The sequence below is a fragment of the Fulvia fulva genome, chromosome 10 (assembly GCF_020509005.1).
Source record: "Fulvia fulva chromosome 10, complete sequence".
Lineage (NCBI taxonomy): Eukaryota > Fungi > Ascomycota > Dothideomycetes > Mycosphaerellales > Mycosphaerellaceae > Fulvia > Fulvia fulva.
The window spans coordinates 2805880-2927775 of NC_063021.1; the positions used below are offsets into that span (position 1 = coordinate 2805880).

General features: G+C 46.3%; 16 protein-coding genes across 16 annotated transcripts; 8 read left to right on the top strand and 8 right to left on the bottom strand.

The window, feature by feature from the left end:
* Positions 1–74985: 74985 nt before the first annotated feature.
* CLAFUR5_12171 (uncharacterized protein) lies at positions 74986–75693 on the top strand (the record flags this gene model as incomplete). The annotated part of the gene is made up of 3 exons (XM_047911319.1): positions 74986–75008; positions 75136–75288; positions 75381–75693. The coding sequence occupies 3 exons, from the start codon at positions 74986–74988 to the stop codon at positions 75691–75693; spliced, it is 489 nt and encodes a 162-aa protein (XP_047767140.1).
* Positions 75694–75825: 132 nt separating this feature from the next.
* On the top strand, positions 75826–76344 carry CLAFUR5_12172 (uncharacterized protein; the record flags this gene model as incomplete). The annotated part of the gene is made up of 1 exon (XM_047911320.1): positions 75826–76344. One exon carries the CDS (start codon positions 75826–75828, stop codon positions 76342–76344), a length of 519 nt encoding a protein of 172 aa, XP_047767142.1.
* Positions 76345–76708: 364 nt separating this feature from the next.
* On the top strand, positions 76709–77668 carry CLAFUR5_12173 (uncharacterized protein; the record flags this gene model as incomplete). The annotated part of the gene is made up of 1 exon (XM_047911321.1): positions 76709–77668. The coding sequence occupies one exon, from the start codon at positions 76709–76711 to the stop codon at positions 77666–77668; it is 960 nt and encodes a 319-aa protein (XP_047767141.1).
* Positions 77669–78205: 537 nt separating this feature from the next.
* On the bottom strand, positions 78206–81196 carry CLAFUR5_12174 (uncharacterized protein; the record flags this gene model as incomplete). Its single annotated transcript, XM_047911322.1, has 1 exon — positions 78206–81196. The coding sequence occupies one exon, from the start codon at positions 81194–81196 to the stop codon at positions 78206–78208; it is 2991 nt and encodes a 996-aa protein (XP_047767144.1).
* Positions 81197–82180: 984 nt separating this feature from the next.
* CLAFUR5_12175 (uncharacterized protein) lies at positions 82181–83140 on the top strand (the record flags this gene model as incomplete). Its single annotated transcript, XM_047911323.1, has 1 exon — positions 82181–83140. One exon carries the CDS (start codon positions 82181–82183, stop codon positions 83138–83140), a length of 960 nt encoding a protein of 319 aa, XP_047767143.1.
* Positions 83141–83386: 246 nt separating this feature from the next.
* Positions 83387–83842, bottom strand: CLAFUR5_12176 (uncharacterized protein; the record flags this gene model as incomplete). Its single annotated transcript, XM_047911324.1, has 1 exon — positions 83387–83842. One exon carries the CDS (start codon positions 83840–83842, stop codon positions 83387–83389), a length of 456 nt encoding a protein of 151 aa, XP_047767063.1.
* A 3363-nt stretch (positions 83843–87205) lies between these two features.
* Positions 87206–90134, bottom strand: CLAFUR5_12177 (putative U3 small nucleolar RNA-associated protein 13; the record flags this gene model as incomplete). The annotated part of the gene is made up of 2 exons (XM_047911325.1): positions 87206–89899; positions 89958–90134. The coding sequence occupies 2 exons, from the start codon at positions 90132–90134 to the stop codon at positions 87206–87208; spliced, it is 2871 nt and encodes a 956-aa protein (XP_047767145.1).
* A 387-nt stretch (positions 90135–90521) lies between these two features.
* CLAFUR5_12178 (putative proteasome subunit beta type-4) lies at positions 90522–91232 on the top strand (the record flags this gene model as incomplete). The annotated part of the gene is made up of 3 exons (XM_047911326.1): positions 90522–90523; positions 90573–90730; positions 90781–91232. Coding segments are annotated over 3 exons (612 nt in total).
* Positions 91233–91655: 423 nt separating this feature from the next.
* On the top strand, positions 91656–92329 carry CLAFUR5_12179 (uncharacterized protein; the record flags this gene model as incomplete). Its single annotated transcript, XM_047911327.1, has 3 exons — positions 91656–91679; positions 91732–92053; positions 92109–92329. The coding sequence occupies 3 exons, from the start codon at positions 91656–91658 to the stop codon at positions 92327–92329; spliced, it is 567 nt and encodes a 188-aa protein (XP_047767146.1).
* A 458-nt stretch (positions 92330–92787) lies between these two features.
* Positions 92788–93450, top strand: CLAFUR5_12180 (uncharacterized protein; the record flags this gene model as incomplete). Its single annotated transcript, XM_047911328.1, has 2 exons — positions 92788–93184; positions 93236–93450. 2 exons carry the CDS (start codon positions 92788–92790, stop codon positions 93448–93450), a joined length of 612 nt encoding a protein of 203 aa, XP_047766844.1.
* A 1244-nt stretch (positions 93451–94694) lies between these two features.
* CLAFUR5_12181 (uncharacterized protein) lies at positions 94695–98212 on the bottom strand (the record flags this gene model as incomplete). The annotated part of the gene is made up of 2 exons (XM_047911329.1): positions 94695–94987; positions 95236–98212. The coding sequence occupies 2 exons, from the start codon at positions 98210–98212 to the stop codon at positions 94695–94697; spliced, it is 3270 nt and encodes a 1089-aa protein (XP_047766845.1).
* A 692-nt stretch (positions 98213–98904) lies between these two features.
* On the bottom strand, positions 98905–101720 carry CLAFUR5_12182 (Serine/threonine-protein kinase ppk16; the record flags this gene model as incomplete). Its single annotated transcript, XM_047911330.1, has 2 exons — positions 98905–101580; positions 101667–101720. 2 exons carry the CDS (start codon positions 101718–101720, stop codon positions 98905–98907), a joined length of 2730 nt encoding a protein of 909 aa, XP_047766846.1.
* Positions 101721–102315: 595 nt separating this feature from the next.
* Positions 102316–102567, top strand: CLAFUR5_12183 (uncharacterized protein; the record flags this gene model as incomplete). Its single annotated transcript, XM_047911331.1, has 1 exon — positions 102316–102567. One exon carries the CDS (start codon positions 102316–102318, stop codon positions 102565–102567), a length of 252 nt encoding a protein of 83 aa, XP_047767012.1.
* Positions 102568–103042: 475 nt separating this feature from the next.
* CLAFUR5_12184 (uncharacterized protein) lies at positions 103043–103419 on the bottom strand (the record flags this gene model as incomplete). Its single annotated transcript, XM_047911332.1, has 2 exons — positions 103043–103210; positions 103276–103419. The coding sequence occupies 2 exons, from the start codon at positions 103417–103419 to the stop codon at positions 103043–103045; spliced, it is 312 nt and encodes a 103-aa protein (XP_047766841.1).
* Positions 103420–103883: 464 nt separating this feature from the next.
* On the bottom strand, positions 103884–104381 carry CLAFUR5_12185 (uncharacterized protein; the record flags this gene model as incomplete). Its single annotated transcript, XM_047911333.1, has 1 exon — positions 103884–104381. The coding sequence occupies one exon, from the start codon at positions 104379–104381 to the stop codon at positions 103884–103886; it is 498 nt and encodes a 165-aa protein (XP_047767011.1).
* Positions 104382–104458: 77 nt separating this feature from the next.
* Positions 104459–105016, bottom strand: CLAFUR5_12186 (Oxalate--CoA ligase; the record flags this gene model as incomplete). The annotated part of the gene is made up of 1 exon (XM_047911334.1): positions 104459–105016. One exon carries the CDS (start codon positions 105014–105016, stop codon positions 104459–104461), a length of 558 nt encoding a protein of 185 aa, XP_047766842.1.
* Between the last annotated feature and the right edge of the window lie 16880 nt (positions 105017–121896).

Below are 121896 nucleotides of genomic sequence, written 5' to 3' on the forward strand. Positions count from 1 at the left end.
CTAATAGGATAGCGTATATCTATATATAGTATCGCTAGTTAATAGTATAGGTGTTTTAGAAGGGACAGCTATACTTAGGACTTGACTAGTAAGCCCTGATTACTCATCCCCCTAAGCACGTAATGTTGACCCTATAACCTATATAATCTTAACAGTATATATCTATTGTTATATATAAAGGGAAACCTAAATAGGTGAAAACCCTTCCCGCCCCTAACTTCTCCTTATCTAGATTAGCTTTCCCTCTAAACGTACGTAGTCTATATTACTACCCCCCCTAGGGCATAGTAGACGCCCTTAGCTAGCGGGACAACCTAAGGAATAGTTAGCTACGAAATCCGCGGTCAAGTACCCCCCGAAGCTTATCTACTACCGCCTTACGAGGGTATAGAGTAGTATAGTAACCTAACTACGAAGCAAACATATCGGCCTCTAGGGGTACCTATTATAGAGGAAGGTTCTAGGATATACGAATACTAGCTGCCCCTACGGCTATCGCTCCTAGAACGTACGGTACGTACTCCTCGTCTATCCGAGGTAGTCGCTAGGAAGGGGGGAGTAGATAGTAAAGGCGAGGAACCGGAGGATTAGGGCACTTCTTAACAACGCTAAGGACCTACGGCGCATTACGAACTAGATACTAGAGAAGGGCTAGCTAGAATAGTACCGCCTAGTAGGAGTAGTATAGGAAGAGAGGACACGACGTAGCGCGACGAGACCGGCTAGGAGCGGGGACTAACGGGGTAGTAATATAGACTACGTACGTTTAGAGGGAAAGCTAATCTAGATAAGGAGTAGTTAGGGGCGGGAAGGGTTTTCACCTATTCGGGTTTCCCTTTGTATATAATAATAGATATATACCTATATAGGCCGGATAGAGTCCTAGAATAGGGGAATAACAAATCTATCTATCTATTACTACCCCGTTAGCCCCCGCTCCTAGCCGGTCTCGTCGCGCTACGTCGTGTCCTCTCTTCCTATACTACTCCTACTAGGCGGTACTATTCTAGCTAGCCCTTCTCTAGTATCTAGTTCGTAATACGCCGTAGGTCCTTAACGTTATTAAGAAGTGCCCTAATCGTCCGGTTCCTCGCCTTTACTATCTACTCCCCCCTTCCTAGCGACTACCTCGGATAGACGAGGAGTACGTACCGTACGTTCTAGGAGCGATAGCCGTAGGGGTAGCTAGTATTCGTATATCCTAGAGCCTTCCTCTATAATAGGTACCCCTAGAGGCCGATATGTTCGCTTCGTAGTTAGGTTACTATACTACTCTATACCCTCGTAAGGCGGTAGTAGATAAGCTTCGGGGGGTACTTGACCGCGGATTTCGTAGCTAACTATTCCTTAGGTTGTCCCGCTAGCTAAGGGCGTCTACTATACCCTACACCCTAGTTGTTCTACCTCTCTTTCTATAGTTACTCTATAAACGATTTCTTACCTTCCTATCGTATTACTAGCTATTCGTCCCTTACCCGATAGTTCGGCTCGTTCCCGGGTCGAATACCCTTATACGCTAGTACTAATTCGCGGGCCCTTACGAATATACTAGCGATAACCTTCTATACTAGGTACTATACCGACTTGCCTAAGTAGGAGGTCTATAGTCCCTATATATATAGGTCGATCGGCGGTATAGCGGTCTCGTACTTAAGTATCCTTATTAGTATCGACTTATATACCCCGGTGACCTTCCTTAGGCATTAGTTTTAGATCTTCGCTAACGGCCCGACGAGTCCCTTTAATAGGTAGGCCCTCTCGCCTAGGGACTACACTTAGCTACTATAGGTAAGGACTAGCCGTATAATAGCCGTATATAGAAGTCGTAACTACCGGAAGTCCGCCCCCTATATAGACGTAGTGAGCCTCTAGTATAATACTATATTCTGTTTAGCTTTCCGTAATATTACCTATATATACTTCCTCTACCGTAGCGCCGGGTCTACCTATAGTCCGAGGATCCTAAGCTAATTTGCCGGGTTAGTCGTATACCCCTATATCTAGATAGAAGCTTATATATTATAGAACCGTGGCCGGCGCGTAAAGTGTATTAGATTGTACTTTTCTAGGGCAAACCGAGCCCCGTGCCTCCTAGCCTAGTCCTCGTAGATCTTGTGCTTCTCTTCTAGTAGCCTATAGTTCTCCTTAGTCGAGGAAGACTACGCTAGGATGTTTGTGTCGTCGACGAAGCCGCTCGTAGCGGTGTTCTAGGATTCTAGGGCTAGGAGTAGCGTCGCTATAAAGAAGAGGAACAGAATAGGTACTAGCGTTAAGCCTTACGGGATTCTAGTATAGACTGCTTGAAATGGGCTTCTATACTAGCCGACTAGGATCGACGTACTACGGTTTTAGAGGTAGGACCGTACGAAGTTGACAAGCCACTTAGGGAGTCCCTTCGACCTTAGGATATAGAGTAGCCGCGGGTATAACACGTAGTCGAAGGCTCCCGATATGTCTAGGCTAAGTAAGGAAGCCACCTTGTCCCTATTCTTATACTAGATAGCCTTTACCTAAGAGGTGATAAGTTCTATCGCGGATAGCGTCGATCGCTATAGGCGCGTACCTATCTAGGTGTCTAGGAGTAGGGAGTACTCCTCTACCGCCTCGGAGAGTCTCCTTATAACTAGCTTCTTAAGCGCCTTCCTAAGAGTATTAAGGGGCGTAATAAGGCGGTACGACTTTACCTACGTATAGTCTTCCTTTTACGGCTTATATAGGACTACTATCGTCGATTGTTTAAATACTATTAGGTAGTATCCGGTCTATAGGTAGGCGTTAAAGATCGCTATAACTACTAGGGCTAGTTGATCTCTATACTTCTTTAGTAGCTCGTTTAGGATCCTATCCGGCCCGGGGCTTTCTTCGCCGGTAACTTCCTAAGTCTAGCGGTAATATCTCCCTCGGATATATTCTATTAGACCGCGATACTAGGGGCTAGGGGAGTAGAGCTATTTATATTACTTAGATTAGCCTCGACTAGGGGCAGGAAGAACTTACTAGCTAGTAGACGCGCCTTAGCCTCGGGGTCGCTAACCGGGCTACTAGGCGATTATAGCGCTAGGATAGAGAAGGAGGGGCCTTATATAGGGCCCTATCGGGCCCATTTCGCTAGCTTCTACATCCTCGCTAGCTTGCCGGCGATTTCTTCTACTATAGCCCTCTAGCCGACTACTTTCTCCCTCCGTATTATAGCTTTCTTCTATTAGTATACCTCCCTATATACGTTCTAGGCCTCCTCGCTATAGCTACTCGTCTATACCCGGCGGGCTCTCCTTACTTCTCTTACTACCGTAGTGTACTTCGGCGTCTAGTATAGTTTAGACTATGTCGTTAGTTAGGTAAGCGGAACGTGAAGTAAGGTCGCTTTTCTTATTTCGTCTATTAACCCTTAGACTGCCTCGTCTATCTTATCTTTACTATTATATTACTACTACGCGATCTATACTAGCCTCTCGGAGTCGTCGAGGTACGCCTAGATGTTAGCCTAGTGGGCCTTTCCCTAGTTTGGCTTAGGGGTTCTCGCTAGTATACGTTATATCTATGTCGTAATAGAGGTCCTGACTAGCATATAGTCTAACGACGCCTCGAGTTCGTGTTCGATCCTATAGTAGGTTACTATATAGTAGTAGCTATCTAAGATCTAGGAGAGGTCGATCGTACCTTAGAGTCCCCCTCTCTTCTAGGTACCTAGGTCCTTCGGGGTATTAAGGGCAATTACGTTACTCGCTATTAAGTCGATTACTTCGTCGGCTATAGGGTACGGCTATATAAGGCTTTCCTAGGAAGGGTAGTATATATTAAAGTCTCCTACTACGATATAGTACCCTATCTCTTAAGCGTACTGTCTAGGTATCTATAGACCCTAAGGTCGCGGCTAGACCTCGAGGCTAGCGGTTATATATATATATATTATATATCTAAGTGCTACCTACGTAGAGGGAGGTAATATCTCCCCCGCCTTCTTTGTCTACGTAGTATACTACCTCCTAGTCGGATTCTAGTATGTCCTTACTAATATAGAAGTACGTACGGGGTCTACCGTCGCTTCGTAGGTATATCGTATAGCCTAGTAACTTATAGGTCGTTAGTCTCTTATAGTACGGGTTAATCTATAGCTTCTAGATTACTAGGACGTAGTAGACGTACGGGTCCGCCTCTTATAGGAAATAGTTCTAGACTATATCCTTACTATACTTAACGTTATACTAGATAGTACTAAGCGTGTCGAGGCTAGTTATCGGCATCGATAATCATTTCCTCTATAGCGTCCTATATCCTACTACCCTATACGTCCTAGTCTACGCCTATCGGCTATATACTAAAGGGGAGCCGGGCCTGGTTAGATTCCCTCGCCGTAGCTAGTAGAGCACGTGGCCTCCCGTACGCCCTAGGTTGCGTATCCTTTATATTATTCTCGGCCCTAGGGCGCTTATACCCGACCGCCGCTAGCTAGTTCCGGTATAGGCTAGCCTTACGGTCGCCGTAGAATCTTAGGGCGACGGTTCTGTTCGTAATTGCCTTATTTTTCGCTAGTTTCCGCTATAGGCATTCCGCGCTATACGATAGGTAGTACCCCGGACAGTTCGCGTACCGCCTCGTAGCTAATATATAGTCCCTAGATATATCGTCTCCTATATAGTTCGAGTAGGCCTACTTATTTATATACGTATAGGTTTAGTGTCCGTACTGTTAGTATTTAAAGTATTAGAGGACACGAAAGGATAAGGAGTACTTTTAGACTATCTTAAGTCTATATTACTAGATTAGGCCTTGTTCTATTACTAGATCCGCCGCTTTCGCGTCTTATAGCTATACTATTAGCGCCGAGGCCTTCCTACCTTCTAGCTATTTCCTATAGAGCTAAGTTGCCTTCTAGATTAGAGAGTTAAGAGTGACCGGGTTGTCCTCTTAGAGAGTACGTAGGTGACCTTAGTTAGTTAGGTCGAACTCCTTAGGCATGTCGTAGACTAGGATCGTGAATTACTTCGTTAAGACCTTCGCTAATACCGTAACCTTAGATACCTACTATAGCTATACCTCTAGGTGCCTCCTAGTAGTAGTAGAGCTAGTATAGATCTATAGAGTACCGTTAGACTATTAGTTCACTACGACTACTACTAGTTAATAAATTTGTTAGGCGAGCTCCTTATTCGATAGATTCGTAACTTCGGCCTAGTCTTCCTTTACTATAATACGGATCGTAACTATATCGTACGTTAGGCGGGGGCCTAGTATCGATACCGCGACCGATGCCTAGCTATAGGGGTGTTAATTCCGGATGGCCTTACTAATCGCCTAAGACGTCGTCCTTATTTCTTATTGCCCTCGGTAATATAATAGTACTAGCGCTATACGTAGCTAAGTAATTATTACCTATAGAGACCGGTAAGGGAGCTAATCGTTAGTTTCTATACTTTTTACGTCCTCAATAAGTTACTACTAGTTGTCTTAGGGGAGCTTCGCCTATATAGCCGTAGGCGCCGGTAGTGTCGTAGCCTAGGCTACTATTACCTAGGAGTTGCCTAATATAGCTAGGCACCTCCGCGGCGTTTAGAGCTAAAGAAATAGGGTAAAGAGAACTTTTAGCTATCTAAATTAAATAAGGTAGAATGTTAAATAGGTATAGAATATATATATACGGAAGTTAGGACACGTAATAGAGAAGGAGGAAGGACTAATATAGTATACGAAGGTATATAGTAGAACAGTATTTAGTACTAAAGGTGTCTCTACTATCGGTATAGAGACTACGTCTCTTATATCTATATAGAGGGATATTACTCTAGCCCTAGTTCTATTTCACTACGCCTTATCGGTTTTACCTATATCTTATCCTACGACGGTAGTTCCTCCGATAGTCTCGTACTAACTAGCTAAGCGACTTTAGGTCCTCTAAGTCGCTCCTACTATTCGTATAGTGTCTCGGTAGTATTGCCGTACTATTGTCTCGACTAGCTTAGTATATACTAAGTTAGTCTTAGTACCGTACGACATGCCTACTAACCTATATTCGTAATACTTCTACTTAGGTCGTAAGGTAAGGAACGATTGTTCCTACTATACTAGCTATAGCTATCGTACGAAGGTCTAGAACTAGGGCCTAGCTAGCGGTTTAGTTAAACTATCTACTACTATCTCCTTAGTATAGTAGTACTCTACTTTAATCTTCCTCTACTACTAGAGGTGCCTAATATAGTTATAGGTAAGATTAATATACTTAGATCTTTCGTAGATATAGGCGTCCTTAACTAAGGTTAGAGCCGCCTAGTTATCCCCTATAAGGCGTACTAGTCTTAGTTTGTCGACGGTACTCTTGTTAGCTAGGACTATTAGTTAGAAAGAGTAGTCTCCTACTAGCCCCGGGTAGTTTATCTCTCGGAGGATAGCTGCTAGGAACTAGGGTTGTTTCGCGGCGGCGTTTATCGCTATAAACTCTACCTCTATAGTAGAGGTTACTATAGACTTTTACTTCCTACTTATCTAGGATATAGGCGTACCGTATACTAGCTAGACATGTCCTAGAATTAAGACCCTATCTACTCGATCTATCGCGTAGTCGGAGTCTAAGTATCCGGTTAGGGCATCGCTACTACGTCTAAATATTAATCCTAGGTCGGGGAACGACCTTAGGTATCTCGAGACCTTCTTTAGTACTTTTATATACCGCTTTATTAGATCCGCGACATATATACTAGTTCTCTCGAGTAGGAAGGCTAGGTCCGGTCTCGTTATAGTCATTAGCTATATCTAGGTCCTATTATCGCTCTAGTAGTTATCCTTATTATATCTCTTGTCGTTCGGGGCTATAGGACGGAGATTATCGTAACTATCTATTAGCGAGAGTATTAGGCTTACCTTTTCTTTTGCTATGTCTATTTTAGTAAGGGCCTTACGGATATAATAGCCCTAGTCGAGTTTTAGGGTACTATTACGCCTATCGTAAGTAATCTTTAGTCCTAGTAGTTTCTCCGGTTCCTCGAGATCCTTAATCTTAAAGTATTACGCGAACTGCTTCTTAAACTATTAGATATCGGCTAACCTTAGTACTATAATAGGTATGTCGTCTATATAGATAAGTAGTATAATGTCTCTCTTAGTATAAGTTAGGAGATATAGGTCTACCTCGGACTAGTAGAATCCTATTTTGACTAACGTAGCGATATAGAGCTTGTTCTAGTCTCTAGCTACCTACTTTAGGCCGTAGAGACTCTAGAGTACCTTAAGGACCGTGTTCGGTAGGGTTTCGGCTCCTAGTAGGGGTTTTATATAGATGTCTTCGGCTAGGTAGCTTTAGGTAAACGTATTATTAACGTCGACCTAGTATATCTCGAGATCTAGGGCTAGCCGGATAGCGAGATATAGGCTTAGGAGACATAGTAGGTTAGTACGGAAATAGACCTTACGGATAACGAATAATACTATACGACGATATTACTATTATATAGTACAACGTAAACAAAAGTAGGGACAAGGTCTAGCGCCACTTTCTATAAGAGCTAGACCCGCTACGGCACTACGTTATCGCGGTATAGGGACTATAGGTCAACCCCTACGAAGGACTCCTAGCTACTTATAATGACCGGAGATACTATACCGTAATCGCGGGCTAACGAGGCGTTATCCCGAGGACATATATATACGTAAGCAAGACTATAGACCTTGAGTCGTAGAAGGTTATACTACCGTAGTAGGGCAACCTAGGAGACATAACATCAATCTAGATCGACACGACATAAGGCCCTATCTAGATCCATAACGTTTATAACCCGCTACCGCGGGGTCGGACGAGTAGGGAACTAGGAACCCTCGCCTACCTAGAGCGGACCCTAAGCTAAGACATAAAGTAAGTACTCCTCGGCGACTTCAACCTCTACTACCTACGGTAGGGACTCGAATTCACTCCCCCGTACGCGTTTCTAGGGGAAAAGCTACTAGATATAACCGTACGCTACGGAATGGCCTTAGTAATACTAAAGGGAATAGAGACGTAGAAGGTACGTATAAGTATAAGCACGATCGACCTATACTTTCTATTACGAGAACTTGAAGAGAGACTAGTCTAATGCCGACCGAACTACGCGCTAGAAGCCTCCTCAGACTATATCCCTATCTAAACGACGCTAGGGGTGAAGGCGATAGAGGAGCTAGTAAGCGAACTACGCCGTAACTAGAAGAAGGCACGCTAGGACAATATAAGAGGCTTCCTAATAGCGAACCTACTATAGTATAGAGAACTCGAGACGACAGCTTAGCTAGATTAAGTAGCGGAACAGATTACCTCGGTTATATAGTAAGTAGCGGAACAATATACGCCGTTACTCCGGCCCTTAACGTAGTAGAAGGCCTTCTAGACCCCTAAATGCTCTACGAAGGTAAGGGAGGCTAGAAGGGCAAGGCGACAGTAGACGAAGGAGCACACCTAAGAGACGTAGGAGCAATACTGTCGCGCGACACAAGAGAAGAAGGTACAGATAAGACGCGACAAGCTATAGGACTAGAGAGCGACGATTAGGCTCGTTATAGAAAAACCGGAACAGATATAGAGACTTACTAAATAGGCACGACTACCTAAAGAGTAGCAAACCCCTTACTTCCCCCTAATCGTAGACCGCGAAGGGATTGCCTAGGCTACGCCCCGGGGCAAGGCAAAAGTATTAGCCGACTATTTCTTTTCGACGTAAGTAGAGGTAGACCTTACGGATATCGACCCGAGTATATACCCGGAACCCCTAGACATAGATTGGGCGGTTAGCTCTAACATAGTAACAGGAGTTATAAGTAAGCTAAAAGGACGGAAAGCCCTAGGCCTAGACAGGATACCAAACATACTACTAAAAGAGTATAGAGAAGAGATCGCGCCGAGCCTAGCAAACCTATTTACTACGTGCCTACGGCTAGGGTATCACCCGAAGCCGTATAGAGAGTCTATAACAGTAGTACTACGTAAGCTATAGAAGGAGGACTATACTTAGCCCAAGTCGTATAGACTAATCGTACTTCTAAACACGATAGGGAAGGTCCTAGAAAAGATAGTAGCCTAGAGACTTACGTAGCTAGCCGAGGACAACTACGTACTCCTAGTAACACAGATAGGGGGAAGAAGCTAGCGATCGACACTAATAGTAATAGAGCTAATTACGGAGAAAATTCAGACCCTCTAGCACTACGGTAGGAACCGAGCGGCGTCCTTACTATCCCTCGACATCGTAGGAGCCTTCGACAACGTCTTATACCAAAGGCTAATACATATCCTATAGTAGAAAGGCATCCCCTAGTAGGTAACGACGTTCGTCTACTCCTTTCTCTAGGAACGGACGATATACCTAGTCCTAGGAAGGTACACGTCCGACCCGGTAAAGGTAGAGACTAGAATACCTTAGGGATCTACTCTCTCCCCTATCCTATTTCTGATATTTATGTCTGATCTAATCCCCCTACTCACCTCTCCGCAAACCTTAGCATCGGGGTTCGTAGACGACACAAACATCCTAGCCTAGTTAGACTCGACAGAAGAGAACTATCGCCTCCTCGAAGATAGGCATAAGAAATGCGAGGAGTGGGCAAAGAAGTATAGTGCCCAGTTCGCCCCTAAAAAGTACTAACTTATACACTTTAGTAAAGCGAGAACATACTATAATATAAAGGCGGCGGTAAGAATCTAAGGCTACGAGACAAAGCTATTAGCGGAGCTACGAGTACTAGGGATCTAGCTCGACCCGAAGCTAAGCTAGAATATATAGGTTAAGAAAGCCTAGAGTCGAGTATAAGTTAACAAAGCCTCGATAAAGAGACTTACGGCATCTATATAGGGAGTAACATTCGATAAGGCAAGAGTAATATATAAGGCGATCGTCAGACTAGCTATACTATACGGGGCACAGATTTGGGGAATAGGAGGCGTAGGCAAGCCGATCCCGAAACGGATAGAGCAACCCCTAAATAGGACATAGGTAGGTAACCTACGTAGGGTACTAGGCGTATATAAGACAACGTTAATAAGCACGGTAGAAATAGAGACAGGAACACTACTAATCGGCTAGTATATCCGGGGAATGAGAATTTAATACGCGGTAAGGACGACAGGTTACCTAGTATAAACTACGATCTAGGAGGCAAAGAATAAGATAGAAAGCCACTACCGGAGAGGGGCCGGACATAGGACAAGCCAAAAAGAGGATAACCTTACTACCTTTACGGCTATATAGACAAGCACCGAATGGCTAGCACGAAAAGAGGAGGAGCGTAGGACTCGCTAGGCCGGCGGGAGCAAGGCTAAGACCTAAAGCCTAGCGGAACAGATAGCGAGCTACCTATAGGAGCAGGACTAGAAAAGGAAGCCCCCTAAGACAATAGGCCCGATAGCGCTCCGAGCCTTCTAGAGACACAATTACTAGCTATATAGGGACCTAACAAGGGCCGAGGCAAGCATAGCGATCCAAATCAGGTCCGAACATATTAGGTTAAGGGCCTACCTATTTAGAAGACGCGTACTAGACATCTATAGCCTAGTCTACTAGTGTGGCTACCTATCGCAAAACCTAGAATATATACTACTATAATGCCCGTAGTAGGCGAGAGGCAGGGGAAATTAGAGGCACTAAGCGGGAAGGAGAGACTATAAGTCAATCATTAGGGACAAAGGCAACATTCGCCGAATCTCTCGGTAGATACTATAGTAGGGATACCTCTAGTAGTTTAGCCTCGCTAGCGAGACGGAGGAGTAGATAGACAAGAGGCGGAAGCTAGGGGGTAGTAGATAGGGTAGTTATTAGGGCAGGCCTATAATACTAGCGTACCCCTAATAAGGGAAAATTAAGACAACAACTAGGAGGAAAAGACAGGCGGGAAGGAGGAGGGGTTTTTACTAATACGGTTTCCCCTCTATATATACGAAAACAGGATAGTATAGCTATATAGGCCAAAGGGCACTACAACAGCTTAATGAAATATCTATCTATCTATATCTCGAGATCTAGCTCGTAAACTACTACTATAAAGACCCTTAGGGTGTTATAGTGTACTATAGGTACGAATGTCTCTTCGAAGTTAACGCCGAATTTCTATAAAAACCCTCTTACGACAAGTCTTGCCTTAAACTTTTCGATTACTCCGCTAATAAGTCTCTTTACGTCGAAGACCTACTTAGAGGTAACTATATTCGCCCCCCTTAGAGCGATAGCCGTTTCCTAGGTATTGTTACTTAATAACGAGAGTAGCTCGGTATCGATAGCGTCCTTCTATAAGTGGCCCTATTTAGGATCCCCTACCGTAGCCTTATATATCTTCGGAATAGGTACTTCCTATTAGTAGGCGATACCGAGTCCGAATATAGTAAAGGCGTATTCTTAGACTTTGTCGAATAGTTCCTCTACCGTAGCTATAAATATACGTTCGTTAGTATAGGTAAGTCTATTGTTTACCTATAGTAGTTAGTAGAATAAAGCTATTATAGCTTTGTAGTACTTAGCCTCATAGTCCTAGTCCTAGCCGTAGTTATCGTTAGGATCTCTAGTCCTTTTCCTCCGGACGATTAGTTCCGGTAGCTCCGAGGTTTCCTCGATCTTCTTATAGTCCGCGATATTATCTAGTCTACCGGGAAGTTAGACATAGAGCGGTCTTTAGACAGTTAGTCCTTTGTCCTTAGCCGTAGCGGGTTCGGTCTCTACGTAGGGAGCGGGGATTAGCTAGGTCGGTTCTTCTATAGAGGACTCGGCTACTTTAGTAGTAGAAAGTTAGGGTATTTTATACTCTATCTCGCTTACGTCACTCTCGTCGAGCCTAGGTATTATACTACCCGAGGATCGTAAGATTGCTATCGGGGTATCCGCTAGTCGCTAAACTAGTAGTAGTCGCGAGACCGCCGGTAGTCGACCGACTAGTCTTCGTTCGGGTACCTTACTAGGTTAGTTCGTAAAGGAGATACCTAAATCTAGATCTTCCCCCTTCTCGTTTTCGAACTAATCTACTTAGCTATACTATATAATAGCTCGTATATCTAGCTCCTAGAACAACTATTACTTAGTCGATTGACCGTATCTAACGAAAATAACTTCCTTACCTCGGCTTATTAACTTATCTTATCGTAGCCCTTTTAGATATAATTTCGGTTCTACGTAAACTACTACCCTATAACCCTATACTCTTAGGTAATCTACCGTCGGTACTTTACTAGTAAATACTTCTTCCGGCGAAAGTTAGACACCGTTAAGTAACGGTCCGTTCGGTAGTAGGTTACGTATAACCGCCTATACCTCTAGCGCTTTAGGCTAGAATTCTACCGGCATCCCCGATTCCTCGAGTATTACGCGGATCGCGTTCTCCGATACCTAGATTGACCTTTCTACTACTCCGTTTTATATAGAGTTGTAAGTATCCGTCGTATCGTATTAAACTCCCGATTCTTTCTCCTATTCTTTTAGAACTATTAGTAGCTTAGGTACATTGTTACTCCGTACTACTCTTACGTAGCATTTAGATACTTTCTCTATAGTTAGCCGCTATTATCGTAGTGCTTACGGTACGTCCGATTTGTTCTTAAGCGGGATCACCTACTTCTTTCTTAAGAAGTGATCTACGATCTCTAGCTAGTATTTAAAACCTAGCCTAGATGTCGTAATTTCGAAGGGTCCGTAGATGTCGATAGATATAAGCGCAAGTCTTTCGTTCTTTTATTCTACGACAGCGCCTTTAAACTTCCGTATATTCGCGATAGAGTATACCTTATAGTTATGCTCGTCCGGGATAGGAATCGGGTCCTTCTTATTACTTACCCTATAGACGTTCCGGAGCAATCCTTTACCTAGGTATACGAATCTTCTATACTAAAGCTCCTACTAATCCTCGGTAGTTACCGCGGCTAGAGCTTCCTCGTATAGCATCTCCGGGGGTCTATTATCTACCTAGTTTAGAGAGTCGGATATCGAAGATACTACCGGTACCCCCCCTCGTAGTACTGTTCGTACGATAGGCTTTCCGCTCTTATACTTAAGTATAAAGTTTAGAGGTTTGATATCGAATTACTTACTAAACTACCTCTATAAAACTAGATTAACTCTAAGATTAGGAATAAATAAGACTTTCTCTAGCGTAATTTATTTCCCCGTTAGTCCTCCTATAGTTACTATTACTTTATAGAATGTATCTAGGTACCCCCTACCGACTTTAATCACTTTCCTTCTCGATAGTTTCCTAAGCGATCTGAATAGAGACTTATTATCAGTTATATATAAGGAGGTATAGGAGTCTAGTAACTATTCGGAGGCGGGAAACTTACCTTTTACTTCGGTAGTAGAATAGGCGACTTCGTCGTCGTATATTTCCTCGGTATCGCTTTCTCGTAAGGTATAGGCTCGTATCGCTTTTACCTTTATCTTGTTATCGGATTGGCTTCTCCTATCCTTCTACTGTTTCCTAGACTTCTTAAGGGCGTTTTAGGCCTTCTCTAGATCCCGGACTAGCTCTTCGTAGGACTTCTTCTCTAGTTACTTCTAGGTGTTCTTCTTTTTAATAAACTCCTTTACGGAATCTAGTTCCGGGTACGATATAACTAGGTAGTTACTATCGTAGATAAAGTAGCCGCTCTTGCCCCCTTACCTCTAGGAGTATAGAGCGGTCTCGCCCTTACTCTCTTAGATCCGTAATTCGTAGGATTTAAGTCAGGTTATAGCGGATTCCTAGCCTAGGTTTAGCTAAGCTAGGATAGTGTCCCTAGTACTAGCGTAGACGTCCGGGAGGCTACTTAGTAGGTACTTAAACCTCCGGATAGGGTCCTTATAGTAGGTCTCTTTACTATCTGTTTCGGCAATCTATATAGATAGGTTACCTAGATATATCTACCCTTATCTAATTGTCTAATTGTCCGGTAGCTTAAATAATACTAGCTATTCTATAAGCGCTACTACGTATGCCTTATAGACCTTACTATACTTCTTCTATAGAAGTTTCTAGATCTCTTTCGTATCTCGTATATCTAAGATTTCTTAGTTATCCTCCTCGGACAAATATACTAAGATAGTATATCTCGCTATACCGTTCGCCTTCGAAGTGATCTTAGGCGTAACGGATTCTAGGAGATCAGCCGACGAGTCGTCGATAACCTAGAATACCTCCCGGCTTTCGAGATAGTCTCGTAGTATAACGAACTAGCGCTTCTAGTTCTTACGAGTAAGGGTAGGGCCGACCTTCCGGGGGCCCTCGTAACTCGTTAAGTCTTCTATAGCGAAGGTAGCCTTAGATATATAGTAAGCTCTACTTAACTACGGTAGTTAGAATAAGCTTAGACTCCCCGAGTCTATTAGTACGTTACCGTACGGATTCCGGGTATAGGGTATAATACCCTACGTCGTACTTCCTTAGTATATCGATGTCCTTTTAAGCAAACTCGGGCTTATAACCTATTAATTAGGTATAGTATATATATATACGGAAGTTAGGATACGTAATAGGGAAGGAGGAAGGACTAATATAGTATACGAAGGTATATAGTAGAACAGTGTTTAGTACTAAAGGTGTCTCTACTATCGGTATAGAGACTACGTCTCTTATATATATAGAGGGAAGCTTTACTATAGGTAATATTATCTTACTATAGTATCGATCTCTACGCCAAAACAAGACACATTCGAAAGCTCTTATTAAGGCCATTCTAACGATATATAAAGTAGGCCACTGCCCCTAGGACTAAGGGAGTTCTACCTTATTTAATCTAGACAGCTTAAAGCTCTCTTCACCCTATTTCTTCAGCTCCAAATGCCGCGGAGGTGCCTAGCTACATTAGGCAACTCCTAGGTAATAGTAGCCTAGGCTACGGTACTAATAGCGCCTACGGCCCTATAGGCGAAGCCCCCCTAAGACAACTAGTAGCAACTTATAGAGGACGTAAAAAGTATAGAAACTAACGATCAGCTCCCTTACCGGTCTCTATAGGTAATAATCACTTAGCTACGTACGGCGCTTATACTGTCGTATTACCGAGGGCAATAAGAAATAAGGACGACGTCCTAGGCGATTAGTAAGGCCACCCGGAATCAACACCCCTATAGCTAGGTATCGGTCGCGGCATCGATACTAGGCCCCCGCCTAACGTACGATATAGTTACGATCCGCATTGTAGTAAAGGAAGACTAGGCCGAAGTTGCGAAGCTATCGAACAAGGAGCTCGCCTAACGAACTAACTAACTAGGGGTGGTCGTAGTGAACTAACAGTCTAACGGCACTCTATAGATCTATACTAGCTCTACTACTACTAGGAGGCACCTAGAGGTATAGCTATAGTGGGCATCTAAGGTTGCGGCATTAGCGAAGGTCTTAACGAAACAATTCACGATCCTAGTCCACGATATACCTAAGGAGTTTGACCTAACTAACTAGGGTCACCTACGCGCTCTCTAAGAGGACAACCCGGTCACTCTTAACTCTCTAATCTAGAAGGCGACTTGGCTCTATAGGAAATGGCTAGAAGGCAAGAAGGCCTCGGCGCTAATAGTATAGCTATAAGACGCGAAAGCGGCGGATCTAGCGATAGAACAAGGCCTAGTCTAGCAATATAGCCTTAAGATAGTAGAAAAGCACTCCTTATCCTCTCGTGTCCTCTAATACTTCAAATGCCAACAGTATAGACACTAAACCTACACGTGTATAAACAAGTAGGCCTGCTCGAACTATATAGGAGACTATATATCTAGGGACTATATATCGACTACGAGACGGTACGCGAACTGTCCGGGGCACTACCTATCGTATAGTACGGAATGCCTATAGCGGAAACTAGCGAAAAACAAGGCAATCACAAATAGAACCGTCGCCCTAAGATTCTACGGCGACCGTAAGGCTAGCCTATACCGGAACTAACTAGCGGCGGTCGGGTATAAGCGCCCTAGGGCCGAGAACGATATAAAGGATACGTAACCTAGGGCGTACGGGAGGCCACGTGCTCTACTAGCTACGGCGAGGGAATCTAACTAGGCCCGGCTCCCCTTTAGTATATAGCCGATAGGCGTAGACTAGGACGTATAGGGTAGTAGGACATAGGACGATATAGAGGAAATAATTGTCGATGCCGATAACTAGCCTCGATACGCTTAGTATTATCTAGTATAACGTTAACTATAGCAAGGATATAGTCTAGAACCATTTCCTATACGAGGCGGACCCGCGCGTCTACTACGTCCTTATAATCTAGGAGCTATAGATTAACCCGTACTATAAGAGACTAACGACCTACAAGTCACTAGGCTATACGACATACCTACGAGGCGACGGTAGACCCCGTACGTGCTTCTATATTAGTAAGGACATACTAGAATCCGACTAGGAGGTAGTATACTACTTAGACGAAGAAGGCGGGGGCGATATTACCTCCCTCTACGTAGGTAGTACCTAGATACACAACCTATATATATAACCGCTAGCCTCGAGGTCTAGCCGCGACCTAGGGGTCTATAGACACCTAGACAGTACGCTTAAGAGACAAGGGTGCCACATCGTAGTAGGAGACTTCAATATACACTACCCTTCCTAGGAAAGCCTTATATAGCCGCACCCTATAGCCGACGAAGTACTCGACTTAATAGCGAGCAACGCAATTGCCCTTAATACCCCGAAGGACCTAGGCACCTAGAAGAGAGGGGGACTCTAAGGCACGATCGACCTCTCCTAGATCTTAGATAGCTACTACTATACGGTAACCTACTGTAGGATCGAATATAAACTCGAGGCGTCGTTAGACTATATACTAGTTAGGACCTCTATTGCGATATAGATATAACGTATACTAGCGAGAACCCCTAAGCTAAACTAGGGAAAGGCCTACTAGGCCAACATCTAGGCGTACCTCGATAACTCTAAGAGGCTAGTCTAGATCGCGTAGCAGTAATACAATAGTAAAGACGAGATAGACGAAGTAGTCTAGGGGTTGATAGACGAAATAAGAAAAGCGACCTTACTTTACGTTCCGCTTACCTAACTAACGATATAGTCCAAACTATACTAGACGCCGGAGTATACTACGGTATTAAGAGAAGTAAGGAGAGCCCGCCGGGTATAGACGAGCAACTATAGCGAGGAGGCCTAGAACGTATATAGGGAGGCATACTAATAGAAGAAAGCTATAATACGAAGGGAGAAAGCAGTCGGCTAGAGGGCTATAGTAGAAGAAATCGCCGGTAAGCTAGAGAGGATATAGAAGCTAGCGAAATAGGCCCGACAGGACCCTATATAGGGCCCCTCCTTCTCTATCCTAGCGCTATAATCGCCTAGTAGCCCGGTTAGCGACCCCGAGGCTAAGGCGCGTCTACTAGCTAGTAAGTTCTTCCCGCCCCTAGTCGAGGCTAATCTAAGCGACATAAACAGCTCTACTCCCCTAGCCCCTAGCATCGCGGTCTAATAGGAGGTGTCCGAGGGAGAAGTTGCCGCTGTACTAAGGAAGTTGCCGGCGAAGAAAGCCCCGGGGCCGGATAGGATCCTAAACGAGCTACTAAAGAAGTGTAGAGATTAACTAGCCCTAGTAGTTATAGCGATCTTTAACGCCTACCTATAGACCGGGTACTACCCGATAGCTTTTAAACAATCGACGATAGTAGTCCTACGTAAGCCCTAGAAGGAAGACTATACGTAGGTGAAGTCGTACCGTCTAATTGCGCTCCTTAACACTCTTAGGAAGGCGCTTAAGAAGCTGGTTATAACGAGACTCTCCGAGGCGGTAGAGGAATACTCCCTACTCCCGGACACCTAGATAGGTACGCGCCTATAGCGATCGACGCTATCCGCGATAGAACTTATTACCTCTTAGGTAAAGGCTATCTAGTATAAGAATAGGGACAAGGTAGCTTCCTTACTTAGCCTAGATATATCGGGAGCCTTCGACTACGTGTTATACCCGCGGCTACTCTATATCCTAAGGTCGAAGGGACTCCCTAAGTAGCTTGTTAACTTCGTACGGTCCTACCTCTAAGACCGTAGTACGTCGATCCTAGTCGGCTAGTATAGAAGCCTATTTTAAGCAGTCTATACTAGAATCCCGTAAGGCTTAACGCTAGTACCTATTCTGTTCCTCTTCTTTATAGCGACGCTACTCCTAGCCCTAGAATCCCAGAACACCGCTACGAGCGGCTTCGTAGACGACATAAACATCCTAGCGTAGTCTTCCTCGACTAAGGAGAACTATAGGCTACTAGAAGAGAAGCACAAGATCTACGAGGACTAGGCTAGGAGGCACGGGGCTCGGTTTGCCCTAGAAAAGTACAATCTAATACACTTTACGCGCCGGCTACGGTTCCATAATATATAAGCTTCTATCTAGATATAGGGGCACACGACTAACCCGGTAAATCAGCTTAGGATCCTCGGACTATAGGTAGACCCGGCGCTACGGTAGAGGAAGTACGTATAGGCAATATTACGGAAAGCTAAACAGAATATAGCATTATGCTAGAGGCTCACTACGTCTATATAGGGGGCGGACTTCCGGTAGTCACGACTTCTATATACGGCTATTATACGGCTAGTCCTTACCTATAGTAGCCAAGTGTAGTCCTTAGGCGAGAGGGCCTGCCTATCGAAGGGACTCGTCGCGCCGCTAGCGAAGATCCAAAACCAATGCCTAAGGAAGGTCACCGGGGTATATAAGTCGATACTAACGAGGATGCTTAAGCACGAGACCGCTATACCGCCGATCGACCTATATATCTAGGGACTACGGACCTCCTACTTAGGTAAGTCGGCATAGTACCTAGTATCGAAGGTCATCGCTAGTACAGTCGTAAGGGCCCGCGAATTAGTACTAGCGTATAGGGGTATTCGACCCGGAAACGAGCCGAACTACCGGGTAAGGGACGAATAGCTAGTAATATAATAGGAAGGTAAGAAATCGTTTGTAGAGCAACTATAGAAAGAGAGGTAGAACAACTAGGTTGTAGGGTATAGTAGACGCCCTTAGCTAGCGGGACAACCTAAGGAATAGTTAGCTACAAAATCCGCGGTCAAGCACCCCCCGAAGCTTATCTACTACCGCCTTACGAGGGCATAGAGTAGTATAGCAACCTAACTACGAAGCGAACATATCGGCCTCTAGGGGTACCTATTATAGAGGAAGGTCCTAGGATACACGAATACTAGCTGCCCCTACGGCTATCGCTCCTAGAACGTACGGCACGCACTCCTCGTCTGTCCGAGGTGGTCGCTAGGAAGGGGGGAGTAGATAGCAAAGGCGAGGAACCGGACGATTAGGGCACTTCTTAACAACGCTGAAGACCTACGGCGTATTACGAACTAGATACTAGAGAAGGGCTGGCTAGAACAGTACCGCCTAGTAGGAGTAGTGTAGGAAGAGAGGACACGACGCAGCGCGACGAGACCGGCTAGGAGCGGGGGCTAACGGGGTAGTGACATGGACTACGTACGTTCAGAGGGAAAGCTAATCTAGATAAGGAGTAGTCGGGGGCGGGAAGGGTTTTCACCTCTTCGGGTCTCCCTTTATATATAACAATAGATATATACCTATATAGGCCGGATAGGGTCCTAGAACAGGGGAATAACAAATCTATCTATCTATCTATATATAGAGGGATATTGCTCTAGTCCTAGTTCTATTTTACTACGCCTTATCGGTTTTACCTATATCTTATCCTACGACGGCAGTCCCTCCGACAGTCTCGTACTAACTAGCTAAGCGACTTTAGGTCCTCTAAGTCGCTCCTACTATTCGTACGGTATCTCGGTAGTATTACCGTACTATTGTCTCGACTAGCTTAGTATATACTAAGTTAGTCTTAGTACCGTACGACATACCTACTAACCTATATTTGTAATATACAACTCCCTTAAATCTAGGGGTAGTAGCCTACTTTATAGATCGTTAGAATAGCCTTAATAAAGGCTTTTAAATATATTGTATTTAGCGATAGCCGGCGAGAAGAGCTACTTATATTATAGCCGATCGATAAGTTCGATAAGGCTTATTATAAATACTATCTTATAGTACGCTAACGTAAGACCTTAGCCTATATAATATAGGGCTATATCTCTATAGATAGACCTATAGAAGTCTATATATTCGAGAATACTTATAGAGACACCTAAATATCGTTTACTTAACTAAGGGCCTCGTACGACGTACTATTCGAAAGCGCCTATTAAGGCTATTACCTAACGAGAATAAGAGTAGCGCGCCTATACTAGCGGCCGCGCAATTACTACGGAAAGCGACTAGAAAATAGGAATCTACCTCCTATCCGATAGGACCCTAAAATTACGGAGCCGCGAAGGTAAATTGCCTATTTAGGTAACTTCTAACCTTAGCCGTAGCTAAAGTGTAGCGATATAGAGACTAGATCCTAAGCCTAACTCGCGAGCATTAGGTAGCTCGCGAGGGACACCTAAATCTCTATAAATAGGGATACGATATAGGAACCTAGCTAGTAGTAACTAACCTATTAATAGCTAAGCTAATAACTAACCTAGTAATAGTAAGACAACGGCTAACGGTAATAAGCTAAGGGCCTAGGAAAAGCTTAACGAACCCTAGCCGCCCCCGGCCCCTCCGCGTAGACAGAATTATATAAAGAAGCCTAGGTAATACTAGACGAAGACGAATACCTAGCCCGAGTATATAAAAATATAATCGCGTAGCTCCTTAGTGTACTTAAGGCACTCGAATACTAGACCCTAAGAACGATCTACTAGACTATATAGTACGTAACATAATATAAGAACCCTACGTAGGCTATAATCGCCGCGGGACACTACCCGGCCTAGCCCTAGAGGACTAATAACGCAATCCGAGTCTACGTTATAGACCCGGAGGAGAAAAGGGAACTCGAGGGCCTTACGAGTAAGGAGCTCGTAGATAGAATCGGCCGGAAGGAGATTATAGGAGCGAAGGTAGAGCTAAGGGGGGTAGTAAGGCTTTTTACCGTATAGGAGACAGACCGACAAAGACTCGAGACGTATAAGGAATAGACAACTAAAGTAGCAAAGTCAGCGAAAGTCTCCTACTAACAATTTATAGTAATAGCCTACGGGGTCCCTAGAACCTTTAAGGTCGAAAACGACCTCCTCTAGCTATAAATATAGAACTAGAGTACATCCCTAGGAGTACGCTTCTCTAAGGCCGTCTGACTATATAGAAGCGTCGAACTAATAAAGACATACTCCTCGTTAATCGTCTAGATAGCAAATGCGGAATAAGTAAACCTAGTCCTAGACAAAGGACTATACTAGAACTACAAACGTCTTAATACGGAAATCTACTAGAGTAGCTATAGAGTACTCTAATACTTTAACTACTATAGACGACTAACTACCCTAGTAAGCAAGGGCGCGCCTAGTAACCTTAGGATAGCTTACGCGTAGGTGTATATATTTGCCGGTCTACGGGCCGTGAAAAATATATATAGTGGTCCTAAAAGATAGTAAATCTAAAATTTTTAGATTCCCGTATTTTCGCCTTATAGAGAGATTCTTCGTAAAAATCCCTAGCTTCCTACTAAGGTCGCCTCCTAACTATATATATCTTAGTAGTACCCCTATACACCCTTGCTACGTAATTAACCGTTAAAGGTTAACAAGATTCGACGCGCAAATTTCAGGGTCTAAAGGGGCCCTTAGCTCGTTAATATATCCTCCCCTATTACGAAACTGTCCCTAGTTTTACCTCCGCTACGCTAATATAGACTAAGAAACTATACCTATAAGTAATACGTAAAGAAGGCGGATCCGGCGTCTAGTTAAGTAGTTAGTCTAGAGATATTAAGGAGATCGTAAGTTCATTCTATAAGGGGCTAAGGAGGCTAAGTTAAAGTCTAGTCTTCGTAGTAAGCCTACTCTCAAATTAAGGATATAGCCTAGAAATCGGTTAAGCACGCTAGAAACTAGGTACTAGAACTAGAAGCTAGTAAAACTAAGGTTAGAAACTAAAACTACTAAGTGAACTCTTTACGCCTAAGAAAAAAAAGAAATAATAGAGTCCTATCCCTCCTTTAACCTAAATCCTAGTGAATTTGGCCATCTCCTCCGTAGTAAGGTCATAAGGCCGTACCTATAGTCTCGTTGGCTTAGATTCTAGTTCCGGAAGTGTAGTAGCCCTATTAATGCCTATTAGAAGTATATCGTCATCCTCTTCGTCGTTAGATTCGGACGTAGTAGGTCTATTCTTATTCGGAAGATCGCCTTTTTCGACATTCTCGACATCAACCCTATCCTCTAGCGCTATAATGTCTTTAGCATTAGGAAGATTAAGCTCCGGGTCTAGTCTTAACTATAGGATTGGCTTTAGGTTCTCTCGGGCTTATATATCCTTAACCTCGTACTATTAAGCTCTTCGAGGACGTATATACTAAACTCCGAGTATACCTTAGCTACACGATACGGCCTAAGCTAGCGGTACCTAATCTTTCTAGATAGGTTATCCTTATACGGCTTGTCGAACTTGACTATAAGATCTCCGACCTAGAACCCCTAGAAGTTAATACTACGTTTAGTATCGAAGTATTCCTTACTTAGGGCACGAAGCCTTACTCTTCGTAACTATACCTCCTAAAGACTTATGTCCCGTACCTATAACTAACGCGCCCGAATAGCTAACAGCTCCTCCGTTAATCTTATAGATCCCTATTTATAGTTCGCCTATATCGGGTATTCTACCTCGATCGAGAGAATAGTACGATAGCTATATAGAACCTCCGCCGGCGTTATACCCGTAATTCTAGATACCGTAGTTCTATTAGCCTAAAGCACCGTAGTAATCTATCGTTCCTAGGACTTATAGGTGTTCTTAGTAAGCTTAGCTAATGTAGCTAGAATAGGTCAATATCCTACTTCTATAGTTATATTTGACTATAGATAGTATAGTAAGATCCGGATATGCTTAATACCTATACTAATAAGCATCCTCTCTACCTCCCCTTCGTTAATACTAGCGTTATTAAGCACAATCTTATAGTAGTATCTATACCGGCTAAACACTATCTCGTATAGGAACTTAGTAATCGCCCGCGAATTTAGAGGCTTCCGTAAGACCTTCGCCTTAATCTACCTACTTAGAGCTTCTCGGGCGACAAGTAAGTACCCGTTTCTATATACGTAGACGGGATCGTAGTACTACCTCTCTCCTATAACCTACTAAGTCGATAAGTATATTTCTCCTACTCTCTAGTTACCTTCGCGAAAGTTATAAGGAGTATAAGTCCTTACCTAATTCGATATGTCGGAGAAGTAGCCCTCCTAGTAATACCGGCTAGTAACAAGATTATATACTAGCTATATACTCCGGTAACTATACTTTTCGTAATAGTGTATTACGATCTCTTTCTAAGCATTATTATCGTCTACTACTAGCTACATTGGTACACCCCTTCGCCGCTAATACAATAAGAGCTTATCTCTTAAGTAGTACTAAGGACTCTTCTTAACGAGGTTTTAATACTTAGCCCGGGTAACCCCTTCCGGTCGTGTTCGATATACTAGAATATAAGCTATAAGCTCGGAATTATTACTATACTAGGGTTCGAGGAGTCGTTCACGCTCTAGAATAACGGGGAAAGTGTTAACTAGCTCGGCGTAACGGAAGAATCTGTCGTTAATTATCTTATTAATGTTATCGTTAGGTTCCGTAAGCTCCTTAGCTATAGGTAGTTTACGAGACAGTATATCCGGTCCGGAGTGCTTCTTCCTATCGACATGCCTTACTTTAAAGGTGAACAGCCGGATCTAAGTAACCTACCTTACTATTATAGAGTTTAGAATGTCGGATACTAGCCGATTTAACTACTATACTAGCGTTTTAGTATTAACTTCGAGGACAAAGTCTACTCCTACGAGGTAGCGCTACACCTTCTTAAGGCCCTTTAGTACTCCGAGGCACTCCCGCTTTCCTATATCGTACTTAGCCTCGTTTACGTTCTAGATACCGCTCTTATACCTTACCGGGTGTCTTCGTCGAGTATTGTCTAGTAATTCCTATAATATTATACAACCCTACCTAATGCTACTCGTATTAATAGAAACGAAGATCCTACTAGCTCCTAGGGCGTAGGAGATAGTTACTAACGCTAGTACTATTACTAAGAATCTTACTAGGTTCTCTTTCGAGAACTACTTATTCTTAGTCTAGACAAACTCGACGTCCTTCCTTAAAAGCTTATATATTAGCCGAGCGACGATTACGAACTAGGGGACCTAAATCCGGAAGTAAATATAGATCCTAATATAAACTCGAACGTCCTTTACGTACTTTAGGGTTAGCTAATTCAAGATCTTAGCCACTACCTTAGGATCTAGATAGCGGCCGCTCGGGCTAGTAATATAGCCTACGATCTTTAGGGTCTTATAACGCCACTACGACTTCTCCCCTACGACTACCGCTCCGGCCCTCTCTAGGTCCGTAAGAATAAGATTAAGGGATATAATATGTTCTACGACCTATCGTCGAAGGCTAGGCTCTACCTTAGCGTTACTATAGTCCTTAGTAGGACCTTTTACGCCGATATCGTTAAGAAATAGTTTTGCTCGGTAAGAAATATAGTCTATTAACACCTTAGTTACTACCCGTACGAACTGAGTAACTAAGTTCGTCGTACCCTATAGTAACGTTATATACCGTATAAGCCTAAGAGGCGTTATAAAGGCCGTTAAGTCTCGGCTACTTTCGTTAAGCGTGATCTAGTCGTACCCCGAAAACAAGTCTACTAAAGAGGCCACTCTATACCTAGTAAAGTCTTCCGAGAACCCGTCCGTATCTAGGGGAATGTTCGTATCCCTTATCGTTACCTCGTTTAAGAGTATAGCGGAGTTAATCAACCTATATAGTATAGCTTTACTATTTAGCTCGACCTTCTTCGCTACTAAGAACTAAGTATTCGTATAAGTACCTTAACTATACTTAAGAATTCTATTCTTAATTCGAGCGCGGATTATCTATTCTATACGCGCTCGTAAGCTTACGTATAACCGAATATTTCGCGCCTACTACGGTTTGTACGTAATCGTTATAATCTTCTAAGGAGGTATAATATTATATCTAATCTACCGTATATAGCTAAGATCCTACGCTAGGACACCCTCTCGGTTAAAGAGCATTTTATTAAATATCTATCTTTCCTTAGCCGAGAGAGCGATCCTAACCTTAATACTAGCGAGCCTTTTAGGTATAATCCTCGAGCCGCGCTCGATACTAGAGAACTTTTTAATAAGATACCTCCTATCGAACGGGCCTTACCCTACTAGTATTAGAGATTCCTAGTAAAGGGCCTCCCGCTTCGATTTCTATATCACTATCTACTTTCGACTAAGGCCTCTCGTAAACGCTCGCGTTAATAGGTCTTTTCTTATTAGCTTTACGCTTATATATAGTAAATATATACGGCATCCTAATACCGGGTCTATATGACCCTACGTCTCGTTTCTAAGCCTAGCTATTGATCTGACCCTATTTTAGGATCTCCGTATACTAGTCGCCCTATACGGAGTATATATTTATAATGACCTACTCTCCTAGAGCGTTAGTAGTCACCTTAGCGCTTAAGTATTAGCGGTTCCCGAGCAGTCCTAGTAATTTCTTCGAATACGGGCTAAGGTCGAGGACATTTTCTCTTTATTATAATACGGGGCCGCGGTAGTTCTTAAAGTAGTCGAAGATAGTCGTGTCTATAGGCTTGGGTTTTAGCTTTGTTATGCCTTCTTATCAATGTCGACGCGCCGTATTATTAGAACACTCCGCCCCTAATATATTTACTAAGGTCTCCCCGACTAGACTCGAAAAGCGGACTTGTTTTAAGCCCGGACTTCTAATACTTATAGCGGGTTGACTACCGTGAATTAACCCGCGTTCGTATTTTTCGAGGACTAGAGAAGTTATTAAAGAGTTTTGTACTTATTAGTACCTATAATAGCCGTGAACATTACACTTTCACCTTTCCTACTAGCGATTCTTCCCTCCTATAATCTATCGTCGTAGTTACGGCCTATTAGTCGCACCTTCGTATACTAAGGGCGGCTAAGGATCGTAGGCGAATCTAGATTAGCGGAGACAAATATGTCGATCTAGTAGTATATACTAAACACCTAAGTATTAAGCTTTGAAATTACCCCCTTAAACTTCGCTCTTCTACCCGCTCCTCGAAAGGACAAGTAGGCGCTAGGTACGATAGGCAAGCTAAACTTATGTAATATCCTCGGGCTAATAATATTGACTTTAGATCCCTCGTTAAGTAGGGCTCGAGTCTAACCTTTACTAGTCCTAAGCTCGGCAACTACCTAAGGGCTAGGTACTATTACAAAATCGTCTAGTATACTAGAGAGACCGATCTTTCTAATGTTTTCTATAACTCGGCGGTAGGGATAGCATCCTTACTATATAACATCGTTAAGAACACACCTATAAAGCGAGCTTAATAATCATCCCGAAAGACTTCTTTATTAGCGCCTTCTTCCTCGTCTTTATAGGTAGCGATATAACTCGTACGGACTTTAGTCCCTTCTTAGCTAGCTAACTCACGGACGGTAGTAAGCTTAGACTATAGATTAGGGGTATTTGCTACTCTCCTAAATAAGGCAGTTTTAAACTAGCGACTATATCGAAACTAGTCCCGGGCATTAACGTTTAGAAACGTAGTCTAAAGGATTTGATTAATCTAATAGGTCACTCCCTCCTCCTTAGTAACGGGCCTATCTCCTATACCGTACTATCAGACGTAGTTATTAATCCTTATCGTCTTTACATTCCATAACCGTTTATACTATATAAATAGGGTATTAATAGGCCCTACCGGCTACTCCGAGGGCGTAGGCCTTGACTTAGCTCGAGGCTTAGGTGTCCTTCTAAGAGTCTCCCCTAACGCTACCGTTAACTAGCTTCTACTAGCCCTAGAACCGGCGTCTCTAATCATCTCTACCTCCTACTAACCGAGTTCTTCCTACCGGATCTCCTCTTCGAGTTCTTATCGTATAGCTTTAGCGGCCTCGGCTCGTACCCTTAATACCTATATACTAGACCTAGTTCGAGGATTTAGGTTCTTTATAATTCCTACTAGAGCTTTACCCCGAGATTTATTACTCTAGATTAGGTAGGCCTTAACCTTAAACTCGTCGTAGTTTATAATCCTATACCCTTATAGAGCCGGTTCTTCTTCTTCCTTAAACTTGTTATAGTCTCCCTATAGAGTATATAGAAGGTAAGGATAGAAGAGCCTTAGAGTGCTTAGAAGTCGTTAAGAAGTAAAAGTCTAGCTTAGTGTATAAGCGCTAAGAATTATATACCCCGTAATATTTACTACGGGACCTAGCCCTCTAAATTTACTACTCTACTAAACCTTAATAGATTCACTTCGGCTCGTAACTATATAACTTACGGCACTCCCGCGAGCACCCGCGACTACGCTAGACCCTAGAAGAAGCACGTAGAAGACTCGGAACGTAGGGCAGGTTAGAACAAGGTTTTGAGCAAAGCTACTAAGCGCGGCTTCGTACGGGTTAGCCCTATTAATACGGGGACACGTACTCGCGAGGGTCGCGTATAAGTATCTAGCCTTCCCTAGGCCTCTCTTACTTTCTTCGTCTTTCGTTTTATATAGTAATTATACTATACCCTTTATATCTATACTTCGTACCTACATTCTTGCTTTTACTCTTATATCTTATAGGCTAGGCTCTCGCCCTAACAAAACTAGATCTAGTAACTACTAGCGGCCGTTAGTTACTACCTAGATCTGCTATCTTAAGGGCCGTATTCTATAAGGTGTCGGTTGTTAGGTAGAGGTTTAGAGTAGTTAGGAAGCTTTACGCTTAAGATACTAGTATAATCTCGACCTATCTATTGTTTCCGAAGCGTAGGGATTTTCATGTCCTTATTAAATAGAATCGGGCTATAGTGTTCCTTAAGCTACGGAAGTATATAAAGGAGCTATATAACTAGACATCGCTCATCGATCTCTACGCTAAAACAAGACACATTCGAAAGCTCTTATTAAGGCTATTCTAACGATATATAAAGCAGGCCACTACCCCTAGGACTAAGGGAGTTCTACCTCATTTAATCTAGACAGCTTGAAGCTCTCTTCACCCTATTTCTTCAGCTCTAAACGCCGCGGAGGTGCCTAGCTACATTAGGCAACTCCTAGGCAATAGTAGCCTAGGCTACGGTACTAACGGCGCCTACGGCCCTATAGGCGAAGCCCCCCCTAAGACAACTAGTAGCAACTTATAGAGGACGCAAAAAGTATAGAAACTAACGATTAGCTCCCTTACCGGTCTCTACAGGTAATGATCACTTAGCTACGCACGGCGCTTATACTGTCGTATTACCGAGGGTAATAAGAAATAAGGACGACGTCCTAGGCGATTAGTAAGGCCACCCGGAATCAACACCCCTATAGCTAGGCATCGGTCGCGGCATCGATACTAGGCCCCCGCCTAACGCACGATATAGTTACGATCCGCATTATAGTAAAGGAAGACTAGGCCGAAGTTACGAAGCTATCGAATAAGGAGCTCGCCTAACGAATCAACTAACTAGGGGTGGTCGTAGTGAACTAATAGTCTAACGGCACTCTATAGATCTATACTAGCTCTACTACTACTAGGAGGCACCTAGAGGCATAGCTATAGTGGGCATCTAAGGTTACGGCATTAGCGAAGGTCTTAACGAAACAATTCACGATCCTAGTCTATAATATGCCTAAGGAGTTTGACCTAACTAACTAGGGTCACCTACGCGCTCTCTAAGAGGACAACCCGGTCACTCTTAACTCTCTAATCTAGAAGGCGACTTGGCTCTATAGGAAATGGCTAGAAGGCAAGAAGGCCTCGGCGCTAATAGTATAGCTATAAGACGCGAAAGCGGCGGATCTAGCGATAGAACAAGGCCTAGTCTAGCAATATAGCCTTAAGATAGTAGAAAAGCACTCCTTATCCTTTCGTGTCCTCTAATACTTCAAATGCCAACAGTATAGACACTAAACCTATACGTGTATAAACAAGCAGGCCTACTCGAACTATATAGGAGACTATATGTCTAGGGACTATATATCGACTACGAGACGGTACGCGAACTGTCCGGGGCACTACCTATCGTATAGTACGGAATGCCTATAGCGGAAACTAGCGAAAAACAAGGCAATCACAAACAGAACCGTCGCCCTAAGATTCTACGGCGACCGTAAGGCTAGCCTATACCGGAACTAACTAGCGGCGGTCGGGTATAAGCGCCCTAGGGCCGAGAACGATATAAAGGATACGTAACCTAGGGCGTACGGGAGGCCACGTGCTCTACTAGCTACGGCGAGGGAATCTAACTAGGCCCGGCTCCCCTTTAGTATATAGCCGATAGGCGTAGACTAGGACGTATAGGGTAGTAGGACATAGGACGATATAGAGGAAATAATTGTCGATGCCGATAACTAGCCTCGACACGCTTAGTATCATCTAGTATAACGTTAACTATAGTAAGGATATAGTCTAGAACCATTTCCTATACGAGGCGGACCCGCGCGTCTACTACGTCCTTATAATCTAGGAGCTATAGATTAACCCGTACTATAAGAGACTAACGACCTATAAGTCACTAGGCTATACGATATACCTACGAGGCGACGGCAGACCCCGTACGTGCTTCTATATTAGCAAGGACATACTAGAATCCGACTAGGAGGTAGTATACTACGTAGACGAAGAAGGCGGGGGCGATATTACCTCCCTCTACGTAGGTAGCACCTAGATACACAACCTATATATACAACCGCTAGCCTCGAGGTCTAGCCGCGACCTAGGGGTCTGTAGACACCTAGACAGTGCGCTTAAGAGACAAGGGTGCCACATCGTAGTAGGAGACTTCAACATACACTACCCTTCCTAGAAAAGCCTTATGTAGCCGCACCCTATAGCCGACGAAGTACTCGACTTAATAGCGAGCAACGCAATTGCCCTTAATACCCCGAAGGACCTAGGCACCTAGAAGAGAGGGGGACTCTAAGGCACGATCGACCTCTCCTAGATCTTAGATAGCCACTACTATACGGTAACCTACTATAGGATCGAACATAAACTCGAGGCGTCGTCAGACTATATACTAGTTAGGACCTCTATTACGATATAGATATAACGTATACTAGCGAGAACCCCTAAGCCAAACTAGGGAAAGGCCTACTAGGCTAATATCTAGGCGTACCTCGATGACTCTAAGAGGCTAGTCTAGATCGCGTAGTAGCAATATAATAGTAAAGACGAGATAGACGAAGTAGTCTAGGGGTTAATAGACGAAATAAGAAAAGCGACCTTACTTCACGTTCCGCTTGCCTAACTAACGACATAGTCTAAGCTATACTAGACGCCGGAGTATACTACGGTAGTAAGAGAAGTAAGGAGAGCCCGCCGTGTATAGACGAGCAGCTATAGCGAGGAGGCCTAGAACGTATATAGGGAGGCATACTAATAGAAGAAAGCTATAATACGAAGGGAGAAAGTAGTCGGCTAGAGGGCTATAGTAGAAGAAATCGCCGGCAAGCTAGAGAGGATGTGGACGCTAGCGAAATAGGCCCGACAGGACCCTATATAGGGCCCCTCCTTCTCTATCCTAGCGCTATAATCGCCTAGTAGCCCGGTTAGCGACCCCGAGGCCAAGGCGCGTCTACTAGCTAGCAAGTTCTTCCCGCCCCTAGTCGAGGCTGATCTAAGCGATATAAATAGCTCTACTCCCCTAGCCCCTAGTATCGCGGTCTAATAGGAGGTGTCCGAGGGAGAAGTTGCCGCTATACTAAGGAAGTTACCGGCGAAGAAAGCCCCGGGGCCGGATAGGATCCTAAACGAGCTACTAAAGAAGTGTAGAGATCAACTAGCCCTAGTAGTTATAGCGATCTTTAACGCCTACCTATAGACCGGGTACCACCCGATAGCTTTTAAACAATCGACGACAGTGGTCCTACGTAAGCCGTAGAAGGAAGACTATACGTAGGTGAAGTCGTACCGCCTAATTACGCTCCTTAACACTCTTAGGAAGGCGCTTAAGAAGCTGGTTATAACGAGACTCTCCGAGGCGGTAGAGGAATACTCCCTACTCCCGGACACCTAGATAGGTACGCGCCTATAGCGATCGACGCTATCCGCGATAGAACTTATTACCTCTTAGGTAAAGGCTATCTAGTATAAGAATAGGGACAAGGTAGCTTCCTTACTTAGCCTAGATATATCGGGAGCCTTCGACTACGTGTTATACCCGCGGCTACTCTATATCCTAAGGTCGAAGGGACTCCCTAAGTAGCTTGTTAACTTCGTACGGTCCTACCTCTAAAACCGTAGTACGTCGATCCTAGTCGGCTAGTATAGAAGCCCATTTCAAGCAGTCTATACTAGAATCCCGTAAGGCTTAACGCTAGTACCTATTCTGTTCCTCTTCTTTATAGCGACGCTACTCCTAGCCCTAGAATCCTAGAACACCGCTACGAGCGGCTTCGTCGACAACACAAACATCCTAGCGTAGTCTTCCTCGACTAAGGAGAACTATAGGCTACTAGAAGAGAAGCACAAGATCTACGAGGACTAGGCTAGGAGGCACGGGGCTCGGTTTGCCCTAGAAAAGTACAATCTAATACACTTTACGCGCCGGCCACGGTTCTATAATATATAAGCTTCTATCTAGATATAGGGGTATACGACTAACCCGGCAAATTAGCTTAGGATCCTCGGACTATAGGTAGACCCGGCGCTACGGTAGAGGAAGCACGTATAGGCAATATTACGGAAAGCTAAACAGAATATAGCATTATACTAGAGGCTTACTACGTCTATATAGGGGGCGGACTTCCGGTAGTCACGACTTCTATATACGGCTATTATACGGCCAGTCCTTACCTATAGTAGCCAAGTGTAGTCCTTAGGCGAGAGGGCCTACCTATCGAAGGGACTCGTCGCGCCGCTAGCGAAGATCCAAAACTAATGCCTAAGGAAGGTCACCGGGGTATATAAGTCGATACTAACGAGGATACTTAAGTACGAGACCGCTATACCGCCGATCGACCTATATATCTAGGGACTACGGACCTCCTACTTAGGCAAGTCGGTATAGTACCTAGTATAGAAGGTCATCGCTAGTATAGTCGTAAGGGCCCGCGAATTAGTACTAGCGTATAGGGGTATTCGACCTAGAAACGAGCCGAACTACCGGGTAAGGGACGAATAGCTAGTAATATAATAGGAAGGTAAGAAATCGTTTGTAGAGCAACTATAGAAAGAGAGGTGGAACAACTAGGTTGTAGGGTATAGTAGACGCCCTTAGCTAGCGGGACAACCTAAGGAATAGTTAGCTACAAAATCCGCGGTCAAGCACCCCCCGAAGCTTATCTACTACCGCCTTACGAGGGTATAGAGTAGTATAGTAACCTAACTACGAAGCGAACATATCGGCCTCTAGGGGTACCTATCATAGAGGAAGGTTCTAGGATACACGAATACTAGCTACCCCTACGGCTATCGCTCCTAGAACGTACGGTACGTACTCCTCGTCTATCCGAGGTAGTCGCTAGAAAGGGGGGAGTAGATAGTAAAGGCGAGGAACCGGACGATTAGGGTACTTCTTAACAACGCTAAGGACCTACGGCGTATTACGAACTAGATACTAGAGAAGGGCTAGCTAGAACAGTACCGCCTAGTAGGAGTAGTATAGGAAGAGAGGATACGACGTAGCGCGACGAGACCGGCTAGGAGCGGGGGCTAACGGGGTAGTGATATAGACTACGTACGTTTAGAGGGAAAGCTAAACTAGATAAGGAGTAGTCGGGGGCGGGAAGGGTTTTCCCCTATTCGGGTTTCCCTTTGTATATAACAATAGATATATACCTATATAGGCCGGATAGGGTCCTAGAACAGGGGAATGACAAATCTATCTATCTATATAAAGGAGCTTAGGTTTACTATAGTCCCGTCGGAAGTTAAACTTAGGGGGATTTAGATCGGTCTTCTTTCCTAGGTACTACTAGTTATTCGTCGCTAAAAAGACATACCCTTATAAGATAAGGAATAGTATCGCGGGGCACCTATTAGCCTAATGTTCCGTACTACTATAGTTATAATAGTACCTATTAAGCGCTTTAGACTACTCGCGGTTCTATAACTACGGGCGCTATATTAAGTAAACCTATAGTTTAGGTACGCGATCGAGGTTTTCTAGTTATATAGACCTTTGATTTTTACTAGGGTTAAAGGATCTAACCTCCGCCGCGCGACCTCGTTAGTAAGCCCGAATACTTATTTCTACTATTTTCTAAATAAGGTTATCGTCGATAGTAGCGTAAATAGCTAGTTTGTTAAGTATATTAATCTTAGGGATTAAGCGCGGTATCTACTTTATAACTGACCGATAAAGCTACGGTAAAGTAAGTAGAAAGTCCGTATATACGGCCTTCTATCCTTCTTTACTATTAGCGATACTTGTCGCCTCGTCTAGTATCTTTTAAAAGCGCCGAAACTTCTTAGGCTACTTCGGATAGAGCCTACATTTCTTATAAACTGCCTTAGTAACTAACTCTAGGAGCCCCTAAAGTAGAAGACGGCTACGGGAGCTATTATCGAGGTCTTCGGGATTAATTAGGTTACTAGAGGCTACGAAGAGACGGATAAACTCCTTTATATCCTGTTCCTTAGGGCTTTTCCCTTACTCGGCCCGGACTATCTCTTCTAGATATTCTCGACTTCCTAACATCGAATAGGCATCGAATCTCGAAAATTCAGCTAAGAAGGACCTCCTAAAGGTGCTCCGCCTTACTTACTACCCCTCTAACCTTATTACTAAACGTCGGATAGTGGTCTCGTAGTTACGCTCGAAACGACCCTAGAAGTTATCTTTCTTAATTAATAGCCTTAGTAGATACTAGTCTATAAGATTATTGAACCTCTCCTAGAATTTAGTAGCGTTCCTACTATTAAAAAGGGGGTTTTCCGGACTCCCTAGAGTAGGGAAGCGAGGTCCTACATTTTCTATAGTAATAGCAAGACGGCGAAACAAGGCTACTATCGCATCCGGACTATAGGGCATCCCTAACGTTATAGTGCCCTTATTTAAGTCATCCTCTTCTTAGTCATTTCGTCGTACTCTTTCCTTGCCCTTATTAGAGCCTAAAGCCTCCGGGGTGTTGTCTTCGTCGCTATCCGAGTCTTCTATCCCTTCTAGGATTATAGCCTCCCTATAAGGCCTATAGGCCTTTATTAGACTTTCTAGTAACTCTTAGCTAGCTCTAATACTAGTAAACGACTCGAACCTCGATAAAGATATAACTAAAACTTATAACCTTATTCGTAACCGTAACCTTGCTCGTAACGTTATACTTGCTTTACTTATTACTAAGAGCCTTAACCTTAGGTGCCTTAATACCTTGAGACTTCGACTTCGAGTCGACCTTGACCTTGATTTTGCTAAAATATACTAATAATGCTACCGGGTAGATACTTAAAACCCCCCCTTATTAACTACTAAAATATAGACGACTAACTACCCTAGTAAGTAAGGGCGCGCCTAGTGACCTTAGGATAGCTTACGCGTAGGTGTATGTATTTGCCGGTCTACGGGCCGTGAAATATATATATAGTGGTCCTAAAAGATAATAAATCTAAAATTTTAGATTCCCGTATTTTCGCCTTATAGAGAGATTCTTCGTAAAAATCCCTAGCTTCCTACTAAGGTCGCCTCCTAACTATATATATCTTAGTAGTACCCCTATATACCCCTACTACGTAATTAACCGTTAAAGGTTAACGAGATTCGACGCGTAAATTTCAGGGTCTAAAGGGGCCCTTAGCTCGTTAATACTACTAATAGTACGGACATATCGCCCCGAAATATACGGAGAAGACCCCGAAGTACCTATACTACGTAGGCCTATACTAGGGAAAGTAATGCCTACGAGAAGAAGTAAGGTACGTATACTATAGCCGGAAACACCCGGCGTACTCGAGCTAATGCCTAAGCCGGATCGCCGTAAAAGGGAAGACTAACTAAGTACGAATAACGACCCTAGCGAGGTACCCTACCCCGTAGTAAGGCAGCGCTTAATATAAAGGCTTTAAGGCGGCAAAAAGAAAGAGAACGGAGGAGGTAATAAGGGGCACTCTACTAAGTACGTACCCGCCGCTAGGACGGCTAAGGGGGCTAAATAGGGTAGTGAACGAGATAGGACAGATACGGATTTTAAGAATACCTCTACCGGCCGAAGGCCTACTAACCTAAGAGGAAGATATAATAACCGTAGGTACTACCTAAGCCCGGAGCACCCCTATAGACATTATCCTAGCTAGCCCGTAATAGTAGTATAGGACAACCTTACTATTATATAGTATAACGTTAACAAAAGTAAAGATAAGGTCTAACTCCACTTCCTATAAGAACTCGACTACTAAAAGCACTACGTCGTAGCGCTATAGGAACCTTAGACTAACCTATATATAAGCAAATCGGTAACCTATAACGACTAACGATACTATACGGTAATCGGTAGGGGTATAGGACATACCCTAAGAATATATACCTACGTAAGTAAGGCTATTAGTATAGAAGTATAGTAGGTCGTACTATAGCCGGAGGGCTACTAGGGGGACATAACGACAATCAAAATAGTAATAGGCTAGGGAACCGTCCGAATCTATAGCGTCTATAACCCTCCTCTATAAGGACGAACGAGTAGATATATACTAGACAGTCTAGCTAGGCGAGGTTAAGGCCGTAATAGGACAACTTAAGGGAAGAAAGGCCCTAGGGCCCAATAAAATCCTAAACGTCCTACTAAAGGAATATAAAGAGGTAATCGCTCCGAGCCTAGCTAAGCTCTTTACTACTTATCTACGGAAAGGCTACTATCCGAAGCCGTATAGAGACTCCCTAACAGTAGTTATCCGGAAGCTATAGAAGGAAGACTATAATAGGCTTAAGTTATATAGACCGATTACGCTACTAAATATAGTAGGGAAGATCCTAGAGAAGATAGTAGCCTAGAGACTTATAAAACTAGTCGAGGAGAACAATATCCTCCCGGAGATATAGATAGGAGGGAGAAGTAACCGCTTAACCCTTACGGTAATAGAACTAATAACCGAATAGATCTAAACCCTCTAGTACTATAGACGGAACAGAACAGTATCGCTACTATCCCTAGACATCTCTATAGGAATAGGAATAGAATAGTAATCCGCTAGCGAGAACAGGCCCCCTAGCCCTACGAACCTTCTAGAGATATGACTACCTTCTATACCGCGACCTTATAAGGGCAGAAGCAAGCGTAATAATCTAAATCCGGTCTGAATATATCGGGCTTCGGGCTTACTTATATAGGAGGAACGTTCTAGATATAGATAACCTAGCGTACGAGTATAGCTACCCGTTATAGAACCCGGAATATATAGTCGTACGGTGCCTATAGTAGGTAGAAGGGCGGAGTATATAGAGAGCGAGAGCAGCTAGACGCGACTACTAGTCGATCGTTACGAATAAGTACGACGTATAGAGGATAGTACGTTAGGTCCTAAGACAAGGATACCTTACCTAGTTTAAACTAGCTAACGAGACGGAGGAGTAGATATAGAAGAGGAGGGAGACTACGGGGATATAGACAAGGTAGTTATTAGGGCAGGCCTATAACACTAGTATACCCTCTATAAGGAAAGCGGGAAGGTAAACAACGGACAATAGTAGTATAGGAGAGGAGAGGGGTTTTCACCGCGAGCGGTTTCCCCTTCGAAAGATAGAAGTACGTAGAATAGCTATATAGGCTAGGAGGCACTACAATAGCTTAATAAATAATATATATATATATATACTTGAGAAGGACTCTATCGACGGTAAGGTATATTGTAGCTAGATTGTCCCTCTTATCTATACGGTAATTAAGAAGTAGCGAGTATTAATAGACTCGTAGGACTATATTATTATATAAGATAACGCCTTAATCTATAAGGCGAAGGTAACGGTAAGTCTATTTAAGGAGAGGGGCCTATATCTTATAGAATAGCTAGCTACTTTACTAGATCTTAACCCTATTAAGAATCTATAGGCTCTTCTTAAGTATAGAGTAGGTGCTTATTTTCCTATAATACGAGATAAGGTAATAGCTACTATTAAGATTAAATAGTGTCACCGTACCGGCGTATATTTACTTAAACCCGCGGGTACGTACCTAGACCTCGCGCCCGCTAACTAATCCGACTAGCGGCTTAGCGCCCGTATATAACTCTCGCGCCCTCCGCGCCTCCCTTAGATAGAACATCTATTCGACTAATACCTTACCCGACTACGTACTTATACCTACTTATAACACTTCGAATAGATTATTACTAACGTATAGAGAGACACGAGAAGCTATATTCGGGAGATTATAGAGAAACCGCGCTAGTATATAAGGAAGTACTAAGATTAGGTATCGTACTCGCTAAGTCGTACCTTAAAGTAGATTAATGTGCTTTACTACCGAGCGGGCTATACTACCGAGCGGGCCACCTTTGCTAAGAACTATACTACTTCTACTTTAATTGCGACGGTATCTTAATACGACGACATCCTATAGAATCGTTACTAGGAGGACAATTCCTCTTTAGATTCTTCGCTATCTAGTGAGTCTGCTTAATAGGTACGTACGTTATACCCCGACTCGCTATATCGCTTATAGCGTCGTAGCCTTAGTACTAGCCGAACACTATCTAGCGACTCTCTACTCACTTCCTACCTCCTAGTATCCTCTAGAGGTATTAATTACGACGCCTTATCGAAGGTTAGAGACCCTCTAGACTGAATATACTTGCGCTTTCGTGCTTTCTACTATATAAAGGCCTCGTTAGACTTGCGTAGCTCACTAATCTCGCTTCGTATAAGAGCTATCTAATACGCTATCTCTCTACTCCCTCTCTATTACCCTATTAAACGACCTTCCTCTTTCTACTACGCCTTTCTAAACCCGTAACGACGCTCTAAGACGTAATGACAACTATTATAAACCCTGTCTCGTCGAATTTATAGGTGTCCTAGTTAAGGATGCTATACTTCTCCTTTATATTACGTATAAGTAAGAACTACTTCTCGATAACGTCTAGATCTTCTATTAGGGCTCGCTAACGATCGTATCTACGTGTTATACAAACCTTTAGCTCACGATACCGCCTAGTAAACCTATCTGTCTAATTAAGACTAGCGGGCTTAAGACTCTTCTCTTATAGTAATAAATCGGCTATTACTTATATACTAGCCTTTAGTAGCGGGAAACCTCTAAGATCTAGCTCGTATATATACTTAAGTATTACCCTCTCTTCTAGCTCTATAAGCTTCTTCGAATTGGGCTCGTAGTCACCCCGAGGAGGTCGTCTATTTAATCGATACCCTAGTATAGTTCGAGACGCGTCGTATACCTTTATAGTAAGTCGATTCGTAATTGTCGCGTCGCGTTTCGTGGCCTAGACAGCTAAGGTCAGTTTAGCCTCGTTTGAAGATAATATACGCTATAATAGTAGTTATATAGCTATATCTATAGAAGTAGTATAGTTCTTAGCAAAAGTAGCCCGCTCGGTAGTATAGCCCGCTCGGTAGTAAAGCACGTTATAGCTAATATAGAGATAGATTTGTCATTCCCCTATTCTAGGACCCTATCCGGCCTATATAGGTATATATCTATTATTATATATAAAGGGAAACCCGAATAGGTGAAAACCCTTCCCGCCCCCGACTACTCCTTATCTAGTTTAGCTTTCCCTCTAAACGTACGTAGTCTATGTCACTACCCCGTTAGCCCCCGCTCCTAGCCGGTCTCGTCGCGCTACGTCGTATCCTCTCTTCCTATACTACTCCTACTAGGCGGTACTGTTCTAGCTAGCCCTTCTCTAGTATCTAGTTCGTAATACGCCGTAGGTCCTTAGCGTTGTTAAGAAGTACCCTAATCGTCCGGTTCCTCGCCTTTACTATCTACTCCCCCCTTTCTAGCGACTACCTCGGATAGACGAGGAGTACGTACCGTACGTTCTAGGAGCGATAGCCGTAGGGGTAGCTAGTATTCGTGTATCCTAGAACCTTCCTCTATGATAGGTACCCCTAGAGGCCGATGTGTTCGCTTCGTAGTTAGGTTACTATACTACTCTATACCCTCGTAAGGCGGTAGTAGATAAGCTTCGGGGGGTGCTTAACCGCGGATTTTGTAGCTAACTATTCCTTAGGTTGTCCCGCTAGCTAAGAGCGTCTACTATGCCCTATAACCTAGTTGTTCTACCTCTCTTTCTATAGTTGCTCTATAAACGATTTCTTACCTTCCTATTATATTACTAGCTATTCGTCCCTTGCCCGGTAGTTCGGCTCGTTTCCGGGTCGAATGCCCCTATACGCTAGTACTAATTCGCGGGCCCTTACGACTATACTAGCGATGACCTTCTATACTAGGTACTATGCCGACTTGCCTAAGTAGGAGGTCCGTAGTCCCTAGATATATAGGTCGATCGGCGGTATAGCGGTCTCGTACTTAAGTATCCTCGTTAGTATCGACTTATATGCCCCGGTGACCTTCCTTAGGCATTAGTTTTAGATCTTCGCTAGCGGCGCGACGAGTCCCTTCGATAGGTAGGCCCTCTCGCCTAAGGACTACACTTAGCTACTATAGGTAAGGACTAGCCGTATAATAGCCGTATATAGAAGTCGTAACTACCGGAAGTCCGCCCCCTATATAGACGTAGTAAGCCTCTAGTATAATGCTATATTCTGTTTAGCTTTCCGTAATATTACCTATACGTACTTCCTCTACCGTAGCGCCGGGTCCACCTATAGTCTAAGGCAAGGAAGGAATCGTATTTAGTAAGCTAGCTACGAGATAAGGTAACAAGTCTTAACCGCGCTTTCCTACTTATCTAGTACTACCGTATAGCCTCGTTTCGAGAGGTTAGCCCGGAGCAAAAGCTTCCCTCTACGCCCTCCCTCCCTATTTGCTCCTTAAGCCAATATCTACCTCTATAGGCCTAAGCCCTTTAGTGCTCTCTATTGACCGACATACGTATCCGTCCTCTCGGGCTATATAGACAGTATCAGCCGTCGCTACTAGTATATACTACGCCCTAGGTTTTGACGCCCTTCGCGTTACCGTAGCCTATCTCTAGAAAGCGGCCGTCTATACCTCGTAGGTTTGCTCGGGGCACACACTACGCCGGGCAGCGTACTCCTTACGTTTCTACCTACTAACTAATATAAAGTTCCTTATTACCCTACCCTCGATCCTCCCCGATTATAGAACTAATCTACTTATATTATACGTCTTTTCCCCGTCCTAATAGCCGTCTTTTCCTTACTTAGGCTATCGTCTTTTCCTCGTCGTAATCTACTATATCAGACTAGGTACGTTATGTAGCGGGATAGGCAGTGCCTTAGACAAAACCCTCGTTCCTATACCGGGTATTTAATAGGCCCTTATAGGCTTCGTCGCGTATCTACCTACCTACCGTATTACCCGCTAGTAAACACTAGATTGTTTCGTAGTCCGCTCGACGCCGTTATATAGTCCGCTCAGTTGTTGTTCTATAGTCCGCTCGTCTAATGTTCGTCGCTTAGCCCGCTCGGTTTACGGTCTCCGGAGGTGAAAATTCTGTACTTATACTAGAGGTGTCCTATCGAGCGTAGAGGCTACGGTTCCGCGCCCTTCTTATACGTAGAAAGAAGAGGGACTCGCTCCCGACACGAGTATACGCTCGTCGGATAGTTTTTATACCCGTTTTACTAGTAGTCCTCTATTCGCCGCGGCTTCGCCTACGTTACGCGCCCGTCGCGCCTACGACGCTCTAGCGTAAGAATACTTAGCTCTCTCGTAGCTAGACGAGAGGTTCGTAGCCGACACTACGTATAGGTAATTCTTGTCGTCGACCTTATAGCTAATATAGTAATAATAGCGAGACAGACCGGCACCGGCGTACTAGGCGTAAGTATAGAGAATACTAATAGACGCGTTTATCGCGCGTCCCTTAATAGATTATCCTTCTTTACCCTACTATCCGATCTACCCGATAACGATAGCGCGAACCCGGCGATATAGACTTAAAGACGTAAAGAGGATACCGTAAATAGGCTCCTCGACGAGAATAACTAGTACCGTAAGTAGTATAAGAAGGTATTCGACTAAGGAAGAGGAGGTCGGGATAGAGCTGAACTTAGCTAACCTATATAGGGCGGAATTTATCGAGGATAAGACTAAAGATAAGGGTACTAAGGTACCGAGGAAGAGGAGGGTTACTATCGACAACTTCTAGGAAGTCTTCGACTCGTTAAACGGGTTGAATATAGACAAGTTTAAGAAGACGGTCAATGACTATCCCTAGTAGATCTATAAGATCCTCTATAATATTGAGTCCGATTACCGACGTACGTATAAACTTAATACTACGCTCGATATAGCTAACCGTATTAACCTCCGTAAGGCGTAAGATACTAAGGACTAGATAGACCGACTTGAGGATATAATCGATACGGAATAGGCGACTAGATAGTCCCTAGGAGAGGAGGTTACGCGACTAAAGGAGGAGCTCGCTAAGCGCGATAATACTATCGTTATCGACCTAGACGAGCTTACGAGGGCTAAAGATATAAAGAAGGTATATCGTACGTAGTATAAGGTAGCGGAGAACAAGCTAGTAGAGACCGAGACTAAGCTCGTAGTAGCCGAGAAGCGTATTACTAAGCTTAAGAAGTAAGAGATAGACCGTAGCCGGTCTAAGGAAAAGTAAGACCTACTACCTTAGCGAACCGAGTCTAAAGAGTTACTAGAGCGTCGGCAAAATAGAGGCAAACCTAATAAGAAGAAGTCGGACCCGGATTTATCGGACTTATTAGACGACGAGGACGACGGTAATAAGGGCCGTAAGAATAGCCGTAAGGACGGTAGTCGTAAGGGTAGGAAGAATCGCCCGAGCACCGACTTAGATAGTAACCCTATATCCGTATACACGACTTACGACGCCGATATAACTACTAGTATCAAGTACTCTAACGAGCTAAAGGCCCCTACTAAGTTCGATCTAAAGAGCGATAATATTAAGTTCTAAGAGTAGTAGCGTACTACCGAAGCTAAGCTCTAAGCCTCGAAGTACCGTACTATAAAGGACTCCCTTTAGAACGTCTAGAGCTAGTTAAAGAACGGTATATAGACCTATATCGACTTAAAGATCCCTAGTCTTACTAAGTCTACGGAAGGTATAACTACTTAGTACGCTTCTATAGATGAGATAATAGAAGATCTAGCCCGGCGCTACGGTACCCGTAATACCTATACTAATGCTATAACTAAGCTTAATAGTCTATAGTAGGGTAATAAGGAGAAGTTTAGTGACTTCTACCTATCCTTCCGTAAGAACGCCGATATCGTTAACCTTAATAACGGCGCGAAGGAAAAGAAACTCGAGAAGGACTTCCTACTCCGTAAGTTAAACTCGCGGTACAATAACCGTATTATAAACGAGGACATAGTTAATATAACCCTTAAGCAAGTCGTGTCTACGCTATATAACTACGAGGACAAGTTTAAGGCGTTCGACCTTAAGTACGGTAAGACCGGTAATAGTAATAAGACCTAAGGTAATAAGAAGACTACTAAGGGTAACGACGATAAGAAGGATACGGCTTTCAGTAGTAGCGGTAATAACACTAACCCGAACGCTAAGACTAAGTAGGCTAATCGACCTTAGGCATTTTAGTATATCTAACCTTTAGATACTACTCGCGCCTAGGAATATATCGATTAGAATCGGTGCTTAAAATACAAATAAGAAGGTTACCGCCGTGTCGATACCGATTAGTACCCCCTTCGAGATGTCGCCCGCCGCCTATTTACGCTAGGCTATAACCTAAGTAATAACCGCCGTAACGGTAGTAATAGTAGTAACGCTAATAATACCGGCGGCGCGGGAAACGCCTAGTCCACTCCGTAAGCGTAATACGTAGTAGACCGTACGAGTTAGAGTTACGAGAAAACGAGAAAAACTATAAATATAAACATAGGCCTCCTAAGGGAGGCAAGGTTTTAAGTATATTAGTATACTCCCTACTAGCTATAAACTACTCTATAGATAAACACAATCCGGTAATAGCTTCTTATCTAGTTATACGATATATAGTAAATAGAAAGATCCCTACTTAAACCCTTTATAATAATAGTACTAACTCTACGTACTTTAATATCGACTTTACGTATAAGAACAACCTTAATATAATATAGCTACCTAATCCGTTAGGGCCAATATTAGTAGATAGCCGACCTACTAGTAACCTTATTACTTATAGAATAACGGTATAGATTTAGATCGGTAACTACGTAGAGACTAGGTCTAGCTACTACGTATTACTAGAATACGATATAGTCCTCGGCCGTCCCTAGTACGACGAACATTAACCTACGTTCTACTATACGTTAGGAACTATAACCCTATTCTTACTATATTATCGATAGAACTATATACTCGGAACTAAACTAGTATACGTATAGTCTATTAACGATAAGGGTATTATACTAAGAGGCGTTCTTTAGACCGAGATACTAGTCCTAGAGAGTTCGCGACCTTAAGCTATATCTAATTACGCTAAACCCTACGTAGAGGATGAAGACGAACCTATAGTAGTATAGGAGACGTATACAACGAAGGTAGTAATACGACATGCCGTCGACACCTACGATAAACCGGAACCGTCTTACTACGTCCGCTAGCTACTACCCGCCGATAGGGTTGAAACACTTAAGCGCCTAGCGCGTCAAACAAAGAAAGAATTAAAGGCCGAGACTGAGCCGGAGATCGACATTAAGCCTATTAATATAGAAGCACTTCGGCGTATAAGCCGGAGGAAGGGCTATAAAGTATATATAATATAGATGTTTAACCCGAAAGAAAATCCTAATAAGCAAGTCGCGTAAGACCCGCTATCCGCGTATATAGATAGATAGATTATTCATTCGCCTATTTTAGTGCCCTATGACCTATATAGGTGTCTCGCTATTTAGGTCTATTTGTGTAGGTAGGAAACCCGATTAACGGATAAAAACCTCCTCGTCTTTGCCCTCCTCGTTCTTTCCTATCTTGTCCTTTCGTTCTCCTTCCTTTAGGGTACGCTAGTGTTATAGTTGTTACCCTATAACTACCTTGCCCGTAACCCTAGTAATGTCTTCCTCTCGATTCCCTTTCTCCCTTCTGTTTCCCCGGCTCTTCTCTCTCTCTCCCTCCTCTCTATCCACCTTTCCGTTTCTACTACTAGGGAGAATTGCTCTAGGTAGTCCTCGTTAAGGATCTATCTTATCACTCTCCTTATATCTTGTCTGTCCTAGATGATAGCCTAGTATTGCCTATCTCTTGCCTTCGCCCTCTACTAGCTTCTCCCTTTTACCCACTTAGCACAGTTCAGCACTATGTGCTCCGGGTTTTAGGATAGGTAGCTATAGGGGTAACGTTTGGAATCGTATCCTAGGACTCTTCTTTAGTATAAGTATGCTCTTAGCCTAATGTGCTCAGAGCGAATCTGGATAGCTATACTTACTTCCGCCCTCTTTAGGTCTTTGTAGATAAGGTAGTTATACCTCCCGAAGGTCCTAGCCGCTTGTAGGGCTCCTGGCCTCACCGGTTTTTGGTTCTAACGCGTTTCCTATAGGTGACCTACGATCCTTTCTGCTTGGCTTTGCTTCTTTTTCCCTTTGTCCCCTATGTTAGCTTGCTCCCTTAGAGCTTCTCTCTGTTTAAGGGCTGCTAGGATTTCCTATAATGTTTTTAGGTCTGCTTCCTTCTATAGGATCATGTATGGCCCGTTAGGTCTTCTCCTCCTCTCCCACTAGGTTCTTATCCTTTAAGTAGCTACTTAGATAGTTCCCTAGGCTAGGTATACTGATGTCTTCTCTACGTATTAACACCTTATGCCCTAGAGGTACTCCCTGATAGGGGCTGTACCTAATTCCATTTCTATTGTCCTGTAAGGGGTTGACTTATATACCCCTAGTACTCTCTTTAGGCAGGCTACCTACGCTCTATTAAGGGGGTCCTTAATTCTCTTCGGGATGTGTTTTTCCGCTGCCTAAATTGCTGCTCTATATAGCATTACGGGCTTAACAATGGCCTTGTACATAGTCTAGGCCTTTGTGAAGGTCGCCCCCTAGGTTGACGTAGTGAGTCTCTCGATTGATTGTCTATTAGTGTCCGCTCTCGCTTGCGCCTTCTTCACTTATAGTCCCTAGCTGAGTTTCGGGTCTAGCTATATCCTAAGGACTCTAAGTTCCCTTATAGGATAGGTCTCGAACCCCTAGATTTTTACTAGTGCTACTAAGTTGTGTTTTGTCTTTGCCTTACTAAAATGGATAAGTTAGTACTTGTCCGGTACGAATTTTGCCCTATACTCTCTTGCCTACTTTTCGCATTGTCTATGTCTCTCCTCTAGGAGTGCGCAGTTTTCCTCTATAGACCCCGACTACGCTAGGATATTTGTGTTATCTACGAACCCTAATACTAAGGTGTTTGCTGTTTCTAGGAGTAGGGTCAGGTCGGCTATAAAGAGGAGGAACAGAATTGGGGAGAGTGTAGAGCCCTATAGGATGCCCGTGTTCGTAATTAGGGTCTACGGGGCTTTAAAGGACCCTAGGAGGATCTGGGTTGTTCTGTCCTTAAGGAATGACTACACAAAGTGTACTATCTAGGCTAGGATGCTTTTCATTCTAAGGATGTGTAGGAGCCTTACGTAGGACACGTTGTCGAAAGCCCCTGAAATGTCTAGTAAAAGTAGTAAGGCTACCTTGTTGTTACTATAGTGCTAGATATGTCTGATTTGCTCTATGATCAGTTCGACTACTATGAGGGTAGATCTCTTTTATCTCCCCCCTATTTACGTTACCGGGAGGAGGTTATATTCTTCTACTATTCCGGTAAGCCTTATAGCTACGACCTTCTCTAGGAGCTTCCCTAGTATGTTCAGTAACGCAATTAGTCTATATGACTTTAACTTGGTATAGTCTTCCTTTTAGGGTTTCCTTAGGACGTAAGTTAGTAATTACCTAAAAGCCTTTAGGTAATACCCCTACTTTATACACTAGGTAAAGATTAGCGTAAGCACTAGAGTAATAAGGCTACTACTAGCTTTTAGGTAACAGTTAGGGATCTTGTCTAGGCCTAGGGCTTTGTTGCCCTTCAGTTTCTTAATAATGTTTCCGATCTCTATAGTAGACACTTACTAGTTAGCCTCCCTTAGCGGAGGAATGTATATTCCTAGGATGTTGCTTAGGTCTACCTCTACCTAAGTCCCGAAGAAGTAGTCTACGAATGCTTTCGCTTTCCCTATCGGAGTGGTTTGCGTTTCCCCGTCTTAGTCCTATATTAAGGGAAACTGGGGCGGGGAGTTTCGTTCCTCGTCTAGTTTCCTAGCCTATTCTACTAGTCTCTAGATTTGTTCCGGGTGTTCTATAATCATCCCTATAGTTGACCTCTACTCCTACGTCTTGTCTCTTCTGATCTGCCCCTTCTTTGCTTTGTACGCGTTGTTATAGGCTTCCTAGTTTGCTTAGGTACGCCGTTACTCCTATCTCCTTCTTGCTCTCCTTACCTCCTTGACTTTGGCTATACACTCTAGTGTCTAGTATAGCTTCTAGTATAGCGACCATCTCTTCTTAGGTATATAGGCCTAGGCTGCCCTTTGTATAGCTTCTATTAGCTACTCTACTGCTTGGTCAATCCCCTCCGTTATGTGTATATTATTAATGTTTACCTGTTCTAGTTCGCCTTCTAGCCGCTACTATACTAGTGTCCACTCGGCCTACTTCTAGTAGAGCCTCCTCTTAGGTTCCCTCTCCTCCTTAACTGTGAGTTAGATGTCGGTTTGGATTGGATAGTGGTCTAATAAGGACTCTAGTTAGTCATTGACTATATAGCTTTCTACCCGTCGTGTTAAGGCGTAGGACATAAAGCATAGGTCTAGCGTGCTAGAACTATTGTTTCTAGCCTAAGTTTCTGTTCCCTTTAGCGTGATCAAGTCCATTTAGGCTGTTTCTATCTGACTAATAAGCCTCCCTACTAAGAAGTGGTGTGCTAGGGTGAAGTCCGATCCCTACTTTAGGTAGTAGAGGTTGAAATCTCCTATCACGATATTGTGGTTTTGTTAGTCTATTGCTTCCGGGAGCCTTCCTAGCGTATATAGTTGTGTGCTGCTTCTAGACTCTAGAGGTAGGTTATATACGCTATAGATTAGGACCTAGCCTTGAGTTGTTTTAAGCTATACTATAGTGATATCCCTATCGGTTCTCGGCTAGGCCTACTAGTCCTCTACTAGTACCTTCTTACTAACATAGATACAAGTTCGTAGGACTCCCTCGGTTCTGTTTATTACTACGTAGTATCTCGGGTCTCGTACAGTTAATAGAATCCTAGAGTATAGGTTGATCTATAGTTCCTATATTGCTATAATGTGGTGTTCCTCCGGGTCTAAGGCTTGTAGAAAGCTCCTTTAGACCTTGTCTTTGCTTCTGTTCACATTATACTGAATGATTAATAGTCTATTAGTATGAGGCATTAGGACATATTTATGTCTAGGTCCGTTTAGTCTTGCTATTAGTCTTACTATTAGTTTTCCCGTCCCTCCTCCTGTTCTTCCCTTTAGGGTTAGCTCCCTATCATTTGGTTGATTCTTATTTGTCTATTGCTCTACGCTGCCTTATATAAGAACGTTAGTCTCCCTATTACTAGCACTATTTATAGCTCCTCTTATAGCCGGGGTCTCTTATTCGGGTGGGTGGTTCTCTCTAGTTGTTTCTGTTTACCTACTAGGAGCCTAGTTAGTGTTGTTACCCTTGCTTCCCGCGCTCTCTACTAGGCTGATAGTCTAACTAGGCATTGGTTTGACCATGCCGGGTGTTTTCTCCTATATACTACGCATCTTGTGTCCTCCTTCCGTTTTTGGCACTCTTAGGTCGCGTGATCACTAGCATAGTATAAGTAGACTAGTGTGGCTTTGCTATACTTTAGGGCAATATGTCCGTACTGTTGACAGTTGAAACATTAAAGGATTCTATAGTTGCTCTAATAGATTTCTATATCTAGCCTCTTAAAGTCCTAGTATAACCCTTAGTCTAAGACCTTGTTCGCTTGCTCTAGTGTTACAACCTATAAGATTAGCGAGGAGGCCCTCTTGCCCTCCTCTATCTTCTTCTTAACCCACGCTGTCTTTGTGATCTATAGTCCTAGTACTGTTACCTAGTTTTACCTCTAGAGGTTTAGTGTATCCCTTTATATATCAAAGGTTCGTAGGACTCTATACGCAATTACTATGTACTGTTAATAGGAGACTTTCGCTGTGCTCCCGATCTTTAGTATCTACTCCTTGTTTATTTCGAGGGCCTTCTTGTCCTATACGTATGCTATAAACAGCTTGACCCCTTTATTGTCTACCCTTGCCCCTACTATTCCCTTTACTCCGATCTTCTCGACTATCTCCCTCCCGGTCATCTTTCCTATCTCTTCCTTCTCTTTCTAGTCCGTAATATAGACTCGTAGTACTATAGTTTAAGGGGGGGTAGGTTGGCTCGCGATTATTGCCTAGGTCGTTAGGCCCTAGGTCTGTCTCGGGTCTCTTTAAGGGTTGTTTCTTACGTTTCGTATTGCTACCTCGATTGCCATATTGATCGTAGTGCTTGTTTGTCGTTTGAGCGCCTTTAGTCCCCCGAGTAGTTCGCTTATTACTCCTTTTAGTACTCTCTCCGGAAACCTCCCTTCTTCTACCGCTACCATCTCTTCCGCCTTCTTATAGAGCGTCCTCCACTCGTCTCCCCCTTGCTCTCGGTCGTCTACTGCCGTCGTCGTCGCCATTTTTCCAACTCTTAGGTCCCTATATAGGGTAGGGTTTACCTATATATCCCCCGTATAATATAGCTAGTCTAACGATCGCCTTATATATTACTCTTGCCTTATCGAATCTATCCGCGTATATACTAAAGGCTTTCGGTATAAGAGCGAAGCTAGTACTAGGAGGTAGCGCGGCGATATTAGTAGATACTAACACTTAAGAAAACATAGATAGATAGGAGGAGCCCCGGGGTAACTATACCTAGCGGCAACTTAACGCCTCTACTATATTAGCTAACGACTATTAACGTTTTATAAACGGTAAGGACAAAGACTAGGATCCTATCCCTTTATTACTAGTAGAGTTTAGGGAAATGGCTAGGCTATTCAGCCGTAAGGAAGTCGATAAGGTCCTACCGCGACGGTCTAGCGTAGACTATAAGATTAAGCTAAAGAATAGTTAGACACCGCTATTTCGAAGACTATACTCCTTCTCTATACGAGAGAACGAGGTGATTAAGAAGTAGATCGACGACTAACTTAAGAAAGGTTTTATTTAGAGAAGCGTGTCACTAGTAGTAGTACCTATTCTAATAGTTAAAAAGCCGGGTAGAGGGCTACGAGTATACGTAGACTATAGAGCTCTAAACGCGCTTACGACGAAGAGTCGCTACCCGATTCTACTATTCTAAGAGACCTTAGATCGTATTACTAGCGCGTAATAGTTTACTAAGCTAGATATTATCGCTACGTTCAATCGTATCCGTATTATAGTAGGAGACGAGTAGAAAACGGCCTTTACTACTAGATATAGGTAGTTTAAGTACGTAGTTATACCTTTTAGACTATATAATGTACTAGGAACGTTTCAGTTATTTATAAACGATATACTAAGGGAGTTTCTAGATGACTTCGTGTTATGTTACCTTAATAAAGTACTTGTCTTTAGCAAGACAAGAGAAGAGTATATCTAATATATCCTAAAGGTTCTATAAAAGCTAGATACCGCCGGGCTCTAGTTAGATATTAATAAATACGAGTTCTTTAGACACGAGACCACTTATCTAGGTATTATCATCATAAATAAGGGCATTAAGATAGACCTAGCTAAGATTAAATGCGTTAAGAATTAGCCTATACCTACGAATGTTACCGACATCTTATCGTTTATAGGGTTTACTAACTTCTACCGTAGGTTTATTAAGGATTTTAGTAAGATCTACTTGCCTATAACGAAGCTTACGAGGAAGAATATCCTATAGGACTAGTCTCTAGTATATTAATAGGCGTTCGAGGCATTAAAGTAAGTATTTATCAATATACCTACCTTAAAACACTTCTACCTAGGGCGAGAGACTACTCTAGAAATAGATGCCTTAGATTACGGAACAGTAGTAGTACTCTTATAACGTAACGAGCGAGGGGTGTTATATCCTATCGCTTATATATCTAAGAAGATAGATCCCTAGTAATATAACTACGATATCTACGGTAAGGAGCTCCTAGCTATTATATAAGCTTTCGAGGAATAGCGACCGGAGCTAACTATTAACAAACACAGTACTAACGATTATAAGAATCTACTAGACCCGGAACCTAAGGACAAGCCGACGCTTATATACTCCGATTATAAGAACCTCGAATAGTTTATAAGCACGAAGTAATTAAACCGTAGATAAGCTCGCTAGGCCGAGTTTCTCTCGTAGTTCTTCTTTAAGATCGTCTATAGGCTAGGAGTTTAAGGTACTAAGCTAGATAGCTTAACCCGACGTTTATAGGACTTACCGAAGCCTAGAGACCTAGATAACCTACGAAACTAATAGTAGTATTAGGTGTTACTAGGCCTAGATCGTATCCTAAACCTATTATCTACTAGAGTATTATCGGTATATAATAATAACGTTATAACCCCGCTTACGACCGCTATTCGAGGACTCTATACGTAACTAGAGGCTAAGGAAGCCGTTTTATAGCTAGAACGAGATGATCTATATACCTTGCTAAGGAAGTACCGTATCGATAACCGTTATATAGTCCTAGTCGGAGGTATAATATATATAAAGAATGTATATAGTAGTTATAGCCTATTCGTTCCTCCGGAGTTAGAAGACAATCTAGATAAAGGTGAAATCCCGGTACGTACTCGTATCGTATAGGCTTTCTACGACTATATAGTAGCTAGTTACTTAGGGGACGAGAAGACGTATAAATTAGTAGCTCGTAACTATACCTAGCTAGGTATCGTACGATTTATTAAGAGCTATATACGTGCCTACCGCGCTTACCGTACGAATAAGAACACTAATATCTAGTACCTAGGGCTATTAAGACCGCTACTAGTACTATTTAGCGCTTAGGAGGATATCTCTATTAACTTCGTAGTTAAACTACCGAAGGGAATAAGCGTAGTCGACGGACAAACGTACGAGAATATTATAACCGTTATATACCGCTTAACTAAGGAGCGACATATCATTCCTATCACCTCGATAATAGTAGAGTATTACGTACTAGTATTCCTTAAGTACGTATTTAGTAGACATAGGCTCCCGAAGTCTATTATCTCGGATTGTAGTACGTAATAGGTTTCCGAATTCTAGCGTAGGATATACGCGCTACTTAGTATTAGTCGAAAGCTGTCGTCGTCGTTCTACCTAGAAATAGATAGATAGTCGGAGAACACGAATGAAGTAATAGAGTAATACCTATATAGCTTTATTAACTATACCTAGGACGACTAGCTAGATTAGACTCTATTAGCTAAGTTTATAGTAAACAATATAATGTCCGTAATAATAGGCGTCTTACCCTTCTATACTAATACTAGGCGTAATCTAAGGTTCTCTAAGTTTGACTTAGACTTACCTATACTACTAATACTACACAAATAGCGACTAGACGCCGAGTCCGCGGACAAGGAGAAGAAGAAGGTATAAGATGCTAAGGCGAAGAACTAGGCCCTATAACAAGAAGTCGATGACCTAAAGGCTCGGCTTAAGGCAGGAGACACTATATAGAACGGAGGTAGGGGCCGCTTAGGCCGCCGACCCTCTCGTCCCCGCCTACGCGAGACCTTACTCGAGTAGCTATTACGTAGGTATCGCGAAGCTACTAGTAGAGGTAGCGGTAGTAGTAATAACGATAGAGACGACGATAACCGTAGCAATAATAGCCGAGGACGTAATAACGACCGTCCGCGACTAGGACCTAATAACAATAGTCGTGACTCGAGAATACGTAATACTATACGTAATACCCGTACCTAGACACTACTAGTTGACCTTCTAGAACGTCTCTTTACTATTGACCGCACCCTTACTCGCGGTATAGAGATCGGTAAGGGTATGCCTAACCCTAAGTACTTTAAGAACGATAACGACCTCAATTTCAATAGCTAGTATAGTAGTGTTCTCCTAAAGCTAACTATAGTAACCTTCCGTACTAAGGTAGATAGTCTACGCTTTATATATAGGTAGACGTAAGGTAATCCTTAGCGAAGTATTAAGCTAAGGATCCCTAGACCTAGACAGTAGTCCTTTAACGAGTTTAAGACTAGAGAAGAGTTATTAGATTAGATAACACGCTAATATAGATAGATAGATAGATTTGTCATTCCCCTGTTCTAGGACCCTATCCGGCCTATATAGGTATATATCTATTGTTATGTACAAAGGGAAACCCGAATAGGTGAAAACCCTTCCCGCCCCCGACTACTCCTTATCTAGATTAGCTTTCCCTCTGAACGTACGTAGTCTATGTCACTACCCCGTTAGCCCCCGCTCCTAGCCGGTCTCGTCGCGCTGCGTCGTGTCCTCTCTTCCTACACTGCTCCTACTAGGCGGTACTGTTCTAGCTAGCCCTTCTCTAGTATCTAGTTCGTAATGCGCCGTAGGTCTTCAGCGTTGTTAAGAAGTGCCCTAATCGTCCGGTTCCTCGCCTTTGCTATCCACTCCCCCCTTCCTAGCGACCACCTCGGATAGACGAGGAGTGCGTGCCGTACGTTCTAGGAGCGATAGCCGTAGGGGCAGCTAGTATTCGTGTATCCTAGGACCTTCCTCTATAATAGGTACCCCTAGAGGCCGATGTGTTCGCTTCGCAGTTAGGTTGCTATACTACTCTATACCCTCGTAAGGCGGTAGTAGATAAGCTTCGGGGGGTGCTTAACCGCGGATTTTGTAGCTAACTATTCCTTAGGTTGTCCCGCTAGCTAAGGGCGTCTACTATGCCCTACAACCTAGTTGTTCCACCTCTCTTTCTATAGTTGCTCTATAAACGATTTCTTACCTTCCTATTATATTGCTAGCTATTCGTCCCTTGCCCGGTAGTTCGGCTCGTTTCCGGGTCGAATGCCCTTATACGCTAGTACTAATTCGCGGGCCCTTACGACTGCACTAGCGATAACCTTCTATATAAGGTACTATGCCGACTTGCCTAAGTAGGAGGTCCGTAGTCCCTAGATGTATAGGTCGATCGGCGGTATAGCGGTCTCGTGCTTAAGTATCCTCGTTAGTGTCGACTTATATGCCCCGGTGACCTTCCTTAGGCATTAGTTTTAGATCTTCGCTAGCGGCGCGACGAGTCCCTTCGATAGGCAGGCCCTCTCGCCTAAGGACTATACTTGGCTACTATAGGTAAGGACTAGCCGTATAATAGCCGTATATAGAAGTCGTGACTACCGGAAGTCCGCCCCCTATATAGACGTAGTGAGCCTCTAGTATAATGCTATATTCTGTTTAGCTTTCCGTAATATTGCCTATACGTACTTCCTCTACCGTAGCGCCGGGTCTACCTTTAGTCCGAGGATCCTAAGCTGATTTACCGGGTTAGTCGTGTGCCCCTATATCTAGATAGAAGCTTATATATTGTAGAACCGTAGCCGGCGCGTAAAGTGTATTAGATTGTACTTTTCTAGGGTAAACCGAGCCCCGTGCCTCCTAGCCTAGTCCTCGTAGATCTTGTGCTTCTCTTCTAGTAGCCTATAGTTCTCCTTAGTCGAGGAAGACTACGCTAGGATGTTTATGTCGTCTACGAAGCCGCTCGTAGCGGTGTTCTAGGATTCTAGGGCTAGGAGTAGCGTCGCTATAAAGAAGAGGAACAGAATAGGTACTAGCGTTAAGCCTTACGGGATTCTAGTATAGACTACTTAAAATAGGCTTCTATACTAGCCGACTAGGATCGACGTACTACGGTTTTGGAGGTAGGACCGTACGAAGTTAATAAGCTACTTAGGGAGTCCCTTCGACCTTAGGATATAGAGTAGCCGCGGGTATAACACGTAGTCGAAGGCTCCCGATATATCTAGGCTAAGTAAGGAAGCTACCTTGTCCCTATTCTTATACTAGATAGCCTTTACCTAAGAGGTAATAAGTTCTATCGCGGATAGCGTCGATCGCTATAGGCGCGTACCTATCTAGGTGTCCGGGAGTAGGGAGTATTCCTCTACCGCCTCGGAGAGTCTCGTTATAACTAGCTTCTTAAGCGCCTTCCTAAGAGTATTAAGGAGCGTAATTGGGCGGTACGACTTCACCTACGTATAGTCTTCCTTCTACGGCTTACGTAGGACCACTGTCGTCGATTGTTTAAAAGCTATCGGGTAGTATCCGGTCTGTAGGTAGGCGTTAAAGATCGCTACAACTACTAGGGCTAGTTGATCTCTACACTTCTTTAGTAGCTCGTTTAGGATCCTATCCGGCCCCGGGGCTTTCTTCGCCGGTAACTTCCTTAGTATAGCGGTAACTTCTCCCTCGGACACCTCCTATTAGACCGCGATACTAGGGGCTAGGGGAGTAGAGCTGTTTATGTCGCTTAGATCAGCCTCGACTAGGGGTAGGAAGAACTTACTAGCTAGTAGACGCGCCTTGGCCTCGGGGTCGCTAACCGGGCCACTAGGCGATTATAGCGCTAGGATAGAGAAGGAGAGGCCCTATATAGGGTCCTGTCGGGCCCATTTCGCTAGCTTCTATATCCTCTCTAGCTTGCCGGCGATTTCTTCCACTATAGCCCTCTAGCCGACTACTTTCTCCCTCCGTATTATAGCTTTCTTCTATTAGTATGCCTCCCTATATACGTTCTAGGCCTCCTCGCTATAGCTACTCGTCCACACCCGGCGGGCTCTCCTTGCTTCTCTTACTACCGTAGTGCACTCCGGCGTCTAGTATAGTTTGGACTATATCGTTAGTTAGGTAAGCGGAACGTGAAGTGAGGTCGCTTTTCTTATTTCGTCTGTCAACCCCTAGACTACTTCGTCTATCTCGTCTTTACTGTTATATTGCTACTACGCGATCTGGACTAGCCTCTTAGAGTTATCGAGGTACGCCTAGATGTTGGCCTAGTAGGCCTTTCCCTAGTTTGGCTTAGGGGTTCTCGCTAGTATACGTTGTATCTATATCGTAATAGAGGTCCTGACTAGCATGTGGTCTGACGACGCCTCGAGTTTATGTTCGATCCTATAGTAGGTTACCGTGTGGTAGTGGCTATCTAAGATCTAGGAGAGGTCGATCGTGCCTTAGAGTCCCTCTCTCTTCTAGGTGCCCAGGTCCTTCGGGGTATTAAGGGCAATTACGTTACTCGCTATCAAGTCGAGTACTTCGTCGGCTATAGGGTGCGGCTACATAAGGCTTTCCTAGGAAGGGTAGTGTATATTAAAGTCTCCTACTACGATATGGCACCCTTGTCTCTTGAGCGCACTGTCTAGGTGTCTACAGACCCCTAGGTCGCGGCTAGACCTCGAGGCTAGCGGTTGTATATATAGGTTGTGTATCTAGGTACTACCTACGTAGAGGGAGGTAATATCGCCCCCGCCTTCTTCGTCTACGTAGTACACTACCTCCTAGTCGGATTCTAGTATGTCCTTACTGACATAGAAGCACGTACGGGGTCTGCCGTCGCCTCGTAGGCATGTCGTGTAGCCTAGTGACTTGTAGGTCGTTAGTCTCTTATAGTGCGGGTTAATCTATAGCTCCTAGATTATAAGGACGTAGTAGACGCGCGGGTCCGCCTCGTGTAGGAAATGGTTCTAGACTATATCCTTGCTATAGTTAACGTTATACTAGATGATACTAAGCGTGTCGAGGCTAGTCATCGGCATCGACAATCATTTCCTCTATATCGTCCTATGTCCTACTACCCTATACGTCCTAGTCTACGCCTATCGGCTATATACTAAAGGGGAGCCGGGCCTAGTTAGATTCCCTCGCCGTAGCTAGTAGAGCACGTGGCCTCCCGTACGCCCTAGGCTACGTATCCTTTATATCGTTCTCGGCCCTAGGGCGCTTATGCCCGACCGCCGCTAGTTAGTTCCGGTGTAGGCTAGCCTTACGGTCGCCGTAGAATCTTAGGGCGACGGTTCTGTTTGTGATTGCCTTGTTTTTCGCTAGTTTCCGCTATAGGCATTCCGCACTATACGATAGGTAGTGCCCCGGACAGTTCGCGTACCGTCTCGTAGTCGATGTACAGTCCCTAGACATATAGTCTCCTATATAGTTCGAGTAGGCCTACTTGTTTATGCACGTGTAGGTTTGGTGTCTATACTATTAGCATTTGAAGCATTAGAGGACACGAAAGGATAAGGAGTGCTTTTTAACTGTCTTAAGGCTATATTGCTAGACTAGGCCTTGTTCTATCGCTAGATCCGCCGCTTTCGCGTCTTGTAGCTATACTATTAGCGCCGAGGCCTTCTTGCCTTCTAGCCATTTCCTATAGAGCCAAGTCGCCTTCTAGATTAGAGAGTTAAGAGTGACCGGGTTGTCCTCTTAGAGAGCGCGTAGGTGACCCTAGTTAGTTAGGTCAAACTCCTTAGGTATATCGTAGACTAGGATCGTGAATTGTTTCATTAAGACCTTCGCTAATGCCGCAACCTTAGATACCTACTGTAGCTATGCCTCTAGGTGCCTCCTAGTAGTAGCAGAGCTAGTATAGATCTGTAGAGTGCCGTTAGACTATTAGTTCACTACGACCACCCCTAGTTAGTTAATTCGTTAGGCGAGCTCCTTGTTCGATAGCTTCGCAACTTCGGCCTAGTCTTCCTTTGCTACAATACGGATCGTAACTACATCGTACGTTAGGCGGGGGCCTAGTATCGATGCCGCGACCGATGCCTAGCTATAGGGGTGTTGATTCCGGGTAGCCTTACTAATCGCCTAGGACGTCGTCCTTATTTCTTGTTGCCCTCGGTGATACGACAGTACAAGCGCCGTACGTAGCTGAGTGATCATTACCTATAGAGACCGGTAAGGGAGCTGATCGTTAGTTTCTATACTTTTTACGTCCTCTATAAGTTGCTACTAGTTGTCTTAGGGGGGCTTCGCCTATAGGGCCGTAGGCGCCGTTAGTACCGTAGCCTAGGCTACTATTGCCTAGGAGTTGCCTAATGTAGCTAGGCACCTCCGCGGCGTTTGGAGCTGAAGAAACAGGGTGAAGAGAGCTTCAAGCTGTCTAGATTGAATAGGGTAGAACTCCCTTAGTCCTAGGGGCAGTGGCCTGCTTTTTATATCGTTAGAATGGCCTTAATAAGAGCTTTCGAATGTGTCGTGTTTTGGCGTAGAGATCGATGATTCCGTCAATATTCGGATAACACGCTAATATAGTATACGTAATAAAGGAACTAAGGCTATAGTTAACATTACTACCTATAAGTAAGAACAAGGCGAAACCTTTATAGCCTTCTATACCCGCTACTCGAAGCTACGCGCCTAGATATTATAGACCGATAAGACCGAGCTTATACTATTCTATAACCGACTAAACCGTAAGTACTTTATTAAGACCTTCGGCGACCGCGAAGTCGACCGCCGCCTAGATAGTATATAAGACGTTATCGAGGAGTACACTGTACTAGACGAGAGCTTCTACGAGACAGATCGACTATACCCGTAGAAGGAGCGCCCCCGTAGTAATAGCAACTCGAACGGTAATAGCGGCTAGAATAACTAGAATAACGGTAACGTAGTTACTAGTACCGCTACCGGTATAGTAGGTGCCTTAGTATAGCGGCTACTATAGTACGCTAGTACTAAGAAGAAGGAGGATCTACCGACATATCTATAGAACCTACCTACGCTTAACCGTAAGTAGCGCGAAGACCTTAAGAAGTAGAGTAAGTACTACTACTACCGTATAGGTTCTTCCGTATCGACTAACCCTAAATACCTAATATATAGGTACGATAGCAACTATCGCCTACCGCGTCTACGCAATACTACGCCGAATCCGAACGTAAACCTTAGTTCCCTAGTAGCCGATCTATAGTAGGGAAATAGCACGACCGCTACCTAAGCGTAGTAGATAGCGGTTACCCGAACTTCCTAGGATAGAAAGAGTATAAGATTGAGAGACACGGAATGTAAGAGACGGTAATAGACTATAGTAAGGAGCTTAAGATATCGGTATACGTACTAGATAAGTAATAGCTAGCTATGTACCCTTATATAGTGTTACCCGTAATAATATAATATAGAAAGGCTCGAGGCCTTATAGATTCTACTTCTACCTCTCTCTTTCTTAACTAGAAATTTATACGTAAATATATAATACCCCTAATCCCTTTAACGTAAAGCCGACGACTAATACTAGGAGATAGAACGGCCACTACGCGGTAGATTATATACGCGGCCCTTATAGACGTAGTTATTAGCGATTATTACGAGCAAATATTATACTACGTTACCGACCTCGAATACGACATCGTCTTTAGCCTACCGTAGCTTATAGCGTACAACCTAAACATCTTCTAGGAGATAGGCGAGGTAGTATTTAGATCGGATTACTGCTTTAGTTACTATCTATAGAATAAGATATCGACAATAGTATAATCCCTAAACTACCGCGAGAAGAAGAAGTAGGCACTAGTACGGTACGGACTAGAGCCCTTTACTAGAGAAGTAGCGAGCTTTATAGTAGGAGGGGCAGAGCTAAACGTCTTATTATATGACCTAGAAGACATAGACAATAAAGAAGTGGACTACTAGGGCGTTTCTTAACGCGCGTAGGAGATGTACGCGTACCGGCCTAGGGCTAAGTGCTTCTATATTATGCCTACTAGGCGTAAGAGGGACGGCGGAGAGCTTAAGCTAAGTGTAATAGCTACTAATAATCTAGACCAATTCTTAAATAAGCAGTTTAATCACAACCCGAAGGAGAAGTTGCCGCCGATATACTACGATATTACGGACGCTTTCTTAGCTAAGGATTATAAAGGACTCCTACCTTACTAACTAGGCGTAGATCATAAGATTTATATTAAGCCTAATAGTCTTTAAGAGTTACTATACCGCAAGCCCTACGGCCTAGCTAAGAAGGAGAACGAGGTAGTTAAGAAATAGCTAGACGAGTAAACATCTAAAGGGAAGGTACGGAAAGTAGGGCAAAAGACGAGCTAGTCTCCTATACTAGTACTAGTAGTACGTAAGCCTAGAGGTAGGCTACGTATTTACATCGACTATAGAGGATTAAATGCGATTACTATTAAGAACCGGTATCCGATTCCCTTGATATAAGAGACGCTTAACCGTATATACGGCAAGAAGTACTTTACGAAGCTAGATATTATAGTAGCCTTTAACAAGTTACGGATAGCTAAAGGGTACGAGTAGTTAACGGCGTTAACGATACGATACGGTATCTACGAGTGTCTAGTGTTGCTATTTGGCTTATATAACGGACGAATATCGTTCTAATTATATATTAATAAGGTCTTATAAGAACACCTAGACGACTTTGTGTCGGCCTACCTAGATAACGTACTTATCTTTAGTAACAACTTAGAGGAGCACATTGAATACGTACGGAAGGTTCTTACTAAGCTACGCGATATAGGACTTATAGTAGACATCGATGAAAGCGAATTCTACTAATAGAAAGTGAAGTATCTTAGGCTAATTATAACCCCTAACGGCATCGAGATAGACCCCGTGAAACTCGAATGTATTCAGACATAGGAAGCTCCTAAGAACCTAAAGGATATCTAGGCCTTCCTTAGATTTGCTAACTTCTATAGGCGGTTTATCGAAACATTTTCGCGTATAGCTACTTCTCTTACAAACCTGACCAAGTCGGACGGACTAAGTAATCATAAGAATAGAAGGATTTAATAGTCACTAGATTGCTAACGAGCCTTTAATAATTTGAAAGCTACGTTTAGCAAAGCCGGCATACTCGTATATTACGTACTAGGTAGGGAAATAGTAGTAGAGACAGATTCTTTAGATTTTATAAACGCTAGCGTACTTTCGTAGTATAACGAGAATAGTATACTTCATCCTATAGCCTTCTACTCGAAGAAGTTAAGTCTTTAGGAGTATAACTATAAAATCTATAATAAGGAACTATTAGCTATTATTAAGGCTTTTAAGGAATAGAGACCCGAGCTTGTCTACAAGGCAGATAATAAGGACTTATAGCTAGTCAAGATTTATACCGACTATAAGAACCTGGAATACTTTATAAAGACAAAGTAGCTAAATCGGCGATAAGCGCGTTAGGCTAAGTTCTTGTTACAGTTCAACTTCAAGATAATATACCATCTAGGACTTCAAGGTACAAAGCTAGACAGCCTAACGAGACGTAGCTAGGACCTTCCGTAGGGGGTGAACGACCCTCGGAACTAGCATTAGTATTAGACATTACTACCTCCTAAGCGATTCCTTAAGATCGCCTTACTATAGGCAATAGTAGAAGATACGCCGGAAGAAGAGGAACTAGTATAGCTAAACCCTAAAGCTAAAGAGTTCATACCTATAGAACGAGATACGCCTACTAAACAACCGGCGACGCGTAAAAGTTAGCGGGAAGCCGAACTCGAGTATCGAATGTCGACGGCGTACGTAACCGATAACGAGCTTAAGACCGCGATTAAGGACCTATAGAAAGACCGCACTCCTACACTACTATAGAGAGCGAAGATTTACCTAGTATACTATAAAGTAGATAGCGACCTACTATATATTCGTAATCAATACGACGGCTAGAGCTTATAGGTACTAAATGACTAAGCCTTATAGACTAGGATAATTAAGATAAACTATAACGCTCTAGTAGTAGGCTATCTAAGACGAGCTTATACTTATAAACTCGTAGTACGTAAATTCTACTAGCCTAGATTAGCGAGATCCGTACGTAGATATACTACGAATTACCGTACCTACCGTATAACAAAATCTCTATACTCCTAGCCACTAGGATTATTATAGCCACTTCCTGTTCTAGATCGGCCTTAGAAATATATTGTAGTCGACTTCGTTATCGGACTCCTAGATAGTACTCTTAACGGTATAGTCTATAACAATATTATGACCGTTACTAATAGGCTTACTAAGGAAGTCGAGCTGATCCCTATTAGCGCAATAATAGTACAGAATGCGGCAAGGCTTTTCCTTAAATATATGTTCTGTTAAACAGGTACGAGTTGCGCAGCAGTGGAAGACGGCGGATCACACAAAAGACGAAGAAGGACCCAATGGGATAGCGTGTATCTACATACAGTATCGCCGGTGTTGGTGTAGGTGTTTCAGGAGGGACAGCTGTACTCAGGACTTGACTAGCAAGCCCTGATTACTAATCCCCCTAAGCACCTAATGTTGACCCTATGACCTGCATATTCTCAACACTCCCACTCAGGTCAGAAGGTCTCAAACAATCCCTTATACAAGCTGGAGCTGCCTTACAAAGTTTTGAAACTGCTGGCCATTGAGGGGCTTAGCCAGCCTATCAGCAACTATGTCCTTTATATGGCAGTAATCCACTGCAATCTTCCTTTGCCACGAGAGATTCCTGACATAGTGGTATGCAACATCAATATGCTTTGACCTGTCATGGACATGGGCATCTTTGACAAAGGTCAAAGCTGCTAGGTTGTCACCCATAAGCTCCACGGGTCTCAGCTCATCAACAGTACTGCTTGCCTTGATCCTAGGTTGGAATGAACACTCTCCAACCAGGTCAGGACACCTCATCTCCCTAAGGACTGCAGCAAGAAACTGTGACTGCTTGGCTGCTGCATTTATAGCCATGGACTCAGCCTCTATTGTTGATGTGGCAACAGACTTCTGCTTCCTACTCATCTAGGACACAGGTGATTTATAAAGGAACCACACATGTCCAAAGATTGAGACTCTGTCTGCCTTGTCTATAGCATAACCAGAATCTAAGTATCCCTGGAGAATACCTCCTCCTCTTCTGTACATCAAGCCCAGGTCTGGGTATGATCTCAGATATCTGGAGAGTTTCTTCAAAGCTCTAAGATGTTGCTTTGAAGGGTCAGCAACATATAAGCTGATTCTTTCAAGGGGGAAAGTAAGGTCTGGCCTTGTCATTGTCATTAGCCACATCCAGGTACCATTGCAACTCTAGTACTCCTGTTTGTTGCACCTCTCATCCATAGTAGCTAAAGGTCTCAGATCCTTATAGCTGTCTATAGGTGAGAGTATGGGTGTGGCCTTCTCTAGAGAGATGCCCATCTTGGCAAGGTTAGTTTGGATGTAGTGTCCTTGATCAAGCTTTACAGTACCTTAGAACCTGTTTCTTGTAATCCTCATTCTAAGGATCTTCTTAGGTTCCCTAAGATCTTTGATCTTGAACACTTTTCTAAATTCAGCCTTGAACTACTGAACATCTGACAGCTTTAGAGCTGCAATGGGGATGTCATCTATATAGGTGAGGACCATGATGTCTCTTCCTCTGTGGATGATTAGGCATAGATTCACCTGGGACTAGGTGGATCCAATCTGTTCTAGCTTGGCAACACAGAGCTTGTTCCAATCTCTAGCTGCTTGCTTCAGTCTATACAGGCTTCTAAGGACCTTGAAGACCATATTTAGTGGAATTTCAACACCTGGGGGTGGGATCATATAGATGTCTTTAAGAAGGCTGCTTTCGGTGAAAGCATTGTTCACATCCACCTGGTGCATCTCAAGATCTCTCTCACATACTACAGCCATGAAGACCCTAAGGGTATTATGCCTAACAGTAGGTGCAAAGGTCTCTTCAAAGTCAACACCATATTTCTGTGAAAACCCTCTTGTAACCAGTCTTGCCTTGAACTTTTCAATGGCTCCACTGATCATTCTTTTCACATCAAAAACCCACTTAGATGTAACCAGGTTTGCACCCCTTGGTGGTACAACTGGATCCAAGGTGTTGTTGCTTCCTAAGGCAATAAGTTCTTTCTGGATTGCCTCTTTCCACATATGTCCCCAATTGGGGTCTCCCACTGCCTCCTTATAGGACTTTGGGATTGGCACTTCCTGCTGGTAGGCTATGGCCTGCCTAACAGCAGCAAATGCATATCCCTCCACATCATTCAGGATTTCCTCAACCCAGCTCATAGTTGGATCAAAATGAAACATCTGAGCAATCAATGCCCTATGATGCTTGGCTTCATGCTCAGCAGAGCCATCATCTTCATCCCCCCTTGACCTCTTGTTGCCTACAAGCTGAGGTGGCTGTTGAGGTTGATCCTCCTGAACAAGTTCCTCTTCCTTTTCTTTTCTTGGAGTCCCCTCTACTCCACTCTTCTGGTACACTCTAATGTCTTTTGGAGGTTGGGGAAGTTGCACAAACAGAGGCTTTGCCTGGAGCTGCTGTGGCTGCATTGATGAACTGGAGACCTGAGCAGGAGGTCTTCCAACGGGGTTTCTCTTCAGGGCTCTGCTTGACTGGTTTGTGAAGGTGATGCCAAGATCCATATCACCCCCCCCCCTTCTCATTCTCAAACCAGTCAACTTGCCCGTGTGTTTTGATGGCTTTCATGTCAGGCTCCCAGAAGAGCCATTGCTTTGTGGTGTCCTCCACATAGCCAACAAAGACAACTTCTTTACCCCTATTCATGAGCTCGTCACTTCTCAAGCCTTGAGGTTGGGATCTCGGGTCTACACAGACCACTGCTTTACATCCCTAGACTCTCAAATGGTCAACTGATAGTACCTGGCCAGTGAAGGCTTCTTCTAGTAAAAGAGTAGTACCATCTATTATTGGTCCATTTGGAAGTCTGTTTCTGACCACAGTTTGAGCAATAAGGGCCTCTAGCCAGAATTCAACTGGCATACTCGAGTCCTTAAGCATAGCTCTCACTGTATTCTCAGAGGCTTGGATTGACCTTTCCACAGGTCCATTCTGAAGTGAGTTGTAGGCATCAGTTGTGTCCATCTGAATGCCAAACTCCTTCTCCCACTGTTTTAGCAAGGAAAGAATTTCCCTTGCACCATCACTACGGATTGCAGATAGAAAACACCTTGAGCTGTTCTCTACCTGAACCTTCCATTCCTTTAGAGCTGTAGGAGCATCACTCCTAGCCTTCAAAGGGATTACCTACTTCTTCCTCAAGAAGTTGTCTACAATCTCAAGCCAGTACTTGAAGCCAAGTCTTGAGACTGCCCCTTGAAAAGGCCCACAGATGTCAATAGAGATGAGGGCCAGCCTCTCTCCTTTCCTCTCTGTGGCAGGTCCTTTGAACTTCCTCATGTTTGCAAGGGAGCAGATCTTGCAGTTCTGGTGTTCAGAAGGAACAGGAATGGGATCTTTCTTGTCAGTGACTCTATGCAGGTTTCTTAGCAGTCCCTTGCTAAGGTGTGCACATCTTCTATGCTATAGCTCCCACTGGTCCTGGGACTCAGTGGCAGTCATAGCCTGTTCCAATTCACACTCAAAATGTGTACCCAACTTGGACAGATCCAAGTCATGCTCCTGTAGAGAGGCATATGCTTGAGGCATAGCTTCAAGCTGCTCTGAAACACTTTGAATGAATGGAACACCCCCTCTCAGTTTTGTCTGGACAACAGGTTTTCCAGAAAGGGATTTAAGGGTGAAACTGGGTGGTTGGACAGCAAATTGTTGGCTGAACTGATTCCAAGAAACAAGACTAACTCCAAGGCCAGGAACAAACAAGACATTTTCTAAGACAATTTGCTTTCCAGAAGGACCACCCATTACTGCACTTCCCATATGTGTAGCTTGTAGATAGCCACCCCCAACCTTGATCCACTTCCTCTTTTGAAGAGGCTTCAGTGTCCTGAATAGTGAATCTTGGTCAGTCATATGTGATGAAGCACAAGAGTCAAGCAACCACTCGGACGAGGGGTACTTGCCCTTGGCTTCCACAGTGGAATGGGCAACCTCATCAACATCATCATCTTCTGATGGTATCTCAGGGTCTGATGCGTCTTCCTGGGTCGCACGGGCCCTTGCAGGCTTCTTACTAGAGGAGGCCTTTGGCTTGCGGCTCTCCTTCATCTGCTTTGCAAGGTCCGTCATCACCTTGAGGACATCACGAAGGTTTGGTGATCATGACCTCCTACGAGGTGGTGACGGTTGTCTCTTAGCAGGGTAGGTAACCCTAGCTAGTTTGTCCTTGTTCCTAACAGCCTGCTGAGCTGCAGAAAGGTGTGGGCACTTGCTCATAAAATGGTCACCATTGCAGAGATGGCACGTGAGCTTGCCCTGGAAACCCTTCTTAGCGAACATGGCTGTCCCTTGATGAATCATTGATTCTTGCTTCTCCCTAAGGATTGCAAGAATGTCTTGTGGTGAGAGATTCACCTGGGCATCAATTGCATCGCGAATTGAGCCAAATGAGTCTGGCAGAGCTGCTAAGAGTTGCTGGATCTTTCTGTGCTCAGTCTTGATGTCTTGGAACTGAGGCGAGATTAAAACAGCCCTCCTTGCAATTGAGCTAAGCTCCTGCCAGGCGTCATCTATTGACTGGTCCTCTGTCATCACGAAATTGGTGTATTGCTGAAGCAAACTTCTTCCAGTAGCGAGAAGTCTTCTCTTGTATTTGGCTTCAGCCCATTCCCACAACTCCTTCGCATGCCGGATCTCGTATGTCATCTCTTGGTCATCTGTCGACAGACAGATGTACATCTCATACAGGGCCGTTGCATTGTGCCGTCTGTACGATGCCTTCCTTATCGCTTGATCTAAAGGAAGGGATGACTCCGATAATGTAGAGGGTGTCGCTATAGATGGGGTTGCAGCGGGAATGTCCGTAATAATATCTTCGAGGACCTAGTCAACTTGCTTTAATACTAGGTATATTCTTATTAGCTTGAACTATATTTCGTAGTTCTCTCTTGTTAGAAGAGGTACTACTCTCTTTCTTATAAACCTAGTCTCGTTCTCTATTTTTATAAGTTAAGGGACAGGTTAGCTACCCTTAGGTAAAAGGATATATTCGGTCGTACGCGATCGGATCGAAATAGGATAAACCGAACGCGAGGTTAATAGCCGAGAGGATGGCTATCCGCCGGGAAGAGGAGGAAAGTCGGTCGGTAAGGATCGTGTTGGTGCTGAGACACTGTAGCGTAACTCTCTCAGCAGAGGGGGTTTCTGAGACACTGCGGCTCTCTCAGAATGAACAGTTAGTCGATGCGAACGCGATGTCCGGAGAGCGACTCTTCTCAGTAAGCTCGCCCACTTGTCTGAGGTATTGGCACAGGCTCCCTGACTCGGAGTCTGACAGTGCCTCACTAGGCTCTTTCACGTCTTATATGCACCTACAGCGCGGCTGTAGCTTCCTGTGCAATGCGGGTGCGGCCTCCAGTCTGCCTTCCTTTTGTTCTGAAGAGGAATAACTCCAATACGACTTTGTCGAGGGTGAAACACCGAGTTGCTAACCCGGGCTCATAGCCTGTTAAACAGGTACGAGTTGCGCAGCAGTGGAAGACGGCGGATCACACAAAAGACAAAGAAGGACCCAATGGGATAGCGTGTATCTACATACAGTATCGCCGGTGTTGGTGTAGGTGTTTCAGGAGGGACAGCTGTACTCAGGACTTGACTAGCAAGCCCTGATTACTAATCCCCCTAAGCACCTAATGTTGACCCTATGACCTGCATATTCTCAACATGTTCTATTGGCGCGGGTTTCCTAACACTATTATATTAGACCGTAGTAAGTAGTAGGTTACTACCTTCTAGAAGAAACTCTATAAGATACTCTGTATAAATCGTAAGCTAAGTTCTTCGTATTACCTAGAAACTAATAGACAGTCAGAACGTACTAACTAGGCGATAGAATAGTATCTTTGTATATTCACTAATAAGGTATGGGATAACTAGGCAGAATAGCTATACCTTACTTAGTTCGCGATCAATAATTACCTATCTAAGACTACTAGTATGTCGCCGTTCTACGCTACCTTAGGCTACAACCCTAAGTTTATAGAGCGAGTTGACCTAAACGCTAGAAAGGAGGGAGGACTGACTACTCTCTAGCAACTAGATACGCGATTAGTAGAAACCTTTATACGTCGAATTTACGAGCTTTATAAGTACCTTTAAGAGAATATACGAATGTTATAAGCTCTCTAAGTAGAAGTAGTAAACCGCTACCGAAGCATTCCTCTAGACTATAAGGTAGGTAATTAGGTATATCTTAGTACTAAGAACATCCGTACGACTCGACTATCTAAGAAGCTAGATAGGAGATATACCGGCCCTTACTAGATTACGGAAGTTATACTAGCTAGACTCTCTTATCGACTGAAACTATAGAACGCTCTAGTAGGACTTAATAACTACTTCTATACCTTACTACTATAACGAGCCGACCACCCCGATTTCCTACTACTTAAAGGGTAGTATCTAGCGCCGCTACTACCGATAACTATCGAACCTGACACTACCGAGGCTAATATAGTAGCCGATATAGTAGTAGTACCTACGTATATATACGAGGTAGAAAAGATCCTTAATATATATACCCGTAAGCGGGTAGGCAAGGTGATAAAGGGGTATAAGCGTAAGGTAGATATATAGTATAAGGTGAAATAGGCTAGATATTAGAACGAGGAGGATAGTAAGACCTAGTAATCTATAGAGGACATCCTTCAACACGTAGCCGCCGCTATTATAGACTTTTACTATAACCGGCCGGAGTTGTCTACGCCTATAGGCTTCGTAGCTCTATCTAACTAGTCCCTACTAGCTACTAAGGTGCTCGGACTTAACACGATCAGGGTCATTCCGAAAGACACCGTTACGAATAAGTCGCCTCGAGCCTTACCTCTAATAGAATCTGCTCCGTATATCTTCGATACTCGAGTAGAGCCTATAGAGCCTATAATAATACCTAACTTTGGTTATAAGGATTATACGCGAGTACTAGCCGAAGACAGACTTAGGTCTAGGGCAAGCTAGCTAACTAGGCAATATGTTTCTCGAAGGAAGCCGGTCGAGGATAGTCTTAATAGAGCGAATGCGATGTTATCGGATAACGATAGGGCACTAGAGGATAATTAGGCGTTCGCGCGGTTATAGAGCTCGATAGGCAAGTAGCCTTATAAGGTATATAACGCTTAGAGGACTAAGGCGTATTTTAGGAGGGGGGGTACTATCACGGGTAGCCCGTAACCCCTTACTATAGCTACGTCGGCCCGGCTAAACCGCGGACCTTCCGTATTAGGTTAGCGCGGCTTAGCTTTGCTTTATAACTTCGCCGCGCCTCGCGCTCCTCTTTCGTAGCTTCGTAGAACAATAACTATCTCGTTCGGACCCTATAGTACGCGCGCCCTTATACTCTACTAATTATTCTTTTTATATTAAAGACCTACCTAGAAGTAATTAGATTCGTACCCTTTAGCGGTATAACTACTTCCTAGGTATTATTACTTACTAAGGTAATAAGTTCGTTCTCGATTACCTCTCTCTATATATATTATTAAGAATATATAGGTTATAGGGTCAACATTAGGTACTTAGGGGGATTAGTAATCAGGGCTTACTAGTCAAGTCCTAAGTATAGCTGTCCCTCCTAAAACACCTATACTATTACTAGCGATACTATATATAGATATACGCTATCCTATTAGGTCCTTCTTCGTCTTTCGTATAATCCGCCGTCTTCTACTACTACGTAACTCGTACCTATTTAATATATGTCCCTATTCGGGGTCTCCTACGGCTACCTTATAGGACTTTAGGATAAGTACTTCCTACTAATAGGCTATAGCCTACCTAATAGTAGTAAATATATATTCTTCTACGTCGTTTAGAATCTCCTCTACCTAGCTTATTATAGGGTCTAGATAGAACATCTAGGCGATAAGAGCCTTATATTACTTAGCTTTATACTCTTTAGAGTTATTATCTCCGTCCCCCCTTAACCTCTTATTACCTATAACCTAAGGTAGCGCTAGGTGTTCGGATAGGTCGAGCTAAACGACATCTTCTTTTTCTTTTATTAGAGTACCCTAGTCTCTAAACTTCTAGTATTCCCTAATGTCCTTTAGGGGAGGGGGAAGTTATATAGATAGCGGTTACTATAGTATATATAACTCGGGTAGATTCTGTATAGATCTACCGTTATCGGCCTTCGATAGTGTTTCAATATTTTCTCCTAGCCTTCGTAACGGTGTTTCTAATAATCCCCTATCGGAAAATTTCGCCCTAAAGGGCTTCCTCCTAATAGGATTGCGCTATAGCGCTCGACTCGGCTAGTTAGTAAAGGTGATACTAAGATCTATATCTCTCCCCTTCTTATTCTTAAACTAGTCGACGTGACTATACGCTTTTATAGCTTTTATATCGGGATCCTAGAACAGCTATTGTTTTGTAGTGTTTTCTAAGTAGCCTATAAACACGGCTTCTTTTCCTCGGTTTATTAACTTGTCTCTCCTTAAGCCTTAAGGTTAGGCTCTTAGGTCTATATAGACTATAGCTTTGTATCCCTAGACGCGGAAATAGTCGACTAACGGTACTTAGCTAGTAAAGGCTTCTTCTAGTAAAAGAGCAATACTATTAATGATCGGACTATTAGGTAGTCTATTTCTGATCATAGTCTATACTTATAAAGCTTCTAGCCAGAACTTAACTAGTATACTAGAGTCTTCAAGTATAGCCCGGACTATTAGGTAGTCTATTTCTGATCATAGTCTATACTTATAAAGCTTCTAGCTAGAACTTAACTAGTATACTAGAGTCTTCAAGTATAGCCCGGACTATGTTCTTAGAGGCTTAAATTGACCTTTCTATAGGTCTATTCTAAAGAGAGTTATAGGCATTAGTTATGTCTATCTAAGTACCAAACTCCTTCTCCTACTCTTTTAGTAAGGCGAGAATTTCCTTTGTACTATTACTACGGATCGTAGACAGAAAGTACCTTAACTACCGTTCTGCCTAGACCTTCTAATCCCGTAGGGCTATAGGAGCGTCGCTCCTAGCCTTCAAAGGGATTACCCACTTCTTCCTAGAGAAGTTGTCTACAATCTCAAGCTAATATTTATATCCTAGCCTAGAGACTACGCCCTAAAAAGGCCTATAGATGTCAATAGAGATAAGGGCCAGCCTCTCCCCTTTCCTCTCTATAGTAGGTCCTTTGAACTTCCTTATGTTTATAAGGGAGCAGACCTTACAATTCTAGTATTTAGAAGGAATAGGAATAGGATCTTTCTTATTAGTAACTCTATATAGGTTTCTTAGCAGTCCCTTGCCAAGGTATATATATCTTCTATACTATAGCTCCTACTGATCTTCGGACTTAGTGTTAGCTATAGCGGTACCGTTACGTTCTTAAGAGAGTATACTAGTATACTATAGCTTAAGAATTTCCGAGATTGAGTAGATAAACGGTACTCCTCCTCGAAGTTTAGTCTAGACAACGGGTTTACTAGACAAGGATTTTAGGGTGAAACTAGGTAGTTAGATAGCAAACTGTTAGCTAAGCTAATTCTACGAAACAAGACTAACTCTAAGGCTAGGAACAAACAGGACATTTTCTAAGACAATTTGCTTTCTAGAAGGACTACCTATTACTGCACTTCCTATATATATAGCTTATAGATAGCCACCCCTAACCTTGATCTACTTCCTCTTTTAAAGAGGCTTTATTGTCCTAAATAGTGAATCTTAGTCAGTTATATATAATGATGCACAAGAGTTAAGCAACTACTCGGACGAGGGGTACTTGCCTTTAGCTTCTATAGTAGAATAGGCAACCTTATCAACATCATTATCTTCTAATAGTATCTTAGAGTCTAATACGTCTTCCTAGGTCATATAGGCCCTTATAGGCTTACTAGAGGAGGCCTTTAGCTTACGGCTCTCCTTTATCTACTTTGTAAGGTACGTTATTACCTTAAGGATATCACGAAGGTTTAGTAATAATAACCTCCTACGAGGTAGTGACGGTTATCTCTTAGTAGGGTAGGTAACCCTAGCTAGTTTGTCCTTATTCCTAATAGCCTACTAAGCTATAGAAAGGTGTAGGCACTTGCTTATAAAATGGTCACTATTATAGAGATAGTACGTAAGCTTGCCCTAGAAACCCTTCTTAGCGAACATAGCTGTCCCTTAATAAATTATTGATTCTTGCTTCTCCCTAAGGATTATAAGAATGTCTTATAGTAAGAGATTCACCTAGGCATCAATTGTATCGCGAATTGAGCCAAATGAGTCTAGTAGAGCTACTAAGAGTTACTAGATCTTTCTGTCCTTAGTCTTAATGTCTTAGAACTAAGGCGAGATTGAAACAGCCCTCCTTATAATTAAGCTAAGCTCCTACTAGGCGTCATCTATTAACTAGTCCTCTATTATCACGAAATTAGTATATTGCTAAAGCAAACTTCTTCTAGTAGCGAGAAGTCTTCTCTTATATTTAGCTTTAGCCTATTCCTACAACTCTTTTGTATACCGGATCTCGTATATTATCTCTTAGTCATCTATCGACAGACAGATATACATCTTATATAGGGCCGTTATATTGTACCGTCTATACGATACCTTCCTTATCGCTTGATCTAATAGAAGGGATAACTCCGATAATATAGAGGGTGTCGCTATAGATAGGGTTGTAGCGGGAATGTCCGTAATAATATCTTCGAGGACCTAGTCAACTTGCTTTAATACTAGGTATATTCTTATTAGCTTGAACTATATTTCGTAGTTCTCTCTTGTTAGAAGAGGTACTACTCTCTTTCTTATAAACCTAGTCTCGTTCTCTATTTTTATAAGTTAAGGGACAGGTTAGCTACCCTTAGGTAAAAGGATATATTCGGTCGTACGCGATCGGATCGAAATAGGATAAACCGAACGCGAGGTTAATAGCCGAGAGGATGGCTATCCGCCGGGAAGAGGAGGAAAGTCGGTTAGTAAGGATCGTGTTAGTACTAAGACACTATAGCGTAACTCTCTTAGTAGAGGGGGTTTCTAAGACACTACGGCTCTCTTAGAATAAATAGTTAGTCGATACGAACGCGATGTCCGGAGAGCGACTCTTCTTAGTAAGCTCGCCTACTTGTCTAAGGTATTAGTATAGGCTCCCTAACTCGGAGTCTAATAGTGCCTTACTAGGCTCTTTTACGTCTTATATACACCTATAGTACGGCTATAGCTTCCTATATGATACGGGTACGGCCTCTAGTCTACCTTCCTTTTGTTCTAAAGAGGAATAACTCTAATACGACTTTATCGAGGGTAAAAGACCGAGTTACTAACTCGGGCTTATAACCTATTAAATAGGTACGAGTTACGTAGTAGTAGAAGACGGCGGATTATACGAAAGACGAAGAAGGACCTAATAGGATAGCGTATATCTATATATAGTATCGGTCGACGACGAGAATCACCTGTACGTGGTGTCGGCTACGAACCTCTCGTCTAGCTACGAGAGAGCCAAGTATTCTCACGCTAGAGCGTCGTGGGCGCGACGGGCGCGTAGCGTAGGCGAAGCCGCGGCGAACAGAGGACTACTAGCAAAACGGGTATGAAAACCATCCGACGATCGTGTACTCGTGTCGGGAGCGAGTCCCTCTTCTTTCTACGTGTAAGAAGGGCGCGGAACCGTGGCCTATACGCTCGACAGGACACCTCTGGTATAAGTGCAGAATTTTCACCTCCGGAGACCGCAAACCGAGCGGGCTAAGCGACGAACATTAGACGAGCGGACTATAGAACAACAACTGAGCGGACTATGCAACGGCGTCGAGCGGACTACGAAACAATCTAGTGTTTGCTAGCGGGCAATGCGGTGGGTAGGTGGACACGCGACGAAGCCTATAAGGGCCTATTAAACACCCGGTATAGGAACGAGGGTTTTGCCTAAGGCACTGCCTGTCCCGCTACATAACGCACCTAGTCTGACATGGTAGATTGCGACGAGGAAAAGACGATAGCCTGAGCAAGGAAAAGACGGCTGTTAGGACGGGGAAAAGACGTACAATGCAAGTGGATTAGTTCTGTGATCGGGGAGGATCGAGGGCAGGGTGATAAGGAACTTCATATTGGTTAGTAGGTGGAAACGTAAGGAGTACGCTGCCCGGCGTGGTGTGTGCCCCGAGCAAACCTACGAGGCATGGACGGCCGCTTTCTAGAGATAGGCTGCGGTAACGCGAAGGGCGTCAAAACCTAGGGCGTGGTGTACACTAGCAGCGACGGCTAACACTGTCTATATAGCCCGAGAGGACGGATGCGCATGTCGGTCAATAGAGAGCACTAAAGGGCTTAGGCCTATGGAGGTGGATATTGGCTTAAGGAGCAAATAGGGAGGGAGGGCGTAGAGGGAAGCTTTTGCTCCGGGCTAACCTCTCGAAACGAGGCTACACGGTGGTACTAGATGAGTGGGAAAGCGCGGTTAAGACTTGTCACCTTATCTCGTAGCTAGCTTGCTAAATACGATTCCTTCCTTGCCTTGAACAGAGAGAAGCTCTGAGGGAGCAAGCTAACATAGGGGACAAAGGGAAAAAGAAGCAAAGCCAAGCAGAAAGGATCATAGGTCACCTATAGGAAACGCGTTGGAACCAAAAACCGGTGAGGCTAGGAGCCCTACTAGCGGCCAGGACCTTCGGGAGGTATAACTACCTTATCTATAAAGACCTGAAGAGGGCGGAAGCAAGCATAGCTATCCAGATTCGCTCTGAGCACATTGGGCTGAGAACATACTTGCACCAAAGAAGAGTCCTAGGATACGATTCCAAACGTTGCCCCTATGGCTACCTATCCCAAAACCCGGAGCACATAGTGCTGAACTGTACTAAGTGGGTAAAAGGGAGAAGCCAGTGGAGGGCGAAGGCAAGAGACAGGCAATACTAGGCCATCATCCAGGACAGACAAGATATAAGGAGAGTGACAAGATGGATCCTTAACGAGGACTACCTAGAGCAATTCTCCCTAGTAGTAGAAACGGAAAGGTGGATAGAGAGGAGGGAGAGAGAGAGAAGAGCCGGGGAAACAGAAGGGAGAAAGGGAATCGAGAGGAGGACATCACTAGGGTTACGGGCAAGGTAGTCATAGGGTAACAACCATGACACTAGCGTACCCTGAAGGAAGGAGAACGAAAGGACAAGACAGGAAAGAACGAGGAGGGCAAAGACGAGGAGGTTTTCATCCGTTAATCGGGTTTCCTACCTACACAAATAGACCTAAATAGCGAGAGACCTGCATAGGCCATAGGGCACTAAAACAGGCGAATGAATAATCTATCTATCTATCTATATAGTATCGCTAGTGTTAGTATAGGTAGATACTAGGTGTCCGGATGTTTGCTAGCCTATAGGCTAGTAAACCCTAGTCACGTGATCTAGTTATATAACATACCTATACCTATATACTTGACCTACGGCCTATATATTCTTAATAATACCTAAGGATATATAACGTATATATAAGAGTATACGAGAACGCTGCGAGGTAGTAATAGCTAACAATAGAGGACATACTAGGTAGTGAGCTACGCCAAGCAGTGGATACATCCTTCGTAATGAGGAAAGGTGGAATAACAGGGGTTGTAAAAACTATGCCCAGGACTGTAAATCCCCACTTGTCAGAGATCTTAAAGCCGATCATTAAGCGTAACGACCGACGAGCGCTAGCCATCCACCGTAGCGACGTGTGAGCTTGCGAACACTCGAGCGTAGGTGGTGGCGTCAGCGAGGACGGAGTGGAGCTCTATCACCAGCCCTCAACTAGCCTTGGCGCCCGCTCTGATTGGTCAACTCTCATGCTGTAGGGTCACGTGACCTACCGCACTGTGCCTGTCGGCGAACTCGCAAACATGTACTCGTCGCTAACGCCTATGTCGTCGTATAATAAGCACTGTACGTCGGGTAGCGGTAGCGTGGATCGCACGCTACTTTGCAGTCTAGAAGGGTTGGTAGAGAGCTCCACTCCGCTACGCTTACCTTTGGAGGTTCACAACCGCCAACAGCACATTTTCTTCAATCGCCACCACCATACGATCTGCCATCTTTTATAACCCTCCCCATAGATCCGCTACCGCAGCAAACAGACATCAGCATGGCGCTACCGACGAAGGAAGAGTATCGCACTGCGCTAACCTGATGAGTGTCCGATCTGCTACGATGTACGTTGTCGCACATAGACTCGAGTTGTGTTCAGTACTGACACATCCCAGACCCTAACAGAACCTGTCAAGACAACATGTAGCCACCTCTTCTGCCTTGAGTGTGCTACAATCTGGTTCGAAACCGCTCACACTTGCCCGTCGTGCCGTGCGGAGCTCTATGTTTCCGAGTCACCCGAAGAGGATGACTCGGACGATGAGAGCGAAGCAGAAGAGCTTGATCCTTTGCAAGAATGGTATGCTAAGCAACACGCCATCTGGAACCCGAGGTCCCTCGCCCACCATTCATTACTATTTTGGAACTTCGTGGCGATGGCATTCTTCCAAGGAGGTCGCGCAACATCGAACTTCCTGACCCTGAAGAGGACTATCTGAACACTGCCGATGCCAAGACGTTCCAACGAACCTTGCTGCATCTCTTCGACGCCACAACGCCAATCAATCCCCGAAACTTGATGGACTGGCCAAATGCGTATGATCAGTTCTGGTCGACGAAGTCCGAATGGGATGTTCTGGTTCTGATCGACTGCAAGCATCTCTCTGGCCAGATCAAGGCCGCTGTTCACGTGCTACTCCCATCACGTTACAACGAGGACTACATGGGCACTACGACTCGGGACATGATGTGTTGGGATGAATGAGGAGAGCTCGCGGCGAGCATCAAGTCGACGACGAGGAATTTAAGCACAGATTCGACGTTGCAACCCGCCGCTCGAGTCAAGCAGCAGATGCTGAACGATCGGAGCTCATACCTACAGGTGAACGGGCGCGCTATGCCTGAATACGATTCATGGATACCTAAAGACGAGCTTCCCAGCACATTTGAGGAGCACATGCATCGCGCGATGAACCGCATCATCATCTTCGCCCAGGAAGCATACCACAACTCGCTGCCAGAGAGCCGGCCCATTCGAGCCATGGCCACGCCTCAGATCACGACGACATCCACCGCCGTTGCGCTGGAGGCTCTTATCATGCAAGGTGACGATGTGCCCGCGACTACGATCGCCAACATCGTCAATGAGCTTCGGAAGAATCTTGTTCTCAGAAATGAAGCAGAATACAGAGCCATCGCATGTGTGATGTACAAGGAGAACACAACCTGTGAGACTAGAGAAGCGCTTCACAATAAGCTATGGCATACATATTCGCTCGAGCTTTCGAAGAGAATTCACGAGGTGATCAAGGCCGGGGACGAGGGCTCGCTGGACGATGAGAGAGAGGAGGTGGAGAGGTCTAGAAGCCGAGAAATGGGTGCGTACTTCTCTTTTGTGCTTGGACTCCAGGAGTGAGTTGAGTTGCATGTGATATGTTGTTGCAAGAACAGGTGTAGTAGCAACACATACATAGACTCAACATAACCTATGCCTTGGCATGACACTGGCTGGAATCATGTATACAATGCCATAGGTGACGACAACAGTGAATATTGCTTGATGCCTGCGCAGCGCAGATGAGCGTACAAGAGAACATGTGATCTCGCGTGAGTGAATGCGAAATTCTGGTCCGTGCTCGTGCTCTCAGCGGCGCTCCAGGAAATCCCGCTTTCTCAAGCTTCCACCTTCCACAAACATCACCGACCACAGTGCGCAACTCATCATTGTATCTCGACTTTCGCCACAGCCTTCACCCTGATATCAACATCCAACACACACGATGGCGCTTCCAGCACAAGCCGACTTCCTTGCGAACCTCGCCGCCGACAAGTGCCCAATTTGCTACGAGCCATTTGTTGTGCCGATCAAAACCGAATGCGGCCATTCATTCTGTATGAAGTGCGCTAAAGAGTGGTTTACTACTGCGCGCACTTGTCCTTCCTGCCGCACGCCCTTGTATAAGAAGCCAGAAGATTGGGAAGACTCGGACTCAGACGAGGGCGAGGATATCGAGAGCTCGGAGGAAATCGTAGACGAAGAAATTCAAGTCGCTCCACGTACGTTGACAGTCATACCAGACACTGATGGACCACTCATCTACGACGACTGGATCCATGTGGAGCTACTGGACGCCGAGGAGAACTTGGAGGTGAATTTGGACGACGACCTTTTCCGTGAGACATTAGTGAGCCTCTGCTTCACCGAAGAGGACCATAAGCACTTCTGGGAGGCAAGACCTGACTGGGACGACCCAATTCTGATCACACGTCTGCATCTTCGCTCCCAGACCATTGCCGCCATAGTCCGGCTCACGCCTGACTTTGAGAGCGCCATTGAAGCACGGCTCAACTTCAGAGAGGCATGTTGTTGGTCAGGTTGGGCGGAGGCGGGTCGATATGTTCTGGCAAAGCTGTCTGAGCTGTGGGACGAGTGGCCAGAGCAGACTGCACGGGCTCTTTATGGCGATCTTTCTTCCGGATGGCTGCAGCATCTGGAAGTCGTGGGTCTCCCTTTGCCGAAGTACGACGAGAGGTGCGAGACCTGGGGAACCTTTGAGCAGAACGTGGACCAGCTCTTCACTCAAGTGGTCATATTTGCTCAAGAGACCGCGAGGAGATACTCGAATGCTCGGAACAGGTCAAGCTTGCCGACAGTCGATTGTCGGGGTCATGATCGGGAAGAAGAGTTCGAGCACCAGGAAGAGGAAGGAGGGTTGGTACGATGCCGAGGAGTCTTGTGAGAATGATTACGAACAGGTATCAAGCCACGAGGTAGATCTTTCTGACGATGTGATCGACCAAGACTTGGCCAGAGAGGACCATAACCCCGACGATATCCAGACCAGCACAGCAGCACCCAATGACGACACTCAGACTCTGAGCAGCGAAGCCGAAGACCTCCTCGAGAGTGTCGTGGCTGCGGTGAAGACCTATATCGTGGCTGGAACGAACACTGCGTACAGAGCCATTGCGCGTGATCTGATCAAGCTGGCTGCTATTCACGAAACCGGCTGGCAGATGGATGAAGAACTGCATCCTAGTCCTCTCGGCGGGGCGCTGTGCGAGGAGGTCCATCAGTTGGTACAGAATAGTGGCTGTGCGAATGAATTTGGGGTAGCGACATCGCGGTGGAACGGCGACTCGGAGCATGGAAGGGTTCGAGCGCGCGTATATCTTCGACGATAACTATGTAGTCTATGGTGCTCGAAACACCATACGCAGCCACACCATACGCAGCCACACCATACGCAGCCACACCATACGCAGCCACAATCAGACTACATGAGCGTGCACTGGTCTGGACCAGGGATGCCGTCACTGCCATCTTCGCTCGTCGAGTCCTCCTTTAGACCCGACTCGCCTACCTTCAAATCCTCCCAGTACACACAAGCGAGGATGCCGCCCCTCATCTCCTCGAACGCTTTCGCAAAAAGTCTCATCGCGTCCTCATTCTCACTTGCCATAGCCTTTACAACCAGGTCGACGCGCTTGAGCCACTGCGGGCGTGAGCGCGATGACCTTTCGTACGTCTCTACCCACAGTGGATGCCTGGCTTTGCTGAAATGGTCCTCGATTTTCACGAAAAGCATGATGATGATGCAAGTCACCCAGACATAGTTGACGCTGGAGACTGGATTGTTACCGCAAACGTCGGCGAACAGATCAGGGCGCAGCAGGGTGAGCAGATCGCGGCCTTGGGCATCCGCCACCGGTCTCTTCTTCTTTTGCTCTTGGTGCAAGTTGTACGGATCACGGCCTGGAGGTGGCAGCTTGTACTCATTCAGCGCCGGAATCTGACGCATGGCTGCCTCAGTGAATGCAGCGTCGTCATCGACGTCAGTGGCCGCGGCGTGCCTCTGTGCTTCAAGTATTGACCCTGATGCAACATCTTGCAGCATCGAGGCGTGTTTTCGATCTCTGTCTCTGCTGGCGCGCTTGACGAGCTCCGTCTCCTTGAGCCGCCGCTCGCCAGTCTCGGGATCGATCATGCGTTCTGTGCTCATTACGCGCATCATGTACAAAATCGACTTGAGCCTGACATCTGCGTCCGGAACCCTTTCCGGCGCCCACCCGGCGTCGTAATACATCATAAGGTCCGATTTGCCCGTGAAGAAACGGTTGAGCTTGACGTCTAATATGTCATGGATGTCTTTGGTTGGGTCGCGAGCGAGTGCCTGGGTGCGGCGGCGTAGCGAAGCTCGGTCGGCGTGACCCTGATTCACTCGAGCGGAAAGCGCGCCAGAGAAGTTTTCGGTGGGAATGCCGTCGGGGAAGAACTGGTCTTGATGAAGAGCCACGATAGTAGCGTACAGGCCAGTGGGACTTTCCAGATAGCTCTGCTCGACAAGCATGTTGTGCAAGTGAATGGCGAGGGTGGGCTCGGGCATGTTGTCCCAAAGCTGCATCACGATTCGTTGAACTATGACGATGCCTTCGACCAAGCCGGCGGCGCAAAGTAACGGAGAATACTCCCAAAGGCCGTTTGAATTGTGCTTTGAAAACGAAGAAGGCGGAATCGTCTTGAGACCATACATGTATCTGGACTCTCCCAACCAATCCACAAAGTCCAGCTTAAGCAATTCGAGCAGCTCACAACTGTCAGAGTGCTGGGAGGACTCACATTGGCTGTCGCAATCTTTCTCCATGAGTTGCTTGAGCACATCAATCGACTGCAGTACTCCGTGGCCTAGCCTCTCGTTTTCGCGGTCGAGAAATAGATCGACATCGCGTCGAGGTCGGAACCTACGAGATGGTCCAGCAAGGATATGGCCTCGGAGCGGATTGACAGTCCATCCCCGCGACGCAGCGAAAGAATCGACAATGCATTGGAGCTGGAAAACATGATGGGGCAGGATCTTGCCCTTGATATCGGTGCCCTGTTTCTGCATCGCTAGTGTCGTGATGTCGCCAGCAAACTCGCTGAGTCCGAAAAGCCTACGAGTTTGATGCCAGGGGCCGGTATTTGACCAATCGACGTTCTCATAGATGTGATGCTCGCCCTTCATGGTATTCCGCTGAACAACGATGGAAGAGAACACGTTGACCAAGTCGTAGAGCCATGAGATAGTGTATAGACGGCGCCATCTGACACGATCCTCGTTGGTAACGCGTTGAAGCTCCATTGTTGGAGTCCAGGTGTCGAGCTGGGCCTGCATGGCCTTTGTCGGCTTGCCACGATTCTTGCGGAAGTCAGTGATGAAATCGACAAGGTCATTGTAGGCGTGCACCCAGAACTGTTCCTTGACATCGAGGAAGGTTTCTTTGACCCTGTCAGTCTGGTGACCGCACTGCAAAACTCGATACAAGCTCATCCCAAATTGCGTTTGAGCTTTTTCTAAATCGCCGCGTGTCATCGTGTTGATGATGGTATCATACGACTCGTGGCCTGGAAACTCCGCGAAGACGGCAATGCAGGTTCGCTTGACCATAGAGATGGCTATGTTAGTCAGTGCAGCAGCGACAGCACTGTTGAGGCCGTCGTATGCTACCTCACGCCATAGATCTTGGGTATAGAGTCTGAGATCCATCCACTCGCCAACGACTGCGTAAACAGCCATCAGGTAGTCAGTGACAAGTCCGCCTCCGTCTTCGATGATACGGTAGCTCTCAACAGGAATGTCGGCCATGGCTGCCTCAGTGGGAATTGAAGTCGCTCCCTTCGACTTCGCCTTCTTGCCACGCTTGCCATGCTTGCCTTTCCCGGGCCTCGGCTGCTTCCGTATTCTCGTTTGCGTCGTCTGCGCGCTGCTTGCTTCTGAACCGTCATCGTCTTCGTTCTCGCCTTCAGTGCCACCAGCATTTCCGAGACTCAATGCCGAGAATTGGTTCTGAAAATCGACATCATCGCGCGCCTTCCCCTCCATCGCAGAAGCGTCAGTTGGTTCCCATGAGGCACCTCCCAGAGCTTCGAAGGCTTCTGTCAGTGCGTCAATGAAGTGCTTGTGAGTTTCGTTGGCCCTCTCGATCTCTGGGTCCGGCTTGTGGGTGACGATCTGCTGAAACGCCGCGTGAGTGGCCGAGCGGGCTTTGATAATCGCTTTGAAAAGCCTGAAGACTGGGGAAGGGATTGGGTCAAGATGTTTGGCGATCAGTCTGGCCATGTTGACGATCTCGGCGACTGTCGTGCGCCCTGTGGTGTTAAGGTGCACGGAGCCATCTTCTGCCTGCTTTCCAGATTTGACGATTCCGTTGCTCGTGTTGATGACCCAGTACAAGAGGAGACTGGTATCTTTCTTGTAGGTGAGGTAGAGGTTATTCCGGCTCCGCATCTTGCCAGTGGTCTCGTCAAGTGACGCCTTTGCCACGGCCTAAAACGGCCGTATTGAGGCGGTGCTATAGACTGAGATGGATTGCAAGGGCCACCTGCAAGGCTGATCCACGCGAGTTCGCGCTTTGGTCGGCGGCCGAGGCAAACCCGCGACAATCGGCGTTACCGTTTGCTGATCTCGTCGTCGTAGCCTGAGTACTGTCCGCCACTACAGTCGGAGGAGTATAAAGAGATTGATAAAGGGGCAGAAGGAACGTGAGCAGAGAGATCCAAGATCAGTAGCCTGCTAGCGCTGCTGCTACCACACAGGTCCACACTACGACTGGAGGACGCGACTTGCCCTTCGATTGCGGGCGGCCGGTACAAAGCTTAAGCGAGCACGGTCCGTTCCGACATGGCTTTTGAAGAGGAAAGAATTCATTTTCGCAATGTAGGACCCTTCAAGTTGCATATGCAAAAAGAAGATTGCAAAGATCGAGAAGCAAAAACATACAACACGAGGAATTCCCACGTGGTCACCCACCGTAGTACTAGTCTCGCGGTTAACTGCTTAAATTCAGGGGAGCGAACGGGACCCATTGCTTTCAGTTACCTGTGATTGTATGTACTATGATCGTCCCAGTGTAGGTTATAAAGCTGAAAATACCGACCAGCTGACAGGGCCGCAACAAACACTGCCTACAGTGGTCTTTAATGTAGGCGCGAGCCCTTGTGCCACTGATAGCCTACTAGGGGATTGAGCTCGGCGTCAAGTCGCTGAACTCTTCTCCCGTACCTATCTGCAGTTTCGAGAGTCTCAACCTTGTCAGCTTCCCTGTTAACGTCAATAGCAGCGCCGCCATCTCCCAGAACGTCCCTTAGAAGCTTGTTGCAGTAAACGTAGGTATATCAGTGCTGAATCGGAAAATCGGCCGAACGGTCCGGACCGGCTTACCCGCAACTAATGATATAGTCCTGGCTCTTCCTCATCCTCTAATTCTCCTCCATGACCTGTCTGTTGTCTGTTCACAAGCTACCAACTCGGAACAACGAACAACCCGGTCTTATCGTCACCATGTGGGAGCCTGTTACGCTTCCTTTCACGAGCGACGCCGCGCGGAGTTTGCCGACCGCAGACGAAATTCGGAGTTGCACTCACATTTTACGCGAGCGCCCTGCAGGTACTTCAAAAGTCGTAGCTGTCAACCATGATATCGTCGTGAAGTTCGGAAGCGGTGTACATGTCCGTGAGGGCCAGACTTTGGTTTATCTCGAAAGGTTTTTACCCAATGTTCCAGCCCCGCGCCTACACGCCATGTACCGCGACTCTGAGGACCTTTTCCTGCTAATGGAGCGCGTACCTGGGAAACAACTGGACACGATGTGGCCTTCCTTGAACGAATCTGACAAAGACGCAATCACCAACAAACTCTGCAATATTTTCGAGGCTATGCGGCAGGCCGAATGTCCGTGGCCTGATTTCTTTGGAGGGTTGGACGGGAGCGGTGTGCATCACTACCTGCTCTATAGCCAAAAGAAAGGCGATCGGAAGTTTCTAGGACCTTTCTACGGCGAAGCTGACTTTGTTACTGGCTTGACAAACAACCTCCGAGCCCTAAGGGAACGTAACCACCGGCCGGACTTCAAGGCTCGCCATTATGAAGCTCACCTTCGCAACGTTCTTCAGGGCTTCCGACCTACATTGACCCACTCAGACCTGGATAAGACGAATATCATGGTCGCAGAGACCTCTAGCGGAGGTGAAGAACGAGACTTTGAAGTCATGCTTGTGGACTGGGAACTGGCGGGGTGGTATCCTGACTTCTGGGAATTCTTTTGCACATCTTCCACTTTCGACTATGTGTATTGGGAGGAGGACTGGTGCTGGCGCACCGAACAGTTCTTGCAAGTATGGCCTGCAAAAACAGCCATGATGCGCATGCTCGACAAAGATATGCGCATCTAAGGTGATGCCCGGCTTGGATCTTGGATGAGCTACAATGCAGATCAGAAATCAGTTCAATACGGCACCTATATGCTACTGTGAAAGGACTTTTCGAGTAACAGCAAGTACTGGAGCTCATCATAGCTCATGGTCTTTGCCAGCGGAAAGAAGCAACAACTACATACGCAAGCGATGTCACATTGTAAGCAGTGAGCACGATACAGATAGGTACATCTCCGATGATGAAGTGGCACAGCATGAGCTTCCTCATACGCGCAGGATGCCCCGCCTGCTCAATGCTCGAATTGCGAGATTCGTCCACTCATTGCATTTCATGATTGGCCTTCGAGATTCGCCAGGTCCGTAGGGCTCCCCATCCTCCTTTGTCCAAATTATCTCAATCTCTCCAGGTACATCGCTCTTCTTCCAAAAGTTTACTCCCTGCTGTTTAGTTGGTGTCGGCAAGTCTCCCAAGACAGAGCCCAATCGCCCGGAATCGAAATCGGCCTTGTAAACAACTCCGATTGGTGTCGTTCGGTGTAGACGGGCCGACTGGCCAGGAGAAAAGTCTTCTCTCTCCTCGTACCTCATGCCTCTAGCCGCGATAATGTCGCCGGTAACGTGAAAGAGGGTTCCTGAACCATGCACTCGTTCTGCCTCTACGAAGACACCGTCGTGGTACCGCTTGACGGGCTCGAGAGGATCGTGGGCTACCGAGTCCATTTCTGGTCTGAATACTCGATACAGCTGCGGCTGCTGTTGTTCGCGGAGCCGTTGTAGCAGGACTTGTCTCTGCTGTTGATTCATTTGTTGGAATGCGGCTCTTTGTGGTGGATCTAGCTGGTCCAACAGGGTTTGGATCTGCTGTTGGCTAAGCCCAATCCCCGACAATCTTTGAAGTTTTCAACGGCTAAAGGACTACAAGCTTTGTTTCTTCTGCTAATAGGAAGAATTTTTAGTACAAAATTCGCTTTCCTTGCCTGTATCGACTTGCTGTGCGACTGTCATTCATATCATATCCTTAGTCGGCACCAAGCTAGTCAGTGAGCTGAATTTGGAGCTGGCGCCAAGTGAAACTGATTTGTACAGCGTCTGTCAGCAGCGGAGTAACATCTTTATTGTGGCGTCCGCAGGAATTGCGCCGGCCGATTCGCTACAATCCTGATTCTCGCTGGGATAAGACGATCTTCAATGTGACTCCGCTGCTGACAGACGCTGTAGCAGTCAAAACGACTGCCCGCCGCTTGGCCCTAATACTGTCAGCATACACTGATAACGTATTCCGCAAGCCAGCACGACCGACTCGTACTAAAGCAAGGCCGGCAGATGAGGGATGAAAGTCGAAGGAACCGCCAATACAAGCCAAAGACACTACTCGCAGGAAACAGCCGCGAAATCAACCCTGCCTTCTCGACTATGCGTAATTCTTCCAAGAAGGCTGATCACAGCTTGAGTTTTCTGCTCGGAGATACCGTCGCACTTTCCAGGAGCAACAGGAACTCTAGCGAGATTGTGGCTGTTCGCCATGGAATGAATATGTGAGATGCCATTATTCTTGACTCAAGGGCTTCGGGCGGTCTCGTTGGGCGAAAAGATCTGTTCGTCAACGGTGCTTATGAGTCTATCAATGGCCAAACAGCGAACGGCATCGGTGGATCCAAATTTACACCCGTCGGTCGAGGAACGATTAAGATCAACTGTCGCCCGTCCGTCACGCGGAGTCTCCTTGCCCGCAATGACGAGTCTCTCAGTAAAACAGACGGGCTCGTTGGGATGGGATGTAATCCAGTATTGTGGTCTTCCTCGCTGCCGAGCTGGCAGCTATGCGTATCCACTCGTTGCCCTTGATGCAAGCTGTCGAGCCTCAAACGCTCACCCAAGGTTAGGTCAGCGCAGAAAAAAGTTGTGGCGTATGGTAGCCAGGCGTAGATTTGAAGAGTGTAGGCCGGGTGTACATCGTGATAGGTTGCGTATGCTGTAGTGTCGCTGTGTAAGCGTGATAGTCGGGCAATTGTCGTTTTCGACGGCGTCGCTAAGTGAGAATATCGGAGGTGATATCATTATAGTGATTCGCATGGTCGGCTGTGACATGATCAGGATCTCATCAGTTGATGAGGGACTTGACAAGCGCCAAGGGTACAGGCAGTGGATGTGGAGTCCATATCCGCGCAGCCTCTGTGGTCTAGTCGTTTGATATAAGCGCCCGCGAGGTAGAGATGCGATCCACTCATCCTTGGTCCATCCACAGGGTGTGGCCACGGCGTGTCCAGATGGCTGGAAGATTTGCCTACTATGGCCACAGCCTCGCACGAGCCAATCTGGCCTGACTTCCCGATCTGAGCCTTGTGCAGCTACTATGCAGGGTGTCAATAGTCGCCCTAAGGCACCACTAGCTGTGGCCACGGCGACGGGATAAATCCACGGGTGTACAGCCATCTCTACTGCGATGGAAGGATATGACACCTTGACAGACCTCGAGATCAGGGAAGGTGATATCAAAGAGAGGGGGTTGCAAACTCGCTCGTCCGCTTAGGCTGTCGTTCGAAGGCTCTTGCACATCATGCCCCGGGTGAAGAGTACATCAGAGCCGCCTCACTTTTCAAAAGGTCTGGGTCTTACATCGCCGTGCCACACTCGTTGAAATGCTCACCCATCCCGAGGCTCTGAAACACACCCAAGCTGCCAGCCTACAGCCTCTCTTACTGTATGCACTCACACCGGCACCAACCTCTTCGCCATACACGTCCCCACCGCTAAACACACCACAAATTAGCATCTCCACCCATGCACCTCACCGCCCCCTCGCACGCAATTAACTCACAATGTTCACTATTCGTCGTCCACCCCCGTCCAGTCGTGTCAAAATTCATATAATCATTCTTCCACTCCATGACCAAACGGGTACAATGCAGCGTATGCTCATAGCTATACACATGCCTATCAATATGGCGACCCTCGAGCATGGCGAGGTGGAGACGCCGCCATTGGTACAGGCAGTGCATGACGTGGTAGTCGTAGAGGGGGTAGAGGTCGTAGTGGCCGGAGGTTACGGATTGCCATGAGGCGGGCTGGGTGTGGTTGCGGTCGAAGAACCTGTTGTAGTGCTCAGTGAGGGGATTTACGTGGAGGATGTCGAGGTTGGTGGGTGTGGTGTTGGGTGACACGTACTATGGCGGAAATGGAAGTTAGTCACTTGATGGAAGGGCCGATTGTTCTGGTGGCTTGTCTTACTCAGTCGAAGGAGACTTCTTGGAGCATTTGCGCGAGTATATCGCCGTGGTAGCATTCCGTCGAGTACCACCATGATGCCATGATATCGAAGTGACAGCCTGCCGCCTCCGCCTCGTGGCTGTTACTACCACACTTGGAGTCATCCGCATTGTCTCCCAGCTGCGTCGACGAAACTGCCGTGAGAGATTTGTCGAGATCGTTGTATCGGGGTTGCTGGAGCACGAGTTGCCATACCACAGTGAGGCCCACACCAAGAATACAACCGAGAAGCAAAGGAATGCGCCAGGATTGTGTCGCTTTGCGATCCGAGTCCACTATCCCAATCATCTGAGCGACCAGCGTGGAAGTTTGGGGTTCGTGACTGTCAACGTGATGGCCGAGATGGTCTGTAGAGATTGAAAAGGTTTCAGTATTATTCAACAATCATAATCTGTAGGTTGCTCCATGGCCTGATCTTCGCATAGCGGTGGCCATTCACCGAGGCCAGCTACATTGCCGTACAAGCGGTGCAAGTTCAGTCGTGGACAACCACCAGCAGGGCTGTGCGAGGAGTCATTAGCTGGAAGCTCGCCTGAGCTGTTTGGCGTGAGTTTTCAAAGGGATGGCATGTCATGAAGTCATGCAGGGGATGTACGTGGACACCTCCGTTACCGCGGAACGGTCACCGAACTGCTGCAAGGGTGCTGGGTAGTTCGGACGTACTTTGAGGCTTTGAGCGAAGTTTGCAACGTCTTGTTGGACAGGACTTCTCTCGCTTGAATGCAGTGCTTCAAGGTCGACGAAAAGATTTCGAATCGACGTCGCGAGCGGAGACCAAGCTATGGTTGCGCGAAGAATGTTATCGAGCAGAGCTCTTCATGCACCGTCCAGCATCAGAACGTCCTCCTCATGATCCCCCTTGTGTCCATTAACACCATTCGTCAAACCTCCAACAGGTGCCGCAACATCATCCATCTGATTCAACGCCCACAACAGCACAAACCTCTCCTCACTCGTCTTGCCCAACCTGTCATAATGCTTCTCAGTATGCGCCTTCAACGCATCGACCACATCCTTGACACTCTCTTTACTCTGCGTCTTGTCTTTCGTGCTCAGCTCCGCCATCGCACCAGCGAGTGCCTCGTCCGTGTCCGTCGCAGCAGACTTGCGCCTCCTGTTCAGCGCCATGATCTTCTCCTTGGGGAACGTCCGGAGAAGAGCGTAGAGTACTCGTTGTGCGACGTGGTGGGTTCGGCCGTTTGCGTTCCAGTCTCGAAGCCGTCGTACAAGGGTCCAGATTTGACCTTCGCTGAGGGAGGCGAGGACTTCGTCGACTTCGATCCGGCCGGTGAGACTACCGGCTTCTTGAGGTCCGTTCACGACCGTGCTGAAGAGCTCGAGAAGTCGTTTGGGGTGGTTTAGCTGCAGTGCGAGCACGATGGCTTCCCGGAAGTTGTTAGACCTGATGTGGTTTTGCAGTTCCTGATCTTGCTCGATCCGAGCAGTCGCTTTCGTGGTAGCTTCCTGTGCTGTCGATGCGGTCGTGTCCAGCCAGAAGGTGAGCGTGCTGTCAGCAGATCCTGATACGAGTTCGAGAGATGACTCGATCGTGTCCTCTTCTTCGTCCGCATCATCGTCCACGGTCTTGTCCTTCTTGTCGCTTGCAGCAGTGGGCTTGACAGCCAGTGCCCAGACACGATCAATGTGGTTGTCCAGCGTCGCTGCACACTCACTGCTCTGAGCATCCCATACCTTTACCAAGCCGTCACCAGCCGCGCTTGCGACTTGCACACCTCGTCTATCCTTGCCACCTTTTGAAGGCGGTGGTAGCCAGACCACTTTCAAGACACTGTTGGCGTGTCCTTCGAATGTGCGTAAACAGCTGTAGTCTGTCAAACTCCAGATCTTGACAGTTTTATCACCACTTCCAGTGACTACCATGCCCTTAGCACTACTTGCAGCTCCTCCCTCACCGGTAGTGGTGAGAGCTGGCATAGTGGGCGGCGAAAATGCCACAGTCCAGACACCACGCTTATGGCCACGCAATACACCGACTGCTTCGCCACTTTCAACATCCCATATCTTGACAGTCCGATCTTGCGAGGCTGAGGCAAATAGTGGCGTAGTAGTCGAGTGTGAGGTTTCGATAGCGTTGATGTCCTTGTCGTGCGCCTTTCTGGTATATGCGGCTCGTGGCACCTTGCCTGACTGGCTACCGATGTCCCAACGCTTTACAGTCTTATCTTGACTGCCGGTGATCAGGAACTTGGGTGGGTGTTCCAGTGGTCGATCGTATTCTTTCGAGCCCAGCTGAGGTGCTGCAGACGGTAGGGCGACAGCGCCGATACTCTCTGCGTGACCTGTGAATGTCGCATAACACGTGTAAGAGCTGTTCGCTGGGTCCAGCCGCCATAATCTAGCGGTATTGTCTTTTGCGCCTGTCGCCAACCAATGTCCTGACCAGTCCGTGTCGATTGTAATTATGATGTCGGAATGTCCTTTGAGTGATGCCACGTCGGCACCGAAGTATGGTGTGGAAGGATCATTCGTGTCCAGCGAAATCAGTCGGATGTCCTCCAGGTTTGTGGCCAGAGCTAGCAGGTTGCGATCCCGTCCAATGTACGCAAGATCGATGACTTCGTCGTGCGTGCCACTGATGCGTCTGAGGACAGGCAACGGCGGTATTTGTGCCGACGATTTGCTGTGTTTCGGGAGTGCCTCGAGTGACCGTAAGACAAGAGTTTGATCTGCGTGCACAGTCACGAGGTACGGCAAATTCGTATGATGCAGGACGTCCAGTATGCCCTCAATCTCGGCACCCGCTTCCTGATCTTCTGTTACTTCGGTCCCACCCTGCGTGCTCCATATCCGCAGTCTCGCAGTCTCCCCGCCTGTGTAGACGAAGCGTCCTTGCTCCAGAAAGCCAGCCTTCTCCACGGTCTCCAGAACAGCTACCGTAGAGGCAGTCTGCCATGTTGACGAGTCCCACAGTATTACTGTTTTGTCTCTGCTCGCGGAAAGCAATAGCTTCTGCTCAGGCGAATAGTCCAGACTCCTCACGACCGACCCGTGCGACTCTAAGTTTGCTGTGCTCTTCCTCTTGTGTAGATGCCAGATTCTGACTCGGCCGTCCTCGCCTCCCGAAGCCAGCCTATACCCTGCCGTCGCATCGTCGTGTACAGGTTCTGCTTCGTGGTTCTTTTGCTTGCTCTTCCTCTTCTTGCTCTTGCTAGACTGCTGCTCGGCATCTGGATCGACTTGGAAGAAGTGCAATGCGGAGATGACTCCACTGTGGCCGTGGAAAGTATGTGTCGCAAAGCCTCCCCGAATACCCCAGACCTTGACCACTCCATCGGCACCACCAGTGGCCAGAAGGGAGCTGGTCGCATCCGTCGCAAGTACCACCACGGGCGTGGAATGAGGCTTGAGTGTTCGTACAAGCTTTGCCTCTATGCTCTCATCAGGATCCGAGACGCGCAGCGCATATATGCGCATAGCACGCGATCGTGAGCACAGTATGAGATACGACGCATCAGGTGTGAGTGTGAGGGTTGTGAGAGGTTCGCCATCCTAGTCACTTGGTCAACAGGCAGTCCTGGTGTATGCGACCACGGTACATAGCACTTACGCCTTCTAGGCGTGCCAAATGTGCTCCAGTGTTCAGGTCGGTGAGAAGAGCTTCTTCGCCAATGCTGGACGCCAGGATGCTGCCATCTTCGCGGAGTGAGACAGCACCGCCGGTGTAGATGGGCTGAATCACTCTGCTACGCTCGAAGGTCGTCTTATCCTCTGCCTTGTATGCCATCCTTTCACAGTGCTTCCATCAGATATTGACGCTGTTTCCCACCATGCGCTTCTGGTAGTAGTTCTAGCATGCAGTCGTGTCAAGGCTTCAGACAATGCTGTTGGTACAGAAGTGATCGCTGCGGTCTCTACTACACGAGCGAGCAGTGTAATGTAACGTGGCTAGTCGTACAATTGGTGTAGCAGTGCAATGCATCAGCAGCTCAGGCACTTCGTCTGGAACTTTTTTGGATCAGCGAAGATGCCGGGTGAATGCCCGGGCCGAGTGACGACGCGATCGAGCTGCCTGTGCCTGTGCCTGTGAGCTCTCTCTCGTGTTGGAACTCGGAGCTCGAGCAAACACCTCATCAACCAAACCCCACCAACACCGCACCCAACAACCGCAATCATGTACGTCAATACTCGTCGGAACATCATGGAGATCCTAATGAAACAACAGGGAGGTGTTGCTCGGAATCACTGGCAAGGACTTCACCATCGTCGCCGCCTCGAAAGCGGCCATGCGAGGCGCATCCATCTTGAAGGCCAGCGACGACAAGACCCGCCAACTCAACAAGCACACTCTGATGGCATTCAGTGGAGAGGCAGGCGACACAAGTACGTCCCTCCCAACCTGATGACCATGCTATCCACTGACATGGTGTTAGTACAATTCGCCGAGTACATCCAAGCCAACATCCAGCTCTACTCGATGCGCAACAGCACCGACCTCACACCCTACGAGGCCGCCTCCTTCGTGCGCTCCGAGCTCGCCAAGTCCCTGCGCTCCCGCTCACCCTACAGCGTCAACCTCCTCCTCGGCGGCTTCGACGACATCTCCAACACCCCACAACTCTACTGGATCGACTACCTGGCCTCATGCGCACCACTCCCCTACGCCGCCCACGGCTACGCACAGTACTACTGCCTCAGTATCCTCGACAAGCACCACCACCCCGACATCTCCTTCGAGCAGGGCATGAAGATCTTGAGGATGTGCACGGATGAGCTGAAGAGGCGGTTACCGATCGACTTCAAGGGTGTGTTGGTCAAGGTTGTGACGAAGGATGGGATTAGAGTGGAGCCGTATGAGGATGACAAGCAGGTGTTGGCACCGTAGATGGTGGTGATGCTGAGATGATACGAGCGATGGGCGTTAGGCGTTTGAACAGCATACGCAGCCGGATCGCTGCGAGACAGGTAGGGAAAGAGGCTCGGTATCATATCACAATGTGAAGCCTTTCCATGCAGCCCTTGTGCAAGAGGGTATCAGCAGAACAGTACAGGCCAGGATCCATCACGACCTAGCTCGGGTCTCGAGCCGCACGTGCAATGGCGGTCGTTCCGTGCCGAGAAGTCATCAAACTTGTCAAACAGGGTTGTCTTTCGTCTCAGCATCAACAACATCTGATCGGCACAGTCATTCCCAGCAAATCCCGACGCTTTTACAATCCAGGACTCTACTCGGTCTGCCACTGCAGGCCTCGACCTGTTACGCAGCGTGAAGCCACATTCGAGTTTTTGGGGACGGACACGGCCCAAAATGCGTCTAATCTCAACATGTCGCGTCGGTGCACAACGATTGCAGTCATTGCACTGTTGACTGACTGATCCTACAGAATCGGATGAGTCTACTGTCTGGTAGCCACACAGACGATGGCAGTACACTCAGCTACCAGGAAATCCGTGAGGTGGCTTCACCACCACCAGAGGAGACTTCCTTGCCCGAGGCTATCAACACTGCATCCCTCCGAAGGCTCCGGGCCTTGCTGAAGTGCATCACCGACAGTAACCCTCAAGCTCACGATCGCGCGTCTTCATTTCTACTGAAACCTATCACTGGCACCAACAAGAAGCGGAAGGCACGTGAAACATGCAAGAATTGCTATGAGGAGTATGATGTCTGGGAGAACGAAATGGGTGCATGTGTGTTCCACGAAGGTACGTCGTGTCAATGTTAGAGCAGCTGACGATCAAGTGATTGATATTCTGCTAGGTGGCAAGGAAGTCAACGATTCTGATGGCTTTTGGGATGACCATGATCCACATCACGGCGAGCCCGAGGACTTAGAAGATGAGCCGGGCTACGACGAGGGCTTCCAATGGAGCTGTTGCCAGGAGCCGATTGGTGCCGAAGGGTGCGTCAGGTCGAGGCATTTGCCCAAAGATGCGCACAAGAAGAAGAGCAGAGTGGATGTGGCCAGCCTGACGGACTGATCAGAAGTCTTGACTGCGTCATGTAATCTCTCAATGCCATTGATGCGTACTCGACGACTCTTACTCGGCATCACTGACGACAACGATGAAGCTCCTCGCAATGAAACAACGGCCTCGTCGTTGAAGCGTGGTGCCAGCAGCCATGACAAGTAATGCGAAGAATAAATCGAGACACTTGTCGAAGGTCGTGATGTCCTTCTGCTGCCAGGCACTTCACCCTGAATGACTCCCGCGAACGAGTCCGCCTCTATGCCAAGAGCTGATCACAGCGCTGACCAGGGTGGCTTGTCGTTGCTGAGCATCTGTCATATTGCACATTTACGACAATACATTCCACCATTCAGCACGATACTATTCCCGCACAGGTCAATCGAGTCACATTCGACGCGAAAGCAGCTCTACTCACCGCAGGGTACTTTGCAATAACTTCCATCAATAAGCGAACGACTGACGCGAACATGACGCGAGACGCGTCGGAGCCAGACATGTCGTGTCTAACAACACAATCGACCTTCGAGGATACGAAAGAGGTCAGCGAGGCGGCGGAGTCTGCCAGCAACATCGCGACTGGATCGAGTGAAGGAGCCAGTCTGGAAGTCAAAGCTGTACCACGGGCAGAGCCCACAGGAACCACCCTCCAAGATGCTATCAACAGCGCGCCACTGACACAGCTCCGACGATTGCTTATTGAGATCACCAACATGAATGCTGAGGCTCGCGGACATGCATCCACAAGACTACTGACTTCCATACCAGGGAAACGAGGTAAGCGCAAAGCTTTTGAGACCTGCATTAAATGCGATGCAGACTACCACGTCAACGACAATGGCCCAAGTTCTTGTGTGTATCACGATGGTCTGTTAGCTAAACTCATTAGACCAGTGCACGGCTAATCTTTAAGCGCAGGCGACAAGGAAGTCGATGAATCGTCGACTACCTGGGACGACTTCCCTGGAGAACCAGATGACTTCGTAGATGACCCGGACTATGCTGAAGGAGTGATCTGGAACTGTTGCGACAAGGCACTGGGGTCTGAGGGCTGCGTCAAAGAAAGGCATCAGTCAAAGGTCGAGCCTGCAACCAAGAGAGGCCGAATGGATGTGGCGAGTCTGATGAACTGAGCGTGACGCACTTAGTGACATGACCGGCAACATGTTCAGGCCCAGACACGACAAATGACTCCGGGCGTAGTAAGAACCGCAGCACTGTGCATCAAGAGTGAGGCACTTTATGGGTGACTCGGACCTTGTAAAACCCCGGCTGGACATCCCAAAATGCCTCAAGCCGTTAGTCCTACACGGAGGCGGAGTTGCCAAGAAGACGCTTCTGGGTGCTGTCGCGAACTCCGCAGCCCAGATGATCCTTCATCTATAAGACATACTGGTGTCCTCGGTTGGTCAGCATGCTTGGCCTGCATCTTGGACAGGCGCCACATACTGTAGTTGACCCACGGGCCATATAGGGTTGCTTAAGAATGAACCTCAGCCAAGACCTCGACTGGAAGCAGATCAGTGTGCAAACATGGCGTACAAAAAGACAGGTCGCGTACGCCAACAACACTCTATATTCACACAGACTCACCGAAGTACAACGACCAAAACGACAGCAAACCAAACCATCCACAATGTCAGAAAAGAAACTCCTCGTTGTTGTCGGCGCCACTGGGACGCAAGGCAGCTCAGTCATCACCCATTTCCTCAAAGAAGAGCCCGAATACCGCCTCCGAGGCCTTACCCGCAACACCACGTCACCCAAAGCACAAGCGCTCGCAGCCAAAGGCATCGAAATGGTCCAAGCGAACCTCAATGACCCTCCCTCCATAACTTCCGCATTCGAAGGCGCACGCTATCTTCGCATACACGGACCACGCTTACTCCCCCGAGGCCGAGTCCCTCGTAACCTCCGGCTCCCATCCCCCCATCGCAGCCGCCGCAGGCGCGATCGAAGTCCAGCAGGGGAAGACAATCGCAGATGTTGCTGCGAGGGTCCCGACGCTGCGGCGCTTGGTCTGGAGTGCGACGCCGTCTGCGAAGCTACGAAGTCATGGCAGCTTCAAGGAGATCTATGAGCTCGATGCTAAAGCTGAAGTTACATCCTACCTCTACTCCCATCCCGGCCTAAAAGACAAAGTGTCCACAGTGAATCCCTCCGTCTCCGCAGATGTCCTGCTTCGATACTCCATGCTATTGGGTTCCTTCACGAAACCCTCCACCGCCGGAGGCCAATATATTCTGCGAAACGCATATCAAATGACCCTCCCCGTCCCCTGGCTCGACATCCACACCCACTTCGGATCCTACATCTCCGCTCTCCTCCACGCTCCCAGCGCGAGTCGGAATGTAGCAGCCGTATCAGGCTATCTCAGTTACAATGACGTGGTCGCTATTATAGAGGAGAAGTTGAACATCAAGATCCAGCACGAGAACGTCAGCGTGGAGACGATGGTGTTGGAAGCAGGGGATGAAATATGTGGGTTGATTAAGGAAGCGGTGGAGTTGATGCATTTTGTTGAGGGGTTTGGGTTTGAGACGCCGAGGGAGTTGGAAGGGAGGGAGGCGAGGATTGTGGGGGTGGAGGAGTTGGAGGGGGAGACGGGGAGGAGGGTGAAGAGAGGTGGGCTGAGGGAGGCGATGAGGAGGTTGGAGTGGGGGGTTGTTGCTGGGGTGAGGGTGATGGGAGGGGTGTGGTGCTATTGCAATTGCAATTGATTGGGATGATAGAAGACGGTAACGATAACGTGTTCACACTAATTCGCGACATAATCCTCACTCTTAATCAAACATACGACTCATCCCCATCATTGAGCTGTCCATATCCATCATCATCCTCATCGTCATCCTCACCTCCACCACCTCGCCACGCCCAACTATCCTCCCCCTCCCCCTCCCCACTCCCACCCTTCTCACCAAACCCCAACCTCCCCTTCTCCTTAGCCAAAAGCTCCTCCAAACTTGGCGCCCCCGCCGCCTCGCTCACCACTTGCGCACTAGTCCCTGGTTGAACCTCCCCACCATCCTCCGCACCGTCATTCTTCTCAACACCCTTCTCCCACTCCTTTGCCAACGCATCGATGTCATTATCGTCGAGCTCCTCATTCTTATCCTCCACTTGCTCGAAGACCGTCCCCGCATCGTCGCCGGCATCATCGGCACTCGCTAGCCCGGGCCTGCGCTCGGCATGCAGTGCGAACTCGGTGCTGCCGTTGGTATTGTATTGAATCGCTCTGTTCAGCGCGGCTGGGTCTTGAGTGAGAGATGCCCGCGCTGGGAGGTGCTCGGTCTCCTCTGCGAGGGAAGCTGGAGGGGGGACGTAGGCACGGCTCGTGGTAGAGCCTGATGATCCAGACCGTCCGGTCTGGACTCTTTTCGGTGAGACCTGGCTCGAAGCGTAGCGTCCACGTGACCAGTCTCTTAGAGCCTTATTTGGGGGCGACTTCGTTGCGGAGGATGCGAGAGAGGGGTTTCGCGAGGAGAGAAGGGCGTCTGTGTCAGGAATGACCGGAGCGTTTGATGTTACTGAAACGTGTCGTGGAGATGAGCCAGTTGCCTGAGGTACGGACGGGATGTTTGCGGGCGAGTTGTGTTGACTGGGGGTCTTTGGGACCCATGGTAAGCTCTCGTACCTGATGACCGGTGAGCCTCCCGAGGCGGGCGAGGGCGCGTTGCCGGCAGATGTCTGCAGTCGGGCAACAGCTGGTGAGATGATGGGCTTTGACGTGGCGGGTGTAGCTTGTGGGCTGACGGGACTGTTCCTGCTCTGTACCGAGTCGCGACGGGGGTCGATTGGGGAGACGATAGGACTTGGCGATGCGACTGTTTCTGGCCGCGCCTCAGGAACTTCGTGATCATTGTTTTTCTCGCCGAACAGTTCTTCTTCCATGTCATTGTCGTCGTCATCTTCTTTAATGGTGACACTGGTAGACTGGCGGGCTGGGAAGTCAGCTCCAAACACTGGCTGATCAGCGTTGGGAGTGGCAGGGACATCACCGGGCGCCTGAGCTGCAGCTGCCCATGTTTCATGCTCCTTGACAGCATTATCGTGCGTGCTGTCGAGGAACTCCTGAAGCTTAGCATCCTCCTGATCGGACTTCTGGCGCTTCGAAGCGTCCTCGTGGTCCTCAGCACCAGAGCTGCTTCTTTGGCGTTTGTCGCCAGTCGTGGGACTGTGTATGGAAAAGTTAGGAAACTGCTGCTTGGCCACGGGAGGCTTCGCGTTGGCAGCAGGAGCTTGTTGCTCCTCGACTGGTGACTTTTGCTCGTTCTTGGCCAGCCATTCTGCATGCTTACGGTTCTTCTCTTCCTCCTTGGCACGAACCCTTTGGCCGATCGACTCAGTCTCTGCAAGGGCTGTCTTGTAAGTTTTCATCTCCGCTGGAAGATCCACGTCACCGCGCAATCGATGGAGCTCCTCAAGGTCACGCTGCAACAGCGTCAAGGTTGTGTAGGCCCCATCAAGATCGATCTCGTCCCAGACCAGGGTTTGTCGATTTCGGGGACGAGTGAGAAACTCTGCTTCTGTCTGCGCGTGCTTGTGGTACTTGTCGATCCTCCGGCTGAGCATGCGTAGTTGGTGGTCCTCTTCTGTATCGCCGTCTGTATTAATCTTTGCACGAAGGGGGCGCGCACGGAGGAGCTCTTCTTGAAATACTGCCAAAACCCCCCCGCTCGAGTTCCCGGGCAGGGCGCGTAGCTCGAGAAGACCCGAAGCTACCTCATCGTACACGCGAGGAATGTCTCGACGGTCCAAAGTCTCATCCCTCAGGTCTATCAGGCAGTCGCTTGATGGGAACCTGCGCGCCTTACTGCCCGGCGGCCCGGCGCGATGGTTAATCAATGCTTGGGCGATGTCGGTCAAGTAACGAGGGACTGGTCGTTGCTGGTGTCGGAGTGCTGCGTAGTGAATAAGATCCTCCGTCAACGACCGTTGATACCGCTCCTCCTGTTCCGGAGTCCTAGTAATAGCCGCCAGCGACATCCATTCGGGCAGACCATCGTCTCGCGGGTCGCCTTCTCCTGCTGCATGCCTCATGCGTTCCTCCCGAGCAGGATCATACCACTCCGCCAATACTCCAGAATAAGCTTCGATCCCAGGTGAGACAGGAACGTCGCCATTGTCGATGCGATGAAGATCCAAGAGGCGGTCACGCACCGCGGATAGGTGGTAAATGGTCAGGTCGATTTCACGTTGGGTGTTGGCGCGACCTTGGAGGTGGGTGAGGTGCTCCTGGAACACCTCGAGCAGCACGCGGATGTCTTCGTCTGCGCGGAGTTGTCGCTCTTTCTCGGTCTCTGCTGGGGGCGTAGGTGTCGCTTGTGCCTGATCGACGGGCGGTTCAGCGGTCTGCTGTGGTTCAGTCACTGGAGCCTCATCCTGGCCGCTCCACTCAGGCGCAGTGGCTGTATATTGAGCCACTACAGCATGCTCCTGCTCTGGTCTAGCCTGTGAAGCCTCCTGCTGGCCACTCTGTTCCTCGCCAGCAGCAGCAATTTGAGGCCGCGTTTCAACCTGCAAACCCTCTCCCTCACCACCCCGCTCCTCCCCACCATCAGCAGTCCCATCCTCCGCCACCTCACCACTACTCTCTCCCTTACCCCCCTTAGCCCTCTCCCTCTCCCTTTTCGCATACTCATCCGGATCCGCCCCGAGCTCCACCGGCAGCACCGGCGAAATCTCCTTGGTCCCCTTCGCCGCAGCGACTCTCGCACGGGTACGCTGGCGATTACTGGGATCCGTATTGACACGAATCGGAGCAGGAGCAGGAGCAGCAGCTGGTGCCGCATTAGAAGCAGCATCATCGCCACTGGCTTTAGTGGCCTTCTTCCTGGTGCTGCGACGGCTGGGTGCCTTTTTGGGTTTGGCGATGCCTTTCTTTTTGGGTGGCATTTTGGATGATTGTCTCCACGTCGTTGAAGTGATTAGATGTGGTGGGTTTCTGACGATTCGAACGGTATGGAAAGAGAGTCCTGAACTCAGCTCGACGGGACTTTTCTTCCTCCCATCTTCTGGTCTTGCTGCTTGCAGAGCATGCCGCAAAGTCTTTGTGTGAGCTTGGATGCCGAATCCGGCGATTGACGTTCTGACGATTGCGGACAAACGATATGTACATGCCTTGATGTTTTCGCATGATTGACTAGCATGTAGCGTACGGTGAAGCTTGGCGCATCGACATCTGTTCGCGCCATCGTTGTCACCGGTTCGAGGTCATCTTCTTGTCGGGCGGCTCTACCTTCACGGGCCCACTCACGACAAGCGAGGAATGCACGACAAAGTCATTGTTCCGCTGGCATGCCAACAGCCAAGCACGCCAAGCATCTCACATCCCGCAACGCCACTGCCAGCGGCCAAAGAAAATCAAAGAGCTCGTGTACACAAATAATTCTAAATAAACCTCCTCCCAGGGGTCATGTTGCTCCAACGCCATCCACAAAGCCTCAATGTTCGTACAAAACAAGCATAGTATGCATCGCTTGCTCGAAATGCAACACGGAAGCAAGCACAGAAACTAGACATTACATGATAGCGGCCTCTTTGACCTTTGTGTGCAAGCGTTGGATCGAACGCTTTGCGCGCAGGAGTCATACTGCAGGAGGCTTTTGGTTCTCCTTTTCCTTCTCAAGCTCTTCGGCTTCCTTCTCGCCTTCAAGGTCCAGCTTGGCTAGTGCTTCGGCAGTGAGAGGCACGCCGGCTGTTCCAGCAATTACGCATTCGCCTGCAGCTGCGAGAGGGTTGTCATCGTGACCTGGTAATGGACTGAGTGGACTGACAGGCTCGGTGTCTACGCCGAGTCCGCCATCGTCTGACGGAAGATCAGTTGTGTTAAGGTTGAGTTCAGGGCCGAATTGGTCGATGTCCTCATACTCTTCCATGTCTTCTTCATCCTCTTCCTCGTCCTCTTCCGTAAGACCAGGCATCATCTCAGCGCTAGGACGACCCTGCACACTCGCTGACCGACTCCCAGATGGATTGCCTCCGCGGCCATGTGGCGAGCTGTTCATTGGCCCTTTGAACACAGAACGTTTTCGACGAGCAAAGACTAGCATGCCAGGTGATGATGGTGGCGGTAGCGAACCGAAAGCACTTTTGCCTTCACCGCCAAAGCCTGGGAGAGAGCCAATATCTGCAGGTGGTGGTCGCCTCTGGAAGCGCAGCCCAGCAGGAAATGTGCCAGTCGTGGGTGTGGATGGTAGCACTTTGACAGAGCTGTGCGGCGACCTACCGAGCCTTGATCCCGATGCCGAGGAAAGTCCTGAAGGTGATGCTATCGAGTTACTGGACGTACTCGAAGCTTTCGAATGTGTGTGCTGGTGGCTTGGCTGATGCTGATACGTGCTCCGAATCGATGAGACCGATGAAGACGTCGACTTGCGGCCACGCAGTCCAGAGGTCCTTCGATAGGACGAATGAGGCGTCAGTGTGTGCGGACTGAGACTGGTTCGCTTTCCTCTCGCGCTCGCTCCACTGCCGGTTGACGATGTAGTGTTGATCCTGGGCCGCGCAGGTAGAGTCTGTCTGGTCTGAAGATCTGGTCTGTGCCCATTGCTGGGACGTCGAGCCTGCGCGATAGGACCGATTGAGCGCCGCTGCAGATCTCGAAGGTCACCATGCTCCTGCCCGGTCTTACCATTCGGCAGGGGTTTGACGTTGGCATTCCCTTTCTTCTTGTCCTCGCCTTCATCGGGCGATTTCGAACGCTTTAGGGGGCCTTCCTTGAAGAAGTGCTTGACCCATTCCAGCTGCTGCCTCAAGGGCGTCGAGGAGAACTTCGCCCGCTTGCGCTGTGGAGGCGGCACATAGGATGGACTAAGCAGATCTGGGTTATTGGTCACGACCCGGAGCATACTTTGACTACCTCTCGAAGTAGTACGAGTGCGCGCTGTGCGTGGTCGAGTCAGCTGGTTGCCGTGATCCTTAGGTGGCGGCGCCGGCCGACTTCGTGACCTGCTGGCAGAATGTCTGGTCTCGCTTGTCTTTGGCTTTGACTTGGGCTGACCTTCTGGAGTCGGCGATTTTGTTTCCGTAACTCGTGGCAAGTCTGGTGCCTGCAGGGTGCTGGCATGTCCGTTGGCACGCTCCATCCGTCGACCACGCGAACGTGGGAAGTCTCCAATGACGTGTTCTTCTCCCTCGTGTATCTCTCCAAGATTGCTCTGCGCCAGTAGCCTGCCACTAGCAGCGCTCAGTCGCCTGATGGACTTGGCTTCAGCCTCTCGCTCTTTCCGCTTACGCTCGCGACGCCGTTCTTTCCTTTGCTCCTTGTCCAGCAGGAGTGCCCACCAGCCTGCCAGAGAATCGCATCTTTGTGCTAGGACATGTTCAATGACCATGTCAATGTCGACGCCCGCACCTTTCATTCGTTGGAGCACATCTTTCTCGAGTTGGGTCGTGAAGGGCGGTGGCTGTTGGAGCTTGAGAATCTCCTGCTGTTGCGGCGCGTGGTCCGCAAGCCAGGGGTCTTTGAGGATGTCACCAAGACAAGGCCGTAGCAGCGGCCGTTTCGAGAGGAGCTTTCTGATCAGCTCTCTCGCTAGATCAGGCACATGATCTGGAAAGTTGACCTCTTCGATTAAGATCTTGGCCTTGGTTGAGCCATCGTCGTCCTCATCGAATGGCAGCTCTCCGCACAACAGCGCGTATAGTATGACGCCCAAGCTCCAGACATCCACTTTCTCGCCTGCGTACTTCTCTCCGCGCAGCATCTCTGGCGCGCTGTACGCGATTGTGCCACACCATGTCTGCAGATAGCTTGTCGATCCCTGGTACTCTCGTGTGAAGCCAAAGTCCACCAACTTCACATTCTGTGCCTTGTCCAGGAGGATGTTCTCCAGCTTGAGATCTCGATGTACGCATCCTTTGTTGTGCACGTAGCTGACTGCGCCCACGAGTTGGGTGAAGATGCGCTGCACCTGGTCTGGTGGCATTTGGCCATGATTGAGCAGGTAGTTGTATAGCTCATCCCCTGGACAGTACTCCAGCACCAGCCATACCAGGCTCTCGGTGACTATAACCTCGTACAGGCGTGCGATGTGTGGGTGGAGGAACTGGCGATGGTGGTGGATCTCGCGCGCAAGGTTGGCATCGTCCTTCTTGGCGGACTTGAGGACGACCTTGGAGCCATTGGTGAGCTTGTGCGAGGCAAGGTATACCTTCCCGAAGCTGCCCTTGCCAATGAGCCGTCCGAGGGTGTAGTTGCCGACGGTGTGGAGGTCGGAGGAGGAGAACTCGCTGAGGAGGGATTGGTACGAAATGGCAAGCTGAAGGGCTGTCAGTATGTCTTGTGCTGTGCCTCACTTGGCCTGAAGTAGAGGTGGAGGTAGTGGCAGTGGTGAGGTGTATGTACTTTGTTTCGTTGCTCTTGCGCTTCGTACTCGGCCTGTGTCCTGGCCGGTGGCATTGACCGCGACGATGATCCTATGTATGCTTCCCTTGGGTGGGAGCCTCTCGAGAGCCGGCGAGGTCTCCTACCAACTCGATGCCCCTACCCGCACCGCCGCTCAATCGTCAGCCGGACTGCAATGGCTGCGACGTGGTCTTGGCCGTGGACTCGCCGGGCTGAGCTGGCGCATTCGTAGATACGAGGTGCGCGGCAAGGAGTGGAAGTTGACATATGACAAGAATATTCAACCATTCAGCAGAACATTAGGAGGGCAATGGTAGGAGGTAGGAGGGCATGTACACAAGGCATGTCCTGAATCAGGCCGTTGCATGGCCGTAGCCCGTAGCCCGTAGCCCGTAGCCCGTAGCCCGTAGCCCGTAGGGACCCGTAGCCCGTAGCCCGTAGCCCGTAGGCCGTAGGGACAGAGTCGCGTCCACCTCCTCTCATTGGTCGTGATGGTGGTAGATCGGCGCAGGCACCGAATGTTCCCATCAACAACGTCACTTGTCTCCTGACATCTCATCGCCATCTCATTGTCTTGTCGACACGAGACAAGCCACGCAACGCATATACCACGATGAGGAGAATCACCGCCGTCTCCCCCGTCCGGAACATGTCTGCAGTGACCGGAAGCAGTCACGGAAGACGCGCCGACAAAACCGACGCGTTCAGGCAAGAGCGTCCACATTGCCAACACTATGATGTTGAGTGTCCTGTCATCCCCAAAGACGAGCACCTTGATGTCGCCGTCACGGTCGATGCCGATATTCCTGCTGTCATCAAAGACGAACACCTTCTGGCAGATTATGGCCAAGCGCAACTCGGCTCTCTGGAACGCAGTCTCCTCGTGCTTGTTCAGTACTAAGTTTTGTATTTTGAGAAATGTGCTTGGTTCGTCACCGAGCCCGTGGATTGACGGTGGAGGCGGGTTCACTGGACTGATGATTGCGTGCAGTTTCATGCCAACTTTGACCATCCTATATACTTTCAGGACAAGGTGTCTGCGGCCTTCGAAGAGTGTCGAGTGGCATACAAACGACATGTGGAACTCTTCAGAAGTGTCAAGGCACTACCGGCGTGGCCCAAGCTGCTCAGGTATCATGCAGATCAAAGGCCACAGGCACTACCCAAGGACTTTACGCCCAGGATACTGTGTCCATCAGAGGCTGTGTGTACACAAGTGGATGTCCAGACTATGCACGGCACTGTGCGTGGTCGACCATCTATCTCGCCATGTCCTTCACCTAGACAGTCGCCACATTCACTCGAGGTCAAGGAAAGTTCATGTCGGCCCCCGAGGCTATCACCTACCGACAGATACACCAGACATTCCTACGTTCTCACAATGACCCAACACTCAGCATAAGCTCTCCGATGGTCTTATTCACCTTCTTACCACAGACCTGCCTCAAATTCGCACCGAAGCGCTCAAGTACCGCCTCTTCAGCATCCTCACCTACAAACCTCCTATCAACCGTCATCCGCACCTCCACGCCCATCACCCCACTCTGCACGACCCTCATGTTAGCGCAAACCCTGGCGGTATCCGAGTCGACATATCCCGATCAAGCACCAGCCGCGCTGCACTATCCTCCGCAGCGCCCGGACTTTCCACATCGTTCAAAGGCGCATTAGAAGCGCAGTTGAGGACCCACGTTTGGTATCGCTGGTGATAGAGGTTAGAGCCGACGAAAGTGGCATCTTCTGGTGCAAGCATGGTGTCTGCGACTTGTTTGAGAGATTGCTGACAGTTGTGTTTTTGCTGACGTGGATATTTCGATGCACTAAGGTCAGTGTAGGGCCGACGATGGATTCGATACCGGTGAAAGGTGCGATACGACCGTTCTGTACAGTGGTTACTGGGACTTCTTGTTGCTGAGTGGCAACGGTTTCTTTGAGCGTCAGTGCCCATGCAAGGTGGGCATATACTGACCACGGATGTTGCGACGGGAAGCCATGTTCGATGTCGACATGGCTTTGGAGGGTCTTCATACTTCGCTCGTCATATGTGGGCTCGACGCTGAGGTCTGGTATGTCCACAGGACTCGGCACACTCTTATCGCTTCCGAGCGATGCGATCCACCGCGCAAAAGAGCCGAAAGATGGTGCGGTTAGGCTGTTTCACAGCTGCTCCAGATCCTTCAAACCGAGACTAAGCTCCTCGAGGAGCAGCGCACGGGTTCACTCGTCCATAACCACATGCCCAAGGGTCAAGATGAAAATGGTTACGGACTCGCTATTCCCATACCCCAGCAGAAGAGCACGGCTACCGAGAGGCATAGGTCTGCCTCTCACATCATCAAGATAGTCCTTAGTAGACGTGAAAGTTTCGAATTCACTGACATTGCGTGTGACAGCTTGGTAGAAACGGCCATCGACTTGCAGAATGTGCGCACGAAGCACGGCGTGTCGCCGCTGGAGCACTTCTATCACCTCTGCTAAATACTCAAAGGTAGCGTCTTGGCAGTAGAAGGCGTACGATGCTACCCATGTTCTACTTGCGAGGTTCTCGGCAGCCATATGCGACTGGAAAGGCGTCATTGGATATGCATCGTCGATATTGTCCGCTTGCACGTTTAGAGCTTCTGCACATGGCGAAATCAGGTGATCGTCCGGTTGTTGCAGCTCCAGGTTGCGTGACCGGCTATGCATATCTCTCTTGCTAGCATGATCGGCCATAGCTGCTAAATCACCATGCTCGAAAACTGTGGCAACGTCAAGATTATAGTCTCTCGACCGAGCGATGCCCACCATTCTCAAGAGTCTCCTGATAAAGAAGAGAACTTGTCCGTGTCCTTGATTTCCGCTGCCGGAATGCGCAGCACCTCACTCCACATCTGTCGCAGGTCTTCTAATACATCTCCCGTCTCGCTCGTCGCACGAGAGTCGACCTTGGAGCCGGTCTCGAGCATAGTCTTCGCGACTGCAAGCCGCTGCAGCTTTCCAGTGGCAGTCTTGGGTATGGTGTCGACGAACCAAATGCGTTTGGAAACCTTGACTTCCGTCACTTTGTCTTTCAGCCAATTGATCAGTTCAGGCTCGGTGAGAGATTTTCCATCTGCAACAACGATGGCAACACCGATATCTTCGCCATAGACCTCATCTGGCACTGCGAACGAGACGGCCTTGGAAATCTTTTCGTGCGCCAGGAGGACGTTGTCAACTTCGACTGGGCTGAGACTTTCACCCCCTTTGTTGATCATCTCCTTCGGGCGGCCAGTCAGGAACATGCATCCGTTCTCATCGAAGTAGCCTTCCTTGATCACCAGTCCTGAAGTGGCCTGAGGGTGTGGATGCCTTGGCGTTGGCTTCATCGTTCCCGAGATATCCTAGCATTGTCGACCTGCCTTTGATCGCAATTTCCCCTATTGAACCTGGCCTCAACACGCTCCCTTCCTCGTTCACGACGATCACATCCACGTTGACGGAGGGATATCCCACCGAGCCAGGCGCCCGAGCTTTTTCAATTACATGCGATGAGATGTGGTGTGCATTCTCCGTCATAGCATACGCCTGAAGCACCGGGACTTCGAAAGCTTCCTCTAGCTTCTTCAGAACTTGAGAAGACAGTGCTGAGGAGCATGATCGTATGAGTCGCAGCTTTGTGCTGGAGCTTGGACGGGGTAAACTCAAGATCATTTGCTGGTGCGTTGGTGTGGCAGTCCACCAGGTTGCCTCATGTTGGGTGAATACTTTCCAGAAATCAGCTGAGACACCATTGGTGGCGATAATCACACCAGCTCCGCGTTGCAGTGGAGCAAGAAAGCCAGCCACAATGCCGTGGACATGAAATAGAGGCATGATCAGCACTGTCCTGTCCGAGCTTTGGAGTGAGTACGCCTGGATTACGTTCTCCGTCGATGCAAGTAGGTTTTCTAGGGTTAGTGGAGCACGTTTTGGCCTGCCCGTGGTTCCTGAAGTATGCAATATCAGAGCAGTGGTCGCAGGCTGTGTGTCTCTCAATCCGGGAACCTGGCCTGCTGTTCCCACTGCACGACTGACCCTCACGCGATACATTCCCTGTCTACTTTCACAATGCAGTGTGGTGCATGGAAGCCTCTTCACGACAGATGCCAAACCCTCTGGTGCCGCCCATATTGCCTCAGAGGCGATTGCAAACCCAGCGTTGGCATCCTTGAGGTACTATTCGTACTCGGCCGCCTTGAAATTTGGGTTGAGTGGAGCGACGGTAGCCTCGCAAGTGAGCAATGCCAGGAACACGACAGCTAGTTGCAATGAGTTGGGGAATACAACGGCGACCACGGAGCCACGCAATATCCCGCATCCAAGGAAGTCTTCTCGCAAGCGTCGGACCTGTGAATGTAGTGGTTTGTAGGAGATGGTCTGCGTCTTGTCGCCGCTGTCGCAGACTCCAATCAGTGCACTATGTTCTCCGTGATCCTTGGCCAGCGTTGAAAGTATCTCGTCGATGATTGTGGCCTCGTCGTAAAATCGTGTTGCAGTGTCGCCTTGACCGGCGCCCAGGGTGGAAGGCCTCCAGAGCCCATGATAGTGCTCTTGTAGTTAGCCTCTCCTCCAATGTTGCTTACGCAATGTGCACCACCAGCCGTAGTCTCATTTATACGCAAGACTGACATGACGATCTCGCATACTGCGATGGTTGTGGGGTGAAAAACGACTGATCTTACGCGAAATGGACAGCGCGCAAAACGAAGTCAGTACGCCATCATCTTGGCTTGCTTACATGTAGGTGCAAAGCAAGGTCGGTGTGCAGTCCAATGATCAACGGCCGGCTGCCCGTGTAGCAACAAGACTGTCCGCCATCTGTGGCTAATGCACGTGCGACAGTGCCGGTACGATAGGCGCCGTCCGTCCGTCGTCGGTGTAAGCTTCTACACTGTCTCTTTAGCAACGTGGAGGAGAAATTGTATACGACAGAAGCAAGTGGCAGAAGGCCCCGACTTACCTCCAGAGCCAAGACATTACATAAAGAAATGCACGTGATCCAGAAAGCGGGAGCGAAAAAGAGGTGGTACTACCTCCGTTTTCAGGCGCTTCCTTCATGTGCAAGCTCGTGACGTCGTGTGGGTCTCGTGCCCTGTCTAGCGTAGAACCTTGTATGATTGGTGGAACAAGCGAGCTCTCTTTGCGAAGCGCCTGACGGCCAAACGCGCTAACCTTACCTATAGCTACTTATAACGACCTTACTAGATTTACTATATATTAGATTACTACTTAAAATTGCTCCGTTAGATATTCTTATAATATAAAACCGTTACTAGAGAAAGAGATTGTATGTTTAGGCATACTATAACGTACTTGACTACCGAGCGGGCTATACTACCGAGCGGGCCACTTTTACTAAGAAATATACTACTTCTATAGATATAGCTATATAACTACTATTAGTCGACGACGAGAATTACCTATACGTAGTGTCGGCTACGAACCTCTCGTCTTACTACGAGAGAGCTAAGTATTCTTACGCTAGAGTATCATAGGCGCGACGGGCGCGTAACGTAGGCGAAGCCGCGGCAAATAGAGGACTACTAGTAAAACGGGTATAAAAACTATCCGACGAGCGTATACTCGTATCGGGAGCGAGTCCCTCTTCTTTCTACGTATAAGAAGGGCGCGGAACCGTAGCCTATACGCTCGATAGGACACCTCTAGTATAAGTATAGAATTTTCACCTCCGGAGACCGTAAACCGAGCGGGCTAAGCGACGAACATTAGACGAGCGGACTATAGAACAACAACTAAGCGGACTATACGACGGCGTCGAGCGGACTACGAAACAATCTAGTGTTTACTAGCGGGTAATACGGTAGGTAGGTAGACACGCGACGAAGCCTATAAGGGCCTATTAAACACCCGGTATATAAATAAGGGTTTTGCCTAAGGTACTACCTATCCCGCTATATAACGTACCTAGTCTAATATAGTAGATTACGACGAGGAAAAGACGATAGCCTAAGTAAGGAAAAGTCGGCTATTAGGACGGGGAAAAGACGTATAATATAAGTAGATTAGTTCTATAATCGGGGAGGATCGAGGGTAGGGTAATAAGGAACTTTATATTAGTTAGTAGGTAGAAACGTAAGGAGTATACTACCCGGCGTAGTGTATGCCCCGAGCAAACCTACGAGGTATAGACGGCCGCTTTCTAGAGATAGGCTACGGTAACGCGAAGGGCGTCAAAACCTAGGGCGTAGTATATACTAGTAGCGACGGCTAATACTATCTATATAGCCCGAGAGGACGGATACGTATATCGGTCAATAGAGAGCACTAAAGGGCTTAGGCCTATAGAGGTAGATATTGGCTTAAGGAGTAAATAGGGAGGGAGGGCGTAGAGGGAAGCTTTTGCTCCGGGCTAACCTCTCGAAACGAGGCTATACGGTAGTACTAGATAAGTAGAAAAGCGCGGTTAAGACTTGTTACCTTATCTCGTAGCTAGCTTACTAAATACGATTCCTTCCTTATAGCGAGAGTAGCGGAGGTAGAGATAGGGTCCCCCCGATTAAACATTATATTAAGGGAATGAGGATCTAATACGCTAGGAAGACGGCGGATTATCTAGTATAATAAGCTATTCGGAACTCTACGGAGAAGATCGCTAGGAGGTACGACCGACTACCTTACCTTAGGGTACGTTAAAGCTAAAAGTAAGACGACCTACGTACGTTTAAAGTCGTTAAGCGAACCTAGGAGTAGATAGAGAGGAAGGAGGAGGAGGAAAAGGTACGGAGGAAAAAGGGTAATAAGGTAAAGATATAAAGCCTCGTAGAGTAGGTAGCGGGCTACCTTTAGGAATAGAAATAGAAAGAGAATCCCCTACCGAATCGAGGACCCCTAGCCTTACGCCCCTTCTAAAGACATAACTACCTACTCTACCGTAACCTAATAAGAACTAAAGCAAGTATCGCGATATAGATTAGGTCCGAATATATCGGGTTAAGGGCCTACCTATATAGAAGGAAAGTCCCGGACGTATATAGACTAGTATACTAGTATAACTACCCGTTATAGAACCCGGAGTATATAATACTACGGTACCCGTAATAGGTAGAAGGACGAAGCTAGTAGAGAGCTAAGGCAGTAAGACGCGACTACTAGTTAATCGTAACGGATAAGCGAGACGTAAAACGGATTGTATAGTAGATACTATAGTAGGGCTTTCTTAAACAGTTCGCGCTAGCTAGCAAGACGGAGGAGTAGATAGAGAAGAGGCGGGAGGTTTAGGGGGTGTAGATATTACGGGTAGCCCGTAACCCCTTACTATAGCTACGTCGGCCCGGCTAAACCGCGGACCTTCCGTATTAGGTTAGCGCGGCTTAGCTTTACTTTATAACTTTACCGCGCCTCGCGCTCCTCTTTCGTAGCTTCGTAGAACAATAACTATCTCGTTCGGACCCTATAGTACGCGCGCCCTTATAGTTTGTTCTACTACCCTACCTAGATCGCGGATCTAGGTAAGGGACGCGTAATAATAGGAATAGATAGAACCGTAGAACTCGAGAACGCGTAGAGTCGTATTAGAATATAGAACACGGTAAGGCGTATAGCGCGTAGATGCCTAGAGAACGTAACGCGGCGACATTATTAGTAGGTAGTCGCGCGCTCGTAGATAGTTAGGATATAGGCACCGTTACGCCTCCCCCGAACCTAGACAACATAACTTTATAAATAGCGAACGGCGGTATACTACTACTACCTAAGCCTAAGGGCAAAAGTAAGTAGCGTATATCTCTTTTCCCCGACCTCTCCTCTTTTCCTTAGAGTTAGATATAGGACGACAACCGGCGGGTTATAGTAGACACCGGTATCGCGCTATAACAAGAGATTAATAAAGCTTACTAGAAGGCCTTCGAGCGAGAAGAGGGTAGTAAGATTGACTTTATAGAACTGTTCGAGTTCAAGCTTAAAGAGAACCTAGGCGGCGACCTAGACGAGGTGTATCTATTACTCGACGAGGCAGAACACATTCTCGTATCCGAATACTAGAATGTCACCCTAGACAACCTTACGACCCTTATATCCTAACACTCGAAGACTACCTACGACTTCGTACTATAAGTAGTTAATACGGCGATTACTAAGGGTAGACAACTCGATATAATAGAGCGAGCTAACGACCTCTAGAATACCTAGTAAACTACGCTATATACCGAATACGACCGTATCTATAAGATACTACGAAGTAAAGAGCTTGTTATATAGAAAATAGCAGCAGATCTTAAGAGTAAGAAGGATTACGACCTAGCTAAGTTATAAGAGCTAGAGAAGAAAAATAAGGAAGCTAATAACCTATATAAGTAGTTTAGCGAGATCTACGAGAAGGAGAAGAAGAAGGCATAAGATACTAAGGCGAAGAACTAGGCCCTATAACAAGAAGTCGATAACCTAAAGGCTCGGCTTAAGGTAGGAGACACTATATAGAACGGAGGTAGGGGACGCTTAGGCCGCCGACCCTCTCGTTCCCGCCTACGCGAGACCTTACTCGAGTAGCTATTACGTAGGTATCGCGAAGCTGCTAGTAGAGGTAGCGGTAGCGGTAGTAGTAATAACAATAGAGACGACGATAACCGTAGTAATAATAGCCGAGGACGTAATAACTATCGTCCGCGACTAGGACCTAATAGTAATAGTCGTAACTCGAGAATACGTAATACCCGTACCTAGACACTACTAGTTGACCTTCTAGAACGTCTCTTTACTATTAACCGTACCCTTACTCGCGGTATAGAGATCGGTAAGGGTGTGCCTAACCCTAAGCACTTTAAGAACGATAACGACCCTAATTTCGATAGCTAGTATAGCAGTGTTCTTCTAAAGCTAACTATAGTAACCTTCTATACTAAGGTAGATAGTCTACGCTTCGTGTATAGGTAGACGTAAGGTGATCCTTAGCGAAGTATTAAGCCGAGGATCCCTATGCCTAGAAAGTAGTCCTTTAACGAGTTTAAGACTAGAGAAGAGTTATTAGATTAGATAACACGCTAATATAGTATACGTAATAAAGGAACTAAGGCTATAGTTTATATTACTACCTATATATAAGAATAATGCGAAACCTTTATAGCCTTCTATACCCGCTACTCGAAGTTACGCGCCTAGATGTTATAGACCGATAAGACCGAGCTTATACTATTCCGTAACCGACTAAACCGTAAGTACTCTATTAAGACCTTTAGCGACCGCGAAGTCGACCGCCGCCTAGATAGTATATAAGACGTTATCGAGGAGTATACCGTACTAGACGAGAGCTTCTACGAGACAGATCGACTATACCCGTAGAAGGAGCGCCCCCGTAGTAATAGTAACTCGAACGGTAATAGCGGCTAGAATAACTAGAATAACGGTAACGTAGTTACTAGTACCGCTACCGGTATAGTAGGTGCCTTAGTATAGCGCCTACTATAGTACGCTAGTACTAAGAAGAAGGAGGATCTGCCGACATATCTATAGAACCTACCTACGCTTAACCGTAAGTAGCGCGAAGACCTTAAGAAGTAGGGTAAGTACTACCGCTACCGTATAGGTTCTTACGTATCGACTAACCCTAAATACCTAATATATAGGTACGATAGCGACTATTGCCTACCGCGTCTACGTAATACTACGCCGAATCCGAACGTAAACCTTAGTTCCCTAGCCGCCGATCCGTAGTAGGGAAATAGTACGACCGCTACCTAAGCGTAGTAGATAGCGGTCACCCGAACTTCCTAGGACAGAAAGAGTATAAGATTAAGAGACACGGAATATAAGAGACGGTAATAGACTATAGTAAGGAGCTTAAGATATCGGTATACGTACTAGATAAATAATAGCTAGCTATACACCCTTATATATTGTTACCCGTAATAATATAATATAGAAAGGCTCGAGGCCTTATAGATTCTGCTTCTACCTCTCTCTTTCTTAACTAGAAATTTATACGCAAATACACAATACCCCTAATCCCTTTGACGTAAAGCCGACGACTAACACTAGGAGATAGAACGGCCACTACACGGCAGATTATATACGCGGCCCTTATAGACGTAGTTATCGGCGATTATTACGAGCAAATGTTATACTACGTCACCGACCTCGAATATAACATCGTCTTTAGCCTACCGTAGCTTGTAGCGTATAACCTAAACATCTTCTAGGAGATAGGCGAGGTGGTATTTAGATTGGATTACTACTTTGGTCACTATCTACAGAATAAGACATCGATAATAGTATAATCCCTAAACTATCGCGAGAAGAAGAAGTAGGCACTAGTACGGTACGGACTAGAGCCCTTTACTAGAGAAGTAGCGAGCTTTATAGTAGGAGGGGCGGAGCTAAACGTCTTATTATATGACCTAGAAGACATAGACTATAAAGAAGTGGACTACTAGGGCGTTTCTTAATACGCGTAGGGAATGTACGCGTACCGGCCTAGGGCTAAGTACTTCTATATTATGCCTACTAGGCGTGAGAGCGACGACGGAGAGCTTAAGCGAAGTGTAATAGCTACTAATGATCTAGACCAATTCTTAAACAAGCAGTTCAATTACAACCCGAAGGAGAAGTTACCGCCGATATACTACGATATTACGGACGCTTTCTTAGCTAAGGATCATAAAGGACTCCCACCTTACTAACTAGGCGTAGATCATAAGATTTATATTAAGCCTAATAGTCTATAAGAGCTACTATACCGCAAGCCCTACGGCCTAGCTAAGAAGGAGAACGAGGTAGTTAAGAAATGGCTAGACGAGTAAACATCTAAAGGGAAGGTACGGAAAGTAGGGCAAAAGACGAGCTAGTCTCCTATACTAGTACTAGTAGTATGTAAGCCTAGAGGTAGGCTACGTATTTATATCGACTATAGAGGATTAAATGCGATTACTATTAAGAACCGGTATCCGATTCCCTTAATATAAGAGACGCTTAACCGTATATACGGTAAGAAGTACTTTACGAAGCTAGATATTATAGTAGCCTTTAACAAGTTACGGATAGCTAAAGGGTACGAGTGGTTAACGGCGTTTACGATACGATACGGCATCTACGAGTGTCTAGTATTGCCATTCGGCTTATATAACGGACGAATATCGTTCTAATTATATATTAATAAGGTCTTATAAGAACACCTAGACGACTTTGTATCGGCCTACCTAGATAACGTACTTATCTTTAGTAACACCTTAGAGGAGTATATTGAACACGTACGGAAGGTTCTTACTAAGCTACGCGATATAGGACTTATAGTAGACATCGACAAAAGCGAATTCTACTAATAGAAGGTGAAGTATCTTAGGCTAATTATAACCCCTAACGGCATCGAGATAGACCCCGAGAAACTGGAATGTATTCAGACATAGGAAGCTCCTAAGAACCTAAAGGATATCTAGGCCTTCCTTAGATTTGCCAACTTCTATAGGCGGTTTATCGAAGCATTTTTGCGTATAGCTACCCCTCTTACAAACCTGACCAAGTCGGACGGACTAAGCAATCATAAGAATAGAAGGATTTAATAGTCACTGGATTGCTAACGAGCCTTTAATAATTTGAAAGCTACGTTTAGCAAAGCCGGCATACTCGTATATTACGTACTAGGTAGGGAAATAGTAGTAGAGACAGATTCTTTAGATTTTATAAACGCCGGCGTACTTTCGTAGTATAACGAGAATAGTATACTACATCCTATAGCCTTCTACTCGAAGAAGTTAAGTCTTTAGGAGTGTAATTATAAAATCTATAATAAGGAACTATTAGCTATTATCAAGGCTTTTAAGGAATAGAGACCCGAGCTTGTCTACGAGGCAGATAATAAGGACTTATAGCTAGTCAAGATTTATACCGACTATAAGAACCTAGAATACTTTATAAAGACAAAGTAGCTAAATCGGCGATAAGCGCGTTAGGCTAAGTTCTTGTCACAGTTCAACTTCAAGATAATATACCGTCTAGGACTTCAAGGTATAAAGCTAGACAGCCTAACGAGACGTAGCTAGGACCTTCCGTAGGGGGTGAACGACCCTCGGAACTAGCATTAGCATTAGACATTGCTACCTCCTAAGCGATTCCTTAAGATCGCCTTACTATAGGTAATAGTAGAAGATACGCCGGAAGAAGAGGAACTAGTATAGCTAAACCCTAAAGCTAAAGAGTTCATACCGATAGAACGAGATACGCCTACTAAACAACTGGCGACGCGTAAAAGTTAGCGGGAAGCCGAACTCGAGTATCGAATATCGACGGCGTACGTAACTAATAACGAGCTTAAGACCGCGATTAAGGACCTATAGAAAGACCGTACTCCTATACTACTATAGAGAGCGAAGATTCACCTAGTACACTATAAAGTAGATAGCGACCTACTATATATTCGAAATTAATACAACGGCTAGAGCTTATAGGTACTAAATAACTAAGCCTTATAGACTAGGATAATTAAGATAAACTATAACGCTCTAGTAGTAGGCTATCTAAGACGAGCTTATACTTATAAACTCGTAGCACGTAAATTCTACTAGCCTAGATTAGCGAGATCCGTACGTAGATATACTACGAATTACCGTACCTACCGTATAACAAAATCTCTATACTCCTAGCCACTAGGATTATTATAGCCACTTCCTGTTCTAGATCGGCCTTAGAAATACATTGTAGTCGACTTCGTTATCGGACTCCTAGATAGTACTCTTAACGGTATAGTCTATAACAATATTATGACCGTTACTAATAGGCTTACTAAGGAAGTCGAGCTGATCCCTATTAGCGCGATAATAGTACAGAATGCGGCAAGGCTTTTCCTTAAATATATGTTCTATCGGCGCGGGTTTCCTAACACTATTATATTAGACCGTAGTAAGTAGTAGGTTGCTACCTTCTAGAAGAAACTCTATAAGATACTCCGTATAAATCGTAAGCTAAGTTCTTCGTATTACCTAGAAACTAATAGACAGTTAGAACGTACTAACTAGGCAATAGAATAGTATCTTCGTATGTTTACTAATAAGGTATAGGATGACTAGGTAGAATGGCTATGCCTTACTTAGTTCGCGATCAATAATCACCTATCTAAGACTACTAGTATATCGCCGTTCTACGCTACCTTAGGCTATAACCCTAAGTTTATAGAGCGAGTTGACCTAAAGGCTAGAAAGGAGGGAGGACTGACCACTCTCTAGCGACTAGATACGCGATTAGTAGAAACCTTTATATATCGAATTTACGAGCTTTATAAGCACCTTTAAGAGAATATAGGAATGTTATAAGCTCTCTAAGTAGAAGTAGTAAACCGCTACCGAAGCATTCCTCTAGACTATAAGGTAGGTAATTAGGTATATCTTAGTACTAAGAACATCCGTACGACTCGACTATCTAAGAAGCTAGACAGGAGATATACCGGCCCTTACTAGATTACGGAAGTCATACCGGCTAGACTCTCTTATCGACTAAAACTATTAGACGCTCTAGTAGGACTTAATAACTGCTTCTATACCTTACTACTATAACGAGCCGACCACCCCGATTTCCTACTACTTAAAGGGTAGTATCTAGCGCCGCTACTACCGATAACTATCGAACCTAATACTACCGAGGCTAATATAGTAGCCGATATAGTAGTAGTACCTACGTATATATACGAGGTAGAAAAGATCCTTAATATATATACCCGTAAGCGGGTAGGTAAGGTAAAGAAGGGGTATAAGCGTAAGGTAGATATATAGTATAAGGTGAAATGGGCTAGATATTAGAACGAGGAGGATAGTAAGACCTAGTAACCTATAGAGGACATCCTTAAACACGTAGCCGCCGCTATTATAGACTTTTACTATAACCGGCCGGAGTTGTCTACGCCTATAGGCTTCGTAGCTCTATCTAACTAGTCCCTACTAGCTACTAAGGTGCTCGGGCTTAATACGATTAGGGTCATTCCGAAAGACACCGTTATAAATAAGTCGCCTCGAGCCTTACCTCTAATAGAATCTACTCCGTATATATTCGATACTCGAGTAGAGCCTATAGAGCCTATAATAATACCTAACTTTAGTTATAAGGATTATACGTAAGTACTAGCTGAAGATAGACTTAGGTCTAGGGTAAGCTAGCTAACTAGGCAATATGTTTCTCGAAGGAAGCCGGTCGAGGATAGTCTTAATAGAGCGAATACGATGTTATCGGATAACGATAGGGCACTAGAGGATAATTAGGCGTTCGCGCGATTATAGAGCTCGATAGGCAAGTGGCCTTATAAGGTATATAACGCTTAGAGGACTAAGGCGTGTTTTAGGAGGGGGGGTACTGTCACGGGTAGCCCGTGACCCCTTACTATAGCTACGTCGGCCCGGCTAAACCGCGGACCTTCCGTATTAGGTTAGCGCGGCTTAGCTTTACTTTATAACTTCGCCGCGCCTCGCGCTCCTCTTTCGTAGCTTCGTAGAATAACAACTATCTCGTTCGGACCCTATAGTACGCGCGCCCTTATAGTAGATAGGGTAGTTATTAGGGCAGGCCTATAACACTAGTATACCCTTAATAAGGAAAACACGAAAGAAGGTAGGGTTAAGAACGTATAGGAGAGGAGAGGGGGATTTTACTCTATAATACGAGTTTCCCCTTTATAACTAGAAGTAGGTAGTATAGCTATATAGGCTAATAGGCTCTATAACAGCATAATGAACAATATATATATATATATATATAACTACTATTATAGCGTATATTGTCTTTAAACGAGGCCAAACTCACCTTAGCTATCTAGGCTACGAAACGCGACGCGACAATTACGAATCGACTTACTATAAAGGTATACGACGCGTCTCGAACTATACTAGGGTATCAATTGAATAGACAACCTCCTCGGGGTGACTACGAGCCTAATTCGAAGAAGCTTATAGAGCTAGAAGAGAGGGTGATACTTAAGTATATAATCGAGCTAGATCTTAGAGGTTTCCCGCTATTAAAGGCTAGTATACAAGTAATAGCCGATTTATTACTATAAGAGAAGGGTCTTAAGCCCGCTAGTCTTTATTAGACAGACAGGTTTATTAGGCGGTATCGTAAGCTAAAGGTTTATATAACACGTAAATACGATCGTTAGCGAGCCCTAATAGAAGATCTAGACGTTATCGAGAAGTAGTTCTTACTTATACGTAATATAAAGGAGAAGTATAGTATTCTTAATTAGGACACCTATAACTTCGACGAGATAGGGTTTATAATAGGTATTATTACGTCTTAGAGCGTCGTTACGGGTTTAGAAAGGCGTAGTAGAAAGAGGAAGGTCGTTTAATAGGGTAATAGAGAATAGGTAATAGTAAATAAGACTATCTATATAGACGGAATAGCGCTCCTACCCTACGTTATCCTTATAGGTAAATAGTATATTAGTACCTAGTACTAAGACGGTAACTTAGGTCTAGACTAGCTAATCGGGCTAATAGAGAACGGCTAGACTAATAATAAGTTCGGTATACGGTAGCTAGAGCATTTCTAGAAGTATACTATAGCTCGTACGACTATAGTATAGAGACTACTTATTATCGATAGCTACGAGAGCTATAACTCGAAGGCATTCTAGAATCTATATAAGGAATACAAGATCTTAGCCCTATATATACTATTATACGCCTCGTAATTACTCTAGCTATTAGATATAGGTTGCTATTTACAAGGGCGCGCGTACTATAGGGTCTAAATAGGAGAGTTATTATTCTATAAAGCTACGAAAGAGGAGCGCGAGGCGCGGCGAAGTTATAAAGTAAAGCTAAGCCGCGCTAACCCGATACGGAAGGTCCGCGGGTCATCCGGGCCGACGTAGCTATAGTAAGGGGTCGCGGGCTACCCGTAATAGCACCCCCCTCTTCTTAAAACGCGTCTTAGTCCTCTAAGCGTTATCTATCTTATACGGCTACTTAGCCGTACTACTCTATAACCGTACGAAAGTCTAATTATTCTCTAATGCCTTATTATCGTCTAGTAATATATCTACATCCTGTCTATCTATAACTAGCCTATCCGTAACCGGCTCCCTTCGAGAAATATACTACCTAGTTAGCTAGCTTACCCTAGACCTAAGTCTATCTTCGGCTAGTACTTACGTATAGTCCTTATAGCTAAGGTTAGGTATTATTATAGGCTCTATAGGTTTTACTCGAGTATCGGTATAACTACCGGTACTATCCTAGAGCTAAGGGTAGTAGGTAATACCGGAGTCCTTAGTTAAGACAGTAGGCTTTCCCGTAACCTAGCTAGTATAGCGGTACGTAGTAAAAATATACTAAGTAGATTCTATTAGAGGTATAGCTCGAGACAACTTATTCGTAACGGTATTACTATTAACCCTAATCGTGTTAAGCCCGAGTACCTTATTACTTAGGAGGACCTAATTAGATAAAGCTACGAAGCCTATAGGCGTAGACAACTCCGGCCGGTTATAGTAAAAGTCTATAATAGCGGCGGCCGCGTGTTTAAATATATTCTTAGCCGGTTACTAGGTCTTACTATCCTCCTTATTCTAATATCTAAGCCATTTCACCTTATACTAAGTGTCTACTTTACGCTTCTACCCCTTCTTTACTATGCCTACTCGCTTACCGGTATATATATCTAAGATAGTCGACGACAAGAATTACCTATACGTAGTGTCGGCTACGAACCTCTCGTCTTACTACGAGAGAGCTAAGTATTCTTACGCTAGAGCGTCGTAGGCGCGACGGGCGCGTAACGTAGGCGAAGCCGCGGCGAATAGAGGACTACTAGTAAAACGGGTATAAAAACTATCCGACGAGCGTGTACTCGTATCGGGAGCGAGTCCCTCTTCTTTCTACGTATAAGAAGGGCGCGGAACCGTAGCCTATACGCTCGATAGGACACCTCTAGTATAAGTATAGAATTTTCACCTCCGGAGACCGTAAACCGAGCGGGCTAAGCGACGAACATTAGACGAGCGGACTATAGAACAACAACTAAGCGGACTATACGACGGCGTCGAGCGGACTACGAAACAATCTAGTGTTTACTAGCGGGTAATACGGTAGGTAGGTAGACACGCGACGAAGCCTATAAGGGCCTATTAAACACCCGGTATATAAATAAGGGTTTTGCCTAAGGTACTACCTATCCCGCTATATAACGTACCTAGTCTAATATAGTAGATTACGACGAGGAAAAGACGATAGCCTAAGTAAGGAAAAGTCGGCTATTAGGACGGGGAAAAGACGTATAATATAAGTAGATTAGTTCTATAATCGGGGAGGATCGAGGGTAGGGTAATAAGGAACTTTATATTAGTTAGTAGGTAGAAACGTAAGGAGTACACTACCCGGCGTAGTGTATGCCCCGAGCAAACCTACGAGGTATAGACGGCCGCTTTCTAGAGATAGGCTACGGTAACGCGAAGGGCGTCAAAACCTAGGGCGTAGTATATACTAGTAGCGACGGCTAATACTATCTATATAGCCCGAGAGGACGGATACGTATATCGGTCAATAGAGAGCACTAAAGGGCTTAGGCCTATAGAGGTAGATATTGGCTTAAGGAGTAAATAGGGAGGGAGGGCGTAGAGGGAAGCTTTTACTCCGGGCTAACCTCTCGAAACGAGGCTATACGGTAGTACTAGATAAGTAGAAAAGCGCGGTTAAGACTTATTACCTTATCTCGTAGCTAGCTTACTAAATACGATTCCTTCCTTATAGCGAGAGTAGCGGAGGTAGAGATAGGGTCCCCCCGATTAAACATTATATTAAGGGAATGAGGATCTAATACGCTAGGAAGACGGCGGATTATCTAGTATAATAAGCTATTCGGAACTCTACGGAGAAGATCGCTAGGAGGTACGACCGACTACCTTACCTTAGGGTACGTTAAAGCTAAAAGTAAGACGACCTACGTACGTTTAAAGTCGTTAAGCGAACCTAGGAGTAGATAGAGAGGAAGGAGGAGGAGGAAAAGGTACGGAGGAAAAAGGGTAATAAGGTAAAGATATAAAGCCTCGTAGAGTAGGTAGCGGGCTACCTTTAGGAATAGAAATAGAAAGAGAATCCCCTACCGAATCGAGGACCCCTAGCCTTACGCCCCTTCTAAAGACATAACTACCTACTCTACCGTAACCTAATAAGAACTAAAGCAAGTATCGCGATATAGATTAGGTCCGAATATATCGGGTTAAGGGCCTACCTATATAGAAGGAAAGTCCCGGACGTATATAGACTAGTATACTAGTATAACTACCCGTTATAGAACCCGGAGTATATAATACTACGGTACCCGTAATAGGTAGAAGGACGAAGCTAGTAGAGAGCTAAGGCAGTAAGACGCGACTACTAGTTAATCGTAACGGATAAGCGAGACGTAAAACGGATAGTATAGTAGATACTATAGTAGGGCTTTCTTAAACAGTTCGCGCTAGCTAGTAAGACGGAGGAGTAGATAGAGAAGAGGCGGGAGGTTTAGGGGGTGTAGATATTACGGGTAGCCCGTAACCCCTTACTATAGCTACGTCGGCCCGGCTAAACCGCGGACCTTCCGTATTAGGTTAGCGCGGCTTAGCTTTACTTTATAACTTTACCGCGCCTCGCGCTCCTCTTTCGTAGCTTCGTAGAACAATAACTATCTCGTTCGGACCCTATAGTACGCGCGCCCTTATAGTTTGTTCTACTACCCTACCTAGATCGCGGATCTAGGTAAGGGACGCGTAATAATAGGAATAGATAGAACCGTAGAACTCGAGAACGCGTAGAGTCGTATTAGAATATAGAACACGGTAAGGCGTATAGCGCGTAGATGCCTAGAGAACGTAACGCGGCGACATTATTAGTAGGTAGTCGCGCGCTCGTAGATAGTTAGGATATAGGCACCGTTACGCCTCCCCCGAACCTAGACAACATAACTTTATAAATAGCGAACGGCGGTATACTACTGCTACCTAAGCCTAAGGGCAAAAGTAAGTAGCGTATATCTCTTTTCCCCGACCTCTCCTCTTTTCCTTAGAGTTAGATATAGGACGACAACCGGCGGGTTATAGTAGACACCGGTATCGCGCTATAACAAGAGATTAATAAAGCTCACTAGAAGGCCTTCGAGCGAGAAGAGGGTAGTAAGATTGACTTTATAGAACTGTTCGAGTTCAAGCTTAAAGAGAACCTAGGCGGCGACCTAGACGAGGTGTATCTATTACTCGACGAGGCAGAACACATTCTCGTATCCGAATACTAGAATGTCACCCTAGACAACCTTACGACCCTTATATCCTAACACTCGAAGACTACCTACGACTTCGTACTATAAGTAGTTAATACGGCGATTACTAAGGGTAGACAACTCGATATAATAGAGCGAGCTAACGACCTCTAGAATACCTAGTAAACTACGCTATATACCGAATACGACCGTATCTATAAGATACTACGAAGTAAAGAGCTTGTTATATAGAAAATAGCAGCAGATCTTAAGAGTAAGAAGGATTACGACCTAGCTAAGTTATAAGAGCTAGAGAAGAAAAATAAGGAAGCTAATAACCTATATAAGTAGTTTAGCGAGATCTACGAGAAGGAGAAGAAGAAGGCATAAGATACTAAGGCGAAGAACTAGGCCCTATAACAAGAAGTCGATAACCTAAAGGCTCGGCTTAAGGTAGGAGACACTATATAGAACGGAGGTAGGGGACGCTTAGGCCGCCGACCCTCTCGTTCCCGCCTACGCGAGACCTTACTCGAGTAGCTATTACGTAGGTATCGCGAAGCTGCTAGTAGAGGTAGCGGTAGCGGTAGTAGTAATAACAATAGAGACGACGATAACCGTAGTAATAATAGCCGAGGACGTAATAACTATCGTCCGCGACTAGGACCTAATAGTAATAGTCGTGACTCGAGAATACGTAATACCCGTACCTAGACACTACTAGTTGACCTTCTAGAACGTCTCTTTACTATTGACCGTACCCTTACTCGCGGTATAGAGATCGGTAAGGGTGTGCCTAACCCTAAGCACTTTAAGAACGATAACGACCCTAATTTCGATAGCTAGTATAGCAGTGTTCTTCTAAAGCTAACTATAGTAACCTTCTATACTAAGGTAGATAGTCTACGCTTCGTGTATAGGTAGACGTAAGGTGATCCTTAGCGAAGTATTAAGCCGAGAATCCCTATGCCTAGAAAGTAGTCCTTTAACGAGTTTAAGACTAGAGAAGAGTTATTAGATTAGATAACACGCTAATATAGTATACGTAATAAAGGAACTAAGGCTA